The sequence below is a fragment of the Sorghum bicolor genome, chromosome 7 (assembly GCF_000003195.3).
Source record: "Sorghum bicolor cultivar BTx623 chromosome 7, Sorghum_bicolor_NCBIv3, whole genome shotgun sequence".
NCBI lineage: Eukaryota > Viridiplantae > Streptophyta > Magnoliopsida > Poales > Poaceae > Sorghum > Sorghum bicolor.
Window position 1 is genome coordinate 61,440,375 of NC_012876.2, and position 115,102 is coordinate 61,555,476.

Consider the following 115,102-nt stretch of genomic DNA (forward strand, 5'->3'; position numbering starts at 1 on the left):
AGATGACTGGAACCTGAGCTTTCACCCAATAAGTTAAGCTAGGTTCACTTCCTAGGTTATTGTTCTAATAAATTAGTTAAATCATAACTAAACACTTTAAGTAGATTGTCTAAGGTCATTGATATGCCAACTCATCTAATTGCGCTGACATTAGCACCACACAAGATACAATCTATTTTTTTTTAAAAAAGACTCCAACAACATTTAATTCATGTCTTGTATGATTTTTTCGCTTCTAACTGTCTCCATTCAAAATTATAAGTCATTCTATTTTTAATATACATTAATTTTTTTAGATATAGTAAAAGCTACATAGCTAGAAAAGTTATAATGACTTATAATTTGGAATTGAGGAGTAGTGACCACGGTTCACCTACTCGATGCTCAACCAACAACCTAGTCGCCACTCTATTGTGGTGTCATAAACTCAGGGTTGTGCCCAGTAGTAGAACTAGTGATTTTGATTAAGAGAGGACGAAAAATATGATTATATTTTTTAGTGTGATAAAATATACATAATTATATGGTTGAAGAACTTTTTTTAAAAAAAATATTACACTATTTTTTACCAAAATCGTCATATTTTAACAAAAAATAGGTGAATTTGATATTTTTTGTGCTATAAATATTAATATTTATATAGTTACTTTAAGTAAATCACTGTGCTTTGGGGGAACACTGCCCCTGCTAGCCCCTCTGGTTCCTCCAGTGGTTGTGCCATGTTGTCAAGTGGATTAGCCATCTCTCGTGACAGTCATGACACTTCTCAGCACCCGTCGAATAATGTCTTATATATAAGGTAGGGCACAATTTATTAGTTTTAGCATGATGAAGTGAGTTTAACACAGTGACCGTAAATTGTGTCATCGTTCTAATGTGAACATAATGCCATAGTGGCACTATGGGTAGTGTTGACATCAATAAGATTAGACAAGTTGGCACATATGTAACCTTATGGCATGTCCGGATGGACTAGGACTAGTTGTTAATTGTGGGTAAAAATAAGTCATCTAGTTGTTAGTCCATACCTGTTTAGATCTATAGCTAATAACTTCATACATATCTATAGATGTACTAGAGTGCCCCTTGACTCTTCCCTCTGTCACACACATCTCTCTCCCGTGTCTCCTCTCTCTCTCTCAACCACATAGATTACCAAAGCATCAATGGAGAGATGATCGAAGCTTCCAAGCTGAGCCATGGTCAGGCAGAGGCAGAGGCATCGAAGCCTAGCAAGGCGGGGCTAGGACGCGGGTTGTCGCAAGCCAGACACCAAAGCAGGGGTGGAATTGAAGCCACATTGAAGGCATTTGGCTTGGTGGCCACTAGTACCTCACTCACTGCGAGCATGCAAACCCCACCCAAATCCATCACCGCATCTCCCTTTCTCGTCATCGATGTTGAAGACCAGCAAGGGGATGGCATCTGAATCATAGGTGGAACCAAATGAATTCATCCCTTACTAGCAGTCGAATTGAAGGCGAGATCAGGTGGACGGCAACACCCTAGAGACCCAGAGTGCTCATTGTGTGTTGGCATAGACCACAACATGCGTAGTGGCATTGGGTGGCAACTAGGGGAGGGACGTGTGGTGCAGCAATTAAGATGAAAAAGAAATGCGTGGATAAGGTGAAAGGGGACATTTTTGGTCTTTTCTCCGTGGTCATCTTTGAGCCCTTGGCAAATAGCATGTTATTTGCACCAAAGAGTCTTTTTCTTGGCTAACAATTGGTCCATCTTCTAGCCCACATGTTTGGATCCTTAGGAGCTAAAAATTCGTCAGCTAGTTGTTAGGCCATGTGATCTATATAAATCCTTAGTCGATTTAATAAGTTTAGTGACAGATAGTCCCATTTCAAACTTTTGTGACCTATTTGCACGTACATGACAGTTGGTGACCATAAATGCAATGTACTTGAGTGAAAAATAAAGAAAAGTAATTATTTATTTCATATGTTTCATGATACCTTTCAATTATTTGAAGTGACTTATTTCATACCTCTTAGCTTGCATCTAAGATAAACCCCAACCAAGCCCCTACCTCAACCCCTACCCTAGTTCTGATGGAAAATCAAACAAACTTGGTTCGAGACCTATACAAATGCTAATTAATTGGAGTGTATCCTTACTTGTTTTACAAACTCACAAAAGGTGTAACGGTAGAATGAGAGCCATCTTTTCCTTGAAACACACAAAACACTTAGTACATGCACACGTACTTACCCCTATGAAGCACACACACACCTTGCCTGGCCATATGAACACCTTTGAGATATCCTAATAGATCTTATGATCAATGAAGTCACAACATGCTTCTCTCTATTAATGCACACAACGTCTAACATTGGAAGAAAAATTATCTATTTAGAACGTAGAAACTTCACATGATTCAATTTGATAATTACCATATGAATTATGAAAAGAACTTGCACTTTACATATATCCCTAGAGTTTATTCTCTTCCTAGAGAAATCTATTTTAGATTCATACTTAAAATTTATCACACATGAAACTGATGTTTAGAGAAGTATGAAGAATAAAACGTAAGGTTGGAACATAGGCAATGAGAGGACAATAGGACCCCATTGAAGAAATTTCACCATCTTAAAAAACTTTAATTCTCACTCCTAACATAGCCCCCTCTTCAAAAATGGAAGCATATTTTATTTGAATCCATATATATGTTTACATTATTTTTCATAAAATATATATACTTATTCAACAATAATATCTAAAAAAAGTTGAAATATGAATTTCGCTAATGCATTGTATTTGATGTTTCCAAAATAAAATGTGGATTGTTACTTTAGCATTAGTATTTGAGCTTCTTCCTTTTAACTAGGATAACCTTAAATTTTAGCTTGGCCTTAATTAGAAAACAAACATAGTTATTTACATTATGCTCAAGCTTCATACTTTGAAAAAGAAACATTGTTCTGTGTATTGAAATCACATATATGGTTTTATTTTCCAAGCAAATCACACTTTTGGTTACCAAATATTATAACAGTACAAATGTAAATGTGTTGGAACGAGCATGGTCTCTTCCAATTTAGACCCAAAATGTCCCCTTGGACTGCTCTAGTCCGGTGATGAGAGTCAAACATAGGAGTATGTTTAGTTCCCGGATAGAGGCTCCCGACCAATAGACTCCACGACCGATCCCTCCATGATTGCTCGGGAATCAAAGACCATACCCATTGAGTATGCTCACACATACCCTCCGGTCAAAAGTCGGGCAGAGCCCGAGTTCGTCCGCCACCTCACCTGAAGGCTTGGGGCCTCGACAAGCCCGTGAGCTCCCGAATGAAGGAAGCCCAAGCCTGACCACCGCTCGACAATGGTATAGGTTGGGCCAGCAATCAACGCCTTCGAGCATCTGCCAACTCCCGAGCTCTAGCTAAGCCTACTGAGCATCCAAGGCTCAAGGGATCCTCGAGAATTTCACCATCTTAAAGTACTTTTATTCTCACTTCAAACCGTTCAAGAATGGAAGCGTTTTTTATTTGACTCCATACTATACTTTTACAAATATTTTTTCATAAAAATATTATTTAACAGTACTAAAAAAGTTAAAATATGAATTTTGATAATGCATTGTATTTAACTTTTCTAAAATAAAATGTGCACTGTTAATTTACCATTAGCATTTGAGTTTCTTCCTTTTGACCAAGGATAACCTTAAATTTTAGTTTTTTTAGAATGCCTTGAATTTTAGCTTGACCTTTATCAACAAACAAACATAGTTATTTACATTATGCGCAACCTTCATACTTTGAAAAAAAGAAACACTGTTCTGCATATTGAAATCACATATATGGTTTTATTTTTCAAGCAAATCACACTTATGGTTACCATATATTATAATAATACAAATGTGAATCTGTTAGAACGAGCAAGGTCTCTTTCAATTTGGACCCGAAATGTCCCCTTGGACTGCTCTGGTCCGGTGATGAGAATCAAACACAGGGGTTTGTTTAGTTCCCGGGACAGAGGCTCCCGACCAATAGACCCCATGACCGATCCCTCCATGATCGCTCGGGGGCTTAAAGACTATACCCATTGAGTATGCTCACGCGTACCCTCTGGTCAAAAGCCAGGCGGAGCCCGAGTTTGTCCGCCACCTTAGCTCAAGGCTCGGGGCCTCATCAAGCCCGTGAGCTCCCGAATGAAGGAAGCCCGAGCCTGACCATCGCTCGACAATGACCCGAGCTATAGGTTGGGCTTGCAATCAATGCCTTCGAGCATCGGCTAGCTCCCAAGCTCTAGCTAAGCCTGTCGAGCACCCAAGGCTCAAGGGCTCCTCGGGAATTTCACCATCTTAAAGTACTTTTATTCTCACTCTGAACCATTCAAGAATGGAAGCATTTTTTATTTGACTCCATACTATACTTTTACAAATAATTTTTTCATAAAAGTATTATTTAACAGTACTAAAAAAGTTTAAATATGAATTTTGATAATGCGTTGTATTTAAATTTTCTAAAATAAAATGTGCAGTGTTAATTTACCATTAGCATTTGAGTTTCTTCCTTTTGACCAAGGATAACCTTAAATTTTAGCCTTTTTTAGAATGCCTTAAATTTTAGCTTGACCTTTATCAGCAAACAAACATAGTTATTTACATTATGCACAACCTTCATACTTTGAAAAAGAAACATTGTTCTGCATATTGAAATCACATATATGGTTTTATTTTCCAATCAAATCACACTTATGGTTACCAGATATTCTAATAACAACCACAAATGTAAATGTGCTGCAACAAGCAGGGTCTCTTCCAGTTTGGACCTGAAATCGAATTGTTCCTTTAATATTAAAAGCAAATTAGTAATAATTATCGAATTAAAAAAAAGAATCCAAATGATTATATATATCACCTCAACCGATCGAAGTGGCTACTACGAATAATGCAGGACAAAAACGACAAACAATTCACTCTCAGTGAACAACGCAGTTGTCGGCATGGAGCGTGCATGCTGGCTCACATGCATGCACCTTATCTAAAAGAAAAAAACCACTGTCCTTGTTGTGTTGAATTATTCGCATAATTGCATCCACAAGTACAAGGCTCGCTCTGCCATTAGAAAGATTAAAAGTAATGTACCTTTCAAGTAAGCCATCCCTCTCAACAACAGGAAAGGAGCTGCTCATAATTCAAGAGAGCGAGCATGCAGGAGCATGCATGCACTGATGCACACGACCTGCACTGCATGGCCCCCGCACACTGGAGCCACCCTGGATTCCTCATCAGGAGACAACCTGAAGTTAGTCGCTAGCGATGCTTATTAACCATATGCATATTAGGCCTTGTTTAGTTTTCTGGGTGAAAAAATTTGTTTATATTTGACAATTATTATTCAAGCATAGACTAACTAGGCTCAAAAGATTTGTCTCGCAAATTACAGACAAACAGTGAAATTAGTTATTTTTTATTTATATTTAATATTTTATATATATGCCGCAAGATTCAATATAATGGAAAATCTTAAAAAAAATTTAGATTACCTTCGGTTATATATATACTACTGCTATAGATTACCCCATACTATGCCACATGAACTTTTGTTGTTTCTCCCTGTCGATCTCTGTCATCTCTCTTTTCTTATAGAGTAAGAGTATAGACTAGAAATCCATATCTGCTTCATGCATTTTGCAGTAGCAGTAGCGCAGTAGCCGTAGCTGTGCTACCTCGGCTAGGGGTTAGTTTATGTGCACCAACAGCTTGGCTGTTTCATCCAAAGGAGCATGTTCACAAAAGGAGCAAGATTCCACCAAGTTCCAACAAAGGCCATGGGAGTAGTACTCGTCACATCTGCCTTTTTTTTTTAACTTATCAGTGGCACAAGGCATTAGCTCTCTCATAATTAGCTAGCTTTTGTAATGTTTCAAAAAAAAATTACTAGCCTTTGTCAGAGGAATAAACAATGTTGCGACAGCGCATGAATGAATACATATGCATGCAAAAGCTAGCGGAACCAATTGGACGTAGCTCTTGTGATCCACATAAGCAATTTGTAGAATTTAAGTGGTGATGCTCTGTTGGTTAGCAACACACTACACACATTCGTATACATCAAGAGCTGCTTATTGGCCGAGCAGCCCATTTTTTTTTTAGAGTCTAGTTGCGTATCATCATTAATCTATAAGTACAATGTAGGCATTAGCTGCCCGATCGATAGATTATTAGAACCGATGAACATGTTAAAAAATTCAGTAGCAGTCCCCTGAGGATATCAAAAGGCCACCCAAATAGAAAAATAGTATTGAAAAAGGTAATAAAATAAAATATCCCTGGAAATGTATGTCCTTTGTGTGCACGGGAGAACTCATTTGGCGTTGCATAATGGACGGATCGGCTGTAAAGACAACTGCAAAAGGGCCCAAAATAGTAAATTTCATCGGACCTGAAGAATGTACAGACATGGACGGACATACACACACATGGGCAGCTAGCAGGGCATGCATGCATCTCAAGCAAGCAGACTAGCAGAGCACTGAGCACTGCATCCAGGGGACGGACGACTGAACTGTCTGCTGACATTTTTTTAGGAAAGGTATATACTACTTAAATAGTTAAATATATGCACAAAGCACGCAGCTTTGCTACGGCTTAGTACAAGCTCCGTCCCTGCTGATGCGTGAGTGATGATGAACTGCATCTATCGATCTAGCTATATTCAGATGAGCTTTTGAAAAGGCGTTAATTAGCTTTCGTGTTCGCAATGATTCCAATCAGCGACGAGCGAGGTTGCGGCACTGGCTGTCGATCGTACTGACGACGCTCGATCTGCATGAGAGCGCGCACGAAGGGTTGGCCTTGGCCAGCCTCGCTCGCACGCGCATGTGGCCATGTGGCTTAACTGAAGCAACGTGCGTCTTACTGTGTGCTGGACCTGGACAAGGCCGGACGTCGTCGTCGAGGTCCAGGGGGCGATCAATCGAGGACGATCCCTGTAGGCCAGTTGCTGCATGCATGGTGTGGGCCTGTGGTAGCGGTAGAGACGAAGCATGTGTATTGTTCTCGATCCGCCATTGTCCGGATGGTCCAGGCAAAGCACTCATGTGCTCTCTATATCTATAAAAAAAGTTGTTTTAGATAAGATTTGGGTCAAACATTAGCAATATAAATTATGAATAACTTTTAAATTGTTGAATTTGGAAATGTGAAAACTATATGAATAGATTTGTCTTGAAAATTACTTTTATAAAAAATATACATATACTACTTTTTGATAAATATATTTTTTTTTATAAAAATAACTATCAAAGTTAGATTTTGGGAGACCGTGTCGTTGTCCTAAATGGTTTTCTTTATAGGACGGAGAGGGTATATATTTGGACTTCACTTAGCATACTGCATACAAGAGAGAGAGAGAGAAAGAGGGTTATTCAGAGCTAGCTAGCCACTTGTGTAAAACTGCCAAGCTTCCCTATACATAGTATATACTAGTATCATGTAGGAGTGAGTATAAATGCGTAGTAGCATGCACTCGATCGTAGTGGTGACTACACTAGCCGCCGGTGATCACGAGCCCGGGCCGGGGGGGGGGGGTCATAATAAGCTTTTCTTTAATTGCATACCTACGTACGTGAGCGCGACATGATCCTGATCCACCGTCGACGATCTATCAATAATATGCCGAGCATGTCGTACGCTGTCTGTGATTCAGCAGAGCCAGCCGAGATCGATCGAGGATAGTTAGTTAGAGGCTAACCCTGTAGCTGCATGTAGGTGTGGGCACCGCCCCGGCCCTTGGTCCTGCGTCGTCGATCATCGTGTCCATATATATATGCAACTTGGAACGAAATAAATAAACCGAACCAATCTCAGTTCGTCACCCGTCGTCGTCGTCAGATGGCACGTCCCTGTCGAGCGAGAGAGAGAGCGCGGGCCGATCGAGCACACGAGCCGCACAGTGTCTCGTCTCCGATTTCGATCGCCGGGCCGTGCATGCCCACGAGTCCACAGACCACCCACACATCCACATGCATGCGCGGCAGGCAGACGCGCACGCGGCACCACCGGCGGAGGCAGACAGCGCGCGGGGGACATGCAGGTCCATGCATCAATGCAAGCCGAAAGCCGATGGATCGTCGTCGGCGGCGGCACGAAAACTAGCGCGGGCGGCAGGACCAGGACCATCACCCCCGGCCGTGCGCGCTTGGGCACACATCATGCGCCGCGCCGCGCCTGGACCGCGCGCGCGCGCGCGCATGCAGCAGGACCGCGACGACCGGCCGGCCGATCGGTGCCAGGGATGCACACATGCGTGGGTATGCACACGCCACACGCCACCGATCGACCGGCTGGGAGAGCGTAAAGGCGCGCCGGCAAATGCATGCGTGCATGGTGGCGAGCTATACGCGTCGTCGCCTATAGCTAGCTAGCTAGCTCGGAGAGCGACCCGTCGTCTAACACATGCCAGGTTATTAGGCAGGGGCCCAGCCCTACGCGCGCGCCCTGCAGGCGTGCACACCACACGCGTACGTGTACGGGCCGGTGGTCTCGACGACTCGCGTCTATCAGCTGCTTCGTGTACGCTAGAGTTAGCTATATATAGTTTCTAGTTTCTACAACATGCATGGGCCATGCCAGTGATTGGCACGATCGGCCGGCCGGCTCGAGACCATCGAATGCACGCATGCATGGTGTGCGTGGTCCGTGCATTATCGATCGACCGAACGGCAACGGCAACGGCAACGGCAACGGGCAACACCACATTTGGCTCAGCTAAAATCTCCGGCCGGCGCGGCACGGCTGGGCCGGACGCCGCCGGGTGGGGCTGTGTGCGGCCAGCTGGCCAGGTTACCCGCGCCCGCGCGCACGAGGTTCCACTCGCCTTTTGGCTACTACCTTTTGGCGTCGATCGGGGTCGTCTCGTCGTCGTCGTCGTCGTCGTCGTCGTGTGCCGCCGCACGTTCGCGATCGAGACGTACTCTGCTGCAGCCTGCTTGCATGCCGGCCGGCCACGCCGGCCTCGCTCGCCATCCGAGGTGCCCCGGCGTTTTTTCCCGCCTAGGCCTCGGCCTTTCCGTGCTCGCACCTTCTCCGTCTTCCTGGGAGATGTGAGATGCAGAGAGCCAGTGCGCTGAGCTGCAGTGCTTCTCGCTTCAATAATTTCTTCGTTCCCAGCTCCCATCTTCCTGGGAGACCAAGGCACCGATAATAGGCCCAAGACTACAGTGCACGACTGCACGGTAGTTGTTTTTTTTTTCCTTTTTTGAGAAAGTTGCTGCACCTGAACTTTGCACGTGTCCCGCGTGAAGATTTCATTTATTATACTGCTCCTTGGGCCCTAAATTATAAGGCCAAGTTTAGTTCCACGCTTAAAAACTGTTCACCCATCTTATCAAATCTTTCGATACATGCATAAAATATTAAATAAAAATAAAAAAATTAATTGCATAGTTTGGTTGTAAATTGTGAGACAAATCTTTTAAACCTAATTAGGTCATGATTAGCCATAATTGTTATAGTAACCAACATATGCTAATGATGGATTAATTATACTTAATAAATTTATCTTGCAATTTTCAAACAAGCTATGTAATTGGTTGTTGATTAATCTACATTTAATATTTTAAATGTGTGCCGGTATATCCAATGTGATACCCCAAAATTTTCTTTTCGCGAACGAAACAAGGCCTAAATCATGGAGAGTCAAAATATCTTAAGTTTAACCAAAATTTATATAATAAAATAAACATTTGTGATTCTAAATAATTATTATTTTTTTTCACGAACTATATTTTTATAGTATACCTATTTCATGACATAAATCTTTGTAATTCTCTTGTAGTTTTGATCAAATTTGAAATACTTTGACTTTTCAAGAAAGATAAAATAACTTATAATTTAGAATGAAGGGAGTACATAGTAAAATACTCAGTCGACGGTGCTTAAACTCGACTAATATGACAGTCTTGGAGGTTTCATCGGATATATTTATATTTAATATTGTGACACATCAATGTTCGTAATTACCAACACAGAAGTTGGCATTGGCGTGGCAATCAAACTAGCCTAAGGGCACTCCCAATATAAAAACCATCATAGTTTCTATATACATTAATTATAGTGTCACCTAAGCATTTTACTGATATGGCAAGGTAGTTATTGAAGAGACAGAGCAAAAATCATAGCAACTGGGTCTAAGTTAGAAATCATATCTACACGAAATCCAAGACATGAAGTGATATAATTGGTTGAGAATGGAGAGAGAATGAATGTGTTGGGTACCATAATAAGGGATACCCAAATCAGAGCAATCAAAAAAGCAAAAAAAAAACATACTAACCACAATCATCAGGGTACGGGCCCCAGTGCACCCAACTCGCCCGACCCCTCAGGGCCTCGGACGCAAGTTCCGACTCGCCCGATCCCTCAGGGCCTCGGACGAAAGTTCCGACTCGCCCGACCCCTCAGGGCCTCGGACGCAAGTTCCGACTCGCCCGACCCCTCAGGGCCTCGGACGAAAGTTCCGACTCGCCCGACCCCTCAGGGCCTCGGACGAAAGTTCCGACTCACCCGACCCCCCAGGGCCTCGGACGCAAGTTCCGACTCGCCCGACCCCGTCCACGCTCGGGCGCCGGACCCCACTCCGCCTGGGCAGCAAGATTTCCACCGCACGGCGCCCGTACCTATGACATGACAGACGCGATGGCTTCCATACCGCAACAGGGCAAGGCGACAACTATTCCAACCACCCCGGGCACTGCAGCATCACCTTTTTCACTGTGTGCCCTTACCTCTTTCACTGTGGCATACTGCCGCACAGTAGAAAGGGAATGGGAGAGGTAAATCAGCACCACTATTTGGGATCTTTTCCCACTATTGACAAGATGTGAAGCAGTGCTGGCGATCCGACCCCCGCGACCCCTACAGGGCTCGGCAACCCTCTACAGGAACAGCCATGCTGTCAACCATCCCTCAAGGACGAGATGGACCAGCTCCAATGGGGTCGGGACTGTGGTTTCACCATTCCACCCAGGGAAATTAACTCATGTAAATCTTTGTCTCCCCTTGAGGCTATAAAAGGGGAGCCAAGACTCATAGCTAGAAGAGGGTTCAAGAAGTTCGCACGCACACAACACTCTTTCTCAGAGCAGCAACCCGCACTCTGTCCGCCACCAAGCCGAGACCTGGGACTTAGCCCTCTCTCGCAACCTGCTTGTACCCCCTACCACAAGCACCTTTGGGTGCAAGGTTATACAGAACCACCGATCGCACTGGACGTAGGGCATTCTTGGCCCGAACCAGTATAAACCCTCTGTGTCTCACTTGCATCACCATCCAAGCTTGGTCAGTCACGCAGACTTATACTTGTTGGTGCCTAGACCACGAGTCTAGACGCCGACAGAATGTGATTGGATAAAAAAATTATTGTATAGAAACTATCCATTAAGACCATAGTCTCTATACTTAGTGTCTATAGAAATTAATAGGTATAGAAACTACATGTAGTTTCTAGCAGTGGGAGTGCCCTAACCGTGTGTTTGGTTGAGGTGCTGGAGCCAACCCGGCTGGGTTGAACCTGTTTTCTGGCTGTTTGGATGGAGGTTAGGAGCGGGTTGGGTTGGCTCCAGGAGAATATTCTTCCAATATGCGATTAGGGGCCTTCTGCGTGACATTCACCTGTCCCTACTGGGAAGGTTTGGATCGCAGACGGATTTCGCCCGCTCCGCCGTGGCACCATCATGATGTTCGGAAGTTTGGAGTTCATGTCCCTCGGTTCCGGCTACGACATGGTCCTCCTCCCGCCACGTGGTGACGTCGAGCCTGCTCCCGAGCCGATCCCACCACAGTCCGAGCGTGGGCACCGTTCGGGACACCGTACGGGGGGCGCTCGGCGGGGACGTCAGAGATCTAGGATCTCCGATCCCACCACTGAGGCTAGGATCCATCTGGTCCTCCCCCCGCATATTCCTCACCAGGTCGCCCGCTCCTCCGGCCCGACAGGCGCTAGAGGAAGGGCTCGCGGGGCATCAGGCTCCGCCCCTAGGACCAACAGAGGATTATCGCGGCCACCCGTCCCACCCCGTTCGAAGGGGAAGGCACGGCCCGCGCCCGTCCCCCGCAAGGGGGACAAAGGGGGCTCAACATCTGTTCCTCCTCCACCCATGGGTAAAGGAGCAACAACGGCACCTCCCGAGTTACCTTTTGGGCTCAGGAACGCCGCCACCACCTACGCCTCTTCCGTGAGCACTTCATTAAGTGCGTATGCGGAACTTCCGGGGCACCACTTGAGGTCTACTCTGGACCTCGTTTCCACACCGCCCGTCTCATCATACCCAGAGGACCTCACCTCGGGCGACGACGAGTGGGCTGGCGCTGATTTCTCCGGGTGTGGCGACCCGGAGACCTTCATGCGCTTCTTGGAGGCCAGCAACTATTGTCTCGGCTACTCCGACTCCGACGACGGAAGCTACGACCCGTCACGAGAGTGCTTCAACTTAGAAGTCGGAGACACGCCGCATAACACCCAGGGGGACGCAGGGCCCTCTAGGCAAGAGAACGCAACTCCACCTCCCAATCCAACTCCCGGAACGAATCTTGGAGCCCGTGGGGTAGCATCTGCCCCCGCTGGGGGACACCGTCCTGACCTCGCACAGCTCGATGAGCTGGAGGCCAGGCTCGAAGAAGAACGCACACGCCTCCGCCAACTCCGCGAGGCCCTGGTCCGAGAGCCGGCTGGCCGCGGAGACGGCGGTGAGGCTAGGCGCCGCGCCCGAGACGTCAACCGCCGCATCGTCGAGGATACAGGGGGTGACGCCCCAGTCTTCAGCACGGCCAGCCAGAATGTGATGGCCGCCGCGCTCCTCCTCAGGGCGATGCCCGAGCCTTCGACTCCTGAGGGAAGGAGAGTGCGTCAGGGGCTGCGTGGCCTCCTGGAGCAGGCTGTGGTGTAAAACGCGGAAAGTTCTGCCTCACAATCCCATAGCACGAGACGTCATGGGGACCGACCCCCTCCTAACAAGGCACCAACGATGCAGGGTCCGCCACCCCCTAACCCACAAGGGGGCAACAGGGCCCCGTCAGTACACGAGCGCGTCGGAGCTGACGCAGACGCACGGGCCACCCTCGAGGCCAGGCGACGTGACAAGGACGAGGCCAAGTCCCGACGTTACCGACCGCGCCGAGGCGGGAGGTACGACCCCGATCACGACCGAAGCACGTCACCAGAGCCTCCGGGTCCCCGCGTCTTCAGCGAGGCCATACGCAGGGCCAAGTTCCCTGTGCGATTCCGACAGCCCGCCAACCTCGTCAAGTACTCAGGAGAAACTAACCCCGAGCTCTGGCTGGCGGATTACCGCCTGGCATGCCAGCTGGGCGGAGCGGATGACGACCTGCTCATCATCCGCAACCTCCCACTGCATCTGGCCGACACGGCCAGGGCGTGGCTTGAGCACCTTCCTGAGCGCATGATCCACGACTAGGCCGACCTGGTTAGGATCTTTGTTGGGAACTTCCAGGGTACGTACGTGCGCCCTGGGAACTCCTGGGACCTCAGGAGTTGCCGGCAGAAGCCCGATGAGTCCCTCCGAGATTTCATCAGGCGATTCTCCAAGCAGTGCACCGAGCTCCCCAACATCACGGACTCCGACGTCATCGGAGCCTTCATTTCTGGCACCACTTGCAAAGAGCTCGTACACGAGCTCGGACGCAAGACCCCTACGAGCACCAGCCAGCTGCACGACATCGCCACCAACTTCGCCTCAGGCGAAGAAGCAGTTGGCGCCATTTTCTCCGACAGCACAGCCAAAGGGAAACAGAAGGCTAAGGCCGCCGAGGCCTCGGGATCGCGCGACCCCAAGAAGAAGAAGAAGGGCCGCAAGGGGCGGCAGGGACAGTCGGACGACAACCTGGTCGCCGCGGCAGATCGCAAGAACCCCAAGCGGGCTCCCGCTGGCCCCAGTCTCTTCGACGAAATGTTGAAGAAGCCGTGCCCCTATCACAGGGGGCCAACCAAACACACCCTTGAGAAGTCTGCGCAGTCAGCACGGCCGCGCCCTCGTACCTCAAATGGTCCGAGAGCGCGATCACGTTCGACAGACATGATCACCCGGATCGGATTCCCAATCCCGGGAGCTATCCTCTGATCGTCGACCCCATCATCGCCGAGACCCGTCTCACTAAGGTGCTGATGGATGGAGGCAGCGGCCTCAACATCCTCTACGCCGAGACTCTGGCCCTCATGGGGATCAGCAAGTCCCGGCTGAGGAACGACACCGCGCCATTCCACGGAGTGGTGCCGGGGCATCGTGCCCACCCCCTCGGACAGATCGATCTGTCCGTCTGCTTCGGGACCCCCGACAACTTTAGACGGGAAGTCCTCACCTTCGACGTGGTCGGGTTCCCAGGGACCTACCACGCGATCCTAGGACGACCATGCTACGCCAAGTTCATGGTCGTCCCCAACTATACCTACCTCAATCTCAAGATGCCAGGGCCAAAGGGCATCATCACCGTCAGCACGACCAGCCAGCACGCCTACCAGTGCGACGTCGAGTGCGTCGAGCAGGCCGAGGCTCTGGCAGAGTCTCTGGCCATCCTCACTGGCCTCGGCGACAGTGACCAGGACGTCCCCGACCCCAAATGTCACGCCGGGAGCTTCGAGCCGGCGGAGGAAACTAAGCTGGTCTTCCTCGACCCCGGAACCTCTGAGGGCAAGGCGTTGAGGATCAGCTCCAGCCTCGACCCCAAATAGGAAGTGGTGCTCGTCGACTTTCTCCGCGCAAACGCTGACATATTTGCGTGGAGTCCCTCGGACATGCCTAGAATACCGAGGGAAGTCGCCGAGCACTCCTTGGACATCCGAGCCGGCTCCAAGCCCGTGAAGCAACGCCTGCACCGATTCGACGAGGAGAAGCGTCGGGCCATCGGGGAGGAGATCCACAAGCTGCTGGCGGCCGGATTCATCAAGGAGGTATTCCATCCCGAGTGGTTAGCCAACCCCGTGCTAGTTAAAAAGAAAAATGGGAAGTGGAGGATGTGTGTAGACTATACTAGTTTAAATAAAGCATGTCCAAAGAATCCCTTTCCATTACCTCGTATTGATCAGATAGTTGACTCTACCGCGGGATGTGAAATTTTGTCTTTTCTTGATGCTTATTCCGGCTACCACCAAATCAAGATGAAAGAGTCCGACCAGCTCGCAACTTCATTCATCACCCCTTTCGGAATGTATTGCTACGTAACCATGCCTTTTGGGCTCAAGAACGCGGGGGCCACTTACCATCGATGTATGCTTCAGGTTTTTGGGAACCTTATAGGCAAAACGGTAGAGGCTTATGTAGACGACATTGTCGTCAAATCCAGGAGAGCAAGCGGCCTAGTTGCCGACCTGGAAGAAACATTCCGATGCCTTAGGGCAAAAGGGATCAGACTCAACCCCGAAAAGTGCGTTTTCGGGGTCCCCCGAGGCATGCTCCTCGGGTTTATTGTGTCTAAGCGGGGGATCGAGGCCAACCCAGAAAAGGTCTCGGCCATCGCAAACATGGGCCCGATTCGTAACCTAAAGGGAGTACAGAGGGTAATGGGATGTCTAGCCTCCCTAAGCTGTTTCATTTCTCGCCTCGGGGAAAAAGGGCTGCCTCTGTATAGGTTACTTAGGAAATCTGAGCACTTTTCCTAGACCCCCAAGGCCCAGGAAGCCTTTGACAAACTCAAGGCTCTGCTCACCAACCCTCCCATCCTGGTGCCCCCCGCCGAGGGGGAGCCACTTCTTCTTTACGTCGCAGCCACCGATCAGGTGGCCAGCGCAGCTATCGTGGTCAAGAGGAAGGAGGAAGGGCACGCCCTGCCGGTCCAAAGGCCGGTGTACTTCATCAGTGAAGTGCTCTCCGACACAAAGACCCGATACCCCCAGATCCAAAAATTACTCTACGCAGTGGTTCTGGCCCGACGCAAGCTCCGCCATTACTTTGAATCTCACCCGGTCTCAGTGGTCTCATCCTTCCCTTTGGGAGAAGTGATTCAGAACCGAGAAGCCAACGGAAGGGTTGCTAAATGGGCCATAGAGCTCATGGGCGATGGGATCACCTATGAGCCTCGGAAAGCCATAAAGTCCCAGGTCCTGGCGGACTTTATGGCAGAATGGACCGGGACTCAGCTCCCACCACCACAGATCCAGCACGAGTGCTGGACCATGTACTTCGACGGGTCCTTGATGAAAACTGGGGCCGGTGCGGGCCTTGTCTTCATCTCCCCCCTCGGGGTAAGGATGCGATACGCAATCCGGCTCCATTTCCCCGCTTCGAACAATGCAGCAGAGTACGAGGCCCTTGTTAACGGTCTCCACATCGCCATCGAGCTTTGGATCAAATGGTTCGACGCCCGAGGCGATTCCAGACTCGTCATCGATCAAGTCATGAAAGAGCCTGGCTGCCATGACCCCAAGATGGACGCGTACTGCAAAGCGGTCCGACGCTTGGAAGAAAAGTTCGACGGCCTCGAACTTAACCACGTGTTAAGGAAGTATAATGAGGCCGCCGACGCGCTCGCCAAGATGGCATCCGAGCGAGCCACAGTCCCCCCGGATGTCTTCGTCAGCGACATCTACAAACCTTCCGTCGGCCACAAGGACGACGGGGGGTCGGACGAACCCCCAAGCAAACAGAGATCCGACCCCAAAGACGCTGCCGCTCAAGAACAGGAAGCCATGGACATCGAGCCAGAGCCACCTGCATCTGACGACTCGCCCGACTGGCGCTACCCTTTGCTTCAACGCCTGGTCGACGGCATTTTGCCCCCGGACCAGGCTGAGGCAAGGCGCGTGGCCCGTCGTGCCAAGACCTTCGTCCTCCTCGATGGGGAGATGTACAAGCGAAGCCCCTCGGGTGTCCTCATGCGTTGCATCACACATCAGGAAGGAGTCAAGCTCCTGCAAGACATACACTCGGGGGCTTGTGGCCATCACGCCGCACCTCGGACATTGGTAGGAAATGCCTTCCGACAAGGCTTCTACTAGCCCACCGCCGTGGCCGACGCCACGGACATCGTGCGGACCTGTGAGGGATGTCAGTTTTACGCTCGGCAGATACATCTACCTGCTCAGGCTCTGCAGACGATCCCCATCACCTGGCCTTTCGCTGTCTGGGGCCTCGACCTGGTTGGGCCCCTGCAGAAAGCACCCGGGGGCTTCACCCACTTGCTTGTCGCAATCGACAAGTTCTCCAAGTGGATCGAGGTCCGACCCATCACAAGGATCAAGGCCGAACAGGCGGTATTGTTCTTCAAGGATATCATCCATCGATTTGGAGTGCCGAACTCCATAATCACCGACAACGGCACACAGTTCACCGGGCGAAAGTTCCTGCAGTTCTGCGACAGACACCACATACGTGTGGACTGGGCGGCAGTGGCTCACCCCAAGACCAATGGTCAAGTGGAGCGTGCCAATGGCATGATACTCCAGGGCCTGAAGCCCAGGATCTTCAACCGTCTGAACAAGTTTGGGAAAAGGTGGCTCAAACAGCTACCGGCCGTCGTCTAGAGTCTGAGAACCTCCCGAAGCCGAGCCACGGGCTTCACCCCGTTCTTCATGGTCTATGGGTCGGAAGCCGTCCTCCCCACTGACCTGGAGTACGGGTCCCCAAGGGTACAAGCCTATGACGAAAATAGCGGCAAAACGTTCCAAGAAGACGCGCTGGACCAGCTCGACGAAGCCAGAGACGTAGCCCTCCTACACTCCGTCAAGTACCAACAGACCCTCCGCCGATACCATGCGCGACGGATCCGAGGTCGAGCCTTTCAAGTCGGCGACTTGGTGCTAAGGCTCAAACAGAGCAACAAGGGTCGTCACAAGTTCACACCCCCCTGGGAAGGACCCTTCGTCATCGCCGAAGTCCTCCGACCCGGGACCTACAAGCTCGCCAATGCAGCAGGGGAGGTCTTCAAAAACGCATGGAACATAGAACAGCTACGTCGATTTTTCCCTTAGAACTTTGTAAAAATTTCTTTGTTCATTCATTACCTTCAAGGAATAAATCAAAGTTTAAGTTATCAGAGAGCCTCGGACCTGCCAACCAGAGTCCGAGCCTCCCTCGGGGGCTACATGGGGGAACCCCCTATGTCGACTCCGAACCTGGGGGAACCCCCTATGTCGACTCCGAACCTTTTTCTTTTTTCGCGCAAGTTAAAAGAACCCCGACCCAAGGTCTTCCTCCTCCTTCCTAAAAAGACTCAAGAAACCGAAAATCCGTCCCCTAAATCCTAAGGTATGAGCGCGAGGAAGGATCTACGCTCACGAGCAAAGACCGCCTCTACTCACCTTAGATTCGGGGAACGAATTCGGACTTCCAAGAGTTACTAAGGAAAAAGGAAAAGCACTTAGGCTCGGGGACTCTGGCTAGCGCAAAAACTCTAAGTAGCTCACCCGACCTCGCGCTGCCGAGGTCGGATCGGCAAAAAGAAAAAGAAAATAAGACACTTAGGGAAAAAGCTCAAAAAGAGCAGTTATACAAATATCTACATTTGACGTTAACATTGTATATATATTACAAAGGCCCACCGGCCTCGACACCCACAAAAAGAAAAAAAAACCTAAGGGTCCTACTGCCCTATTTCCCCAGGTCCTCGAGCCCCGAGGGGCGGAAGCTCCACCTCGTCGTCGAAGAAGGCGGCCAAGGCATCTCCGGGGGCAGCCGCGGCGTCCTCGAGCCTCTGCACCTCCTCCTGGGCCTCTGTCTCATCATCTGGGAGAACATAGCCCTCACAGACCGCCGGCAAATCAATGCCGGCAAAGTGAGAGCTCACCACCGCCAGGGCTTTCTTCACCCCGGCGTGGAGTGCCTCCCTCATCCTCTCCCCGGCCCGGGAGTAAAGGGCCTCGACCCGACTCCGCAGCGATGACCCTGACGCAGACACGCCGAGCCCCTCGCACGCCGAGGTGACCACGGCTTCAAGAGCCGAGCGGTCCGAAGCCTCGGCATCAAGGGACTTCTGCAGGCCCTCGGCAGCAGAGGTTGCCTCGACCACCTTCCTCTCTAACTCTGTCGAAAAACAGAGTAAGAAACAAAAAGTCAGGAAAAGCTAACTCAAAAGTATAAAGGAGTTCAAGGTAAAGGGCGTAGGTCTTACCCTCGGCACGCTTCTCGTGCTCCGCCGAGCTTTGATGCCAGCGGGCCACCTGGCTCAGAGCCCCGGATAGGTCGGTCTGAGCCTGGTTCAAGGCAAGGTCTCTTTCGGCGAGCATAGCTTCAAGCCGAGCAACCTCACCCTTATACCCCTCAGCCGCCGCCTTCTGCGCCTCGGATTCCCGGGCAAGGGCCCCAATCCTCTCCTCCAGGGGGGCGACCTTGTCCCGGGCCTCCCGAGCCTCGACGGCTAGTGCCGAGCACTTCTGTCGAAGCTCGGCAGAAACCTCGCACTCCCTCGCGAGCTCCCCCTCTGCCGCCTCCCTGGCAGCCCTCTCGTTCTCAAAGGACGCCCGAGCATCCCTTTCCCGACGGAGAAATACTGATTTCTCCAGGGAGGTGGCCTTGAGCGCCTACAAGATCGGAGGTCACACAGGGAGTTGATATCGCAAAGTAAGGACAAAACTACTTCATAACACGGGTAAAAATCTTACCTGAGCCAGGTTAAACATGTCACGGCCCACGAGCTGAGAAGCTCGATTCAGGGCCTCGATACCAGCGCGCCCACATGCGTCCAGACCCTGCCAGAGGTAATTCTCTGATGGGTCATCCAGAACGAATCTGGCTCCCCCCTCGGCATCGCCGAGGTTGGGCTAGATTACGGGGCTCTTACCCCATCCGGCATCTACCTCTCCCGCCGCGGGGGCCTCGGGCGCCGCGCTGGACGCCACGATGGGCCGACCTTCCTCAGCATGTTCAGGCCGGGCCGCACCTCCCAGGTCAGCATCCTCCGGTCCTTGGGGCTTCGGCGCCCCCGTGTCCTGCCCCCTGGTGCCGCCCTCTCTCCTCGTAGCCCGGCGGCGGCGGCGACGCGGGCCTAGCCGACCCAGGAGTCGAATGAGCCCCCCTCTTCACGGCTTTCAGGGGGGCCAGCGCCACCGAAGGCGCCTTTTACTTACGGCTGGGGGAACAACATCAAGTTAGAAGAAAGAGAAAAACAAGAAATCAGCAGAAGGATCAGGAATCCTATCTCTACCTCGCCCGGGGAGCAGACTTCTTATGGGAGCTCGGGGCTCCTTCGGGGTCTCCCGCGGCGCCAGGGGCCGTCGGTCGGACCCCTGTCTCGCCTGCCGACGGCGCAGGGGGCACCATGTTGGCCTCGGCCTGCGACACCTCCACGGGGGCACCGGCTTCCGCCCCGGACGATGGGGTGGGCTCGGCCAGACCCTCCGGCACTACCAAATGAGGGGGCTCCTCGGGCTCGGCCTCCGACGCCTTCTCCCCCTCTTGGGGGCCTACGGGGGCCGAATCCTTACGAGGGGCGCTGTCCTCGTCGTCCACAACGATGTGGGGAACGGACTGTCCGGCCCCCGGCGCCTGGGTCCCCTCGGGGGCCTCTGACCCACCTCGGGCCTTTGACCCCTCCGGGGCATCGATCCCCCCGGCAGGAGGGACTGCGTCGTCCTCCTCCATCAGCTCGTCAAGCCAGTCGACGTCGCCACCCCCACCCTCTATCTCCGAGACCGAGGTCTCGGGAGAGGGGGGCGGGGCGACCCCCGCCTTCTCGGCTTCACGATGATTTTTGGCGGAGATCTCCCGCCGCTCCGCTTTCCGCGCTGCTTTGGCCTTCTTGTCCTCCTTGGCCTTCTTTTGCTCCTCGTTCCGGGGTCCGATTCTTGGCCCGAATCTCCTTGTCCTCTGGGACAGGGGGTGGGGAATCCTTGACAACTCCCATCCTCTGCGAACAATCAGGGATCAAGAAAAATGCAGAAAGAAAAAGAGAAGAAAGCGCGAATGTCTACACTTACCAGAGAAATATAACCCTTCTCCGGGCGCATCGGAACCACCCGGGAGTTCTTCATGTCCGAGTGAGTCGTCCTCTCCACCCGGGCGGTGATGTCCGAAGCCGATATCGGCTCGGCTAACATCCTCGTCCCTGCCCAGGGGACCCCCCGGGTCATCTCGAACATGGGCACTCGCCGCTGCGCCAGCTGAAGCAAACTCCTCTTGTGGAAGGCGATTGCCACCGTGGCCGCGGTGACTTTGGCATCTCGCAGCTTCTGAAGCCCTGCGAGAAGCGGGGCGAGCTTCTTCTGCTCCTCGGCCGGAGCGCCCCACGCCCACTTCATAGGAACCTCCGTCACCATCTTCCCGGTGTACTTCGGCAGCAGGCCGCCGTCGTTTCGGAGGTAGAACCACCAGCTCTGCCACCCCCGGTTCGACGAGGGCATCGAACTCCAGATGTACAGCCCGGCCCGCTGCTGACGGAGCTGCAGCGTGCAGCCACCGGCCCGCAGGGGGAATTTCTCCTTCCCCACGTAACGGGCCGCCATCTCCGCCTTGAAGAGGTGAAGCCAGAGATTCCAGTTGACTGGAACCCCCAGGAATCCCTCACAAACCGTGGTGAAAACGGCGGCCTGCATCACCGAGTTTGGGTTCAGGTTGTGTAACTCCACCTCGTAGTAGTGGAGGATCGCCCTGATCAAACGGCCGGCCGGAATCCCGAACCCCCGGTCTAGGAACGACAGGAAGCAAACCACATAGCCCGGTGGCGGGTTTGGCTCCCTGTCGTTCGCCGAGGGAACGATCCACTCCGCGAACCCGACATCCTTGAGAGGACGGAGAATCCCGGCCTTCACGCGCGCCTCCAGCGCGGACTTGGTCACATTGCTGGGCGGCCACGCCTCGACGCCGGCCATGGCTTCGGAGGAAGAGGAGAGTCTGCACGGTGGAGATGGAAAAGAGGGCGGCAGAAGAAAGAGTAGGAGGCAGGGGCTTTTTGGCGCAGGAGCGAGAGGAAAGAAATCAAGCCCCCAACGGCCGCTTTTATAGGAGGGACGAGCCATGACCACGCCCCTGCGAGGAAGGCCAAGCGAGAGAGAGGGAGAGAGCAACCGTCGCCCACTCAGGTGAAAAACTCGAAGCGCCAACTCCCTCCGATTCCCGCGCCCGCCGCACGCGCGCATTAATTTCGCAGGCGAAACGTCCCATCCGGCCGGGGCGAGACGGCACGACCGTTTCGAGTCCCCGCGCGCCGCGCCTCAAAAGAAGCGCCCTGAAAAGTTATGTCAGGGCGGTTCCTTCCAGGAGACGCGGCGCCCGACCCCCCGCTGACCAAGCGTCACAGGAAGGTCTCCGTCAGGCGCAGTTTTCCGTCTCGCCCGACCCCATCAAGGCCCCGAACTAAAGTTGCAAAGTGGTCTCCCGCCGGGCGCAGATTCCGTCTCGCCCGACCCCCAACACTACAAAACGAGTCTGAAAAAAGCCTTTCGAGGCCCAAAATCCCCAGGCCATGGCCACCCACGTTCCAGAGGTTGCGAGACTGACCTGCGACACAGGTTCGAACAGTCGCCTCAGGATAACTGAGCGAGGGATGACTGAAGATGAGCACAATAGAGGCCAAGGTCCGAGCCCAACAGGGAGTCGGCGCATCTTTACAAGTCATATCCGAGACCCATGCGGGTGTCACGTGAGTGGGATCCCACCGAGGGAGGCATCGAGCCCTCGGAACCTAACGAACGGTTCCGACATCCACCGTGACTGCCCTCGGGTACTTTTTGAGATGTGCCCATAAGGCCACTAGCCGACCCCTATCGAACGGGACTCGGACATCCACTTGGATCTACCCGCCTGCTGCTCCCGGGAAGCGTCGTCACTCGCCCATCGAGGGTAGTACGGCACGACCCACCCCTCCTCCGAGCGAAAGGAAGAATGAGGGATGTAATTACAAGACGAGAAAGAACCTGATTGACCCTTGCGGGGAAAGGGCTCGGGGGCTTCCTCGCACCATGGGAACAGGCACTACGTGTAAAGAACACGCAACCTATCCCTTAAAACACTCCAGGCTATAGCTGTCAAAGGGTGAAAGCCTTTGAAGGAATAACACCATTCCTCCAAAAGGCTCGGGGGCTACACCCGGCGGGTGCGCTCGCGCGCACCCCACGGAGAAAAGTAAAAGGCTCCTAGTCAACTACAGTCCCTGGGGAAAGAACCTCTAAAGAGGTGACCTCACCCCTTCAGAGGCTCGGGGGCTACTGTTGGGTACCATAATAAGGGATACCCAAATCAGAGCAATCAAAAAAGCAAAAAAAACATACTAACCACAATCATCAGGGTACGGGCCCCAGTGCATCCAACTCGCCCGACCCCTCAGGGCCTCGGACGCAAGTTCCGACTCGCCCGACCCCTCAGGGCCTCGGACGAAAGTTCTGACTCGCCCGACCCCTCAGGGCCTCGGACGCAAGTTCCGACTCGCCCGACCCCGTCCAGGCTCGGGGGCCGGACCCCACTCCGCCTGGGCAGCAAGATTTCCACCGCACGGCGCCCGTACCTATGACATGACAGACGCGATGGCTTCCATACCGCAGCAGGGCAAGGCGACAACTATTCCAACCACCCCGGGCACTGCAGCATCACCTTTTTCACTGTGTGCCCTTACCTCTTTCACTGTGGCATACTGCCGCACAGTAGAAAGGGAATGGGAGAGGTAAATCAGCACCACTATTTGGGGTCTTTTCCCACTATTGACAAGATGTGAAGCAGTGCTGGCGATCCGACCCCCGCGACCCCTACAGGGCTCGGTAACCCTCTACAGGAACAGCCATGCTGTCAACCATCCCTCAAGGACGAGATGGACCAGCTCCAATGGGGTCGGGACTGTGGTTTCACCATTCCACCCAGGGAAATTAACTCATGTAAATCTTTGTCTCCCCTTGAGGCTATAAAAGGGGAGCCAAGACTCATAGCTAGAAGAGGGTTCAAGAAGTTCACACGCACACAACACTCTTTCTCAGAGCAGCAACCCGCACTCTGTCCGCCACCAAGCCGAGACCTAGGACTTAGCCCTCTCTCGCAACCTGCTTGTACCCCCTACCACAAGCACCTTTGGGTGCAAGGTTATACAGAACCACCGATCGCACTGGACGTAGGGCATTCTTGGCCCGAACCAGTATAAACCCTCTGTGTCTCACTTGCATCACCATCCAAGCTTGGTCAGTCACGCAGACTTATACTTGTTGGTGCCTAGACCACGAGTCTAGACGCCGACAGAATGTGATTGGATAAAAAAATTATTGTATAGAAACTATCCATTAAGACCATAGTCTCTATACTTAGTGTCTATAGAAATTAATAGGTATAGAAACTATATGTAGTTTCTAGCAGTGGGAGTGCCCTAACCGTGTGTTTGGTTGAGGTGCTGGAGCCAACCCGGCTGGGTTGAACCTGTTTTCTGGCTGTTTGGATGGAGGTTAGGAGCAGGTTGGGTTGGCTCCAGGAGAATATTCTTCCAATATGCGGGTTGGGTTGAGCCGTCGAAATTCGACGGACGGAGCCGCTCCGCTCGGGTTGGGACGGTTCACGTGCCTGGCACCTTATCCCTTCACCTCTCCCATCACTCCACCGCTCCGACCGACACCGCCCATCCCCATCGCCGCCGCCCGGCCTCGCCATCGCGCCGGCCGCGCCTGGTCCGCCGCGCGCGTCCTGCCCGGTCCGCCGTGCCCGCCCGAAGCGCTGCGCCCGCCTGTCCGCCGAGAAGAGCCACGCCCGCCAGTCTGCCAAGAAGAGACGCGACTGCCTGGTCCGCCCGAAGCGTCGCGCCGCCGGCCTGCAGGTCCGCCCGAAGCGCCGCGTCGGCCGCCTGCAGGTCCGCCAGGAGGAACCGCCCCGTTCAGCGTCGCCAGGTTCAGCGTCGCGAGCCGTGCTACTTGGGACGATCTCCGCAACAAGCTTGGGGTGCTGGTGGGCCCGATCTCGAGCTTTGCTGACCTCGCCGCGTCCCGCCTCGCTGTTACGTCGTCCATGGCGCCTCCTACCGTGGCCACGGCGTCACCAGCTCCTATTCCTCCACAGGATGTGCCTTCGAAGGTTTTGGTAGCAGCCTCGAGTAAGCCTGTCACCATCTCCATTCATGCTCAGATGGTGTTCGCTGAAATGCCTGCTGACCGAGGCGCTGTGCTGTTCGCTCGGGTTGTTGCGACGATGGCTCATACCAGCATGTCTTCGTCTGTGTCGACAAGTGCTCACGAGTTGCTCGGTGAACTGCTCAGCAGGTATATCATTATGCTCTTCGCTACTCCTATGCTGGATGCTGTATTGCTGGATTGTGCTGCCACTGTGCATGAGGTAAAGAGATATCAGAAACTGGCAGAGTTGGGTTCAGTGAAGTTGTGGCCATCTCATATTCCCCAGCAAGGCATGTTCACGTATGTATTGGAAAATGATGTGGATTTGTGGTCACCATGGCCTCCATCTCGATCATTCTTTCTGCAGATTGAGATCCAGAGTGTGGGAGACCAACTCAAACCAACACCTTGGCCATATTTTTATTGTTATGCAGCTTTGTTGCAGTGGATTAAATCACTGGTTGTGGCCGACGACATCCTGCCAAAGCCTCCTTGGTTGGCATTTTATCGCACCTTGTTCAAAGTTTATTGCAGTTGCAGTAACACATGTGCTTCATTACAGTATGCATTGCAACGTTTATCTGATGGTGGGCATATTCAGAGCTATCAGTATATATCAATTTGTCGCTGGCCTTCAACTATACAAACAGCTGAGCTATTGATGATTGACTTCACTTGGGAAGAGGATCAGGTTCTCCCTTTGCCTCCACTCAAAATTCGGCATGGCTTCAGTGGGGTGCATTCTATTGATGCAAATGGCCTAATTCGACATAAATTCAATTGGGTTGCAAAGCACATTGCAGGCAACTATCCTGGGCAGTAAGGGTAAGTTGGATGCTTGGGATGGTTCTTTTGTTAGTACCACATAGAACTTTATATTTGTGGTCTAAGTATGCTTGTACCTTGCTATGTGGACGTCTTGAACTTGCTATATATTGTGTAAGACTTGAACTTGATGCATTGTGCAAGCATCAGACTTGATATTGCTATGTGTAATGTGCCTATGGATATGGCCTAAGACTTTTATTGCTAATATGGCAAGACTTTTTATGTGGTTATATTATTTGTTGCGTTGTTCCTTGATGCATGGTGCAAGCATGGAAAATATTGCTATGTGTTGAGCACAAATTATATGTTGGTTGCTCAAATGTTTCGAGTTTGTGATAAAATTACCATGTGTCATCACTTGATCGGTGTGCTGTTTATATTTGTGAGAATTATCATACATTGATGAGGGTAACCTCACCATTTCAGTGCATAGGTGACCATATCCAGGTTCTGTTCGAATCCATCCATCCAAACAGAAAATGGGATGGATCCCACCCCAGCTCATTCCTCCAACCAAACACAGAACGGTTCCAATCCATTCTCGCAACCAAACAAAGCAAGGGTCGGAGCCATCCCCAAAACGTGGGTTGGAGTGGCTCCAACCCAATGAACCCAGAACCAAACACACGGTAAGGGTGTCAATGTCTCTAAAGGCCAGTTTTAATGGTGTTTAATCAAAATTTTATGGATATTAAATATGCTGATGTGATGATGTATTAATAAAAAGAGAAAACAAGAGTTTTATAAGAACAGAGAGAGTTTTATGAGATGAAATTATTTTATACTATTTCTAAAATATAAATGCGTTGACCTAAACTTCCAACATACACATTTAGACCATCAAACTTGCTAGTCATATCACGTTATGTCATAATTTCTATAATTAGCATTATATATAATCCTATTATTCATTAAACTTCTTCCAGGACTAGCGATCAAAGCGAGCATTTTTTACTCTTGAAATGAAATTTGCATGCATGCCCAAATTGATCTCGATCGACGTGATGGTGTGGCTGCTGCATGCCCGGCCGGGGTTCGTTCGAGTGAGACGAGGATGGATAATGGAGCGGCTGCTCTGCGGTAGAGTTCATCAGCTCACGCACGCGTGTCTTGTGGGAGCCGTTTGAGTTGACCTGGGGCCCTGCTACCTGCCGCCCCAGCTCCGGCCGGCTCCAGCTGCACCAATAATAGAGGCAGTCTTTTGCAAGGAACAGCCCCGGTCGCCAGCTGCATTATACTCTAGCTAGTACTTATTAGCGTCACCCAGTGCGTCTGCATATATAGCCATTTCGCATATAAACAGCGAAGCTGCTAGCTAGCCTCAGTGTCAGGTACAGTAGATCAGGGACCCTTTTGTTGGGTATCGTCCGTGATCGATCATCTAGGAATTGTTCTAAAAAAAAAAAGATCATCTTGGAACAAGGATTTTTTATATTTTAATCTTTTCTAATAAATATTTCAATATTCATTCTCTCAAAAAATATATTGCATTCCATAGCCCCTTTGGTCGCGCTGATCTCTCTGGAGCAACTAAATAACGTAGTCGCGCCACATACGTTGGCGCGGCAATAAACGATACATTTGATGGCGTTTTTGACGTGGAAAAGCTTGTCGCGCAACATGCGTTGGCGTGATAGTATAGACTTGTCGCCCCACTGGAAATGGCGTGACAAGACCAAACTTTCGAAAAATCATAACTCTTCAATACGACATCGAATGAAGATAATTTTTATATAAAAATTGTAGATCTCCATGAGATCTACAACTTTCTAGTTTTGAGTTTTTCCATTTGACGACGTTAAGGTGCTCAAAAAATTATATAAAAATTCAGCATCATAATAATCACGTACTTCTGCTCTAGAGGACAGTGTTTGTAATTACTTTTGTTTTATTTTTATTCTACTAATAAAATATTAGCAAAGCTTTTGCCGACTTTTCTAAAAAATATACACTATATACTTCCTCTATCCCAAAATAAAAATATATTTCACTTCTCGAGGACTAGAAATATAGAAACCAGTATCACCTTCAAATAAGTTTATTGTAGAAGTATATTCTACACTTAATCTAATGATAATTATTATACTTCCTAAATACTACTACATTTTTGTATAAAATGTAGTCAAACTTTATAATGTTTGACTTCTCGAGAAAACGAGATGTGTGTTTATTTTCTGACGGTGACATTGAATTCGGTATGACATAGTATCATGATAGGTACAACAAAAATGAATTAAAACTAATGCGTGTAGTAGTTTAGTTATGACAGATTCACAATACTTATCCTCCTATCTCCGAGTTTAATTTCATCTCATGGATTTCCTGGATACTTTTATCCTTTATTTGAATCATCACATGATATTCAAATAAAAGATGCCGTTATCAGCTAATAAGCTAAAGATTAGTACAAGGACGATTATGCCTACACTGCTTACTCAGCTCACGGAGTCACGGCGCTAAGCTAGGGAGAAAAACACTGTAGTACATTTTCCAGTACACGGGCCAAATTCGGTCCGTTAAAAATAGAAGACCTGAAGTGGACATGTTTTCCGACATGTTTAGCATTCCTTTAGCACATACCCATCATCCATAGACGCAGAACATGGGCCTCATAGGCCTTTATGTTTTCGGCCTTTTCTTTTCCTCTGTTTTCATAATGTGAACATGCCTGGCTTGAGAAAATAAAATGTACTTTCCTACGTACGAAAGAAGATACTCCCTCCATACCTAAAAAAGTTCATTTAGGACAGCGATGCGGTGTCCAAATCCAAATTTTAACTTTGTTTTTATAAAATATTAATCAAAAAGTGGTATATGTATATTTTTATGAAAGTTTTTTTTAAGACAAATATATTCATATAGTTTTTACATTTTGAAACTCAACAACTTAAAAGTTATTCATGATTTATATTCCCAATGTTTGACCCAAACCTTATTCAAAATGACTTTCTTTATAGGTATGAAGCGACGTGCCGACTAGAGTGACAATGGCACCAAGAAAATAACCTAGGTGCTTTCCAACTTCCTTCAGTAACAATGGCACCAACGAATCAACTCAGTTTTGGTAAATTAACTTGGGCAGATCCACGCGGCAGTGAAATCAAGGAGTCCACAATTGCATTTTTGCAAATCCCGTTATGGCGATGGCAAGTTAGAAAAGCCACATGTTGGCCATGTCAAATAAATAAATAAATCTTAAAGACATTACTACCAAGGGTAATTGTACAAACCACAGCAGGCACAGCAGCAAGGATGTCAGGTCTTCGACAAGTTCTGGTCATTCAGATTTCAGAGGAAATTCCATCAGAATTTTCTAAAAAAAATTATTGGTTTTCTGCCGGCATATTTAACAAGGGTGACAGGGTGCTAAAGCACAAAATGCATCTTTGTTGTTTTGCCCAAATATGAAATGGCAAAGAAAGTAGAAGAAAAAAATATAGGCAGTGTTTTGTTCTCTTGTGTAGATATATTCAGAAGATAGCTGCACTTGACAGATCAATGGCTTCAATCTAGAGGTACTTCGATCAAGTCATCGACTTTGTGAAGAATGGGGAGTTTCAGTTTCAGCTAGTAAAAAGTTCAGTGCTGTACTGTGAGTTTGTGTGCCTTGTGGAAGTCTGAACCATCTATAGCACAGCCTGCAACTGTTCATACAAAGCCCAGAGGACCAATCCTATTACAGTGTCCCTTACCAGACCCTTGATGAGTGAGCTAACCCATGTATCAGATGATGCTCTACCAACAAGGTCTCGGAATCTCAAATCCCCTTGATCAGAGATCAGCGCGTACACAATGCCATTAATGTGCCCCTTCCCTACAACTCCGACAACAGTTTTGCTCTTGTTCACAGCCTTGCTCCGCTTCAGCGACCATGCAAGGAACTGCAAGAAAGCATCCAGAGTTTAACTGAATTGCTAGAGACATGGATGATTGAAGTATCATGCAAAGTTTGATGCAATTAAAAAATTCACATAGTTGCATGTTCTGCAAAGAGTGGAGGATTCAGATAGGCTGTTCAGAATCATGCTCATACCATGTCGCGTTCGTGTATGAGAGGCTGCAGCAGTGCAGGATAAGATGTGCTAAGTTTCTCATACAACTCATATGGGCTGACGGCAGTTTTCTCATCCTGCTACAGTAGTAATCAAACAAGAATGTCAACAGACAAAATGATTTATCGATATTTGGTTCGAGATACATTTTTGTACTAAAAAGACTGGCAACAGTCTCTTTTAGGCAATTACAACTGAGGACTGACAAAATGAATACAAGTACTTACTGGCGTGTCAGTCGTCGAAGCAATCCCACGGAACAGTGAGATGAGTAGCTTTGTCTTTTGATCCCAGGTGAGGGATTTCCATGCTCGTTCAAGCTGCATGAACAATCTGGTATGAGTTTCTGCTATTCTATCAGTTGTACTTTGCAGAGTTAGCAATGCAAGCTCAGTGTACAAATACCATTAAAAGACAATGTACAGCTAATAAAGCCACATACAGTTATTTCAATCGGGCGATCGCCAAGAACAAGCTGAGCTCCAATGTCTTCAGACACCCTCCTAGCTGCCCGGAACTACGAAAACACAGTATATGGTAGTAGAATTCAGTTGCTATGTTGTCACAGAACATCTGAAGAAAACTCACATGTCACATATGTCAGTTTATCAGGAAGCACCTCTTCTCCAAACGGCCGGTTCGCACTGGAAGAAATTTTAGAAGAAAAAACAGCGAGGAGCAGACGCAGAGCAAAGGCGCTCTGCCCACCTGTACCATTCCAAAGAAACCAACAAAATCAGAAAGCCTCAGTCAGTTCCATGGCTGACGAGAAGCAGCAGGTCTCAGTGAGTTCCATGGCTGATGAGAAGTGGTAAACACAAGCACAAGGTAGTGCTCGGTTGCTCTCACCCAGGTTGATGCTTCTGTTGACTGCACCGAAGAACTTGGAGCCACCGAGAGAGAACATGTTAGACTTCAAGAGCGGCTCGTCGGAAGAATCACTGGACACGTACATGATTCCAGCTCTGCAGTGAGGGCTCTGCAACGGCGTCAGTTAGCCCCGCCCGGAAGAAGATTTGACAACACTTGTTTAGTTTAAGCAGCTTAGTGCTTTAATGGAAGGCATGGCCTTGCCTGCTCCGGCAGAGCTCGACGACGACGTTGTCGGGTTGGACGGCGCGGAGGACGCGCTCGACGTCGGCGACGGAGTCCGGGGAGAGGTGCGAGGTGCCGAGGATCCACACCTCGTCGGGCTCCACGAAGTCCGGCGGGCGCCACGCCGGGACCGGGCCGAACCGCCGACGCGGGACGCGCACGAGCGCGCCGGACTCCACCAGCCCCGCCAGCGCGGGGTCACCCGCGGCGGCGGCGGCGGCGCGCGTGTCGGCGAGCACGGCCGCCCGGTAGTTGAAGCACGGCGGCGGCGGCGGGATCGGCGGCCGGAACGACGCCGCCGCGGCGGATGGGGTGGGCCCCGCTGCCATCCTGGCGGGTCGGCTGCGCATCTGGGTGGCGGTGGGTGGTGCCCGCGCGGCCGCGCGTCGTCGGAGGATATGAATGGGACCGGGCCGGGTCGCCGGGATTGGGCGGGCTACGTTGATGGGCTCGGCGCCAGTCGCGTGGTGACGATTTAGTTTTTTTTTCTCCATCTCACTTAATTCCATTTGAGAAAGGCTGAAATGACCGTATTTATATAAATTTGGGCCTAACATCTATGTCTTTGGGGGAAAAAAACTTCGATTTTGAGGAGGCTGCCATTTTGACCTAATTTGTTCCATATGCTACTCATCAACAAACAAAAGAGAGAAGAATTATTTGATTCACAAAATTATTGTCCTGATCTGACAATACACTATAAATAACTTTGGCCTTTTCACAAAGAAATAAAACTTTGGCCCATTGATTTTGATCACTAAGAATATGGAAATCATGGCCATGTATCAAGTAGCATGTCTCAATTCTTAGTATCAAGTTGAATCGATGTTGCGTGTCTGAGCGAGTGGTGGCACACCGAGTTGTTAGTTCTAAAGTTGCCTTGTGTCACAGCCTCATCATTTATATGGTTTTTAGGTTCGTTGTCCACTATACACTATGCTAACAATTGTTTTCATTTTTTTATAGAAAATTACAATTCTATTACTCGACCATATCTGCTAAATCTTTTGACATCAAGGATCGACAAAATAATACATACAATCTGACACTCCGGCTAATACTGGAGGCAAGGCCTCATAGCACTTGCTTCGTAGGGCACCAAGTTCCTTTTTTTACACTTGTGTTGCTAGTTCGCAATGTGCATGCGATACTAGATGAATCTCAAAATATGGAGAAAAGTGACATATTTTCGTAATCATGTTTGCATGTGTGTCATGTTTGTTGCATTAGAATTTGAGTTCAAAATCAAATTGGGCGTTGACATTACCTTTGAGATGTTAATTTTATGCAAATGCATTTTTCATGGTACAACCTACTAGGATTGCCCAGAGCAACTTCAGTGTTGCATCCGATCCATAGGAGCAGAACTCGGTTCACTTTTGCACCACTAGGTCATCACAATATATATATAGACATCGACTTTTAGACCACCCCACACCGAATAAATTAAGAAATAAGAATCACTTTGGGCTTTCACTTATGGTATGATGCTTGGTACTTGCACCATCAGCTGGTCAGCGGCATACCTCATCTAATACATATTAGCCGTCATTTTCCTGATGTCAACTAACCACGAGTCATGCATGACGGATAATTCCACAGCAACCAAAACCGTCTCAAGTCCGAGTTTAGATTCTGACACCACGTTTTGCATGCTGCAGTGTGCATTGCTCGCTTTCAGCTGCCCACGCAGTTCGATTTCACTCTAAAATGGAGCTGCTCTTAGATTAAGAATGCTAGATCTGTACACTTCTCATCATATTATCTCTTCATATGAATCGTTTTAATGTGAATAATTATTTGTGGTAGAGGATGTCAAATAGAAGATACGAGATAATTTTTAGCATTATCTTTAAACTAAAACCAGAACTCGTATTTAGTTTTCTATATATAATGTCCATGTTATAGCTAGAGTTTTAAAGGGGGGTAAATAGTTTTCTATATTGTCCATGTTACATCTAGAGGGCAGCTCATACATGTCTCTGTAGCTGTGGCCTCTCCCTCTCTGCATAATTGAACACAATTACACAATCTTGCCCAGTTGGTGTTTGTGGTTGATAATACGATCGAGGTGGAATCGAAACATTTGCTTTTTCTACAGATATTCGTACAGCCAACGAGGTCTTTGGCTGAGTACTACTTTTACTTTAAAAAAGGAAGAAGCAACAAAGAGGTCCTAAGATTGAGCCCGATGGTTGACGAGTCATCTTTGTTTAGCTTAGTTAACCACGCAATTGCATTGCAATGTAAGGCCTGATGCCGTCAGTCAGTCAGTCGCACAATCCTAGCCGCCATCATGCATGACTCATGGCCGTTGACACCAGGATATACATGTCTGCTACTCTGCTTACACGGGCTAAAGTAACCGTACTTAACCGGCCAAAACCATAAAGGCCTTGTTTAGTTCCCAACAAATTTTGCAAAATTTTTCAGATTTCTCGTCACATCGAATCTTTAGACGTATGCATGGAGTATTAAATATAGATGAAAATAAAAACTAATTGCACAGTTTGGTCGGAATTGACGAGACGAATCTTTGAGCCTAGTTAGTCCATAATTGAACAATATTTGTCAAATACAAACGAAAGTGTTACTATTCATATTTTGCAAAATTTTTTAGAAGTAAACAAGGCCAAAATAGCAGGCTAGCGGCTAGCCAGCCTCCTGTACCCATGCACAAGTGTTACCATCTCGTATTGCAGAGTACTATTGTATTTTGCTCAAGTGGATAATTCATCTCACAGCTGATTGGCACGAGCTATGGACGATATCATGTGCTCGCTCTTGGTTGGGTGAATGGTCCTCCTCCTGTTACCGCCTGCCGCCCTGCTGGCTGGCTGCTGCATGCCCCGCCGGTTGAACAAAGAGCAAAAGTGGCAAAAACGCCGGCGCCCCGCTAGCTACCCCTTGAGCGACAGCGACACTCATCCGATCCGACCGGTGAAAAAAAAAGTACGGCCGCGCGGCGCGTCAGCGCGGATGTCACCGCCGCGGTGGAGCTCTCGTCGGCCCGAGCTGGTACCCGGCCAGGGCCAGCCTTCTCCTTCCTCCGACAAGTTCGGCCAGCGAGAGAGAGTCTCTCTGGCTCTCTGCAATGCAAGTGGCGCCAGAAATATCTGCCCGAGCCGTTGTTCTGTTTCCGTGGGTGTGCGCCCTCCCTCGCCCTGCGGCGACGGAGCCAACGGTGGGGCTGGTGGGGCTCTAGCCCCGCCTACCGCCGTAGAACCTACGTAGCCCCTCTTAGCTCTTTTTCTACAAATTTTTATCATTGATGCTCTTTAAGAAGAGGCTGAAGTTAAGCCTCCTCTAAATATTTTCTAGATTCGTCACCGGCCCTGCCCAAACGGATAATGAGCCCTCGCTCTCCTTCGCCCAGCCGTTGCTGAAGCCACACTTGTTTATGGCACTTGTTCGGCAGTTCCCACTTGTTCATCTGCGCACGCCGAAAATAGCCGTGCCACTGGCACTCCGGCGGTGTGCTCGCAACCGCCTAGCCAGCCTTGGCCTAGTCACTAGTGGTCTGCGGCACCTGCATGGCACCTGTTTTCGGTCTTATCCTCGTCCATGGCCCACAGGACGACGAAACAGTTTCCACTTCCAGCAGCCCCTTCCTTGCCTTCCCTCGGGCCTCGGCGGTCGGCGGCCACTTACAAATACGCGCCCTCCGAACCGTCATTTCCCACCAAAACTATAGTGGACACCTTCGCGACGACGACATACCAGTAACAATCCTCAGTCCTGACCTGCCACACACTCGCCAATGACGCGCCAGATCAAGCGAGAGCCGAGCGCCTGCAGCGAGTCGGCGTCCTCGCCGTCGTCGGCGCAGCACACGGAGGAGGCCGCCGGTTCTTCCAGCCGCCGCAAGCGCCCCACGGGGCGCACCAAGTTCCGGGAGACGCGGCACCCGGTATTCCGATTGATCTATCAGAGCAGAATCCATCCTGTTATACTCTCTCCATTCTAATTAAATTATAAAACGTTTAACATGTTTGACTACTTATTTTATTCAAAAAATTTATATAAACATAGTTAAATTTAAGTTATTTGATAAATTTTTATTAATAAATCAAGCCACAACAAAAAGAAGTGATATTTTGCATAAATTTTTTAATAAAACAAGTGATTAAACTTAGTGTTAAAAGTCAAGCGTCTTATAATTTAGGATGAATTGAGTACAACCAATGTTTTAAATAGCGCGCTATTTTCGCACTATAGCGTCGCTATAGCGCCCAGAATAAGTCGACGCGAAGCTATACCTCATTTTTACGCTATCAGCGCTATAGCGCGCTATAGCTCCGCTAAACTGAAATAGCGCCATAGTGCCGCTATTTGCGTGCTATTGCTGTTTATTTGTGATCATGTTGTCATGCACTTATTTGTTGTGCTGTGCTTATGCAGTTGTGGTTATACACTATGCAGTCATGCATTATGCTTATGACTTAGTTATGTATTAAACTTTTAAACTATGTAACACAAGTGATTTGTGATTGTGAAATATGATGGTTGTTTGAACTTGTTGCTGTCTATTATATATTTTACCTGTTTTCAATTAAATAGCGCGCTATAGCGCCGCTATAGCGTCGCTATAGCGTGGATAGCTACAACACGCTGCTGTGTACAGCAGCCGCTATAGTGGGGCTATAGCGTTCGCTATAGCGCAAATAGCGTCTAGAACAGAAAGATGCTATTTTCTATAGCTCGCTATTTAAAACATTGAGTGCAACACATCTCGATTGTCAAGTACTTCCTTGGAACACGTAAAATTTGCAAGATCTATTGGCATAGTTTTCACTAGAAATGTTAAGGATAGGCACGTGTGGCACGTAAGTGTCTATAAAAATGGTCATTCCTAAAGAAGGAATTACAGCAACAATTTCGAGAAATAATAATGCATATTGAAGAGAGCTCATGTAACATATAACAAGAATTTAGATAGGAATAAAAATATATACTCTCTTCGTACTTGTAAAGAAAGACGTTTTGCACCTCAAAGACATATGGCATGCTAATTATGTGTTGACATGCAAGTTCAAAGACCTAGATGACACCGCTATACAAGTTATAGGACTCAAAAATCAAAATTCAAGAACCAAAGACCGAGAGTCATGACTATATAAGTTTAGGGATCCATAAGACTCGAGAGTTAGGGACCCAAATGGACCCTCACCGTGGAGTTGAGAGACTGCCAGTGAATTTTACTTTTTTTTTTAATAGATATTTAATCAATTAATGCAGTAAGTGAGAAAATGTTGATTCAACGGTAAAAAAACTACTTCCTCCGTCCCTATTTAACTGTCATCGTTGGTATGCATACCACAAATTTAACTTGATTTGTAGAAAATTCGCACAACATTTGTAAGATTATTAAAAAAATATATTCAAAGATCTTTCTAATGGTACTAATTATGTACCATAAATATTATTATTTTTAATATATGTTTACTTAAAGTTACTCTGTATTTTTCGGTAAACGTAAACGACAGATATTTAGAGACAGAGAGAGTAGGATGGAACATGTAAGCAAACGAAAGACTTAGGCCACTTCTAGTTAGGGTTCTATGTTCCAATTTCCAAAACTTTCATGTATTGTAAAACAATATAAACTGGTTTTATCTCTATAGACTTATTTCCATCCATGAAACTTTCAACATCTCTCTTCATTTATATTGTATCATGTTGGTATATCTGTTAAGTTGGTAGCTTATTTAATATCCATAAAAAAATATTATTGGGACTGACTTTACGAAGTACTCCCTCCGTACATGTAAAGAAAGTATTTTCAGATAAAGTTTGGGTCAAACATTGGGAATATAAATTATGAATAACTTTTAAGTTGCTGGGTTTAGAAATGTGAAAACCATATGAGTAGATTTATCTTGAAAAATACTTTTATAAAAATATACATATAATGGAGAAAGATGAGATAAAAGTGGCTAAAAATAGAAATTAAAACCCACGATTGGTTGGGTACTAATCAATGATTATGACGCTAACCCATAAGCACATTATAAAGGAACAGAGGTGGTGGAGCATGACCGACCAGGCAGTAGGTGGTTCATGGGCAGTTGGGCACCTAATAACTGGGCGCGGGGGAATGAAGAAGTCAGATTAGAGGAGACGAGATGACGTCCAGCATCAGCGTGCGACTGTGCGAGGAAGAAGCTTTTACGGCTAGCTAATAATATTTTTTTTTGTCACGACAAATTAGAATCAACATTTAGGCCTTGAATTAGTTTACCCCAAAATCCAAAAACTTTTCAAGATTTCCTGTCACATCGAATCTTACGGCACATGCATGGAGCATTAAATATAAATGAAAATAAAAACTAATTGCACAGTTTGTCTGTAAATTACGAGACGAATCTTTTAATTCTAGTTATTCTATAATTGGATAATGTTTGTCAAATAAAAACAAAAGTGCTACAGTGTCAAAATCCAAAAAAAAAATAGATCTAAGCCTTAGCCGATTTTATGGTCAGCCCGAACATACATGTGATGTATTGTCGACGGCACTCACACGCGAGAGTGGTTGCAAAGTATAGGCGTTTGTGCAAACATATGGCTGCTAGAACTGCATAAATAAAGAACGGCATTGTGTCTGTGACAGTGCGAGTGTACAATTTGGCATCCCTCTCGCACAGGACCAGCAGGGCAGCAGCCTGCCCAAAGAGGCAAGGAAAATACTCGATCAGAAAACAGCAGCGGCAGCCGCGCCCACGGGTGCATCGGCATACCGGAAACGGAAATACTCCTAGCCCATTTCTGGCTAATCTAATCAGGTGCAGTCCTGGTAGCTGGTAGTATGGCGGTATCCCGTTGGCGGCGGGTGCCTTGGTATCCGCCGCCGCTGCCTCTGCATGGCCTGCCAGCCACAGACCACACCGGTCCTGGAAACCGGGGGAGACCGCGACGGCGTTGGCTGGCTGGTGCCTGCCTTGCCTACCCGACCGACCGCGCATTCCAAGCGGCCAAGGCCCCGTAGTATTTTCGTTTTTATTTAACAAACATTATCCAATCATGAAACAATTAGGCTTAAAAGATTCCTCTCGTGATTTACAAATAAACTGTACAATTAGTTATCTTTTTTATCTATATTTAATGTTCTATACATGTGCCACAAGATTTGATGTGATGGAGAATCTTGTAAAGTTTTGAGTTTTTGGGTGTATCTAAACAAGGCCTAAGCAATCCGCCGCGGCGAAGTCGACGTCCCCCAGTCCCCAGTCCCCGGACTCGGCGGCGCGGCAACCCAGTCCAGCACAGCATCTGGGTTCTTTCTACTGTGCGCTACCGTAGAAGCCACTGCTTTCACGAAGGTTCCCCCATCTCCTCTGCTGCCTGCCGGAGTGCCGGAACATGTCAAACACACACTGCTGCAGCAGACCAAGGCAAGAAATGAACGAAGGCACATCACATGGTCCGGGTCATCATCACACACGCTCGCACCACATCATCGTTTTCTGCGTACTGTAAGTACGCCAGAGAGACCAAACCAAACCCGTCTTCTGCTTCCCGTCTCCGGCCGCGGAGGAAGGAGTACCTATAAATACGCTGCCTCGCCCGCCGCGAACCCGCGCAACAGCGCGCCAGCCAACGACCAAGTGCAAACGGCGATGGATTTCAAGCGCACCACCACGGAGCCTCCGGCGGCGGCAACTTCGCCTTCGGCTTCGCCGTCGCTCGGGTCGTCGGGGCAGCATCCGTCCCCGCCGAAGCGGCCGGCGGGGCGGACCAAGTTCCAGGAGACGCGGCACCCGGTGTTCCGCGGGGTGCGTCGGCGCGGCCGGGCCGGGCGGTGGGTGTGCGAGGTGCGCGTCCCGGGCAGCCGCGGGGACCGCCTGTGGGTGGGCACGTTCGACACCGCCGAGGCCGCCGCGCGCGCGCACGACGCCGCCATGCTCGCGCTCTGCGGCGACGCCGCGTGCCTCAACTTCGCCGACTCCGCTTCGCTGCTCCACGTCCCGCGTCCCGCCGCCGACCCCTCCGCCGCTGTGGGCCTCCCCGACGTCCAGCGCGCCGCCACCGAGGCCGTCGCCGGGTTCATGCTGCAGCGCCAGCGCGGCGGGCACGACGCGCCCGCCGCTGCCTCGCAGGACAATGCCGCTTCGGCTTCGGCGGCGGCGGCGGGCGTGGACCACGCCCACGCGCCACGTGCCGTGGGGCCGCCGGCGGTGGACAGCTTGCTCGAGCTGGATGTGTTCGGCGGCATGGACGACGCCGGCTCCTACTATGCGAGCTTGGCGCAGGGGCTGCTCATCGACCCGCCGCCGCCCGCCGTGGACTGCCCCGACGAGGATGAAGATTGCGGCGCCGGTGAGATGGAGCTGTGGGGCTAGCCGAGCGTAGCGCCCCCGGCCGTGATCCGAAGATCCGAGTAGGAGTAGAGAGCAGAGGATTAACGCTGTGCGTTTCCCGCAAACAAAACAATCTGTTCGTTTCTTTTTTATGCTTTTGTTTCACACGCTTAGAATTTAGAAAATAGAAATCTTGCCGTTCTCTCTGGATTGGCTAGAACTAGAAATACTACATTGCATGTTTGCATTTGAGAAGGTTTATTTCGACGGGCTTTAGACATGCCCAAACTTGGGCTAGGTTTTCCCGTCTTTGAATCAACCATTTTTTGTTAAACCGAACAATGTATTGAATAAACAGTCAGTAAATCCAGTATGTGGAAACCCCTCCTGTTTCACTCAAAGAAAAAAAAAGTCAGTAAATTCCTGCTACTTGCGGATTTTTTTTTTTTTTTTTTTGCGAGGCGCAACTTGTGGAGTTAATGGCACCATCAACTAACTACTTTGTATCCTGAAACGGTTTCAGAGCTGACAAAGGCAAAAAACGCTTCAACGATTGTCCTCAACGCAAGAAACGGCTAAAACCCAATTTGGCAGTTGAACGGAAATCAATCTCTGTCCTATTAAAACGTTTCCACTAAAGGCCACATAGACCCGAACTTCTTCTTCTTCTTCTTCTTTTAAGACTCTGATCGTTTCTCTTTTTTTTTTTGGACTACCATGTATTCATAGACTCTTATCCATTTGGCTGAATTAATTGCACATCAACCCACTCTAATCTAGTATATGATTTATGAGGATCGAAAATTGACTAACTATACATTATAATACCTCCTGTTTATTTAGACTGTGACGGATTAGTGTGCAGGTAAACAAGTTATCGGAATTAAAATTTTGTTCCCTAGCGCTGCTGATGAGAAGTCAAACTGATATGCGTCATGTGTTGTGTCTCCGCGAATGAAGTGCTACCATGATCCGTCACATGTTAGTAGTATCAGAAATATGACAGCAGTCTTCGAGTCAAAGAAACCAGTGTTGTATCCGTGCTTGGGCCCCCCATCCCATCACCGAAGCACCGGACGGGGGTTGCCATTGCCATTGCCATGGGAGGCTGGGAGTCGGCAGACAGACAACACATGCGAGACGCGACCACGGTGCAAGTGGGAGGCCACGGGGAGACGTGGACGCACGCGGCTCCACTCGGGTCCAGGTCAGTCCACGGAGACGGCAGCACGGACGTCACCCCGCGGTGGGCATCGGGGCGGCGGCCTTGGTTTGGCTTGGCTTGGGTCTTGCGAGCTCCCCCACCACACTCCCGCAGTCCCGCGTCGCCGTCGCGTCCGCTCCGTCCGTCGGTCCCGCGGAACGGAACGGATGGCCGAGGAGAAAAAGGTGGCTTTTGTCCTGTGCACCGTGTGGCCGTCGTGGCCCTCTTGACCCTTGCTGGAATGCTGCTGGGCCATGGCTCCTGGCGGGCGGCGGGGTGGCGTGGCGCTGATGGCTTCCTCTGCCTCGGCGGCGGCAGAGCAGAGGACGGCGTCGGGTCTTTTGTTTCCCTTGCCCACGTCCCAGTGCCTTGCTCCCGATGCAACCGTCGGGAAAGGTACCTTAAGCCCGAAGTCATGCGCCGAGGGAAACAAAAACTCGGCGCGACGCGGCGAAGGCGGTATGCCGGTATGGGATCCTGAAAAGGCGATCCTTGTCGTCTTCCGTCGCCCATACATGGGCACGTCAACTTCGGATTCGGACCGCGTACGTACTTTCCTGTGGGCCGGAAGAAAAAGGCCCGCGGCGCGACCCGCTCTAAAATAGGCCCGCGAGCCCGCGGCGCGGCTAGCAGAAACCGCCGGCCATCCTGTGGGCTGCCCAGACTTCCAGACCGACTTTCCACCGAAACAGGAGAGTTCAAAAAAAAAAAAAAAAACTCAAATCGATCAAGACAAATGGCACGACAGTCGACACGAAAGAACACACAAAGTTGAAGTTATTTATTCTTAAACCACGGCAAACTGCCCATGCATTCATTCATTGAACCATAAAGTTTTTCTTTTCTCGTCATTTTATTCCAGGGCTGGGGCCTGGGTGGGGGGGGGGGGGGCAGCCGGGCAGGGTCACAACTCACGCGCCGGCGGCTAGCCGGCCGGCTGGACCGAGAGATCGAGGCGGCGGCGGTGGTCTAGCTCTAGCCAGCCGCCTAGAGGTTGAACATGACCTTGATGGCGTCGCGGCCGCGGGCGCTGACCTCGAAGGCCTCCTCGACGTCGCGCTGCGAGAAGCCGAAGCGGTGGGTGATGAGCGGCTTGACGTCCACTTTCCCGGTGCGCAGGAAGTCGATGCAGAGCGGCCAGGTGTCCTTGTACCTGAACACGCCCACCACGTCCACCTCCCGCGCCGCCGCCGACGTCATCGGCAGCGTCATCTCGTTGTGCCCCATCCCGACGAGGCACACCTTCCCGCCGGGGCGCGTCGCCTCCAGCGCCGTCGACATGGTCTTGCTGAACCCGGCGCAGTCCAGGCTCACGTCGATCTCCGACCCCATCGCCGCCTGGATCCGCTCCACCTCCGACTCCAGGTCCTCGGCGCGGGTCGACACCTTGACCGTCGCGTCGGCGCCGAGGGACGTGGCGACGGACAGGCGGTGGTCGTCCACGTCCACGATCACCACTTTCGGCGCGCCGAACGCGCGCGCCGCCAGCAGGGTGACGAGCCCGATGGGTCCGGCGCCCACGACGAGGACGCCCGTCTCCGGCCCGACACCGGCGCGGCGGCACGCGTGCACGCCCACGCTCAGCGGCTCGCACATGGCGCCTTCCTCCAGGGAAACGCCGTCGGGGAGCTTGAAGCACAGGTCGCCAGGGTGCACCACCTGGTTCGCCAGCGAGCCGTGGAACGGCGGCGTGGCGAAGAACTTCATGTCCGGGCACAGGTTGTACCGCCCGCCCTTGCAGTGGCGGCAGCGCCAGCAGCTCACCCCGGGCTCCAGCGCCACGCGGTCACCCACGGTGAGGTGCGTCACGCCGGCGCCCACCTCCTCGATCACGCCCGCGCACTCGTGTCCGATCACCATCGGCTCCTTCACCACGAAGTGCGCGATGCGCATCTCCTGCGTTGTGGATAGATACATGCGAATTGAGTACTCTCAATGGGGATGGGATGTGAAAAAAAACAAGGAGATCGATGGGATCGCGCACTGTACCCTGAGGTAGTGCACATCGCTGCCGCAAATCCCCACTGCCTTCATGCGCACGCGGACATCATGAGGGCCTGAAAATGCCACCCAAAATTCACTGTCAGTGGTAATAAGCAATAAGGGGGAGCATATTTAGTTTACCCCCGTCCTCAAAAACAAAAACGCCCAACATTCCGACCTAAAGTCCTCGACAGAAACAATTTCTTTACATGGACACATGGTATGCAACCGATCTACATCAAGTCATATTCGACTACTAGCGCTCCCACATCCACAGCAAGTCCTGACACCGTAGTGCAGATGTTCGAAAGCGATGAAACCATAGACTACCTGAAGGCGGCAGCATCCATATTCCCAGTACCCAAGTTCATGGTGACATACCTCGAATGCTCATTTGTAATGTTGCGTAGACCGTTGTAAATCCAATTCTTTCGTGTAAAAAAAAACAGGAAATAGTGAAAAGACAGATTCTATGTTGCTGATGCACAGGGATCCAAACTTTGAAGTTACTGTCAATTCTGTTGTTCTGGTTAATCTACTGAATCAGTGAGTGGCCTTGTACTGGAGTAGGTGGAATATTGGAACAAAGATGCACTGATGTTACTTGTAGATGTGATGCAGCCTTGATGATACTGTAACTAGTTGTGGAATAAATACCCCCCTCCTTTTGACCCTAGATTTTGTTTAATGTAAAGAAGAACATACCATTTCCTTAAAAAAAGAAGAAGAACATGCCCTAATTCCATCCCAAAAGGGGGAAGAAAACGCCGAGGCTGATCCAAATCTTCGATTCCTGACTACTACATCTGTATACCCACCCCACCCTCGTTTTAGCACTTGCAAACACGATAAGATAATGTAAAAAAGATGGAAACTTTGCCAGGGCTGTCCAGATTCCTACATACTACTGCAGATTATGGATCGATTTGATAACAATAATAATAAAAAACCTATCGATTTCTCTGATTCCTAGAGCAGAGCAAATAGTAACAAGCGAAATCATTCCTTCCTTGAACAGAGCAAACAATAATAAGCAGCGACAGCGAGAATCAAAGAACCATGACATGGAGGCACGTTACGTACCAAGGGGCGGGAGCTGGAAGGGCATGATCTTGAGGGTGTTCTTGGCCACCAGCCACGCCGCCATGTTCTCCTCCACCTCGCCAGCCCCAGCCGCCGCCGCCGCCGCCACCGCCGCGTCGCTCCCTTGCGCTCCCTTCCCCATCCTCCTCGCCGCTGCCTCACTCACTCACTCAACTACTGACTGACAGACAGAGACTGTGTACACAGATGAGACTTGAGAGCACTGCACTGCACGGCACGGCGGGTGGGTGGGGCGAGGTGACGGATTTATAGCGCTGGGGTGACGCCGGCGCCGATGCCGACGCAGACGCACACGCAGACGGCATCTCTATTGCAGTTGCAGGCCGCTCGGCAGAAGAGTCCACGCGCACTGCGTGGCCTGCGGTGTCATGCTTATCTATCCGTTGCGACGACCAGCAACACGCAGGGGAAGCGACAGTGCAGGCCAGGCGAGATTTTTGGCTCTCACGCGCGCTGCGCGCAGTCACTCGCCGCGGCGCCACAAGGCCCACAACCACCCAGGATCGAGCGCAGGCACCGGTGACCTGTGGTCGCGCTCGCGCTCACAGAGTCGTCGTCGTCGGCGGCTGATGATTTCACTTTGTCACTTGGCATCCGTTGGAAAGTGGATACTGCTGTGGGCTTTGGCTGCAAAAATCTTCTGGATCGATGCGAAATGCAGTGATTAGAACATGTCGTCGGTCACGATATCTGTCTCGATCTAGTACGTATCTCTGTGACACACGAAACAGTGGGCGACTGCTGCGTATCGTATCCACGTATACGCCCTCGTGTTGGAGCCACAGCATTTTGATTGATATTATTCCGTCCGGGAGACGGCGACCGGCGATAGCAGCCTGATCGACGGCGACCGGAAGACCCATCCTTAAGCTTTTCTTTTTTGTCTTTGTCAAAAAAAAAGCTTTTCTTTTTTTTAGATAGATGTCGTAGATAGAGTTGTAGCTGCATGATGGATGGCCTGCTGCAGAAATTGAAGTTTTATATTTTATATTTCTTGATAAAAGGTTTATTTTATCTGAAGCCCTCAGACCGTCAGTGTGTGCCGGGCGGCCGAATGTCCTATTCAAATGTTTTTCTCTATCTCTTGCTGTGAAAAAGAAAACATCTCTCTATCTCTTGTCCTAAAAAAGGGTTCTCTATCTCTTGCTCTAAAAAAATATATTTCAATATCGCTTGTCTTAAAAAAATGGTCTTTTTCCCCAGTCTTTAAAATCAAAGGAGCGAGGTCACCTTGCTGCTCTAAAAAAAAGAGTTTTACCTATCTCGTCCCAAAAATGTTCTCTACCTCTTGCTCTAAAAAAAATATTTTATCTATCTCACCCTTTCTCTCATCGTCTTCTTTAATAGAATATAATTTTTTATTATATGTGGTGTGAGTCTGTGTGCTAGGGAATATTGTTGTTGTTGTTGTTTAAAGAAAAAATGCCACCAGCAAACGCTGTTGCGGTTGTACTAGAAATGTGCGCGGCGTTGCCGCTTTATGGGCAGTGGTTAGCTATGCGTCGTACATGTGTCTATGTGTTTTTCTTTTTTTCTTTGTATGGCGTATATTTTAAGTGTATTTATTTTGTTTGTTTACATGGTGACACGATGTTCTCATATATGTGAGTGCACGGAATGTCATATATATAGTGAAGTATTTGGCTTCTTATATGTATATCAGTGATTATTTGTTTTGGATTATTTTGTATTACAAGTCAGTATAAAATTAAAAGATTAGGAAACAAATATTATGAAAAAATGTATTTATTGATTTAGAGTTAAGGTGGGGAGAATTAGAAAGCAGAGATTATGAAAAGGGTATAAATTTATTTAGAGTTAATTTTGGAGAGTTATTTTTAGTTCATATGCGATATGAGGAAAAAATTAATCACTGACATAAAATTATAGATGTATATATCTATCAAATAAAATGCACTAAACCATATGATATTTTAAGTGAAATGCATAGATCTAGTCATAAGAAACTCAACAAAATTAGTTTGTTTTTTTATGATTTTCTATATTTTTTTTACGAATTTTTGGATATCTCTATTTTGAAAAGAAAATATTAGAAATTAATTGAAAAATAAAAATAGCATAGGGCCGTATTCGGCCCACTTAGGCCCAGTAAGCTGAGAGAGTGTGCGAGTACAGACTGATATTTTATTTCAGTAAAATTCGAGGACTATTTTGAATAAAAACATGAGAGAGTGTGCTGGACGGCGGGTTATATTTCAACAAAGTGTGAGGGCTTTTTTGCAAAATAGCAGAGAATTGCGGGCCATTCATCGGACGGCCGGGAATTGCGGGCGACGTGGCCACGCTCCCTGGGCCTCTTTTGGTGCATGAATCGTCTTCTTAAGGAGATAGCTAGAGACCAGCGGAACGCATGAGATGGGCCGTGCATTAATCATAAGGTCAGGTTGGGCTGGACTGCAAGCTGCTCCGCTTCGGCAATGCTTGGGACGTCTTGGGCTGCAAGAGAATGATAAAAAGGCCTGGAAGTTGATTTGGGCTGATACGCCCGCCCAAGGCCCCTCGTCGCCACAATCAGTCAGACAGTCCCCGATCGCGATCGGATGACAGGATCCACAAATGGTCCTACTCCTATATAATAATTGTATGTAGGTGCTAGCTCCTAGTCCTAGAGTCCTAGGCTCTGATTCAATGCTGTCTAATTTGCAGGGACCCATGTCGATATTATCATCTTAATAACAGTGACACAGTGACAGCAAGGCTTTGTGTTCATACGGAGTAGTACGTACTTCACACTGTAGGGGAGGAGACCCTCATACGGACGACGACGATGGCGCCATGAGAAACAGTTGGCGGAAGAATGTCCCTGTGGGCTGTACAGTGCCCGGCCTCGCCATCAAGGACGTACATGTCCTTGCGCACATCGTGATTAACACAATCTGTACTGTACCTGTAGCTTCAGGGCAGCATTAAGATTAAGATCAAGAACCCTTCCCGTCTTTCGCTGACAGTCGATTGACTCTCTTCCATGTACAGGGACCCTGTCAGTACCCCCACCTAACAGATAGCAGCAGGACAGAGAGATCTATGACGCCTGTATAAAATACTAAAAATATACTATTTATGAAACTAAAAACATAGCTAGAAGGTAAGTTGTGAGACGAATCTTTCGAGACTAGTTAATTTATGATTGAACACTAATTATCAAATAAAACAAAAATACTATAATATCTGGTAAGCTTTAATAACACCAACCAAACAATACTCCCTCTGTCTCTGAAATCTTCAATTCCTAGAATCCGTGTCAGTCAAACTTGTTTAACTTTGACCAACTTTATAGAAAAAAGCTTCAATATGTATAACATAAAATGAGTATCTTATGAAAATATATTCAATGATAAGTGTAATGGTATTAATTTGATACTATAAATATTAGCGTTTTGTTTCTTTAAATTTGGTTAAAATTTTAAAAGTTTTGAGTTAAAATATCTTAGCGAACTTTTACTGCGCACGGTGAATGGTTCAACGCGGAGGGGGAGGCCGGCGCCGACATGCGCACGTACGCAGGTGTGGCTGTGGTTGGCTCCCACGCACACATCGAGAGCTCAGTCGAGTCCATCCACTCCAGCCGCAATTATATTACCGGTCGCCTTTCCACATTAGTTTTTAGCCTTTTAGGAGAGGGGCTACGACATTAACCTTGGCACTTACCATCGGTCATCATCTATATACCCATCGCCATCGGCCACTCACGCCACACGATATACGACTTACGTACAATGTAGTATAAACACATCGTGGCATGGTGGTCCAAGGATTTACACTGCCCTTTTGAGGAAGAGAAAAACACCAGCAGCGGTGAATCGGTGACGGCGAGTCCACCGATACAATACAGCGACTCCCGTAACCGTAAGCGTCGAGCGGAGGACTGGAAGGATTCAGCGTCGGCGCTCGGCGGCGATGGAGAGGTCGTCCACGGTGATGCATGCGGTGCGGGGGAGGCGCACCACCACCACTACGGCAGGCACCGCGCGGACCTGGAGGCGTGGAGTGGACCGGGAAACCGCGTGGCTTAGAACCAGCGACCGCTTTGCCTCAGGCGGCATAGCACTAGCCAATCGAGCTACGCATTGTCGTTGCAAATGTGACAACAGCAGCTCTATTTAGGCCTTGTTTACTTTCAAAATATTTTGCAAAATGTGAATAGTAGCACTTTCATTTGTATTTGACAAATATTGTCTAATTATAGACTAACTAGGCTCAAAAGATTCGTCTCGTCAATTCCGATCAAACTGTGTAATTAGTTTTTATTTTCATCTATATTTAATACTCCATACATACGTCTAAAGATTCGATGTGACGGGAAATCTGAAAAATTTTACAAAATTTTTAGGGAACTAAACAAGGCCTTAATAAGTGCAGACAGGGAAAAAAAATACATCCTAGTTCACCTTAAAAACAAAAAACTTTTAAAGATTCTTCGTCACATCGAATCTTACGGCACATGTATGAAGCATTTAAATATAGATAAAAAATAAAGGCTAATTACACAGTTTGCATGTAAATCGGGAGGCGAATCTTTTAAACCTAGTTACTACATAATTAGACAATGTTTGTCAAATAAAAATGAAAGTACTAATGTGTCAAAATCCAAAAAAATGGATCTAAACAAGGCCTTAATCACTTCTCACTAAGCGTAATCATGTCCTAAACGACATCTATTTCCTATATGGAGGGAATAGTTGCTGCCTTTTCTCCGAAACGGAAACTACAAATTTTACATTCCAAACACAGTCGCATGCTTTCTTTCTAGAGGAATGAAAACCTCCAAAATTCAAAGAAAAAACTGTGTTCCAAACAACCCCTGTCGTCCAGATCAATAATCATCTTATTTATTCTTATGGTTTTGAGTTTAACCACTAACTTCTATTATCTTACGCGTATATGTGTTGGATACACATGTTGGCTCATTAGAGATGAAAACGGATCGGATCGGAGCAGATAATAGCTTCTCTATATCCTAATCTTTTTTTCTTGATCGGATTCGGAGCGGATCGGATATCATGCGGATTCGGATATGAATATGGATTTTTTAGATGTAAAAAATGGTACAGATTTGGACCGGTATCAGAGCGGAAGTGGATTTTTTTTAAAGTCGGATAATATATGCTTATGTGTTATTTTTTATGATGAGAAACAATTCATTAACTAAAGTCATAAACCGGTTGTGCAACAAAAAATAATCACCATCAATCCACCACTTTGATTTAAGATCTCAAAAATTTAATACATGTTAGCAGTTTGAATTTAAGAGTATAAAAAAGTGTGTAAAATAAGTAAATATTCTTAACTAGCTAGGCAAAACTTGCCTTCACTTTTTGCGAGGTACTAGTCCTTCACTTTGGTAGAATTCTTTCATTAGACGAGCTTTGTTGTGGGCTACAATATAATCATGTTTGTGTCATGGGCTACACTGACTTATATTCTTTTCACTTGGACTCCTTAAAATATTCAGACTATCCTATTATAAACGTCGGATAATCCGCGTTCAATTATCGGATAATCCATATCCGTCGGATTTCACCAATCCCATATCCTACGCCGCATCCGCCTATAATCGGATTCGGATTATAAAAACTTATTGTTCATCCCTTGAAGTTTGATTGAATTTTAGTAAGGCCATGTTTGGTTGGAGGTGGTAAACTTTACCGTTTATCATATAAAATGTTTACACACATGCATAAATATTAAATATAGACTATTTACGAAACTAAAAACACAACTAGAGAATAATTTGCGAGACGAATCTTTCGAGCCTAATTAGTCCATGATTAGATACTAATAATTACTAAATAAAACAAAAATGCTACAGTACTTGCTAAACTTTAACACCTCAAACGAAATACCTTGAGACTTGCTGAAAAGAACTCATTATAACTGTCAACAACTTTTTGCAGATTAACATGGCAATATATGGACCCACGTCATCAAAAGCGTGGACCCTAATAAAATTGAAATCTCACCTTCGTACGTTAAGTTTGAGCAATGAGTGAATTTTTTTAGATGACTTATTAGTATGACAGTGGGCTAATCGATAGATAGTTACTTGAGTTAAAAACTTACTCCCCTACCCTCCCCTACCTATACATATTTATAGTATATTCATAGTCCATGCATAATCTATTTCCCATATTCTATCCTCCCCTACCTATACATATTTATATTATATCGGGAAAAAAAAACAGTTAACTACTAGTACTATACTATATCCTACCTGGATGAGATGGACTAGAATTTAAATCTCCACTACTATATAATACACCACTTAAAACTTTCCTAAATCCACACACAAAACTACCCCCACAGTCATGCCTAATCTAAGTACACCCACCTAATTGCACACAGTGATGTCTAATTTACAAAATTAAGGGGGGAGATTAACTCTAAATATCATCTTGCGGCCAGGAACGCTCAGATCAAACTCATCACTCACCCCTCCGCGCGCCGGAACGAGGTCGCGACTGTCCGCTGCCTCGACTCCCTCCCACACGCCGCACGAGGTCGCGACTGTCCGCTGCCCCGGCTCCCTCCCACGCGCCCCTCCCACGCGCCGCACGAGGTCGCTCAACGCCGCCGCCAGGTCGCTCCTGCCCGCCAGCGCCGCGGCCAGGATCCCTGCCCACCACCGTCGCCGCCCTGCCCGCCACCGACGCCGCCAGGGCGCCCCTGCCCGACACCAGCGAGCCCCTGCCGAGGACGCGCCCTTGCCGAGAACGCGGACACCAGCGAGGGCCGCTGCCGTCACGCGCCCAGCCGAAGGTGCCCCTGCCCGCCACCGACGCCGCCCTGCCCGCCAGGGCGCCAAAGACGCCGCCAGGGCGCTCCTGCCCGCCAGCGCCGCGGCCAGGACCCCTGCCCGCCACCGTCGCCGTCCTGCCCGCCACCGACGCCGCCAGGGCGCCCCTGGTCGCCACCGACGAGCCCCTGCCGAGGACGCGCTCCTGCCGAGGTCGCGGACACCAGCGAGGGCCGCTGCCGTCACGCGCCCAGCCGAAGGTGCCCCTGCCCGCCACCGACGCCGCCCTGCCCGCCACCGACGCCGCCAGGGCGCCCCTGGTCGCCACCGACGAGCCCCTGCCGAGGACGCGCCCCTGCCGAGGACGCCGACACCGGGGAACGCCGCTGCCGTCACGCGCCCAGCCGAGGACGCCGACACCGGGGAACGCCGCTGCCGTCACGCGCCCAGCCGAGGACGCCGACACCGGGGAACGCTGCTGCCGTCACGCGCCCAGCCGAGGACGCCGACACCGGGGAACGCCGCTGCCGTCACGCGCCCAGCCGAGGACGCCGGCACCGGGGAACGCCGTCGCCGTCACGCGCCTAGACGAGGACGCCGGCACCTGAACATCCCTGCAGGTATCAAGGGCTAATTCTCTGCAGCACCTGAACATTAGTGGAACATTTATCACAGAATAATCGTTGTAGCCATTGGGCTACAACTCATGTGATGTGTTAATTAGGAGAGTTGTGGCTAAGGGCAGAGACATATAGTTGAAGTAAGCTTCAATAAATATTTTTTCTAATTATTTAATTTACTATTTTCTCATGAAACTGTCCACATAATTTGATTGCTAAAAAAAATAGATGAGTAGACTGACATGGAATTACTTATACTCTTTGTTAGATCTGTAGGGAACTAAAATGAGAACAACAGAGAGAGACCGGATGTGTTATATGGATCTTTGTTGTGATTCAGTGCCTTATGCTGCTGCATATACATGTAGTGTGGAAATTTTCAGTTACTTACCAACCCGTTCTTTCACTAAACAGCGCCTCTTGCAAACTCAAATTGAATCTCAGCAGTATCTTTTTTATTCAGAGAACCAGAGCAGCTAATGTGTGCTCCCCTTTGTTGTTCGTGTGATGTCTCATTCTGGGACTGGTTGTGCCGGTGTGCTCCCCTCTGTCTGTTATATTGTCATCTAAAATGCTGGTGGATCAATGTTTGGGTTTTCTGCTGTTACCTAGATGGCTGGATCAATGAGTTTGAGATGCAAATTGCCTGTTTCTGAGAATTTTGAGAATTAATTATGCTTGACAGCAAACCCTTTTTCCTGATAATTGTTGTGTGTTCAGACAATTGTTGATCATTTGTTATTTTGGATGCTGGAAAATTTCATTTAGGATATGCAACTCTGGCATCACAATTGAGATTAGTGACAACCTGAAAAATGAAAATCATCACAATATCCTTTATTGCGTTGGAATTAAACCATGTGATGAGAAATGAAGAGATATTGGTAAATTTGGAACCATCTAATCCAATTTGTCTAATGCAGTAACCTTATGGTTGTTTTTAAGTAACCCTTTTGGCAAATTTGTTATCTTGTTCTGAAACCAAATAAGTAAGATCTTCTAATAGTATTTTCAGACCATTGTCTTGAAGTGCACTCCATGTCTATAGGTCTGCGATGGGTGATCCGCGAGAAGCCCGCCCTGCGTTTGGCGACATATCAAACACTATCAGTCGTAAAAGCGCCGATGAAACAAGTATGTTCACGACCAATGAAACTGGTTTAGTTCGCATTTTTTTTCTGAAACTCATGCCACAATATATTTTCCAGATGAGGAGAAAATAAAGAGGGAAGAGAGAAATAGAAAACAACGTGAATACCGCGCACGTAAGAGGGCCCAGGAAACCAGTGAACAAAGAGAAGAACGGAATAGGAAGCAACGTGAATATCGTGCAATGATAAGAGCTGCAACAGTGGCAAATACACCTGGTCAGGGTGATAATAAAAAACCACACCTGGTCTGCGATGTAGAACCTATATCCGGTGCCACTGATGTCCAAATGACCGAAGCAGTGCATTCGACCTTGGCACCGTCTCTGTCACCATATCTCTTAGGTACGTTCTTGTCTTTGTCAATGCTGATTATAAATTGTAAATGTGTCCTTTATTGGTGCAAATCAAATAATATGTAAAAAAATGAATGTGTATCACAGGAGAAAAGTCACCACAAGAAACTGGTGTTTCAGCCATTTGCCAGCCATCAATACATCTTGGACAAGAAAATATTGATCTTACTGATTCTATGGACTGGCTGCATAGGAATGATCAGTACGTTAGAAAACAAAGACCACCATTGGCGCCTTTGCAGACTGAAAGTTCAAACGGCACCGTAATTAATCCAGGTTTGTTACTTGCTATAGGGAGCAAATTTTGATGGTACATGACAGATCTACTATTATATCTCTTGTGTACTTTGATGGCCAGGTGCCACTTCAGACAATATCAAACTGCTTAGAAGTCGGAGTTGGTACATAAATATGGATGCCACAAAGAAGGCAAAATTGCTGCAACAGAGACGAGACTATAAAAGAGCAAGAGCAGTTGATAGCAGCAACCGATCGTGCCCTACTCTTCCGGATGAACAAAATGATAGCCGCATGCTTCAGACACATGTAAAGCCGATGTGTACAGACGCCAATTAAAATGTGCATTGGAGCATGATAGAAACCTTGACCGAGGCAAGTGGAAGAATCTAGATGTCTCAACATGGAGTATTATTGAGAAGATCCAAGAGCCAATGCAAAAAGATGGGTAATTAATGCGATGCAACCTGTAAATGCAACCTGTAAATGCCACGAGACTTGTATTATGTTTGATATTTTTAATTATTAATGTACAGAATATCGTGCGGTCTATGGATGGTAAACTTTATGGAATATTGGACGGGATCTTCCCTCTCTGATGAAGTAACTCAGGTAGTTCATATATGATGCATATTTAGTTATATATATCATTTACGCGTGTGGTCGAGGATTTTAATATTATAAAACTTAATCCTTATAACTACTTTGCAGGATGATATCAATAATTTTAGGTTTAAGCTACCTGCTATATTGTGGGATTCTACATCAAACATTAGGAATGTACACCGAGAACTCAAACAACCAAGTGCAGGCGGAGATAGTCCAAGTGATGTTGAAATTATTGATATTACGACCGATGTGCCTAAACCATCTACCAGAATATTCATGAACAGAAAGGAATTGTTGCATCGGGTGAGCACATACATATGGTCGATTGATAATCAAGAGTGGTTAGAGTAAGTTTTTATTTCTTTTTAATTGGTCGATTGATAATAATAATAAAAGATGTGATCAACTATTTCTTTATTTAATCGTCGTCTTTTGTATTCTTAGCAAAGAATGGGTCCTGAGCACCACACCATATCCGATCTCTATAAGTCTCAGGACAATCAGAGATATTTTAGATAAAAGCAAACCCATGGATAGTAGATGCTTCAATATGGCTGTTCGGACGGTAGCATGCAACGAAGCTAGGTTTATTATAGAAGAAGACAAATGGTGCTTCATGGATCTCAAGTTCTGTGTAAGTTCATATAGTTGTTCAGTTGTTGTGTGTAATTAATTGAATATACTAATTTTGCAAAAAAAAACTGAGCAGGATATAGCTCAGATTGGACGAGATACACGGTGTCGTGACGAGATAAACTACGAAGAGCTAGCAGGATTGTTTGAATGTTGGACCCCGTGCTACTATATTAAAGACTGCAGCACTGTAAGATAATATATATACATATATTGTTTTAAAAAAAGTTAAAATACTTAATTTTTGCACTTATATGGTGCTCATTTACAGGTTCTATTGCCATATCATCGAGATAGGCTCTATATTTTATTCATAATAGATATGAGGAAGAAAATAGTGTACATTATGGACCCGCTTGCTCCTAAACTAAAGTACACAGGCACTGATAGATGTAGTCCATATCTAACTACATTACATGATATTGCCTATCATTTCAACCATGCCATGAAATTGGCAAATGCTACATGGAACATTGATATTTCTGAGTGGCATCCTGAAGTTCCAACATGGACTCCAAAAAATTATTCCTGGTAAATATAACTTATTGTTACATCTTTCTCATCAAATAGTCATGTCATTTAGCTACCATAAATAAACACTTGCTCTTCTCCAGGAAAGTGTCCGGCTTCCTTGTATACAGTTATTTAAAAGAGTGGGACGGGAATAGATTGTTTGTCCACCCTGTAAGCATATAAACTATATATCCTCTATGTAAATTTTATAGAGTGCATAGCAAATTAATAAGTTAACTTACTATCTGCCATTCACAGGGTGGAGGTTCGCTGAGGACGGAATGTTTGGTGGACATTCTACAGAGTAATCAAAATGAACGTGCAAACATTATCCCTGAAGAGCTTCGAGATCTACTTAAGCAATTAGGAACTTATTTGTAGTATAAATATATGAGACATAGCTTTATTATTCCTTCTTATTCATGAGTGTATTTTGGACTTTATTAATTATCATACGCAATTGTCTGAGACTATAAACTATAAAAAATATATCGTTGTTTCGTTGAAAGCAGTTGTTTTTATTAATTATATCTCTAAAATAAAACCGTAGCAACGCACGGGCACTATACTAGTATGAGTAATGGCGCCCTCAACAGGGATACGGGAATTCCGCCCGCCCCTGTCCTCCTCGGCGTCGCCATCGTTGAACCGGTCGCGAGTGAGACGTCACCCACTTGGCAGTTGGCACTTCACTTTGCCCTCGCTCATGGGCCGTGGCCATTTGCCCTCCCTCCGGCGTCCGGCCTCAGGCTTGCTCAATCAATCACACGTACGCCACGCTGCCTTTTTCTTTCTCGTCGCGATTGCGATAGGGACTGCTGGCCCGATGGCTACCCCCCAATTCCTTCCATCGGTTTCTGACTGCTGATTGCGCGCTGCTGTTGTACTACAAGAGCACTGGATGTAGCCGTAGCGAGCAGGTGCACGTGTCACTGTCGCGTCAGCTAATCTTTAGTCAACGGGACCAAAACAATAATAATAATAATAATAATAATAATCTGACCGAATACTCGCTCATTTCTTTTTAGCACGTTTCTCCTATCAGATAGCCTAGCAGAGATACTCTCTGTGGAATAAACCTGGGCTTTGTTTTAGTTGCCGAAATAGCACTTTGGTTTGTTTGTGATAAATATTATTCAATTATAGACTAACTAGGTTTAAAAGATTCATCTCGCGATTTACAGGCAAACTGTGTAATTAGTTTTTGTTTTTGACTATATTTAATGTTTCATGCATGTAACGCAAGATTCAATGTAACGGGGAATCTTGAAAAGTTTTTAGATTTTGGGTGAACTAAACAAGGCGCTGGTTCTACTGCGCCCACCGGCAAACCCCACGTATCAGATGGTGATTGTTACTGTACACTAGACAACGGCATCAGGTGGAGGTTTAACACAATTCACACGACTCTCTTACTGCGAAAGCATATGTACTGGCATGCAGCGCCACACTTTTTATCGGCCTTGTTTAGTTCTAAATTTTTTTGCAAAATAGATAATATAGCACTTTTGTTTCTACTAGCAAAAATGTCCGTGCGTTGCAACGGGGTTTAGGATCTCTAAGTAGATGATTTGTAGTTCAACAATTCAATAGTCATGTTATGTATTCCAGCATCTTAAATCCTGACGTTATATCATGCCTTGGTACACCTTGTTCTAACGCATTTAATATGAGAGGCTCAAAGATTAATTATTATGCCATGTTTCTCGATTGATCTTAACATTATAGTTCGGTCATACTGCTTTAACTCTATAGGATTAACACATTGAATATGAGATGTTCAGAAATTAATTGTTATGTCATGTCTGTTAATTGATTTTAAGATTATATTTGGGTCATATTGCTTTAAGTGAAACATGCTTAAAAAACATAGGATCATGGACACACAACCTATTTATTAAAGCTTGAGAAATTGGCCAAGCCAGCCATGGCTCCCGTGTGTCTAAGTTGTTTGTCTAGAGCAAGGATTGCTTGCATGGACAAATATGTTTCAATCGAAAGAGGCTTAAGGCATGCGCTGCTTATAGATAGTTTTAACTCTTACAACTTGAATTAAGGTCTTGTTTAGTTCAACTCAAAACAAAAAACTTTTCAAGATTCCCTTCACATTAAATCCTGCGGCACATGCATGAAACAATAAATATAGATGAAAATAAAAACTAATTACACAGTTTGTTTGTAAATCATGAGATAAATCTCTTGACCCTAGTTAGTCCATGATTGGATAATAATTGTCAAATAAAAATGAAAATACTACAGTATCCGAAACCAAAAAGCTTTCAGAAGTAAACAAAAGCTAAGCACCTAATTTTATTATTGAGTTTGCTTTTATAAAGAACCTAGGCAGCCATCTCTCTTGATCTCATACTTTTTGTTATTATTTTTCTAGATCTTCTTAATCTAGAATGACAAAAAGAAAATAACAACACGTATCTAGCCAATAGGCAACTTAAAATAACCGGCGCAAAAATCAAAATGAGGAATGATAGAAAAATAAAAAAAGACAGCTCATGATCGGCGCAGGCCTAATTGTCTTTCACACCTTATCCTATCCCTGTCTCCCACGCCTGATACCTCAAACAGTCAAGCCACATAGGAGTACTGCTTACCTCGCGACGCATCTCGGCCAGCCGCCCGTCTCCTTGGGCCGCTTGCACTGCTTGCCCAGGAGCCCGCCACCCTCTCCTCTCTTTCTCTGCTTCCAACCCTAACTCATCGCCATCTACTCTATCAGATTCATGGGGCTCGGAAGTCTTACAGCCAGGCACAGCGGCACAGACGCACCTGGTGGGCGCGCACGGAAGACCTAGTCTGTGAGTGCGCAGGAGGGAGGCGACGGCGTGGGCTCCCTGGCCGGCGAGCCCAGAAACAGTGACGGGTGCACCCCATCTGATTTCGTTGATTCATTCTTCTTTCTGTGATTTTGTAATTTTTTTGTGGTTGCTGTGGAGGTCGACAATGGCTTGTATTTATAGTTTGGTTGCTGTCCGATTTTAAGTTAAATCATTCTCCGATTTTGATTTGTGTTGGCCTCAATTTTGGTCTATGTTGCCTTGATCTGATTCTGTTTGAACGTTGTCTCCTGTGCAAGCACGTAGATTAGAGTTCTTTTCTTGGAATTGGGAATGAACTTGATGATAGGATAAACATGGGGGGCAAAAGTCTATGGTCGGGACCGGACTCTGTGGCAGAGACGGAAAATTTATCTCTTTACGGATAGAGCAGACCAAAAAATAACCAGATCAAAAAAGAGGCTGAGATTAGCGGACAGATTTGCACTTAGACCCTTGTATTTTTTTTATTCTTAACATGCTCTAACGTGTATAGGAGATTTTGCATTGGGAATCCTAGAAAAGCTTCTATTTTCTTTCTTCCTCCATAACGTACCACGGCCCGATTCTAGACGGAACCGGACACGGCGGGGCAGAAAAATTTTTTGGGCAGACTGAAATTTTCTCTTTTTATAGATAGGTATAGATTTAACAAATATTATCCAATTATAAACTAAAATAACTAGGATCAAAAGATTTGTCTCATAACTTATAGATAAACTGTGTAATTAGTTATTTCTTTTATCTATATTTAATGCTCCATGCATATGTCGCAAGATTCGATGTGACGAAAAATCTGAAAACTTTTATAAAATTTTTTTAGCAAGTAAACAAGGTCTAACAATTCCGTTGGCCAGGGGTGGGGGGACTCTATCAGTCAATGGCCTGAGCGGAGGCAATGCTGGTCAGCCCAAAACCGTTGTTGGCCTTCTGAGGCGGCGCTCCCGGCCGGTGCAGGGCGCTGTCAGTGGTCACCTCCGGTTGCTCTCGGTCCACTGCGCGGCCGTGCGTTTCTTTGGAATTCCGCGTTTCTTACCACCCCAGAAAACCAACCAACTCTGCTCCGAGTCGAGGTCGCTCCTGTTTTGCCAGATCTATAACTTACTTTTCTCTTGTAAGAGTGAGATTAGCTAAATCATTTTCTAAAGATACATTTTGTTATTGTTGAAGGAAAAACGTCTTCAATAGACTCTGCAAATGACTCTTCGAATTTAGAAACTCTTCATCTCAATTTATTCGTTCTCTACTTTTGGATAGCCTACCTCACTAGCCATAGAGTCGGTTGGAGTACTCTAATATCTTTTTGTCAAATTTATTTTAAAGAGTAGCTAAATTAGTAAATTTAACTAGTTTTTTTTTACTAATCTCTTGAAGATGCTCTAATAAATTAGCGAATAGTATTTTTAGGTATCTTTTCAGAACACGAAACACTTACTTACACGCCGCAGTCCTGCAGGCCGCAGCCGTCCTGCTTTTTTCTTTGGCGCTTCACGTTGCGTTGCGCACTTGCGTTGCGGTACTATGTTGAAACAGTCAGCGTTGCCCTGCTTTTGTGTAGCCGCAGTTGCTATCCCACTCGGACGAGACACGAGAGAGGTCCCCGGCCGGCGGCCGCTCGTTTTGTCCAATTTCATGGAGAAATTTCTCTTCTTCTCCTTTCAGTGTCCGCGGCGTGTCGATGTTAAAAACAACCTAGGCCTTGTTTAGTTCCAAAATATTTTGCAAAATGGACACCGTAGCTTTTTCGTTTGTATTTGACAAATATTATCCAATCATGAACTAACTAGACTCAAAAGATTTGTCTCGTCAATTTCGACCAAACTGTGCAATTAGTTTTTATTTTTGTCTATATTTAGTATTTCATGCATGTGTCTAAAGATTCGATGTGACGGGGAATCTGAAAAATTTTGTAAAATTTTTTGGGAAGTAAACAAGGCCCTACTTAGAGCAAGTTTAATAATACAGCCCACTTGCTGGCTGTAAGGTTCCTTGCAGCCTTCTCCTAGCCCACCCATACAATAGTTAGTTATTCACTATTAATACATTGCCCACTTGTCTCCCTCACAAAGTTTCTTGATTCCTGTACCCAGGCTGGCTGTAAGCTTGCAGCCCGCTTCTCCTCTCTCTCCTCTCTTCTCTCCTCCACCTCAGCATCTAGTCAGCTTACATCCCACTATAATACTTGCTCTTACTCGAGGTTGAGTGAGAAATAAGTACTGACGCGGAACCAAGTAACCGCGCGGTAATAATAATTCTGTTGGTGAATACGACTGGCATGAACAAGCAGGCCGGTCAGTCAGCGCCGGCACCGCAAGAACGGGAGCGGGGGAAGAAAGAAAACAAGCTTCCTCTCGCCGTGAATCGTGCAAGTCGGGTTGGAGCCATTCACACATCACACTCACACCCTCAATCACAAAAAATCTCTTCACTTAGAAGTTATGAAACTTGAAAGTTATTACCCATAAACCTAATCCTTTGAATCTTTGGTATCCTTCAAATCTTCAGTATCCTTCGAGTCTTCAGTACGCTTTAAATCCTTATAGAAAAGTCTATAAATTATATGACAAAAAATTTATACGATCTTTGTTGGAATCATAACGACGTACTTCAATTGTGACCCTATCCTTCATCAGTATTCGTATATAGCTAGATCGGATCTTTCCTGAAATACAGGCCATGGGCTTCTGTAACTAAAGATTCCAAAGTTACTGTTGCTTCTCTCTGTTTTTTTTCCCTCCCCTACTTTTTTCTGTCATATATTTTTTTCTTATTTCCTATTTTTATTTTCAAAATAGGAGATTTTTTATATTTTTATTTCACAAAAGATCTCTTCTTATTTTTTTGAGAAAATTAGAAGAAGATTAAGAAGAAAGAAAAAAAAAGAAAAATCCTATCCTATAAAGGATATAGGAGTAATCATAATCATGGATGTCATTGACCCGATGAGAGGTCGAGAGAGCCAAGCGCAGCGCAGGTGAGGAGGCGGATGCTTCAAGCTTTCTCGGCTTGGTAGGTTGCTGTCACTCTGAGGCCCCGAGGCACTGCTAGCTGAAGCTGAAAGGTGAAAGGCGAACGAAGGAACCCTCTGTTCGGCGGCAGGAGGAGAACCACCGTTGATCAGCAGCAGCCACAGCACCCAACCCGTCCCCAAGCAAGCTAGCAGCAACCAGGGCAGGCGACCGGGCAAGGGGGCAGGGCAGGCCGCGGCCGGCCACCCCGCCCGTCGCTGTCCGACCCGGCATCATCAGCAACTCGCCGAGTTGCAGGCCACAAGAGGGCTGCTCCATCCATGAGGCAACCATGCTCGTGCTCATCAACAGATATTTCAGGAGCAGGAACAGCAACAACAGCAGCAGCAACCCGGCGGGAGGTGGAGGCGGCGGCGACGAGATGGCGCCGGCGGCAGCCTCGGCCTCGGCCTCAGCCTCCAACGTGCCTGCGGACCTTGACCACATGTGCCTGCCGGGCTGCATGCCCGTGGGCGGCGCCAAGCGGGCCGCCGCCTCGGCGGCGGCGGCGGCGGCGGCCACGGTCACCACCACCACCACGGCGAGGGCGTCGCGGCACAACTTCGTCAAGGCCGCGGCGTCGGGCCTGCTGGCCGGGGCGCACTTCACCAACCACGAGTCGCTGCCGCCGCTGCCGGACGCCTACGCCGAGTTCGCCGCGGCGTTCCCGCAGTACGCCCAGGGCGGCGCGCGCGCCGACGCCATCCGGGGCGAGGAGTACCAGCACCTGGACCGCCACGTGTGCCTCGACTACACCGGCATCAACCTCTTCTCGCACGCCCAGATGAACTCCTCCCTGCCCTCCACCTCCTCCGCCGCGCCGCCTCCGCCGTCCTCGTCCGCCTCCGCGTGGCAGCCGCCCTTCTTCGACATCGCGTACAAGTCCACGAGCCTGCGCACGCAGGTGCAGCAATGCGGGGACGCCACCGTCGCGGCCAAGGCGGCGGGCGCGGGTATCGGCGCCGCCGTCACCAGGCGCATCATGGCGTCGCTCAAGATCCCCGACGACGAGTACGCCATGGTGTGCACCGCCAACAGGACCACCGCGTTCCGCCTCCTCGCGGAGTCCTACTCGTTCCAGCCCGGGAAGCAGCTGCTCCCCGTGTACGACTACGACAGCGAGGCCGTGGCCGCCATGGCCGACAGCGCGCGCCGCCGCGGCGCCGAGGTCACGTCCGCGAGCTTCGCCTGGCCGAGCATGAGGATCCACGGCACCGACCTCCGCAAGAGGCTGGCCAGGGGCCGTCGCTGCCGCGGCGGCGGCGGCGGAGGAGGACGCGGGCTCTTCGTCTTCCCGCTCGCCTCCCGCATGACGGGCGCCCGGTACCCGTACCTGTGGATGAGCGCGGCGCACGAGCAAGGGTGGCACGTCGCGCTGGACGCGTGCGCGCTCGGCACCAAGGACCTCGACACGTTCGGGCTCTCCCTCATCCGCCCGGACTTCATAGTCTGCAACTTCTTCAAGGTGTTCGGCGAGAACCCTTCCGGCTTCGCGGGGCTCTTCGTCAAGAAGTCCAGCCTCGCCGCGCTCGAGCGCTCCGTCATCGCGCGCAGCATCGGCATCGTCAGCATCGTGCCCGCCCGCCGCTGGTCGCTCCACGACGGCTACTCCACCGAGCTGGAGCACTCGCGGAGCTTCCCCAAGCTCGCCGCCGAACCGGCGGCCCTGGACGACGTCGACGTCGAGACCACCAGCTCCTTCTCCGGCCCGCTCAGCTCCACCGCCATCACTCGCAGCAGGACCCTGCAGTCTGACGCGGCGGAGAACGGCGACGCCCATGCCCCGGAGATCCGCGAGGTCGACAGCAGCACGGCAGAGAACGGCGGCTTCGGCTTCTACTCGGAGGAACCCAGAGCAGAGAACGGACACGAAACAGAGGAGCAGCTGGCCGCCAAGGAGGAGGAGGAGGAGGAACACGGGAGCGTGATGGAGGTGGAGTGCCGGGGACTGGACCACGCGGACGCGCTGGGGCTCATCGCCATCGGCAACCGGCTGCGCTGCATCAGCAACTGGCTGGTGGTGGCCCTGCAGAAGCTGCGGCACCCGCACGCCGACAACGGCCACCAGCTGGTGAAGCTGTACGGCCCGCGCGTCAAGTTCGACCGGGGGCCCTCGCTGGCGTTCAACGTGTTCGACTGGAAAGGCGAGCGGGTGTCGCCGCTGCTGGTGCAGAAGCTCGCCGACCGCCACAGCATCTCCCTCACCTGCGGCTTCCTGTGCAACATCTGGTTCTCAGACAAGTACGAGGCCGAGAGGAGCGTTGTGCTGGAGCACAGGATCGCCGGCGATTCCGTTGCTGTGGGCGCCGGAGGGAAGAAGAGGAAGGACGCCGGTGGCGACGTGGGGATCCTCGTGGTGAATGCGTCGCTGGGGTTCCTGAGCAACTTTGAGGACGCGTACAGGCTGTGGGCGTTTGTGGCCAAGTTCCTGGACGCCGACTTCGTGGAGAAGGAGAGGTGGAGGTACACCGCGCTGAACCAGAAGACGGTCGAGGTGTAGACGACTCTAGGAGGAGGAGAGGAGAGGGCAGATTGCAGCCGGTAGCTTCAGCTCAGCATGGCATATTGGTACGGTTCAGTTCACTGTAAAAGCAGCATTCTTTTGGGATCAGCACGACCATCCCTTCCGGTCATTCTTTCAGTGTAAACTGTCAGGTGTAAAGTGTAAGCTTTGTTTCCCTAATAATGATATCAGGCCCTGTTTAGTTCGCAAAAATTTTCAAGATTCTCAGTCACATCGAATCTTTGGTCGCATGCATGAAGCATTAAATATAGATAAAAATAAAAACTAACTACACAGTTTACCTGTAATTTGTGAGATAAATCTTTTGAACCTAGTTACTCCGTGATTGGATAATGTTTGTCAAATAAAAACGAAATGCTACAGTACCCAAAAACAAAAAATTTTGCGATCTAAACAAGGCCTCATTTGGTATATGAAATCATGAGTTTTGGTCAATCACAATCACCAATACAATCATAGCACAATCAAAGAGAAAACAAGGGTACAGAGTTTCTGTTTTCAGCATAAATATAAGTTCAGTGTTTACGGTGAACACATTTGCAGGATGGCTAACCTGATAATTCTATCTAATAAACATAAATACACCAAACAGAACAAACAATGATGGTTAATAGTGCAGTTATCTAATAACATTGCTTTATGATATTTCCTCACTGCTATTGGCTATTTGCTAGGGCATTGCTAACCTTGGTTTTACCCCAAACAATGTCGTCAGATGCTTTCTTGTCATAGAACCTCCTATACATGGAATCAACTTTTGTAAGGTAGAATGTGCCAGGTGGCAACAGGCTTGTGTCTTGGCTTGTCTCGAAATCCTTTGCTCCGTAACGGTGCTCCATCAGCTTCAATGTCTCAACAAACTTCTCAGGTGGTGTCTGGTAACAAACAACAAATCAAATTAGACTGCAAGCAAGGGAGCTTCGCCGGTGATGGAATCAACTTTGGGGACAAGTTTGGCAATAAATTTCATTCCCATAATTGCATTCAAGAGATATGATGTGCCACAGCAAGGGTGATGCAATGAGCATCACTGCATCTGCCTGTACTAGTTCTTTGAAATTCCTGTAGAGGCTGCATATCACACTCAGTTCTAATGACCATGTGTTCACCCAGGCACACAAAAATAAATGCCTGCAGAGTGTTAAATTAAATCCCCAAACACCTAAATACTTGACCAATTCCGATCAGCAATTAGCTGGAAGCTAATATAACATGCCAAAGGGAACCACTATGGAAATGAATTCACCTTGTATGTCTAACGGTACTGTGTGCTTTGATAGTTTGCTGCATGATCGTACTATAACGAGTTCCTTATCCTATCAACAAGACTACAGTAGAAGACTAGCAGACTGACCGAGGAGGAACTAAGGAATGGAAGACCATACCACATGTCTTGAGTTGAGCTTTGCTGTTACATCAAGCATGGAAGCAATGTTTGCTAGGCTGAAGGGATGTTGTCCCTCATGCAATCTTAATGAGAACAATGTCGATGTCAAGCCACTGCCATAAGAGAACATAATGATTCGTTGGCCAGCCTGTATAAGAAGCAAAAATTAGCTGTGCAGGATGAAGATACATAATTGCATGGAATAAAGACACAAAACTCACTAGACTGTTGTGCTTGTTGTAGACTACAGAGGCCAGTGCTGCATACAGAGATGCAGTATACATGTTACCGATTTGTTTTGGAAGCAAAGTTGACGGTTGAACTTTGATGTCATACAAATGCTTTGCAACTTGCTGAGAAGCCTAAAAGTGCATAGGATCGGTTTAGTGCTTACATCAATTAAGCTTTAAGAATTATCCACCAAATAAGAAAGAACCTTTTCCAAGTCACGGCTTTGGTAACTTTCTTCACTATTCAGATTTGCAAAAGGTAGAAGCTTCTCTTTAGCATCGTTATCAACTGAGCTAGTGTTGAAGAAAAAAACAGATAAGAAGCTTTGCCCGGGGACCAAAAAAGTTGAATAAAGAAAGAGTGACTTGTAGCCCCCAAAAGGAAGGTCTTAGAGAACTTCAGAACATAAAGGATAAGTATTAAGTAAGAAAATAAATGCAGTTTAAGCGTAAAGAAAACAAAGTGTACCTGCAATTGCGCATGAAATCATTAAAGAAGAGTCGAGCGAAACTTTTCTGCACAAGCTGCGATAATAAACACAAAGTGTTAGCATTCCACATAAATTAGGTAGGCAAATGGAATGTGAATAATTAACCAGCTGCAAAAAAAAACATTAGTATTTGAGCAAGCGTGAAGTCACCATACCTTATTATATGGAGAATGGAACACGCAATAATCTGCATCAGATATTGAGAACTGTTCTCCGACTAGCTTTTCATACCTAATGTCACTCACCATGCATGAATAGGATGTTACTCAAGACCAAAACAATAGTAATCGCAGCAAGCTTACTTGGTACAAAACTGTTTATAACATGAATCGAGAGCCATCAAGTAGCATGTTTGAGATAACTTTCCATCAACAACCTACATAATATAAGTCCAGGAAATAAGCAATGGCACAGAAAATATAATAGATATAGCCTGAGAAAAGAATAACCAAAAGTATCACTGATTTAGAGAAGTCCCTCATAGATATGAGAGTGGACATGGCTGAATCCTACCGGGTATTCACTTGCAAGATCCGGCTTGTAGAAATCGTAAGCATGGGCCATGTGGGAAGCTTTATATTTTCTTTCAAAAGATATAGGAGCATTTGGACCAATAAGCATTGCAATAGCAGCAGCACCCCCTGTAGGACGAGCAGGTCCTTCTGCATAAACCTGAAAAGAATAATCACATAAGGTAATCTAGTGCTAAATGTTGCACAGAGACAAAAGGGATAGACTTAACAACTAGGTTCCAAAACTAGGTGATTTGAGGTGACAAACCGCGCTGTCTGTGCAAACGACAAGGCCATAGCGTCCATCCCATGATTTACTCTCAACCCAATTCACACAGTTCAACAGGGCAGCTGTTCCACCATAGCATGCATTGCTCGAGTCGACTCCTTCAATGTCAGTATTACCACTTTCCTGTGTTTGTATTTCATAACAAACGTTGACAATGACAGATTATTAGGTGAAACTGAAGTGGGCCTGGCAAAACGATGAAATGCCGCATTGCAACTTTGGGTTAGGTGGAGTGCACCCCCTCCACTCCTTTTTTTTGTGTATGTGTAATTTGCAGAGTCTGTGTCTCAGGGGACGAACCTCGAAAATTTGCATCAGCCATGTTTTGATGGACTTGCTTTTATCTATCACCGTTTCACTACCAACCTCCAAGCGTCCAATTAGCTTAGGATCAATGTTGTACTTTTGCAGCAGGGATGCAACAACTGTCAAGCTGAGAGAATTTCCCGTCATGAACATTTGCGATTCAAGTAGAGCATTACATGAAACACATTCATCTTCACTACAATTTCTTGCTAGGTTTCTACTCTTTGGTTTAGGAGGTCTAGTTCCAAAGACAGAAGGGAACCAACAGTTATCAACATACCTCATAGATACAACGTCTTCCACCTCGCTGCAGAATGCCATGCAATCCTGCCCAAGCCCAATTGTGTACTTCCCCTTGCTGGCACCGTCATGAGCCTCCAGTGCTTCCTGCAGTCAATGACTAAATGCATCAGGGACCTACAACCATGATGCAAAAACCAACCCGTCTGAGTCCCCTTCCAACGCCACATCGAATTCAGCCCTGAACATCAGGCCCAGCATCTCACATGACAAATGCAGCAGGTAACAGAACAATTCTCCGCCGCTAGCGATCCACAAAATCTATGTGAAAACGGCTTCCACTTTTCCAATTGATGCGATTTCGACTACCTTCTGGACCCAAAATTTCAGCAGCGAAGCCGGCCTAAAACCCCTCGCAGCAATAACTCCCCCCCAAAACTCACCAAAAATAAAGGTCAGAGTTCCCAGGGAAACTCACATCGCCTGCTGATCTCCGCAGGGTGCCCGGACCCCGGAGGCTCACATACGGCGCAGCGCAGTATCACGTCACACGAGACGTGCACGGTGGGGAACGCAACGAATCGAAGCAGGGGACGAGCGTCTCACCTGCTGGACACAGGTGGGAGGGAAGTAGATGTCCATGGCGAGGATCCCGACGTCCTTGCCCTCCTCCATCTCGGCGATCGAGACCCCTCCTCCTCCTCCGCTGCCGCGGCGGCGCCGGCGCCTTCGACTGCGTGCGAGGTCGGCTCGACCTCTCGACGCCTCCCGGCTCTGAGAGCTCTCACACGCGACGTCGCCTTTGGTGTGTGGGTCTGCTTCTGCGTGCGCTTACGTCGTGGGCGTGGATTATAGAGCGGTTGGGTCTCAGTTCTCCGGTCTCCACCTGTCCCGGGGTCGTGGATCTGGTGGACACTATTGTGATGTGTGTAATAGGAACAGTAGAAAATGAATAGTAGACAGTAATCTTTTATTGATGAACAGTGAATATATATATATACAAGCCTCCGATGGGGCAGTTCCCAGAGCGGAGACCCGCTCCCACGATCCCCATATCCATGCCAGGAAGAGTAGGAGCGTGAGAGAGGAAACCGTCATTAGCAGTTGCTAATTGTCCACTAATTGATCACTTAGAATATTAAGAATATTCTTAACACTCCCCCTGATCAATTATCTTCTTCAATTGTTCATCATAATTGTCACCATCATTTATCCTTCGAAAAACCCTGTGGGAAAAAACTTAGGAATGCTTTGATATATCAGGATAAAACTCCTCAAAAACCCAATGGGAAAATAAAGGAGAAACACCGTGATAATCATTATAATAATGTCTTAAAAATATCATCTCCAAAAAAAAAACCCTTATGGGAAAACTGGATGATATGACATATATAAAATGTTGATATTGCCTCGTTAAAAACTTTATATGAGAAAACTTTAGAGTAAAACTCATACAAAGAAAAGAGTGCAACATAATACAAATGAATCATTTATCAAGAGATACTCCCCCTGATTTCTGCAAGTCCCTAAGTCTTTTCATACCAATTCCTTCAACATATTTGTGAAACATAGAATATGGTAGAGACTTGGTGAACAAATCTGCTAGATTATCACATGACTTAGTCTGCAGAATCTCAATTTCCCCATTCTTTTGTAATTCATGGGGATAAAATAATTTTGGAGTAATATGCTTTGTTATGTTGCTCTTGATATACCCTGATTCCATTTGTACAACACAAGCAGCATTATCCTCAAAGATAATTGTTGGTGCATCAAGTGCACCAATTCCACATGATTTTAATATGTGGTCTACCATTCTGCGAAGCCATACACACTCTCGTGATGCTTCATATAATGCTATAATTTCAGAATGGTTGGTGGAAGTAGACACTAATGTCTGCTTGGATGATTTCCAAGAAATTGCTGTTCCACCATTTAAAAATACAAAACCAGTTTGGGATTTACCATTATGGGGATCTGATAAATATCCAGCATCTGTATAACCCAATAAATTTTGATCTTGATTTTTGCTATAAAATAATCCAAGATCTCTTGTACCATTGAGATATCTAAATATGGTCTTAACTCCAACCCAATGACGCTTGGTAGGAGTTGCACTGTGTCTTGCTAATAGGTTAACTGCAAAAGCAATATCCGGCCGGGTACTATTAGCAAGATACATAAGTGCTCCGATAGCACTTAGATATGGGACTTCAGGTCCCAAAATCTTTTCACCTTCCTCCCTAGGTCTGAAAGGATCTTTCTCTATGTCTAAAGACCTTACAACCATGGGGGTTTTACATGGGTATGCTTTATCCATATTGAATTTCTCCAACATTTTCTGGATATAGGCAGCTTGGTAAATAAAAATCCCAGATGAAAAATGCTCAAGTTGTAAACCTAAGCAAAATTTGGTTTGACCCAAATCTTTCATTTCGAACTCCGCTTTCAAATGATGACGTGCTTCATTAATATCTTGCTCATTGCCAATGATATTTATATCATCAACATATACAGATATAATGCAAAAACCCTTTTGGGATTTTTTAATGAAGACACATGGACAGTCATCATTATTTGTGTATCCTTTATGTATAAGGAATTCACTTAACCGATTGTACCACATTCGGCCTGATTGTTTTAAGCCATATAATGACTTCTGCAATTTTACACAAAACATGTTGCGATTTGCCTCAGAATTTGGTATACTAATTCCATCAGGAACTTTCATGTATATCTCAGAATCCAATGACCCATATAAATATGCGGTCACTACGTCCATCAACTGCATAGATAGACGATTTTGCACTGCCAAGGATATTAAATATCGAAATGTTATGCCACTCATAACTGGAGAATATGTTTCATTGAAATCAACACCAGGTCTTTGCGTAAAACCTTGTGCTACAAGCCTTGCTTTGTATCTCACCACTTCATTGTTCTCATTCCGTTTCCGGACAAAAACCCATTTATATCCAACAGGATGGATACCAGGAGGTGTTGGCAATACAGCCGAAAACACTTCCCTTTTTGAAAGCGAAGCTATCTCTGTTTCTATTGCATCCTTCCACTTGTTCCAGTCCGAGCGTTTCTTACACTCTACCATGGATTTTGGATCTGGATCATTTTGAAGGATTTCAGCAATTTGTTCAGAGAAATAAATGTCGACAATTGTAGCTTTACGATCATAGGACTCTCCAGTCTCTATATAATTAATGGCAATTTCATCTACCCTTGATGGATCATCATTATTTCCCAAAATGATTGATCTAGGATTTCTTGATGTCCCAACTTTAGTGTTTACACACATAAGTGGATCAGGTAACATATCAAATCTTTCCAAAAGATATTGATTAGTCACTAGGTGTATATCAACAGAAAGTTGATCTTCGTTTACTACTTTCTTTTGTTTCTTATCTTGCACCTTGGAATTGCCTCTCCCCCTCTTGTTTCCAAGAGGGATTACATGAGTGGTTTTATTTGGTACCTCCACTCTTTCTGGCACATTCCTTGCAGGATAGAAAGATTTAACAACACCTTTATAGTTAGTAAACGCATCTGGCAGATTATTTGCAATATTTTGCAAATCAATAAGTCTTTGAACCTGAAGTTCAGTTTCCATAGTACGTGGATCAGATGATGAAATGCCTTCCGCATTCCAATTAATTTCTCGGCATTCATTTTGGTACATTTCTCCCCCTAATGCCGGGAAATGATCCTCATTAAAAATACAATCAGCGAACCGGGTCGTAAATAGATCCCCTGTGAGAGGTTCTAAATACTTAATGATCGACGGAGATTTAAATCCCACATAGATCCCCAATTTTCTATGTGGTCCCATAGCTGTTCGCTGAGGTGGTGAGATGGGTACATAAACTGCGCACCCAAATTTACGCAAATGGGAAATATTTGGAGGATCACCACGTACTAATTGTAAAGGGGAATTATCATGATATGCAGTTGGTCGTAGTTGGATTAATTCAGCAGCATGCAGTACTGCGTGACCCCAACACGAAGTAGGCAACTTGCAATTCATCAACATTGGTCTTGCAATGAGTTTAATTCTCTTTATTAAAGATTCAGCCAAACCATTTTGAGTGTGGACATAGGGTACAGAATGCTGAACCTGAATTCCCATTGCCATACAATAATCATTGAAAGCATGAGATGAAAATTCAGCAGCATTGTCCATTCGAATTGTTTGAATTCGATGTTCAGGATAATGTGACTTCAACTGTATTAGTTGAGACATTATTTTAGCAAAAGCATGGTTTCGTGTCGATAAAAGACACACATGAGACCATCTTGTAGATGCATCTATTAATACCATGAAATATCTGAACGGTCCACATACAGGTTGAATCGGCCCACAAATATCCCCTTGAATTCGTTCAAGGAATTTTAGTGGTTCAGTTTTGATTTTAAGAGTTGATGGTCTTAAAATCAATTTCCCTGTAGCACATGCAGTGCATACAAAATCCGAAGATTGTGGGAATTTTGCTTTATGCAAATTGTGACCAAATGAATTGCCTATAATTTTTCTCATCATTCCAATTCCTGGATGACCAAGTCTATCATGCCATGTTTGGAATAAATCAACATTTTGAAAATTATCTTGTATGCAACATGAGATATTGGTTTTATGTATGTATAGTACAATCCAGATTGGAGGGATGGAATTTTCTCACAAACTTGTTTGCCAAATCCAGTAAGTTTAGTAAAGAGAATAAATTCTTCTTTATTATCTACATGTGTTTCCACATGGAGACCATTCTTACGGATATCTCTATAGCTTAAAAGGGTACGGGTTGATTCAGGAAACAATAATGCATCCTCTATCATTAATTGTGTACCCATAGGGAGAACAATAGTGGCTCTACCTGAACCAACTATTAGAGCATCACTTCCAGCGATGGTCATAACATTTCCTTCTCTTTTCTTAAGAGTCTGGAAATATTTCATCTCCCTAAGGATAGTGTTTGTGGTTCCACTATCTACAAGACATAATTCCTCCATTGGATTGACATCAGATGACATCTATAGTGAAATAAGAATGCAATTAAAATTCTTATAAAACATATAGAAATACATACACAACTTAATTTATTACAATACCAACATAAGAGTATGACATTACAATACATATAGTTCCACAATTCTCATCTCACAAACAAGTTTGTACAACTCAAGGCACATAGAGTTTGTACAACTTAATTTATTACAACACACTTGCATCTCTAATAAAATAATTAGATAGATATCAATTCTGGATCGAGACTTTAATTGAAATCTCCAAACATGTCATTGGAAGTGAACTCCATGATCATGTCATCCCTTCCTGGAAGGTTCTCAATTTGGTGAGCATTGTTGTTCTTTGCTTCCACAATAGCCTTGCTTGAACAACCCACTTCCTTTGTGGCCTCAGAAGCAAGATTGAAGTGTGCTTCAATTCCTGGTTCTTTTGCTTTGCCTTGCTTTGCTTCCTTTAAGGACTTTTGGTAAAGTGCAACCAAGTGCTTAGGAGTACGGCAATCCTTAGCAAAATGAGAGTAAGTCCCACACCTATGACATTTATTGTCATTCTTGGACTTGCCCTCACCTTTTTGCTTATTTTTACCATTTGGCTTTTGCTTTTTGTTGAATTTTCGCTTCTCGGGCTTGTTCTTAGGACCTCCAGAAGTAGATCCTTTGAACTTTTTATTCTTAACATTATTCTGAACATTATGGACCTCAGGCAGAGGTGTTGCCCCAACTGGGCGCTTATGGTGATTCTTCATAAGAAGCTCATCATGTTTCTCAGCCTGGGTTAATGTATGAATAAGTTGAGAATAAACAGTGTAATGACTAGCCCGATACTGCTGTCGTAAGACTCGGTCAGCGGGTAGCATGGTAGATAGAGTTTTCTCTATCTTATCAGCATCCGTTGGCTCTTTCTCACAAAATTTCAACTTAGAGCAAATTTTATGAACAGCATGATTGTAATCAGCAACGGACTTAAAGTCCTGCAGACGTAAATGATTCCACTCATGATTGGCCTCAGGCCATATGAGTTCCTTTTGCTGATCATAACGCTCTTTAAGAGCAAGCCATAATGTGCGAGGATTTTCCTCCATAAGGTACTCTTGTTTGAGATCCTTATGAATATAGAACCTTAATAACATTAAGGCCCCGTACTTATTTTGCTCATCTAGCACTACCCCTTCAATAGGTTCATTTATGTGTGCCAAAAGTCCACGGGATGCAAAGTTAATTTTGATATCCGATGCCCAAGTAGGATAATTGTGACCATCTAAAGCAAGTTCATCGAACTCTTTAGCCATGGCCATAGCCTACAAAGTAATACCATTTGATTTAATAAATTTACTCAAAGTAAATTACAATCATGATGGTAAGCAAAATGTTGTAATAAAATGCAAATTAATTTAACTAGCATAGCTCATCTTGATTTAAGATATCAATAGGTAGACAAAGATCATATAATATTCAGGGCAACTCTCAAAAAATTTGTATATATATGGTTAGATAATCTCAAATGTCATAAGACATAGAGTAGATCTTAATAGTAGGCAAATAATTTGCTGTCTTAGCACGGTCTCTGGGCCGAATAATCCAAATATTGAATTAAACGCAGCCAATGCTAAGAACTCTACTATACCATATATAAACAAATTAATGATTAAAACATGGTAATCACTGCAATAGTGTAAGCCATAAATGATCTTGGTCTAATCTTTTATTTTGGGGTATAAATTCATTAGGTAATCATCTAGTCCAAAAGACTTGATGTAGACCTTTAAAAATGTGTGAATAAACTCACTACCTTAGGCATGTCTTTATATTTAAATAATCGGCAGAAAATTTCAATCATAGCCAATGCCTTGAATATTTCAAAAATATTCTCCCCATAATAAATAATTAAGCTATGCATAAATTAATTGCTGTAATTCATCAGTAAATAAGCTAATGAATAATAACTGAGAGATAGAATATGTGATATAATTATTGTAATGACACAACAAGTATGAGAGTGATCATGAAATAACACAAACATACTAGCTTTCTATATTAAAATCCGAATTTGCGTAAGTACAAATAAACAAACACATTTGTACAAGTCCACAATCACATCAGTGTTCTAATCTTGAAGAATAAAAACACTAATACTGATAACATTGCAGAAATTAGCATAGTCTAATTAAAGATTAGGAACTAATACTGCTGGAATTCACAAATTCGAAATAAAACAGAAATAAAAAAAAGGACGTCTTCTAGCCCAAGCCAAAATGGCCGGCCCGCGAAGCAACAGCAGCAGCCGGCGGGTGGGGCAGACCGCAACCTGGGCCTCGGCTGCCAATTCGGCCCAGGCGCGCGCCCCCACCCCCTCTCCCCCTGGCCCATATAAAAGGGCGGCAGTTAGGGTTGAACCCTAACTGCCACCACCTCCACCCACGGCCAGGGGCGCCGCCGCCGCCCTGGAGGAGCTCCGGCGCCGCCGCCCTCCGCCCCGAGGAGCGCCACCGTCCCTGCCTCCATCGTCGCCCTTCTCTGTCGCCGGTGAGGAGCGCCGGCGCAGATCGGGAAGGAGCCGACCCCCAAGCCCCAGCTCGGTCCGCCATGGGTGGCGGCCGGCCGGCGACCAGCGGCGCCCCTTCCCCGTCCGACGGTGGCTCAAGCAGAGGGAGGGGCGCGCCCCTCCGAGGAGGAGGCGCCACCGCCGCCACTCATGCCCGGGCTGGCGTGCCCGTTCTCGAGTGCCCGAACGCGGCCGTTCGCGCGAGGGCTTCCCTGCGCGCGCGCTGACGGGCCGTGCGGCACCGAGATCCAGGTGCGACGGATGGTGGGGCTCCCGGCCGTGTCGGCGATGTTGACGGCCGGGGGTGTGGACGGCTGAGGTGGAGTCGGTGCAGCGATGGCGGGTTCGAGGATCTCGCCGGCGTCCCTGGAGAAGAGGCGGAGCGGAGGTGCGGCCCGGCGCGCTGCGATGGTCGCGAGCGGCCGAGGAGTCGCCGATCCGTTCGGCAGCGGGGTCGACGGGGAACCGGCTGTAGTAGCCGCCACGTTCGCGGAAGGAGCCCCAGCCGAAGACGATGGCGCTGCCCTGGTGTCGGTGAAGCCAGACGGTGCGGTCGAAGACGATGGACCGGCCTCCGGGTTCATGGCGGCGAGCGCCACGGGCACCCAGGAGGACAGTCCCGGCGCCGTTCCCTGGAACGGGCACCAGGGGAGGTGCTGGACGGAGGCCTCCCCCTGTCCAGGACTCCAGTTCGCCGGCAAACCCATCACTGGGTCAACCGGTGCCACTGGAGCGGAAGCACGACGCCCACGTCGACGACGACGACGCCCGGCCTCCACCGGAGCACCAGCGCCGCGGCTTTCTCCGAGGAGATTCCGCAGTGCGTTGAGGAGGGAGTCCCGGATGTGCTCGTTGTCGAACGGCACCCCGATGCGGCAGGCGCAGTAGTAGATCATGAAGACGAGGCGAAGAACGAGTTGTGCAGACGGTACGTACGGCCGTGGAGGCATTGTACCTTGGTTTCGCTTTCCAACTCCGGTGATCGCCGGAATCACGAACGGCTCCGGCGCCTGCGCCTGAGGAACTGCTCCCGGCCTTCTCTTCTCAGTGTAGAGCGCTGATAACGTATTGTGATGTGTGTAATAGGAACAGTAGAAAATGAATAGTAGACAGTAATCTTTTATTGATGAACAGTGAATATATATATATACAAGCCCCCGATGGGGCAGTTCCCAGAGCGGAGACCCGCTCCCACGATCCCCATATCCATGCCAGGAAGAGTAGGAGCGTGAGAGAGGAAACCGTCATTAGCAGTTGCTAATTGTCCACTAATTGATCACTTAGAATATTAAGAATATTCTTAACAGACACACGAATCGCGATGGGAGAAATTTTGCCTACAGGGCAGATACATGGGTGTGTTTGGCCTCCAAACCTAGCATTTTGCTTAGACGTGTCAAGTTTGGTCTGTTTAGTTGTCTGGCCAGCCTCTGGAGCCAGGCTCTATCTGGCCTTCTGTACAGTCTTAGCCAGATCCAACTAAAAACATTACGTTGGTATTTTTTCTGGAGCCAAGCTTCGACAGGCTCAACTGACTTTCTCTCATCGTCCGATGTTCCTCCTTCTCCCCTGTCAGTGTTCCTTTATCAGCGGCGATGCTCCTCCTTCTCCCTGTCGGCGCTCCTTCTCTCCCGCCGACGTTCCTCCTCCTCCCCCGTTGGCGCTCCTCCTCCTCCTCCTGTCCGTGCTCCTCCTTCTCCCACCAACGCCATCATCGCAAAGGCGCGCGTGGCATGGTCGACCACGGCCAAGACGAAGACGTGTTCTGTGCCGCCCCCGTCCTCCTTTGTGATGCGGTCCTTCTCTGGCTCCTCCTGGGCCTGACATGGCGCCACCGGCGAAGTGGCGCGTGATGGTGCCACTAGCCAAGTCACCCGACATGAAGACTCGACCGAGATCCATAGCCTCGGCGACCCACGGGTCCCCTCTGGTCTACTTCGCTTGTGAGACCAGCCATAGAACCGACGTCGCGGCATCGTTGATGGTGAGTTCACAATGTTCGTTTGGTTGATAAGCCATGGCAGGAATTATTGTTGTTTGTTGTGAGAGAAAAACACTGCTGAATGACTGGTAGATTCGTCTGATAAGCTCAAGCGGCATAACAAACTGCGGCGTTGGCCATGGCTTGTTCCCTCTGCTCTCTCTGCTCACCTTAAAGATGTTCGATGAATTGCTTCAAAGGGATAAAGTTACCTGCATAAAGAAGATGTGACTCTATCCAAGCCAAATTGAAATCGGCCAACCAAACAAACTAGTTGTTAGCCAGGCTTACGTAGTGTAGGCAACCAAACAAGTTTATCTTGGCTTGTTGGAGACAGGTTTAGACTAGCCTGGCTTATTTCTAGCCAGGCTAGAAATTGGTCATGAAACCAAACACACTTGATGAACCCGACCCGCCGGCCCGTCTGGCCTTGTTTAGCGCTGAGCCGTTTTTTTCAAACAATCTTTTCGAAAACAGCTTTATGAGTGAAACTATTTTTCTTTTCTTCTCACAAAGATATGAGTTGGCATAAAACTGAAAAAAGTAGCTTATCCTAACTCTCTCTCAGTTTCTCTCTTTCATCTATACATGAAGCTGTTGATGAAACTGTTTTGCCAAACAACTTTTTTGAAACAACTTAGTTTTATCTAAAAAAATAGATCATGAAGTTTTTTTTTCTAGAAAAGTAACTTCACTAATAAAACTGAGCTGGGCCACACAATACCTTACTAAAATCGGTTTTCCCGTTGACCAACTTCATCCCTCAACAAGTCAACACCTTTGTGATGGAGCCTCAAAGCAAAACTACACAAAAACTTTTACCATCTCATGCGGACTGACTTGGTTGTTCGTGAGGATGAACCCGTTGAAAATGTAAAGTCCCTCTTTGTTTTAAACTAAATAATTTATTTCAACCCTTTTTTTTTAAAGTACGCATTAGATATCTATCGCTAACGCTATTTCTTGACAGCACACACAATAACAGAGGGTGAACTAAAATTTAGGGGAAAAAATTACGTACGGACCGTCCACACCAGCAACAATACGGACTTCCAATCAAGTTGCGCCATGTCATAGAGAATTAGGAACCAACATGGTAGTGATGCATGATGTTTTAGCTGATCCACTTGTCAAAATACGCTCTGCGTCTGCACCGTGCCACATACAGATGGTCCGCACGCAATTTTTTCCCACAATTTAGGCCCTGTTTAGTTACTCACCCAAAAATTTTTCATCCATCCCATCGAATCTTTGGACACATGCATGGAACATTAAATGTAGATAAAAAAATAAACTAATTACACAGTTTGGTTAAAAATCACGAGACGAATCTTTTAAGCCTAGTTACTCCATGATTAGCCTTAAGTGCTACAGTAACCCACATGTGCTAATGATAGATTAATTATACTTAATAGATTTGTCATGTAGTTTTCTGACGAGCTATGTAATTTATTTTTTTATTAGTTTCTGAAAACCCTTCCCGACATCCTTCCGACACATCCGACGTGACACTCAAAAAATTTTCATTCTCAATCTAAACAGGGCCTAGGCGGGGAAGAGAGAATGAGGAAGGAAGCCCTCTGCGTAGCTATGAAAACACCGATTTGCTAAGATGTCATAGAAGAGAATCAATAAAATGATTTACATAGGTCTATGTGGTTCCAGTCCTGGCTAAGAATCATCTGCTATCATCTGAAGTCGTTTAAATCTTTTTAGCAAATAGGGGACGAAGGGATAGTTCCATCTCCATGAGGCTCCATACTTGATGAGGATCTGGCCTATTTTTTGCCTGAACTTACTATACAAGGCATTCAAATCTTTTCAAAGGTAGAAGGCAAGGGCCCAAATTCACCTCCACAAAGCTCCACGCCTAAGTACATATCACTATATTATCAAACAATTTCCTTAAATGCAGCTAACATTTTGCGCTGGTGGAACTAAGCAGGGTGTGTGATTCAACAGGAAACTTATATGCTACTCTCTCAATCCTAAAAAAAATGCAAATCTTGCTTTTTTAGGAGTCAATCAATCTCAATTCGACTAAATATACAAAAAAACAATAGTTATGACACATAATTAGTATAGCTAGATTAATGATAATATATTTCATAATGTACAAATGTTAATGCTATTTTTTATATAGAAGTAATCAAACTTAAGAATATTTGACTCGAGAAGTGAGATTCACATTTTCTAAGGGATCGAGGGAGTACTCTTATTTAAAATTTGAAATGATAAAAAAATAAAGAATTCGTATTTAAAGAAATCATTATCTTGTATATGAATAAAGTTATTGTCGTAGTTTAAATTTGAACTTCTAGTATGAATTCCTCTTTGGTTTCCATCCAAAAACTTTTTATCCCATCATATTGAATATTTAGACACATATATGGAGCATTAAATATAGATTAAAAAATAACTAATCATACAGTTTGTATATATTTTGTGAGATAAATCTTAAAAATCTAATTAATCTTTGATTAAATACTAATTGCTATAATTATAAATGTACTCAGTGTTCAAACACTTTAATGAACAAGGCCTTATAGCGACGCTTTTTATCGACGGAGGAACGGATGATGTGTATGCCTCTTGTTTAGGCCTCGTTCGGTTTCCAAAATTTTTTAGTTTTGAATATTGTAGTATTTTCGTTTTTATTTAGAAATTATTGTATAATCATAGACTAACTAGGCTCAAAAGATTCATCTCGCGATTTACACACAAATTGTGTGATTAGTCTATATTTAATGCTTCATGCATCTGTTGCAAGATTCAATATAACTAGGAATCTTGAAATTTTTTTTGTTTTTAGAGTGAACTAAACAAGGTCTTAGTTCATAAAAAATTACATAAATTTTTCAAAATTTCTGTCACATCAAATCTTGCGACACATGGATACATGGAGCATTAAATAATTAATTATACAGTTTATTTATAATTTGCGAAACGCATCTTTTAAATATAATTAGTTCATAATTAGAAAATATTTATTAAATACAAATAAAAGTGCTATAATACTTATTTTATCAAAAATTTTAGAAGTAAACGAGCCCGTAGTTACCGTCGTTACCGGTCACCACATCCCTGTTGGATTTCTGGCTTGCGCGATTCCGGCACGTGAGCAGTGAGCTGTGATGAGCGACAATGCCAGAACGATGTGTCAGTCTGATATCCACTGCACCCCTGCCGAACTCGAACAATTTTGGCAAAAAAACAAGCAGCCCATTTGCTCGAATGGGCTGAGCTGGGATGTTGAAGGTTGAAGCTCAGAAAAAGCCCACTAGGGCCTTGTTTAATTTCCAAAAAAAATTGTAAAGTTTTTCAGATTTTAAATCACATCGAATCTTGTGTCACATGTATAAATCATTAAATATAAATAAAAAAACTAATTATGTAGTTTGCCTATAATTTACAAGGCAAATTTTTTTAGTCTAGTTTTTGTCAAATATAAATGAAAGTACTATAGTGTTCGTTTTGCAATAAAAAATTAGAACTAAATAAGGCCTAGACATACTTGGCAAAAGATGTAGAATAAATATAAATAAAAATAACTAATTATATAGTTTATTTGTAATTTGCAAGATAAATTTTTTTCAACCTAATTAATTTATAATTGGACAATAATTGGTAAATACAAACGAAAATATTGTAGTACCTAAAAACTTTTCGCCCAAAATCTAAATAAGGCCTAACATAAGCGCAACTCGTCAGACAGGCAAGCTTGTGCCCACGTGGTATTTGTTCAGAACTCAGAAGAGCCTCTAGATAGTAGTAACGATCAATGAACAATCACACAAGCTATACCATTTGCAGTTTAACATGAATATCTACAACAATAGTCATGAACCGAAAAACCACTGAGGTTTTTTTCATGGTTGTCCTAAATTAAAACCATCTATACATATAAATTATGTATCCATTGTTATTTTTAAGTGTCGTATGGGCCATTTAAACGTTACAAGTGTTTAGCTATGTTCATCCAAACAGCTAAACAATGCTTTTGTGAGATTGTCTCCAACAAGAGACCTATCTCGACACTCAAATTGAAAATGGGTAGTAGGACTGTAGGAGATCCCGAATCAGACTCCAACAGAAAACTATACGGAAGACCAATTGCAGAAACGAATTCTTTTAGGTCTTATTAGAGAATATGTCGAATGAGTATTGAACCCTTTGTCTGTAGCATTACCTAAATATTGAATGGGTCTTATATTTTGGATGTAATTGTTGGAGATAGTCTAATTTGAGAGGTCTAGTGTCAAGCATCTAGTGTTGGGTAAGACCGCATATGTTATGGATGAACCAAGATAAGAAGGCTAACCATCTATGAGTAATAATTTATCTTACTTTAAAGGTGATAATTATATGAAGATTGATTTTTTGTAAGGTTGTCGTTTTATTGTTCAGCAACACTACTTGTATATGCCTTATTTCACTAATACTAAGGCAAAAGTTTTAATTGCTGAGGGACCTAGGCTGTTTGGTTGGAGGTGTAAAGTTTAACAATACTGTAGCATTTTCGTTCTATTTGGAAATTAGTGTCTAATAATGAACTAATTAGGTCTAAAAGATTCGTCTCGCAAATTATTCTCTAGCTGTGTTTTTAATTTCATAAATAGTTTATATTTAATACTTCATGCATATGTTCAAACATTATATGTCATAGGCGATAAATTTAACAAGCAACAGGGTCTCATATGTAGACCTAATGGAGGAACCGTTGTTTTTGTTTATTATTATAGGTTCCATAATATAACTCTATCTCGGGGGAATTGTGACACCACACTGTTATCATCAGACGCCAGAGGGAGTGAGGATTCATCATTTTTATAAGTTTTTTCAGTTGATCGAGTCCTTAGGTTAGTGTTTCTTAAGTTTTTTGTTTTGGAATTTATCTTCTCCTCCTTTCTCACGATGGTGAGAGGGCGGGGTGGAATCATTTTCTCCATGGTGGCGCTGTTGAAAATGAGAGCGATAACTATGGCGTCAACATCCTCACCGGTATAACGTCATGAAGACTTTTATTTCCGGACGACAACATCAAGGCATAGATGGTGTCACCACCATGGCAGAAAATTCTCTAGATTCTTCTCTATTTTATTATGGTTAGATCTGGCCATGACGAAGAACTAGGAAGAATAAGTTTCAGATCAGTCTTTCTTATTCTTCGATGACAAAAAGAAGAAGAAAGAAGAACCCAAAAAGAAGAAATTTCCAACTCTGCCTATATGAATGTTGGTTGTCGTTCGTAGGGCATCTGCTGTCATGGCTTTTGCTGAGTGTTTGCCTGTGTGGTCATCCATAATGCAAAGCGTCGTACAAGTTTGGTCTTAAAATCTGGAGCTATTCACAGCATGAGTATATATTTTACTCCCTCCATTCCAAATTGTAAGTCATTCCAAGAATCTTGGAGAGTCAAACTTTTCTAAGTTTGACCAAATTTATATGATAAAATAATAATTATTATGATACCAACTAAATATCATTAGATTCTTCCTTAATTATATTTTCATAGTATATTCACTTTACGTTATAAATCTTAGTATTTCTCTCTATAATTTTGGTCAAACGTGAAAATGCTTTGACTTTCCAAGATTCTTGGAATGACTTACAATTTGGGATGGAGGGAGTAAATAATAATCAGTTTCTTGATATTTGTGTAATCTATTGTGTTTTGTAACGTGTTGATGTAGCAACTTTATATAATATAATTCTTTTTTCGATGAAAAAAGAACTCTATCTCTCTTCCTATAATTAAATCTCAATTCATAATTCCAGCAGTTAGACGTTGATACTGGTAGTTTGTACCCTGCCAATGCCCTCTTAATAAAACATATAACATGGTATGCTTCAATATAATTTTTTGTAGTAGCTTTAGATCTATGAATTATTTTAATTAATTAAAGAAAAACATAAATCTAAAGCTATAATAAAAACTATGTACTAAAGCATACCATATTATTGTTCACTATGTAGATCTACTTATGTAAAGTCTCACAAAATTAGATTTTTCATTTTATGATTTTTCTATGATTAACTATAATTTTTTAAAGATTCAACAGAAATAAATAAAAAAGAACAAAATCATCGGCACTATAGTAAAGCCACAATATAAAACCGCTCGAAAAGTTATTTAATTGGTTTTCAAAAGTTCAGAGGTTAGAAAATCCAGTTGTATAGTTCGGTGGATGAAGTAGTCCATCTTGTATAGTTGAGGTGGTTATATAGACTTTTTCCATTAAGATATGTCCATAAAAAATTTAAAGATAGTTACTCCATCCATTTAGTATCATCCTAGCTTTATCTAAGTTAAACATCTTTATCTTTGACATCAACCAATTTCTAAAGATTCATATAATCGACTGCTGTAGGCTGTAGCTCTCTTGTTAGTCGTTAAAAAACATCATAAAGTTGCATTTTAAGATTCACAATGAAAGAAATATTTGATTGAGAGCAAAACCTAGAATGACAATTAATAATTCAAAAAAGGGAGAATTTATCTTGAAAAAGACATAAACAAGCAAATACGAGTATATTCTCCCAAAGCTCATCACTCATCAAGGCACGCGATTACCACTGCACAGTGGATCCCGCGCGATATCCTGGACGGATGGGCCCAGATCTTGCTTACAGGCAGGTGGTCCCCAGTTATCGCGTTGGATCCAGCTGGGCCAATCCGGGGCCCAGCGACCCCTCCGGGTCCCGCTCCGGATCCCTTGCTCCCGGTGCGCAGAGTCCAGTACACGCTACACGAGCCGTAACCTCCGCTCTTCCCACGACGCGTGTCCCGGAATTTCCGGTCCCTCCTCCCATGGACCCCTCCTCCACCACCACAGCCCCACTTACACCGCGCCGGGGCCACCTGTCATCTATATATTTTTTTTCGTAATTGTAGCACTGGTCCAACCTGTCAGAAAAGCTTGGGGGTGGCTGGGAGGTCACGAGTCACGCACGGATGCGAATCTTAAGGGCATGCGCATGCTAATGCTTGCCCTAATCCGAATGGCCGCTCCCATAATACACCTTAATTAACCATGAATGCGCTGCAAATTTGACCATCATGCGTGGGGGCCACGCGGCGGGCCCGCGCGTCAGCAAGGTGGGGGCAAACGACAACGCTTCCTGGGCCGTCGGATGCGCGCCCGAGGCGCGCAGATTAATGCGGCGGGCCCCGGTACAGGTCAGCCGGGTCCCACGGCGTGCCCCGGTTGGGCGGTGGCCCCGGGCGTCATGGTCCCACCGCCAAGTGACACCGCCTGATAAATCTAGCTCTCTCGCCCGAGGCGGCGAGCCAAGTAAACAACCGTCCCAGGCGAGCCCCACCTCTCCCCGCGCTCCCACGCGGAAGGAGAGGGACGAGCGAGCGAGCCACAGCGAGCGCGGTTACAAGAAAAATCCAATCTCTCCCCGCCCCCCCGGCTCGTTTCGATTCGCGCCATGGAGGCGCAGGCGCAGGACAACAGGGCGGAGGAGGGGGACGGCGCGCGGCAACACCACGCGGCGGGCGGCGTCGCGACGGCGACAGCGGCAGCGGGGATGGCGATGGGCGCGATCCCCATGCACGGGTTCATGGTGCCGAAGCCTGAGCCGGTGGAGTTCTTCGGCGGGATGGCCATGGTGCGGAGCAAGCCGCCGCCGCGGAACCGCGACCGGCACACCAAGGTGGAAGGCCGGGGGCGGCGGATCCGCATGCCCGCGGCGTGCGCGGCCAGGATCTTCCAGCTCACGCGGGAGCTAGGGCACAAGTCGGACGGCGAGACCATCCGGTGGCTGCTCCAGCAGTCGGAGCCCGCCATCATCGCCGCCACGGGCACCGGCACGGTCCCCGCGATCGCGACCACGGTCGACGGCGTGCTCCGCATCCCCACGCAGTCGTCCTCGTCCTCCAGCCCCTCGTCGCTCACCACCGTGGTCGACGGCGACGAGGCGTCCGCCGCCAAGCGCCGACGGAAGCTGCAGCCCACGCGGGCCGCGGCCGGCGCGTCCCCGCTCGCCACCGCTGCGCCCGCGGCGGCCTACTACCCGGTCATCGCTGACCCACTCCTGCAGGGCACCGGCGGAGCGGCCATCTCGGTGCCGAGCGGCCTCGCCCCCATCACCGCGTCGGGCGCCCCTCAAGGACTCGTCCCGGTCTTCGCGGTCCCTGCGACTGGCAGCCCCGGCGGTGGCGGCGGGAACCGCATGATCCCGCAGGCCACCGCCGTGTGGATGGTGCCCCAGCCTGGCGCCGCGGCGGGTGGCGTCGCGGGCACCCAGCCCACGCAGTTCTGGGCCATCCAGTCCGCGCCGCAGCTCATCAACATCGGTGGCGCGCAGACCGCCGTGTTCCCCGCGGCGGTGAACGTCGCGGACTTCCATCATCAGCAGCAGCATCAGCCCATCTCCAGCATGTCTCACAACAGCAACTCGGAGCAGCTGCACCTGCAGCAGTCCCACGAGCAGCAGCGCGACCATCCGGAGGAGGACGATGACGACGACGACGACGAGCCGGTGTCCGACTCCAGCCCAGAAGAGTAAACACGCCACACCGTACGCCCGCCCAGAAAGTCCAACCCCCCCCCCCCCCCCCCCCAAAGCTTAGGTTCCTTTTGCTCTAATTTTAATCTCTCCCCCTTTTTTCTCCCCCTTTTGCAATCCTCCTTATGATGAACTACATGATGCTTTCTGTCGTAGCAGCTCACGTTCAGTGACCCCCCAGTGTTTAGTGGTAGGGAGAAGAAGAAGATGATAAAAAGAGGTAGTAGAAGCAGCGTGTAATGCAAATGAAATTGAGCAGCTGATTTGTTATTATTGAGTTAATTAACGACCTTTTGCTAATCTAATACTACACGTTTTTGTACTGTGTCGCCATTTTTGTTTGCTGCTAAGCTTGATTGAATTGAGCATCGAGGAGGGATGGGTTTTAGGACTCGTCGACTCTGCCACTGCTAGTGCTAGTTGCTAGGGATGGGAGGCGAGGCGGAGCGGCAAGCACGTGCGTACGTGGTGGCAAAATTTAACGCACACGGCCGGAGGTGGGGGCCGGCGGGGGTGGGTTGCTTTTCTTTGGCTCCGGCGTGTGGGGCCTGGAGCCGGTGGTTCCGGGTGCGGTGGGGGGCGCGGGCCCCGGGCGCAAAGCGATGTGGTGGTGGGTCAAAGCGCGCCCTCGCGGACCGTGCGGGGGGGGGGGGGGGGGGGGGGGGCTCCCTCCTCCCGGTCTTCGTGGCCACGTACCCGTCGTCGTTTTCATGGCCGCCGCCGATGAGCTCCACCTCCCTGTACTCCATCACTGCCTCATACCGATAAGCTAGCGCGCGCCCTAGCAAGAGAAACTTTCTCGAGAGCCATCTACTTGCTGCTGTCCTTATAAGCGCATCATGCTGTCGGCACATCAGCACAGTTTTGTGTATATGTCATGTACTTGCATTTGATGTCGACTGTATGTGTGCGTGCATACCCTAGAGCAAATGTAGATGGATATATATAACCAGACACATATTATATATATGGTCCCAGACTTGTTCTGGAGTATATATCATCCACGTCTACAAACTTCTAAAATACATTTTTAGTTCTCAAAATTGTCTTTGTTCGTCACCTAGATCCTAAGCTTTTGAAGTCTTATTTTATTTATAAGTCTCGCGGTGTGTTATCTAGGTCCCTAAATTTGTTATAGTACGTTACTTATTAGTTCCAAATAGAATTGATCTACTCCGCACCATGCATGATGCCAGCCATAGTGGTTGAAATCCACACCTCATTCTTGACTAGGGTAAGAACTTAATGTTAAAGCAGTCGTTCGTCCACCTCTTTCGCATAAGGAATGCTAGATTTCACTATGCCAGAACACACAATCAATATCAGAGCATCACTGCTGGGTGTGCTGGAGCCAGATGTTGAGGCGAGGATCCAGAAAAATTAGCGAAAAGCTAATGACCCAGCAGTGATGCCACCCTATCACGCTGCCGACTAAAATCACCACCTGGCATTGATATGTCATTGCCGTTCAAGCTACGAGCCAGCAGTGGTAGATGTAGTAGCCTCTAAAATGGATCTTGAACAATTAAATTATGTATTTAAATTTGAAGTTTTCAAATGATTTTGGAGCTAGGGAGAAATGACCAAAATTAAAGTTATAATTCTTTGTAAAGACAACTATAAATCTAACCACCCCTACATGTTAATTTCTAGAGGCGGCTGGATCTAGAACCGTCTCTAAAAATGGACGCTGAACAGTAAAATTATGTATTATTCCAAGTTTTCAAATGATCTCGGACGGAGAAACGACTATATAATTATGTTTGAATTTATCACATTTGAAATTTGAATTTTCAAATGACTTCGGACGGAGAAGCGACCAAAATGAAAGTTATAGATCTCGAAAAGTTACATAACTTTGTGATTGACAACTTTTACATTTGAAATCCTCTATCCAAGGAAATTTATGTTAGAATTTTCTCTCACTTCAAATTTGAAATTTTGAAATGACCTCGGATGGAGAAACGACCAAAACAAAAGTTGTAGATCTCAAAAAATTATAAAACTTTGTAGTTTAGAGTTTTTTTATTTAAAATCATCTATTCATGAAAAATTACGTTTGAATTTCTCACATTTAAAATTCAAATTCTTCTTGGAAGGAGAAATGATCAAACCAAAGTTGTAGATCTCGAAAAGTTATAAAACTTTACAGTTTTTCATTTGAATTCGTTTAGGGTCCTAAATACTCATTTTAAAATCGGATGAAGATAAAATAAGTTGGACGAATATCCCTAAACGAATATTGAGGACCCTAAACGAATTCGTCCAACTTATTGTTATAAAACCTACCACTCTTGTGAATTGGTTGAGAAATGGATTGAGTCCATTAGCAGCTTCTTGTTATAAAACCTACCACTGACGAATATCCCTACTTGTCACCATTGGTCTCATCTATCACATTTGCTTCTTGTTATAAAACCTACCACTTGTTATGAAAAAGATGGCATGACCCAAAATTTATTTTGGTCATGGTATTAAGAATTTTTTTTAAAAAAAAATAACACAATACAAGCCAAACAATTATTCTGTGTTCATTCTTCACTACACACCAGACTGTCGGTTTGTGTATTTATCACACCTGTTGGTCCTAGTGATTGGATTTTTATCATATCTTGAAGTCATGATATGTGACAAAGGCCGGAAGCATTCGAATTGAATCAACAAAGGCTGCAAGCGTCCGAATTGTTTCCAGTCTTGCCACTGTTGTAAAAGTCTTTTCAAAGTCTAGCCCTTTAACGTTTTTTAGCGATATGGTTGCTATTTTGTATTTGACCTCAAGAGCCCAAAAAAAAAACATAAAAAAGCAGCTTCATGTATTTTGGACCTTAAAAAATTTAGCATTTTAGATGAAACTAAACACGTCCATAAAAAGTTTAGAATTTTGCATTTTATCATTTGAAAATAATTGGTATTTTTGCATTTTACGTTCCATGAGGCCCTTAAAACACAAACTGAAGGGGTAAAGTGAAATAAGGTGATTCTATTCTAATTTGATAGAGTATGACACGAGGACTTTTTTTTCACTCTCTTCTCCCTTCTTCCCCCTCACCTCACGCCGGCACCGTTGGACCTCCGCGTCGTCGCTACCCTCTCTCCTCGCCCAATCGCGGCTCGCGCCATCCGCCGCCCTCTCTCCGCCCTATTCGCGAAGCACCCACAGGCGACGATGGCACGCGCCGTGCGCTCCCTCCCCTCCCGTTCGACCGCCTCGCAGTCGCAGGCGACGCCGGCGCATGGCCGCGAGCCTTGCCGCCGCGGCCCCATCGATTTGCCGCCGCCACCATTAACTTCACCCGCGGCGACCTCGGTACAAGTCCTCGGTAAGGTACCGATATGCACACTAGCTATTTGTCGAAAATTCCACTATCGAATGATAAAAGCAATCTGGACAACACAGCACGGCAAGCAAGTTGTATCGACAAGAAACAGATAAGAAATAGCCATCACATGTATGAGTTATTTTTCAGGACGATTTGATGTTAATGGACATCTATGACATCACTAGCATCTCTCCCCAAATTCTGCTCATATCCCAAAGTCTGAATATTTGTTGTGATGTTTATATTTCTTTATTTACTTCTGAAATGTTCTGAACATCTGGTTGTAATACATGTTCAGGTTCAGAGATAAGGTTTAGGTTGCCTCTGAACCTTACCATTGTGTTATGTACTTATTTTTGTATGTTTTTTTCTAATAAAGTTGTTATTAGTTAAAGCATTAAAATAACTCCAGGTTATTAGCTCAAGATTTATATTTGAATACTTGTTGGATGAAATAAGTTAAGGTTCTATTACGATTATTATAATCCTAATAGGTTCGATGATAGCTACTGAGTTGCTTTGTCGCAACTCGATGTTAAAAACTATTCAGATAACTTTTGAGTCAATCATATGCAGTTGTAATGTTGATTAGCAAAAGGCACAGTATTGGTGGCAGGGTGCTTTTTCCCTCGCAATTCATTTTGTCAAGGTTCCAGAACCAGTTTTTGGGGAGTATGTTTTTTGGCGTTTGTTGGAGATGCTTACACACCCAATTTTTTTTTTTGATTGAACAGACTTGGTGAATTTCGCCTGAATCTAAACCTGATGTGTTCGTTTTCTTTTCTCTAGAAAGAGCACTGATGCTGAGGTCCTGCTACCATGATCGCGACCAATCACATAATACAGCCAGGGAAATCTGAAGAAATCGAGCATCAGTATGGTGTGTCTTGCTCATATAAACATCACACAGAACTGACGATTGCAGCAGTTCCATTCCATCTATCTCTCAAGATTCAAAAACTAAAACAATGACAAACAACACATTTTCATTTTCTGAATCTTAATCCTTACACTATTTGCACTCCCCTTGAACCTACTCGTATTCCTTCACATGATAAACACAGTTAATTACTCACTACTAATTCATTTCTCTGTACTAGTAATCTATGCACACTTTTGCAACGGGACAGGTCGCCCCTTTCTTCCCAGCCTTTTCTACAGTTTTGTTAGGAAGTGGTTACTGTCTGACCCTAGCCGTGTATTACTTGCAGGCATCGCGCAGCAAATTGGCTGGCAGCGGCGGCCGGTGGTGGTGCAAGGCTACAAGGCTTCCTACCTGCGCTGAAAATTGAGATGCTTGATGGCGAGGAAGAAGAGGAAGGCGAAGAGGCCAATGATGGCGAGGTGGAGGCAGGTCACCAGCTCAAAGTAACGATCCTGCAGGCCCAGGTACCCCTCTAGGAAGTCGCGCACCGTCTGCTCCCCGAGCCCCGGCACCAGGATCTTCTCCGTCCGGTCTGCGAGCTGTGAGAACATCAGCCCATAAACTGTCCATGCCGCCGGGTCGGCCCAGTACACCCACCGCCACCACACAGGCATCATCTGCAGCAGTTTTACTTCACTCATCAGGTACATGGACTGGTTTGGTTTCATTTGGTTAGGTTTGGTGATTTCATCAGCTCGCTAATGGACTCAATCCATTTCTCAACCAATTCATATGTGGGGTGTTGTACCTCTCTCGCGATGATGAAGCCAGAGAAGACATTCCAGAAGATGAAGATGAGGAACGACAGCCCCATGGCAATCTCAATGTTGGGGGTCAGAGCCACCGTCATCATCCCGTACAGAGTGTAGTACATGAAGCTCATCACCAGGTATAGGAAGAACCAGAAGAATTTGCCCGCCGTCAGCTGGAATCCGATCATCGGGTACACGATCGATGAGAAGATCAGCACCTGCACCAACATGTAAGGTAGTTCCACCGATACCTGCAACACGTAAACCTTTGGTTCATAATCTGTGCCAAGCCTGTTGTTGCGATCGGAACAACTGGATTTTCCTAGGACATGTTGATCGTTGATGTTTATTGGTACCTGAGCGATAGCGTATGCCATGGTGGAGTACATGCCTGCTGCCTTTTCACGGTAGAGCACAACTCTCTCCATTGCCACCACTGGCTGTAGGATGCTGCAATTCATGAAACCCAGGAATAGTGCCGATCCATATACGATTCCAAGTATGTTGAATACATCTTGCTCATCCTTGCTGTTGCACACGAAATCTGTGTTAGATCTTGATTGGGGCATAAAGATTAATTTAATATTCATGAAAGATAATAATATCCGCTTACATGTTTGAGCCAATTTTCCAGAATACAATTCCAAACATGATTGAAACAGCAAAAGTGTTTATGAACCGGACAACATTGTGCTCTGAGTTTTTCCAGTATGCACAACTTTGCTTCCACAAGCATGCCACACATTGTGTTGTAAAGTTTTGCCAGTAACCACGAGGAAAATGTAGATCCTCTGTGTTTGGTTCTGGTTGCGCCAATTCATCAATTAGAAGCCTGTTCTCCCTGCAGGTGCCACCGAAAATTCCATTAGATTCACTTCCACCTTATTGTTTATAGCAGCTAGAATAAAGTAATTTGCAGCTTTATGGCTGTACTACTGGGTGTACCTGTATAGGGAGGAGTTGCGATAAATTTCTGCATAATCCACTCCGATTTCATATTCTGTTATGTGTGAACTGATGTCTAACATCCATGCTGCTGGGTTTTGGCCCTTGTTTATTTTAGGAACACCTGGTATGGCCTGTTACAAAGTAATTTTCAGTATTTTCTTCTCTCTGCATCTTAGAAATATAAATGTCCATCTCAGGTAATCTTACCTCGAAATACTTTATCATGTTGCTAGATAGTGGACCTAGCGAACCATTGTATATGAGCTGACCACCTCTTTTCATAAGCAGAAGCTGCAATTGGCCAAATTGGATTTGAAACTCAGAATGGTAATTTTATAGTGCCTCTACCTAATTATCATGTAGTAGTTCTTTTATCGTTTTCTACTTTAGGTTATGACTGCATTTTACAACTTTATGCTACTTCTGTACACTTGTCAAATTTGTTTGTTGTTTAAGTTTGTCAAGAATCATGTTTCTTTTAGCTGTGTAATTGCCTTGACAACACCACTCCTTCACTGAACTATCATGTTTCTCTATTCCTTGTTGTAGCTATATTTTTGTGTACCTATTTATACCATTTGAAATAACTCATACCTCATCAAAAGATTCAAATATCTCGATGCTTGGTTGATGAATTGTGCAGACAACAGTTCGTCCAGTGTCAACTGTCTTTCGTACTGTTCTCATGACAATAGCTGCAGCACGAGCATCCAAACCGGTGGTTGGTTCATCCATGAATATAATGGAGGGACTGGCCACCAGCTCCACAGCTATTGTTAGTCTTTTCCGCTGCTCGGCTGACAGGCCAGTTGCTCCTGGGATGCCTACCATGGCATTCTTCAAGTCACTGAGCTCAACAAGGCTCATGACTTCTTCGATGAACATCTGAAATGTATTTGAAGATAAATCTTGTGTCAGGAACTAGGTTCCAGACTCCAGCAGCGATAAAGAGGGGGTGAAGTTGAAACACATACATCTCTTTGATGAGGTTTAACATTTGAAGGCAGACGAAGCCATGCGGAAAATTTTAGTGACTCATAAACAGTGAGATTAGGGGAGTGAATGTCACTCTGTTCACAGTAACCTGAGATCCTTGAGAATGTCTCCTGCTTCTTAGGGTAGCCTGCTATCTTAATAGTCCCTTCGATATATCCCCCAGTTTTCCTTCCAGCTAATACATCGAGCAATGTTGTCTTGCCAGCGCCAGTTATCCCCATCAGAGCTGTTAGCACTCCTGGCCTAAAAGCACCACTGACATCTTGCAGGAGCTGAAGCTTTTTCTCTGTTACTCCATTTTTTGTGATCTCCTGGTGGGATATTTGTATTCTTTTCTTCAGTATGTGATTGGAATTAATGAAGCTACCGGGTAAGATTTTAATTAGTGATCAAGAGATTACCTTAGGCATGTCAACAAAATAGTGGATATGATCAAAGACCAGGGAGAGGGGTCGAAATGGGAGGATAACTTGATCATTTGATGAATTGCCATTTTCAGCCATCTGCCTATGGTACACATAATTCACTTTTGTGATCTTGATGTTAACTTGATGTTTGTGTGGAGCTGCAAGTAGTAAACATGACAGATAATTAATTATTTTTCATTCAAATTCAATATTTACGAGGTTTGTGATAGATTGGTATACATACAGTTCATGAACTCCAATGCAAATATGCTGAAGATGTTGAAGACCAGCGAGTATCCAAATAAAATAGTGACACAAATCCAGTACCAGTGCCACTCCGTGAGCAGCCCTCTGATCTTGAGGATAGCTTCACCAACGGTGTTTGCATCGTTATAATAAAATTCCTATCAGTAACAAAAGATCAAGAACCTTAGTGTAATTAATTTGAAAAAGGATATACTACCATATAGCTATCATTCCAAGTGTTCAAATTAGTGCTTACAGTAGCCCATCTTTTGTCATGGAACTCGTTGAGGGCGATCGCATTCTGTGCATAGGTGAATGGGGACGTCCAATATCCCCAGCGCAACCATGGTTGGAGATCATCTGTTTCAGTGTGCAGACATGGTTAGCAACTTGTTGCACAAACTTTTATTACTGAGTATGTCATGTACTCATGTTTCATGGTGTATTCTAATGTACATTCATCTAACCTTTTGATATGACGAATCCTCCAAGGATGTATATTGCAATAAGAGCTGCAGTCCCTAGCATATTGGCCATCACTTGTGTCCTTCCTATGGCCGCTAAGAAGCGATACAGGCCCATTGACATTTGATGCATGGCAAAAAGTACCAGAAAGTGCTGGATGAACCTGCCATAAGCAATGTAAATATTTTTCTTACTTTCGCCTATTGAAACACCAGAGGTCATTCAGCATATAAGTACCAAGAGATGAGTACCTGATAGGGGAAGGTGCATATCCAATCACATAGTAGGTTAAGCCTGTCCAAAGGCCTGTCTCAACAAGTGATATGGGAATGCTAATAAGGTAAACTGAACAAAGGAGTGACCATCCTGGCAATGCTAGTAGCTCTCTTTGCTTGTAGAAGGTGGGAAGCCGCTTTATTGTCATTGCAATTTCAGTCATTCCATTGAAGTTTACTATGACGACAGCCATAAACAGTGCTCCCATGTACTTGTTGGCATCAAGTACAGAATTGTGACTCATTTTTGTTCTCAGGAAAAGTGTGGAGATCACCAAAGCCATAACAGTTATCTGAATGGTCTTGAATATATGGACCGGTGAGTTTCTTTTCAGCAGAAGTACTTCCCTTGAAAAGCATGCTTTAAAAATATTCCATCTTGATATTCGGCGACTCGCATTCACTTTTACCACCTTATTCTTTCCTGTATTGTTTGAACTGCACAGTTTGTCTTCTACTAGAAGAGGGAGATAGGACGTGCGGAAGGATTCTGCAAACTTTTCAATTGTATGGTACTGATACTTATTTTGATCACCAGCCCAGTATTGCTTTTGGTCCATCTTAGAGGTTACCTGATCAGTGGCCAGTTGGAGAGAACTTGTTACATTATTTTGCAAAAGCACGTGTATTGCAGAATAGTGACATTTTACTTTCCTGCACAGAATTGTAAGTCATCTATTGCCTGCTTAATTTTGTGGATCTGATGTATTAGTTATCTCAAAGTTATCCTTGAACACTATACATTTTTTTATCAGTTGGCATTACTGTTATATTTAGCTATTACTTAATCCTTATAGGCAGTTAGGCACATTTGACGGTTGATTACCTCTTGAAGGAAATCGGCTACATTCTTTCTGTCAGGGCATTTGAATCCCATAGTTTCAAAGAAGTCCGTAGCATTTTCTCGAGGACCATGATACACAATTTGCCCCTCACATAAAAGTATAATGTCGTCAAATAATTCCAATGTCTCGGGAGGTGGTTGCAGCAAGGAAATAACCATTGTGAGATCCATCAAATGGGCCATCTGTTGGAGAAACTTCATGATCTCAAATGTCGTGGAGCTATCTAGACCTGTTGATATATCATCCATAAAGAAGCATCTTGCTAGACCAACTAGCATCTCCCCTGCATTAAATAACATCACTTTAACGTATGCCAACTTAGGTTAGGTTTCAGTTAAGTATCTCCTTACTCTGTTCCTTATTCTAATATTCTGGTTAGTTGCTTCCATCCGACTTGACAGTTACAAGCATTCTATTTTAGAGCTAGTCATGCTTCATTATCATGAAGATTCCTACCCTTGTAAGAACCTTTTGCATTCTTAAGGTGGTGGAATGTCAGTTAATGTGGCTTTGTTTCAGATTGAAGTGTGTGCTTCCAGTGGCAGCTACATAAACCCTATAGCTATATATGTATCATTTTACCATCAGCCTTGATAAGAATGCTTACCAACTGTGGCTCTTTTCTTTTGTCCTCCAGATATTCCTCTTCTCATCTCGTCTCCTACTAGGGTATCAGCACACTCGGACAGGCCAAGTATCTGCATATAATCAACTGTTACTATTATATCATCAAGATATACAGCAAATCAAACAAGTTTAAGTTACCTTGATAATATAGTTTGTTGTGAGGTTGCTTCCTTCTCCAAAGGTGGTGGCCTGAGAGAGGAGATATCTGAGTATCTAAACAAAACATAATCCAGTCTTGCAAAAACAAAGTATGGAGTAGTACAGAAGAACTACCTTAATGAATGAATCAAGATCTTGGTCCACTTTATTGATGACACCCTTTTTTCTTCTTATTGCTTCTCCTAGCATCTCTGAGTTTGTCATTCCATACAAATAGGAATTTTGTGTCAGTATAGATGCCATGGAAAAATTGATTTATCTTGAATATTATGTAGATTCTTCCTTCTCGAGTTCAAGTGTTTGCCTTGTTATAAATTGCAGCACATTCCAGTGATCTTCAAAATGAATAGCTCACTATACGCAAGAGTATGTCTTACCAAATTCATTATTGGTTCCAAGCATCTTGGAAGAGAAGTTGATCGTCTCTCTTACTGTCATCTCAGCATGGTGAAGATCATACTGGCTAACATAAGCACGCAGGTACTGTGGTGTTGAGTAATTCATTTCTTCTCCATTGTACATGACTTTTCCTTTGAACTATTCACATTGGCCATTTAGGAAATATATATATTTATGTTAGTTAATGCTAGACATTATTGTCTGTTTTTGCCTTTTTTTTGTTGACAAATACTTTTGGTAGCATGAAGGCAGCTCAGTCTACCTTCAAAGAAGAATCCAATTTTCCTCCCAACGCTTTTAGGAGAGTTGTCTTCCCTGAACCAGGTGCTCCTAGAAGGAGTGTCATCCTGACACAATTGGATATGGAAGTCAATATATCTTAATAAATTACTCCCTCTGTCCTGAAATATAAGGGATCTAAGTTTGTCCTAAGTCAAACTGTTGACTAATAACAGACTATCAAATTCATACATGTGCATTTTAGTAAGCTTTCTACTAAATTTGATCAAGCACTTAAGTTTAAGATAGAACTGTTGGGATCTATGTCTGTACTCTGGCAGCTAGTGAAAGATAAGGAGACATTTTACCTTGATGGTCGAATGACCCCGCTTACTTCATTTATGATTCTGATAGGTCTTTTCCTTGTAACACACATATGAACAGACGTTGCTAATTCCTGAAAACAAAATAAACTAATATATATTTTTTCGAATATGACTTACCAACTTTGTAAAACAAACATATGCATGACATACACTTGTATTTTAGCTCTTGCTAAAGCACGCAGCAGCATGACAAGGTCCAGTATCCTTTTTATTCTGGATTAAACTCAAGGTTGTCTGAAGATTTACCGATCCTCTTTCTCAGTTTAACTATAATATACATTTGACTTCATAAGTACTATTGTAATGCTGTTGTGTTCATGCTACCAGCTCTAGTAGGTGTCCAAAAAAAAATATATTTGCTGCATAACACTGTGGCTTGTGCATAATCCATGTATTTGTCATGTGCTCTGGAATTTCTGAACTGAGGAAACATGATAGCTTTGTTTCATAAACACCATATCCAGAAATGAAGAGCTAATAAGAAACTTTGAAGGCTATGGAACTATGGAAGATGGTTATTGTCTATATGCTGAATCTTCATAGGTTAAAAATAATCTTGATAATAAGCTTAGGGTAGGATTGGCATAACTACTGAATCTCCACAAAGAGGTTCAGGTATAGTACAGAGATGGGCTGTTTAGTTCGATGCTGGATTTTTGCCACAACCAGGTTAGTGACCATCTGTAGCTAGCGTTGGGCGACTGTAGGATGCACACTTTAAGGTCATGGCCTATGAAGTTTTGCATCAACCTTTTGAGGTTTCAAGTACAAAAAAAGGGAAACCTGTTATGAATAGCTAACATGTTGGCCCTTCATCTCAATCTACATTTCTACAGATGCATGGTCACTGCTGATGCAGTGATGCTCTAACCCCTATCCCAATATATGGGCATAGAATGAGCCTCATTAATCATGAGGAATCTAACAGATGTGTTGGGTTCTCTTTGTTCACAGGGCAGGGGAAAGCAACAAGCCAAGAAGCACTGAAGCAGCAGACCAGCAGTGGTGGGTGGGGGTTAACCATGGGCCGTGCCCCGCACCCCCCAATCCAGTAGAACTTTTTTTAAAAGTACCCCAACACATATTGGAGTTGAAATCAATTCACCCATTTTTTATCACAATGTTGTGATTTTTTTCATTATAAATACTAACTATATATGTAAAAAAGTTGTTGAGACAATATATTTATCATATTTAGACGTGTCATTATATTTGTTCGGTCTACTTAATCAAATTGCTAGTTCCGCCAATAGGATAAGCTCACATTAAAGGCGGTCTCGTCATGGTCATGGCTGCCTGTCAAGTTGTGTGCTCTGTGGTATGCGCTGCTTCCTACGAGGAAATAGGAATTCGAAGGTTGAAGGCTGGCCTCCTAACCTGCTACCAACGGTCCCAGCTGGCTGGCTGGCTGCCGGACTCTGTTTCTGTCTCTGTCCTAAATCTCAGGAAATATATACTATAGATATGCCATGACTCTGAACGATGCAGCTTTAATATTGTCCAATTTAAAACTTACAGAATTTATTGTTTTTATCAACAGTAGTAGATGGAATTGATTGTCTGCTACCTACTTCTGTCTTAAAAAAAATATTTTCTCTGTCCACTTTAAATATCGTTTTTGCGTATCGAGGAGTTAAAACATATTTAACTTTGAGTAAGGTCTTGTTTGAGTTCCCAAAATTTTAAAAATTCTCCGTTACATTGAATTTTTTGACACATATATGGAGCATTTAATATAGATAAAAAATAACTAATTACACAGTTTACTTCTAATTTGCGAGACGAATCTTTTGAGCCTCATTAGTCCATCCATTTTAAATGTTAAGACATTCCATGAATCTTGGAGAATCAAAGCATCTCAAGTTTGATCAAAGTTACATGAAAAATTACAATCATTTATGACATCAAATAGATATACTATAAAAATATAATTAATAAAAAAATCCAATGATACTTAATTAGTGAAATGTTATTACATATCATATAATTTTGATCAAACTTGAGATGTTTTGACTCTCCAAGTTTTTTTTTTGAATGTCTTATAGTTTAGTATGGAAGGAGTAATATTTATGGTGTGTAATAAGTATCACTAGATTAATCATTGAATATACTTTTTTTTATAATACACTTATTTGGATATAAATATTATATTTTCCATAAATCTACTTAAGAAAGTTAGACTCATACGAAAATGTAGGCGACAGTTAAACCAATAACGGAGGAAGTATGCATCTCACTTTTTTGGGTATTCAAGAAATCATAGTTTCCTAAGTTTTGTCAGTTAAACCAATAACGGAGGAAGTATGCATCTCACTTTTTGGGTATTCAAGAAATCATAGTTTCCTAAGTTTCACAAAATACATAAAAATAAAATACTAATATTTAAGATATATAATAAGTACCCCCTCCAAGATGTTTCTTTTATTTTTTTTAGATATACTATCTTTTACTATGTGTCTAGACATAGTGTATGTATAAGTGTATAGCAAAAACTATATATCTAGAAAAAACCAAAACGTTTTATAATCGAAATTGCGAGAGTATGTTAGATCAAATTGTGGAATATAGTTTTATAATAAACATATTTTTGGAGTACAATTAAATATTGATATTATTTTCATAGATCTAGTAACAAGTTTAACTGGTATATGATACAAGCGGCTGCGCTAGCGAGATTACATACAAGAAATTCTCCTTCCACAGAGCCTCGATCTAACCTACACGGACGTATTTGTTGCTGCAGCCTGGATCGTTGGCGCCGCGTAACCTATACAGTACGCACCTCAACGGAAAACGGATCGGAGCAAAAGGTGTTAGGATAGGACAGTCCATTCGACGTGTCTCACCAAATCCACAGCCCTTTTCTCTCTAATTATCTATAATCTCTCTCTCTCTTGCCCCAAGTGACGAAATTATAAAATAGCAGAAAATTCTCTTTTTGAATGAAAAATAAAAAAAGAAAAGAAAATGCCTTGCAGGTTGCAGCAATGCATGCACCCAGAGAGGAGGAAGGAGGAGAGACAAAGCCACAAAGAAAGCCAAGGAACGAAGCAATTAACAGAACAACAACACATCGCGCGCGGCGGCGGCGTGTGGGAATTGAAGGAACACGACGACGACGACGACGACGGGGTTCTCGTTGGTTACCTGGGCGGCGTTGACGGCGCAGTTGAGCAGCGTCGGGACGGCGCGGCGGCCGACGCGGACGTCCGCCTCCACGGTGAGCCTCTCGAACCGCACCTCCACCTTGGGCGCCTCCACGCCAAGCCTGCTCTCCACCATATGCCAGTTCAGACGTACGAGACCATGCATGCATCAGGACTTGCAATTGCAACTCGATCTTCTAGTAGAATAATAATATACTGACAGATTGATTGATCGATGCATGCAAGCATGTTATTATAGTTGATCTGTTCAGTACAATCAGATATCATCACCTCTCTTTCTTGTCGCGCAGCATCCGGAGGAAGCCGCGGTTGTCGTCGTGGGTGAGCGGCGGTGGCTCTGTCGACCTCCCGCGGCCGGCCGCCGTCGTGGCCACGTCGTCGTACCAGTCGTCGTCTTCACGGCTGCCGCCGCCGCCGCCGGCGAGCTCCACGGCAGCCAGCGTCGTCGGCTGCTCCATCATCAGCGGCGCGACACCGACGATGAGCGGCGAGCTAGCGCGCGTACGTGCTAGAAATTAAAGAAAGAAAACTAGCTAGGTAGCTGCAGGTATGTCACGACGGACGACGGCTAAGCTTTGCTATCTCTAGCTACTGCTACTAGCAGTACGATCGATCGACTTGCTGCTCCTGTCCTAATAGGCTCGTATGTATATGTATGTATCTGCAGTGTCTCACGTACGTACGTGCATATATCGCGATATGTCTGGATGTACATGGGTGCATATATATCCAGATTCCCAGAGAGAGCAAATGTAGATGGATATATATAAACCAGAGGGAGAAGCAAAGGTGTACACATGTGTTTTTTATGATAAAAACTCGAGGTGTTTGGACTTTGGAGAGGGATGGTGTTTTAAGGCGGATGGAGTTTTAGTTTGCAAAGGTTAACGACGTATACATGTATGAATGTAGGAGAGTACATTCCGATCCGGCCGACCACCTGTCCCACTTTGCTCTCTGATCCCTTCTCTCCATTCTCTTTTAATTTATTTAGGCCACGTACGCTTATCAGGGAATGAGTGCATGGGGAAAAAATCTAATTGAACTTGGATTAGTTCCTGAGCCTGGAATAGGCTAACTGGAATTTAAAATTTTAACTTAACATTTTTCTTTCTGAAAGGGTCTTTTTTCTGGTGTGTCAGTTCTCAATAGCGGAAATCAGGTGTTGAACACTCCTCTTTTTGGCACATTTGTTGCGTATTGTGTAGATTCTTGTTTAGTGTGTGAATGAACAGAAACATGTGCCTGTTATAAAAAAAAAAGATAGTAAACTTGTGCCTGTTGTGAAAGAAAAAAGAGAGAAAGAGTAAAATGCGTCAGAGGTCCATTAACTTTTGATGAGGGAGTGTTACCTAGGTGCTAGGTCCATCAACTCTCAAACTGTATTTTTTTATCTCTAAATTTTTTAAGTGCCTCCGTTGGTCCATATCTCTTTGTTTATGTCTATATATTGTTTTTTTTTAAAAAATCTCCCTATATTTCTTTTTCTTTCACACATTTACCCATCCTTGTCTGTCTAGGCAGCGAACGGCAGCTTCGAGCCTTCGACACCTGCGCGCTTGTTTCGTACGTAACATAGTGCCGAGCTTACTAAATCTATCTAGCGTTTTGTTTCTCATAACAAATCAACGAACCGTTAATTATAGTTTATCAGCCAAGCGAATAAAGTGGCCCTAAAAAAAAGTTCTTCATGGCAGTACAGCGCTGTGCATGTATATACTTGCTGAATACCGGAATTGCTAGATCCGTCGAATTCGTCGCAGTCTCGACTCAGCTTTCGTGATTTTAACGTAGCAACCTGCGGGATTTTAATAGAGCTACTAAGTTAGAAATCAGAGGACACGGAAGCAGGGCGTCACCGTCGAACCCTTTGTCCACAAAATCAAACGCTTATAGCACAAGAGAATGGATGCAGGATATAGATAGATAGCACGTTCTCGCGGTGGTGCCTAATATTGCTCATGTGTCGACCGAGAGAGCCCCTCCAAGAAATCGTGTCGCTTTTCCCTGATGTGATTTCCTGAAACTTTTCACGTTGCTTTGTTTGATTGCTTTGGTGTCAGTGAATTGGCCTCCAATCCACAAGTCATGTTTTCCTGTTTTCTCATGAATTTACAAGAGTGCTGATAGTTTAATAAACAACCGAATCAACAAGATATGTCTACGTGGACTGAAACGCCGGGGTGCCCGGCCTCCCAATGGGTCAAAGTCTCGTTCACTTGTTTTATCAGTCGTACTTTATCTGGTCAGCCAAAAATATTTTTCTATCGTAATAAATCAGCGAACAGTATTTTCTATCATAATAAATCAGCAAAAAGTATTTTTAGCTATGACTTTTCACACCAGCGAACAGTCTCCAATCGAAGACATGGGTTTTTTTTTCAGCGTCTTTATCTGAGCACGCACGTTAGCCAAAAACAGAGACATGGAGTTGTCTTACTCTTATGCTTTAATATGATGATGATAATGATGATGGGTACAAAAAGCGATATGTATGTGTATGTAGTACACACAATCGAGGAGCCCAGTGCCGCAACGAACGGCGTAATAAGATTGCGCCCATATTCGGACCATCATGCACATGCACGGCGGCGGTGCTCAATCATCGATATGCCCTGCCGCCGGCGTGCATAAATGCCACAAGCGTTGTTTCGTCAACTGATCATGGAGGCCGATCGACCGGCCATCCATTCATCACTATCAGTGGGCTTTCAGACAAGTCAATCGTGAGGCGCAAAATCTATGATCGATGCTTCTTAAATTTCTCGCAGACACACGGTCCGACTCAGTCCAAAGGTTGAGCTTAGAGGATTTCTTCGAGGTTTCCCCCAACTCAACCCTAGTGTAGTTTGCACTGTTCACTTTGTTAGGGATAACAAATTGCATAGTACGTATGGCCACATGGATCCATGGATTGGATCTCGGTCGTCACGTACAGTTCTCTCACTGTTCAGCACGCATGCATGTAGTTAGGCCCTATTTAGATACATCCAAAAACCCAAAACTTTACAAGATTTCCTGTCACATCGAATCTTGCGGCATATGCATAAAGTAGTAAATATAGATAAAAAGAATAACTAATTGCACAGTTTACCTGTAAATCACGAGACGAATCTTTTAAGCCTAGTTACTTCATAATTAGACAATGTTTGTCAAATAAAAACGAAAATGTTACAGTGTCAAAATCCAAAAACTTTTTGCATCTAAACGAGCCCTTATTACAGCGCACGATATCCAAGGAAAAGAAAACAGATGCCACACTGCCTCTGTCCACAAAATAATATATTTCTTGTACTTCGAGAAAAATTAAACAGTTTAAACTTTAACTTAAAATTATACTCTATTTATGGCTATAAAGAAAATCGTTTTAGATAAGGTTTGAGTCAAATATTAAAAATATAAATTATAAATAACTTTTAAATTATTGAGTTTAGAAATATGACAACCATATGAATAGATTTAGTTTGAAAAATATTTTAATAAAAATATACATATACCATTTTTAGAGATCGTATCACTGTCCTGAATGATTTTCTTTATAGATATGGAGGAAACACAAAAATATACTAATATTTATAAATCAAAATAAGTATCATTAAATTAGTTATAGAATATATTTTTGCAACAAATTTAGTTGGAGATATAAATACTAATAGTATTTACTATAAATTTGTTCAAAGTTAAACTAGTTTGAACAACATGTTTTCTATAATCACATTCTTTAGTGTACGGAGGAGCAGCATATAAGTATATGATGAGACCAAACAATGTGCTGCTTCTGCATTCTGCCGCCATGAAAAACGACACATCAGCTCGGTGCCATGCTTGGCGAACGTGTGTTGCTACCGTGTCCTTCTGGATCCCATTTAAATCGCCCTCGGGCTGCTCGATCGCCGGCCATCTACTCCATCCTCCGGCTATGACATGAGCAACAGTAGTAGCATGCATTTCTTTACTTGCTAGGATAGGTGTACAGTAACGCACTAGTAATCAGTGAAGAAATATATACACATATATAGTATACATGTATAAAGGGTCTGTTTGGTTATCCTTACTAAATTTTAGTCAGCTAAACTTATTTTAGCTACTCTTAAGTGACTAGTGGGACTAAACTATTTTACTTTTTTTAGTCAATGTATTTAGAACTTTAGTTAGTAAAGTGATTAATATTTAGCAAGGGGAACTAAACAGGGTCAAAGCAAAGCACTACCCATATATACGTTAGCTGAAGTTTTGAACAACACGGATGGCGCGCTAGTATGCAGATAAGCACTAGTATGTAGATAAGCACTATGGAATAAGCATAGAAATTCCAATTGACTTAGAGCATCTCTAACAAGTTGGCAAATGCACTTGGCAAATCTTGATTTTTGGCAAAACCATAAAATCCATCCTCCAACAAGTTGGCAAATGGATTTGGCAAATTGCCAAGGTTGGCAAAACCAGCCCTTCCCGGCGCATATTTGCGCGCACTCGAGCACTCGGCATCGATGTTTTTTCGGGCGTTTCCTGTTGTCCCGCGCGCGCGAAAACCTCTCGGCCTTTCCTTTTTTCCCGCGGTCCTACAAGGAAACAGATCGCGCGGTTGAGGAAGGTGCGACGGCATGCATGCGATGCATGGACGCGCGCGGCTCTGGATCGGAAGACGAAGGAGTACGGCGGCTTTCTGATGCCTGGAACCGGACCCACCAAAAAAATTAAGACATGTGGGCCTTTAGTTTTCAATTTGCCAAGCCCAAATGTCAACTTGTTGGAGTATACCTTTTTGTTCACTTGGCATTTAGGGTTTAGACTTGGCAAATCCAGAAATTTACCAAGTGAATTATGCAAACTTGTTGGAGATGCTCTTAGCATCGGTCATCCGTTCTCCTGTGACTAGTCCAGCAACTATATAAGCACGCTTATACACGAATTAATTGGAAGCGGCGTGCGTGGCACAGTGCAACAATATACACACAGTGAGTATATATATGACAGGGACAGCGCTACAACGATCTACATAGGCAACGACGAAACAATTATTACTGTCGTACGTACGTGTCTACTCCTGTGGATCGTCACTTGTTAGCTAGCCAGTAACTAGCAGACAACTAGTGTGTCCAGCCCACCAACTCTCAGGATTATCACGGGTACTTGTATTTCTTGTATTTATTTCAAGATTATGCTCTGATTCTATTCTTCTAGCACAATTTATACGTCCGTTAACTATGAGACACGTCTAGATGACTTCATCAATCTCAAACATTATTTGGCTCACTAACTTATAAGTAGTCGTCTCTCGGAGATGCTCACAGAGGTACGATATACTACTTGTGTTCATAGAGGTAAGCTAAGTGTGCATACATATGTACATGTAATCGTCTGCAAAAAGAAAGTACCATCAGAACCGTCGTCAAAGAAAGCAAAATCATATCGTCACCTTCGGTTCAAGGATAGATATATAGTCTGGTTTCCAAAAACTGACATATGTACTGTATTGCGGATCAGCGGATGGAGGCGAGCCACTAGCAATAGCAAGCAGGCGGCGGGCGGGGCGTCAGTAAAGAAGCGTGCGTCACGGAGGGGTGGTTGGTCAGTAGGCCGGCCGGCACAGCAAGGCAAAGGCAAAGGCAAAGGCAAAGGCATATCATATGCAATGCAAGCGGCAGCATATATACACACCCACCGCCAGAGAATGACAGGATATATAGGAGTACATGCAGAAGCATGTACACTCCTAGATCTGTTGGGGTCATAAAAGAGACGAACATGCACACGCTTACTACTATTATTAGCTAGCTAGCAGCCTTGCATTGCGTCGTCGTCGTCACCGATCGAGATGATGATCCATCTACCGCTCCGGCCGCTCGCGCGATTTGCGTCTGGATTTACCACTACACATCCATGCATCGTGTCAGCATGTGCACCGCACATGTACAGTACTGGACACTACTCAGGAGAGACAATCTATATATAAGGATCGTTAACGTTCCGTCGACTGGTGTTGTGTCTGTGTGCTTCAATTTCCACGCACATGACATGTATCATCATCATCATCATCATCATCATCATCATCATATATATATATATATATATATATATATATATATATATATATATATATTGTATATCTTGTCTATGCCAAATAGAAATGTTCAATGCCCAAACAGAAGATATATCTCTGGTTTTGTATCTATGTGTATTCGTCAGGGCTAGTAGGCCAAGAAGCCAGACTGTTGCTGTGATGATGCAACATCGTCTGCCGATCTGAGGGCATATAATACAATAGTACAGCTTATACATTAGCCAGCTGAGTTGACTTGGAGCAGCACAGTACCGACTCATTGAGTCTTGTCAGTGCTCAGTACTGGCACCATGATATGCATGAATGCGATCGATCGAGTGACCTCGTCTTCGATCTGCCACCCATACCATACTCAGGCCTTGTTTAGTTCGCAAAAATTTTCGGTTTTGGCTACTGTAGCACTTTCGTTTTTATTTGACAAACATTGTCGAAACAAAGTGTAACTAGGCTCAAAAGATTCATCTCACAAATTACAGGTAAACTTTGTAATTAGTTTTTATTTTCATTTATATTTAATGCTCCATACATGCAACCGAAGATTCGATGTGACGGGAAATCTTGAAAATTTTTACGAACTAAACAAGGCCTCAATTGATGCATATATATATATATATGCACACAGAACAACAATCTACAGATTTGAGGCGGGCAGTCGTATATATATTCACCAATTCACATAAATGATGGAAGAACGCCATCCACGCAACAGTTTGTACTACACGTGTTTATGAGTATGTTAATGTTACTGTGTATACTGAACTAGTGATGAGCATGGATATATAATAATGCATGCTTGGAAAAAAAAAAACGTTTACATATGCCAACAGCTAGTAGAGTTGAAGCACGCTTTTTCGTCGTCAGCTAGCGCGTGGGTCTTAATAATAATGTTTGGAAAAAAAGACGTAGTATATGATCCACAACAGTATGTTAACAATCTTGAATGAAGCACGCTTTCGTCCTCAGACCTCAGCTAGCGCGTGAGTCTTAATTTCATGCCATGCGCGCGCGTGACGATATATGATTACCCCTTGACTATGCTGATTTGTATGTCAACGTATGGGCACACCGAGGAAATTAATAGATATATTTCATTTACTAGTACTAGCAAGTTATATATAGTATAACTGTCAGGTGTCAGCTGCCACCTGCATGCATGATGATGCAGCTTCTTCGATTTCTCGATCTATAGTGTGTGTTATGGCAATATAATGACGTATAGCTGCTATCTACATGCAGAGTACATGGATCATGCATATGATGCATGTTCTCATCTCAGTCCAAATACTGCTTGCATTTGCATTTTTTCTTTTAGCACTGCACTTGACGGGGATAAAAACAGAAATAATCCATGCATTCCAAGAACTGGTAGTAGAACTTTTTTTTTGAAGACCTAGCAGGAGCTCTACCTCTCAAATAAGGAAGGAAAGAAACACAGTTTTTTGGTGCATACATATTCAAAATGTGCTATCTTCACCGTCCAACATTGCATCGAGATATGTGCCGGTAGTGTGAAGCAGCAGTGGGGAAGTGTGAAGTAGTAGTAGGAGAGTAAAAATGCACAAATCTCAAAGCACTTTTGTATGGTGTAGATCGTATATGTTGAGTATGTAATGCTACATCACATTATTGATTTATATGTACACGAAGGTCTGGAAGGCCTAATAAAAGCCTCACCAGGCACGCTTAGAAAAAAAAGAAGACACCCAACACATCCCCCATAGGTGCTAAACAGAGAAAGGCTAAGTCGGGTAGTTAAGTACCCTAGAGCGCGTATCTATGTCCTCCTTGGCTTTGAGGGCCACGTACTTGTCGAGCATCTGTAGCCATGTCTTTGAAAATTCTTCTGTTTCTTTCCTTCCAAATGTTTCATATCGTATAAATCACCACCCCGTCGAAGTGACGTTGTCGCTCTCTTTTGGGACTTTGGGTGCCACTTCTTCCCACCATGCTCTTATTTTTGTTGGTTGGGTCTGAGTGTGGATTAAGTTTGTAGAACTAATTCTTCTTAGCCCTTGTTTAGTTCACCCTAAAATTCAAAAACTTTTTAAGATTCTCCGTTATATCGAATCTTACGGCACATGCATGGAGCATTAAATATAGATTAAAGAAATAACTAATTGTACATGTTGCCTGTAATTGGCGAGACGAATCTTTTGAACGTAGTTAGTCGATGGTTGAACAATAATTACCAAATACAAATAAAAGTACTAGAGTGTCAAAATCTAAAAACTTTTTGATGTAAACTAGGCCTTAGTTACTTGACGCACGCGTCTCATTGCCTAAATTAGGCTTGCAAGCTACTACGACCAATAATATACACAGCTAACCCACACAATCAGTACGTGCATAGTGTCCTTGTTTGGAGCTACTCTCGGTCATAATCATATCGATCTTGCGCACAAGATAAGATGCAAGTCATCACAGGCCGCCGGAAATTAGGGGGTATTTGGTTGGGGTGTTAACAGGGGTGAAGGTATAGTATTTGTAGATAGTGCCGATGCACCATCCCAAATCTGAAAAAAAAAATAGTAGTTTTACTTAAATTTCACCATATATGCATCATCTCTGATACAAGCATATGTATCTACAAGACAAGTGCACCATCTTTCAAATTAGACAAGTGCACCATCTTTCAAATTGCTCTAGCTTCGCCACTGGGTGTTAAAGTTTAATAAGCACTATAGCATTTTCGTTTGACAATTAGTGTCCAATCATGGATTAACTAGACTTAAAAGATTCGTCTCGTAAATTACTCTCTAATTATGTTTTTAGTTTTATAAATAATGTATATTTAATACTTCATGCATATGTCCATATGGTAGGAGTTAAATTTTATCGGAGTAAACTAAACGGGACCTTAGTTATCACTTATTATATAAGCTAGGAGGAGCAGTACTACTATGCATGCATGCATATATGGTGATAGATCTTATACCGTACGTACACGTCAGTGTGGGTGCCATTACGGCAAGGGAACCCCCAACAACAGGAAGGCATGCAGTTTGAAATTCCAGCTCCCGTCCAAAGACAGCATGCGTGTCCATGGACGGTATTTATTTGTACGTAGTAGGTAGGTAGCCGATGAGATTGAAAGTTTTGCGTCCAATCCGCGATTGATTTCACACGTTGCGACTGTGCCTGTGCGGTGCGGTGCGGTGCGGTGCGGCACTCGACGAGAACTGTCGAACTGGATGCATGCATGCACACACGTGCAAAACGCTGCGTCGACAGGACAAAACACTACACGCGGGGAGTCGGGGACGGACTGGCTGCCAGACTTTTGTTGTGTACTAGTACCTGCTAGCCCCTGCAGCCTGCTGCAAATATAGATGTACAACGGACCGGGCCGGTACGGCCCGCAGCCCGACCCGGCCGGGCCGGCACGGCACGAGGCGGGCCACGTCGGGCCACGGGCCGACCGGGCCGGGCCACCACCGTGCTGCGGGCCGAGGGTGCGGCCCATGGTCCGGCCCGTGGGCCATTTTTCCGGGTCGTGCCGCCCGTTCAGGCCGGTCGGGCCGGGCCGGCCCACAGCCCGACAAGCTTAATTTACCAGTTTTTTTTAACAAAGGTCAATTTTTTTCACAAATCACAGAATATGAAAGAAGCAGCATACAATTTCATTGTTTTAAGCAAAACATATCTCAATTCACAAGTTATATTAAAGAGAAAAGGCACAAAATCACAACATATAGAAAAAATGAGCGGGCCATATCGGGCCACGGGCCGACCGGGCCGGGCCACCACCGTGCTGCGGGCCGAGGGTGCGGCCCATGGCCCGGTCCGGCAACGGGCCGGGCCGCCCGTGGCCCGCAAGCACCGGACCGGGCCAAAGTTAACGGGCCAAATGTACATCTATGGCTGCAAATGATGTGTGTGATGCATGCAATGCAAAGTACACGGTTCGTTTCGTACGTTTCCATATCATCATCGTGTATTGTAACGTCCGTCCGGTAAGTGACTTTAATTTTGTTCCGGACCAGCCGTTATTGGCTTTAATTTGTCTGGATCGTATACGTGTAGCGCGCGTGGAACGTAACTCATCGTGCCGTTTGCCTCGTCATCAAGATTATCATCGATCGGCTTGGTTCGCCACGTGGGGCAGGTATGTACGTGTACGGTGTACTTCGTACTACGCGACAATGTATAGGGTTTGTTTGGTACAGCTCAACTTCACTAGTAAAGCTGTTTTTTTTAGAAAATAGCTCTATGAGTGACTTTCTAGATGAAACTGAGCTGATTTGGAGAAAGTGTTTGGCGAAATAGCTTCACCAACTACTTTATGCATAGTTGAGAGAGAGAAATAAAGGATAAAGTACAATAAGCTACTTTTTTTCCTAGCTTCATCTCAACTTATATCTTTGTGAAAGGAGAGGAAAAACAACATCATCCATAAAACTGTTTTAGAAATAAGTGTTTGGTAAAAAAATAGATCACAATAACTCATGAAGGGTGTATCAAACAACTCCATAATCGTCGATGCCGCGCGCCGGTCCAACTTGACCGGCCGGCCGGCCGGAGAGCACGCGCGCGTGCGTGCGTCCGCCGCCCGCCCGGCCAGGGGAGTAGTATGCATGCACCGCGCGCGCCCTCGTGACACGTGCGGACCGACCGTGCATGGTGAATACCGTACGGGTGCAGCAACGGGAATGTGAGCGGTGCATGCCGCCGATCCCGGTCCCGGCGGCATTGCATATATCCCGCGCGCGCGGCCCCGGCACGGCACCCCGCACCGCACGGGCTCTGCAGTCTGCACTTTTTGCATCTTGGATATATCCGTCCCACGACAGCATTCCACAAAACACACTCCAACCACATCAAGCATACATACACAGGGCCCTGTTTAGTTTCGAAAACGTTTTGGTTTTCGAGACTCTAACACTTTTGTTTTTATTTAACAAATATTGTCTAATCATGAAGTAATTAGAATTAAAAGATTCATCTCGCGATTTACAGGTAAACTGTGCAATTAGTTTTTATTTTCGTCTATATTTAGTACTCCAAGCATGTGCCGCGGTCTACTTCTAAAAAATTTTCAAAATTTCTCATCACATCAAATCTTTAAACATATGCATGGAGTATTAAATATAAACGAAAATAAAAACTAATTATACAATTTGCCTATACTTTATAAGATTATGAATGATACATAGGAAAATCATGAACCACACGTGAACAACTCTTCAACAGGTCTAAAATGTGCAGCATTTTATAATCCTTGCATGCAAAACAAACATTTCCCATGAGAGAAGTACGAGCGGCGCCGCGGTAGAGAGGAAGAGAGGAATGGGAACGGACGACACGGGGATAGAGAGAGAGTGAGGAGAGAAGGACGGCTTTTGGGTTGGCTGTTGGAGAATGCGATTTTTGAGTGCATGGCTTTTTTACTGTATGTGACCCAAAGTATGGAATAGGTCTCCAATTTATAAGTGCTCTGTTGAAGATAGTCTAAGTACCGCCAAAACAGTAGGGTTCATTTTAAACCCACAAAAGATCCAAGACTCAAGAAACATATACATTTTTACCGCCTTGTTACTCAGACAACATGGACGAATTAGATTTTTACCTCATTGAACAGGATTGTCCTTTTTGCAAAATACAAGAACATTGTGTATTTATGAATCAGATATTCAGATTGTATCACACTGGTGTTCTGGCGACAGATTGAATATTTCAGCAATACAGTATATATGCATACAAGTCTATGGAACTATACAACATGTAGTTTGCACCCAAAGATGGGGATTACTTCCTAACTTCCGATGTTGAGTGTTTGACTAGGATGTTTCCTTGGCCAGAATTCGGCAACCACAAGATTTTGGGGAATGAAAGAATTGGATACGTACCTTTCGGGTTATGAGTTGGGGATCATATCCCTTCCACGCCGGAACAAATAGACGCATCTATAGTCGTACTCATCCCTTGCCAGCACAGTACCATATATGCTAACAGGGCCTTACCTGTCTGACTGGACAACTTTGATTGCAATCACATTGACAGAATCATACAACCAATTACGAAGAGGTTGAGGGGGATCTGGTGAATTGGTGGCCAGGGCATATCCTCAGCCGTATATACATGTATATACATCATCATATTATGCGTTGGGGCATGTGATGGACATAGCCAAACAATATACACAGCTGTTTCCTTGGATATACATGCCTGTACTCCATGGAAATGAGAGCAAGGAAGATAATAAATGAACAAAGATCCAGAATGTGCTTACACTCTTTATCATGGTTTGTATAGTGTGCCGTATATGTTAGATAGCCCCACGGGCCACGGCCAGTTCGGACACCATGGGCTGTGTTTGGTTTGGTGACTTATTTCTAGCATGGCTAGAATTTTAACAATGGCAATCTTAGTCTCGACTCATCAAGCCAATTGTGGTTGTCTGTATTATTTAAGCTTAGCTAACAAATGGTGTGTTTGGTTGTCTGGTTTATTTTGCATAGAATCATCACTTCTTGGAGCTAGTAACTTTGCCCCATTTGAGACATTTTCACAAACAGGTGATGGGCACCTAGGTGAGCACGACAAGCACCTCCTGCTGCTCGGTTCTCTTCCATGGCAGCAACAGGGCATCCTTCGTCGGAGCACATGGCAGTAGCATAGAGAGCTGGGTTGAATCACGCCTCCAGTTCTGAGGCGGAGCACACAGACTCCTTCATCTCCACGACGACAGCAACAACAGCAGTGCTACCATGAGCACGAACTTGCTGCTCCCGCGCCAGTCCGCGAGCTCGAAGCGGAAGACAAAGATGATGTGCGTGGACGGAGCCGCAGCAGCCACCGCGACAGTGGGGGTGTTGGGTGGCGAGATGTGGTGTCGCCGAACTTCTAGCGCACGCGCATCTCCGGACCCCTCTCCTCTATTCTTGAGCACCGAAGGGTGTGCCTGGTCGATCTCCGACGAGCCGTTGTTGCAGGTCGTGTTTGGTCGAAAACCGGGCGAAGACATAGAAAAATAATGTAATGCAAGGGAGACACATGGACACATATTCGAGAACCACATATTTCATTAATTCTTTTTTGAATATACAAAATACATGATCAACGAAAAAATTGTCTTCTTCCATCTTCAGCGTCATGCTTAAGGAGAGGTCTGACTTGTAGAGAAAATTGCGTAGTTCGCCGATTCCCGGAGCCTGTTGGGCGCGTCCGGTTAATTACATCCGCAAGACGAGCTTGCGGAAAACCTCCGATTAAGCTGCGCTTCATGGTCGTCAACTATCTTGGTCGCCGTCATAGCCATATGCGATATACGGCATAATAATTATGGGTGGCTTTATGTCGCCGAAACTCGGTCACGACATTGCCATCGCCACGTCGGAGTAATAAACAGAATATGTTAATAAAGGGGGTGACTTTCGCCTCGTCGGTGCCCAGTCATGTACGCCGGCCTTCACTAACACGGACATATGTGAGTTGCCTTTGCCTCGTCGGTGCCCAGCAACGATGTTGTCCGATCCCGTCAATTGGAACGTGTAGATGGACTAGTGACCTCGCCTCGTCGGCACTTGGCCAGAGTTCCGTCTAGCCTTGTCGGTACTAGACGCAAATAGTAAAAATCCGCCAAAAAAATCAATTAGCGGCAAAGTATTGCTTGAACGATGCTTTCTCATCACGAGATCAAATCGACAGCCTCCCGGTGTTACTTGCGCTAATTCGAGCGTTACACCATATTTGGGCGCAACGACTTTTATATGTAGGAATAAGACCAGGCAAGCGCCTCGTCGATTATTAAATCTCGACCCGCAATTAGGCAATCTTCGTCGTTGTAAGAATAATAGGGAGTAGGCCAAAATGACCTCTCCACCGCTGTAGGAATAATAGAGCTAGAAAAGAAAAAAATAGCTCAGAGTAGATACAACTTATGAGCAATTGTTCTTGTTCATCTGAACTTTGTTAGCGCATCGGATTATATGCCAACCATGGAACGTGAGGAACGACATCATGTAAATATGATGTTGCTGCAGTAAACAACAAATTGTTTGCTCGTTGCCAGTGTTACTTCAACGCAAACTTGCAAGAGCTGGAGCTCCTCGTCGGTGTTGCTTCAACGAAGACTCGCAAGAACAGGGCGTTAGCGTGAGCAAGGAAGTTTTTTATGTGTGGATGCTTGGAACGGAGAGCAGAGGCTCGACGGCGTATATGCGTCCATACGAAGATGTGCCACCTTCTCGACACAGCAACTCGAACGTGCGGCGTTACCGTCTCGTGCGTGTTGCCTTTTATCAACACGACGAGCGGGCGTTTCCATCTCATGTGTCCTCTTTTTTATCATCATGACGAGTGAAAATTTCCATCTCGCGCGCTGCCAACGAGCGGGGCGTTACCATCTCATGCGTCTTATCTCTTTTTATATATATGTAGCTTAACTTTGTCATCAACAACTTGATAGACGACCTCGCGCGGCGAGGGTTCTAACGTCGCCAAGCTGCCGGCCTTCTCACGATAGTAGATCAAAATAACAAACGACTTTCGCCGTACACTTTCCGCCACCGCCATAGAAATAATAGAGCAGGCCAAAACGACCCCTCCGCCGCCGTCGTAATAACAGAGTAAGCCAAAACGACTCCTCCACCGCCGTCGTGACGAGCTGAAATTTCTGTCTCGCGCGTCCCTTTTTATTGCTTGGTTTCATCATCAACAACTTGACAAACGGCCTCGCGCGGCGAGGGTTCTGATGTCATCAAGTTGCTGGCCTTCTCACGATAGTAGATCAATACCAAATAACTTTTGGCATAATATAATAGTCATGTGAATCTATCATCACATCTAGGTTGATTGCTCACCCAGAAACGTGACAACCGGCGTGGACGACATGATCAGAGCTCGAACTCGACGAAGATGACCTCCAAGCGTATCCGGCGAATACGCAGTGGCGTATATGCGTGCAGCGACGGCTTGGGTAGAGCAACGAATACGCAGCGGCGTGCAGCGACGGCTTGGGTGGAGCAAGGGCGTGGAATTGATGTATGTGCTATGCCTGTGCGTGATGTCTGCAACCGAGAGCAAGGCTTGGCAGCGTGTATGCGTCCAAAGGGTCCCGGCCCTCCCTGTTGGCTGCGGCTGATTTATATAGGGGGCCTGTAGGAGGCGTTGGCCTCCTGGCCAAGTAATCGTGTTTGTTTGGATTAGATAGATTCTAACCAACCGGCAACGACCGAATCGTATCCACACCGATTAGCTATCATATACACGGAAGAAAATTCAGTGGACGATGGGCTCACGTCAAAGCCCGTGCACCCCTAGCCCTGATACGTGACACGTGTCTTACCAAAAAATCAGACGTCCGACGGGATAGCGGCTCCGCGCCAGATCCTCGCTTACGCACACAGCTTGTTCGACTACACCTGTGGCTTGGCTGAGTCGGCTCCGTTTCTCTCCTCACGAGTTCCTAGGCTAATGCCTTGTTTAATTGAGAAGATAAAAAAAATTGGTATTTAAGTACGTTCGTTTTATTTGATAATTATTATTCAACCATGAATTAACTAGGTTCAAAATATTTGTCACGTAAATTATAGTCAAACCGTACAATTAGTTATTTTTTATCTATATTTAATGTTCTATGCATGTGCCACAAGATTCGATGTGACGAAGAATTTTGAAAAGTTTTTGGTTTTAGGGTGAACTAAACAAGCCTAGTTAATTCATAATTAGACAATAAATGTCACAAACGAATATGCTACAGTAACCTAAAAAGTTTTCAAAGGGAACTAAACAAGGCCTTAGTTGCTGCCGTGAAAAGTTTTTGGTATTATAACACTTTGGTGTGTATTTGACAAATATTGTTTAATCATGGACTAACTAGGCTTAAAAGATTTGTCTAATAAATTACAGATAAATTGTGTAATTAATTATTTGTTTATCTATATTTAATGCTTCATGTGCCGTAAATCTTGATGTGACGGGCCTTATTTAGTTTCAAAATTTTTTAAAAATGAATAATGTAGCACTTTTGTTTGTATTTGACAAATATTGTCCAATCATAGACTAACTAGACTCAAAAGATTCATGTCCCAAATTACAAGTAAACTATGCAATTAGTTATTATTTTTATCTAGCTATATTTAATACTCAATCAAGATTTGATGTGACTAAAAATCTAATGTTTTTTATAAAAAAAATTTAACTAAACAAGGCCCTAGTCTATGCTCGTATCATCCCTATCCAAAGCCTGACACTGCTGGCCACCACGGCAATGACGATGGAGCCCTGCAGGTGTGACGGCTTGAGCGGCGCCTGGAACGAATCGTAAGCGGTAGAGGGAATTAGGAGCCTGACTTTGTGGCTCGGCTCGGGAGAGGAAGGCGGAGCCGATGCAGCCGAGGTGTGTGTACACGAGGACCCGAGCCGTTCTCCTGGACGTCTGATTTTCTCGCGAGACACGTGTCAGGCATCGAGGCTGGGGGTGCACGGGCTTTGGCATGAACCCATCGCCCACTGAATTTTCTTCCATATACACGTATATACACGTACGGAATCCATGCATCTCTAACCAACCGGTCGTGAGTGCCGGCTTATCGTGACCAGGCATATCAACATACGTGCATCTACACGTACGCGATCTGGACTATTGCTCACA

General features: G+C 45.6%; 10 protein-coding genes and 1 long non-coding RNA gene across 27 annotated transcripts; 5 read left to right on the plus strand and 6 right to left on the minus strand.

Moving 5' to 3' along the window:
- On the minus strand, positions 29,077–31,392 carry LOC8057861 (traB domain-containing protein). 2 transcript variants are annotated; one of them, XM_021464429.1, is made up of 7 exons: positions 30,941–31,392; positions 30,716–30,831; positions 30,486–30,574; positions 30,309–30,383; positions 30,094–30,186; positions 29,848–29,943; positions 29,077–29,695 (listed from the first exon to the last, which is right to left on the minus strand). In XM_021464429.1, exons 1-7 carry the CDS (start codon positions 31,309–31,311, stop codon positions 29,441–29,443), a joined length of 1,095 nt encoding a protein of 364 aa, XP_021320104.1. In that variant the 5' UTR covers positions 31,312–31,392; the 3' UTR covers positions 29,077–29,440. The 2 variants fall into 2 exon arrangements, with proteins under 2 accessions (XP_021320104.1, XP_002445756.2); XM_002445711.2 differs by having other exon boundaries at positions 29,848–29,946; positions 30,941–31,388.
- Positions 38,240–39,639, plus strand: LOC8060554 (dehydration-responsive element-binding protein 1J). The gene has a single exon (XM_002444591.2). It carries the CDS (start codon positions 38,578–38,580, stop codon positions 39,298–39,300), a length of 723 nt encoding a protein of 240 aa, XP_002444636.1. The 5' UTR covers positions 38,240–38,577; the 3' UTR covers positions 39,301–39,639.
- Positions 41,222–43,964, minus strand: LOC8057862 (sorbitol dehydrogenase). Its single transcript, XM_002445712.2, has 3 exons — positions 43,529–43,964; positions 42,452–42,519; positions 41,222–42,358 (listed from the first exon to the last, which is right to left on the minus strand). The coding sequence occupies exons 1-3, from the start codon at positions 43,668–43,670 to the stop codon at positions 41,450–41,452; spliced, it is 1,119 nt and encodes a 372-aa protein (XP_002445757.1). The 5' UTR covers positions 43,671–43,964; the 3' UTR covers positions 41,222–41,449.
- LOC110437317 (spidroin-1-like) lies at positions 49,993–51,963 on the minus strand. Its single transcript, XM_021465724.1, has 3 exons — positions 51,941–51,963; positions 50,838–50,950; positions 49,993–50,735 (listed from the first exon to the last, which is right to left on the minus strand). Exons 1-3 carry the CDS (start codon positions 51,961–51,963, stop codon positions 49,993–49,995), a joined length of 879 nt encoding a protein of 292 aa, XP_021321399.1.
- On the plus strand, positions 50,021–54,922 carry LOC8057863. Of its 2 annotated transcripts, XM_021464415.1 has the most exons (12): positions 50,031–50,923; positions 51,972–52,057; positions 52,132–52,416; positions 52,515–52,703; positions 52,786–53,112; positions 53,201–53,276; positions 53,376–53,620; positions 53,718–53,907; positions 53,983–54,096; positions 54,178–54,437; positions 54,521–54,590; positions 54,678–54,922. In XM_021464415.1, exons 5-12 carry the CDS (start codon positions 53,099–53,101, stop codon positions 54,798–54,800), a joined length of 1,092 nt encoding a protein of 363 aa, XP_021320090.1. In that variant the 5' UTR covers positions 50,031–50,923; positions 51,972–52,057; positions 52,132–52,416; positions 52,515–52,703; positions 52,786–53,098; the 3' UTR covers positions 54,801–54,922. The 2 variants fall into 2 exon arrangements, with proteins under 2 accessions (XP_021320091.1, XP_021320090.1); XM_021464416.1 differs by lacking the exon at positions 54,521–54,590 and having other exon boundaries at positions 50,021–50,923; positions 54,678–54,915.
- On the plus strand, positions 60,087–62,981 carry LOC8057864. Its single transcript, XM_002444594.2, has one exon. The coding sequence runs from the start codon at positions 60,551–60,553 to the stop codon at positions 62,756–62,758; it is 2,208 nt and encodes a 735-aa protein (XP_002444639.1). The 5' UTR covers positions 60,087–60,550; the 3' UTR covers positions 62,759–62,981.
- Positions 63,223–67,072, minus strand: LOC8057865 (hydroxymethylglutaryl-CoA synthase). 2 transcript variants are annotated; one of them, XM_002445713.2, is made up of 12 exons: positions 66,844–67,072; positions 66,278–66,384; positions 65,992–66,124; positions 65,671–65,814; positions 65,404–65,562; positions 65,193–65,266; positions 65,046–65,121; positions 64,869–64,924; positions 64,606–64,693; positions 64,391–64,531; positions 64,168–64,317; positions 63,223–63,657 (listed from the first exon to the last, which is right to left on the minus strand). In XM_002445713.2, exons 1-12 carry the CDS (start codon positions 66,910–66,912, stop codon positions 63,439–63,441), a joined length of 1,416 nt encoding a protein of 471 aa, XP_002445758.1. In that variant the 5' UTR covers positions 66,913–67,072; the 3' UTR covers positions 63,223–63,438. The 2 variants fall into 2 exon arrangements, with proteins under 2 accessions (XP_002445758.1, XP_021319952.1); XM_021464277.1 differs by lacking the exon at positions 66,844–67,072 and adding an exon at positions 66,716–66,820.
- On the minus strand, positions 73,906–75,058 carry LOC110437318 (translation initiation factor IF-2-like). Its single transcript, XM_021465725.1, has 2 exons — positions 74,962–75,058; positions 73,906–74,867 (listed from the first exon to the last, which is right to left on the minus strand). Exons 1-2 carry the CDS (start codon positions 75,056–75,058, stop codon positions 73,906–73,908), a joined length of 1,059 nt encoding a protein of 352 aa, XP_021321400.1.
- Positions 83,088–84,631, plus strand: LOC110436807 (transcription factor PCF2-like). The gene has a single exon (XM_021464317.1). It carries the CDS (start codon positions 83,229–83,231, stop codon positions 84,306–84,308), a length of 1,080 nt encoding a protein of 359 aa, XP_021319992.1. The 5' UTR covers positions 83,088–83,228; the 3' UTR covers positions 84,309–84,631.
- LOC110436956 lies at positions 87,319–96,483 on the plus strand. Of its 14 annotated transcripts, none has more exons than XR_002454936.1 (8): positions 87,319–87,628; positions 88,418–88,508; positions 88,840–89,197; positions 89,321–89,540; positions 90,369–90,580; positions 92,900–92,961; positions 93,089–94,753; positions 96,232–96,483. It is a non-coding gene; the product is annotated as an uncharacterized LOC110436956 (long non-coding RNA). The 14 variants fall into 14 exon arrangements; XR_002454939.1 differs by having other exon boundaries at positions 90,487–90,580; XR_002454943.1 differs by lacking the exon at positions 90,369–90,580 and having other exon boundaries at positions 93,089–93,308; positions 94,125–94,753.
- Positions 88,481–99,227, minus strand: LOC8060558 (ABC transporter G family member 45). Its single transcript, XM_002445716.2, has 22 exons — positions 98,715–99,227; positions 98,425–98,545; positions 95,260–95,348; positions 94,935–95,019; positions 94,651–94,810; positions 94,388–94,464; positions 94,253–94,303; positions 94,095–94,185; positions 93,469–93,770; positions 92,619–93,214; positions 92,370–92,530; positions 92,159–92,262; positions 91,901–92,060; positions 91,651–91,814; positions 91,228–91,560; positions 90,848–91,138; positions 90,461–90,544; positions 90,251–90,384; positions 89,919–90,146; positions 89,662–89,833; positions 89,302–89,556; positions 88,481–89,170 (listed from the first exon to the last, which is right to left on the minus strand). The coding sequence occupies exons 1-22, from the start codon at positions 98,903–98,905 to the stop codon at positions 88,901–88,903; spliced, it is 4,119 nt and encodes a 1,372-aa protein (XP_002445761.2). The 5' UTR covers positions 98,906–99,227; the 3' UTR covers positions 88,481–88,900.

Bases quoted from the DNA above. Each gene is read 5' to 3' on its own strand.
- LOC8057863 (XM_021464415.1), top strand. The intron at 53,908-53,982 runs GTAAGTTCATAT...AAAACTGAGCAG, and splicing joins TCATGGATCTCAAGTTCTGT to GATATAGCTCAGATTGGACG. The intron at 54,438-54,520 runs GTAAATATAACT...GCTCTTCTCCAG, and splicing joins ACTCCAAAAAATTATTCCTG to GAAAGTGTCCGGCTTCCTTG.
- LOC110437317 (XM_021465724.1), bottom strand. From the start codon at position 51,963: ATGGAGTGCACTTCAAGACAATG. The intron at 50,951-51,940 runs GTCTGAAAATAC...ACTAATGTTCAG, and splicing joins GAGTGCACTTCAAGACAATG to GTGCTGCAGAGAATTAGCCC. The intron at 50,736-50,837 runs GTGACGGCAGCG...GCGTGACGGCAG, and splicing joins CGGCGTCCTCGGCTGGGCGC to CGGCGTTCCCCGGTGTCGGC.
- LOC110437318 (XM_021465725.1), bottom strand. From the start codon at position 75,058: ATGACGGTTTCCTCTCTCACGCTCCTACTCTTCCTGGCATGGATATGG. The intron at 74,868-74,961 runs GTATATATATAT...ATACGTTATCAG, and splicing joins AACTGCCCCATCGGGGGCTT to CGCTCTACACTGAGAAGAGA.
- LOC8057861 (XM_002445711.2), bottom strand. From the start codon at position 31,311: ATGCGCAGCCGACCCGCCAGGATGGCAGCGGGGCCCACCCCATCCGCC. The intron at 30,384-30,485 runs GTGCTTCCTGAT...GTGTTTTCGTAG, and splicing joins ACCGGCCGTTTGGAGAAGAG to TTCCGGGCAGCTAGGAGGGT. The intron at 30,187-30,308 runs GTATGTGGCTTT...TTGTTCATGCAG, and splicing joins ATCGCCCGATTGAAATAACT to CTTGAACGAGCATGGAAATC.
- LOC8060554 (XM_002444591.2), top strand. From the start codon at position 38,578: ATGGATTTCAAGCGCACCACCACGGAGCCTCCGGCGGCGGCAACTTCG.
- LOC110436807 (XM_021464317.1), top strand. From the start codon at position 83,229: ATGGAGGCGCAGGCGCAGGACAACAGGGCGGAGGAGGGGGACGGCGCG.
- LOC8057862 (XM_002445712.2), bottom strand. From the start codon at position 43,670: ATGGGGAAGGGAGCGCAAGGGAGCGACGCGGCGGTGGCGGCGGCGGCG. The intron at 42,520-43,528 runs GTACGTAACGTG...TGGCATTTTCAG, and splicing joins CTTCCAGCTCCCGCCCCTTG to GCCCTCATGATGTCCGCGTG. The intron at 42,359-42,451 runs GTACAGTGCGCG...TCCACAACGCAG, and splicing joins GCGATGTGCACTACCTCAGG to GAGATGCGCATCGCGCACTT.
- LOC8060558 (XM_002445716.2), bottom strand. From the start codon at position 98,905: ATGATGGAGCAGCCGACGACGCTGGCTGCCGTGGAGCTCGCCGGCGGC. The intron at 94,186-94,252 runs GTAACTTAAACT...GATTATATGCAG, and splicing joins CAACAAACTATATTATCAAG to ATACTTGGCCTGTCCGAGTG. The intron at 89,834-89,918 runs GTAAGCGGATAT...CGTGTGCAACAG, and splicing joins TGGAAAATTGGCTCAAACAT to CAAGGATGAGCAAGATGTAT.
- LOC8057864 (XM_002444594.2), top strand. From the start codon at position 60,551: ATGCTCGTGCTCATCAACAGATATTTCAGGAGCAGGAACAGCAACAAC.
- LOC8057865 (XM_002445713.2), bottom strand. From the start codon at position 66,912: ATGGAGGAGGGCAAGGACGTCGGGATCCTCGCCATGGACATCTACTTC. The intron at 66,125-66,277 runs GTATGTTGATAA...AAATTCTCTCAG, and splicing joins GAAGACGTTGTATCTATGAG to CTTGACAGTTGTTGCATCCC. The intron at 63,658-64,167 runs GTATGGTCTTCC...GTTTGTTACCAG, and splicing joins AGCTCAACTCAAGACATGTG to ACACCACCTGAGAAGTTTGT.